The 144,179-nt window shown below is 43.7% G+C and overlaps 5 protein-coding genes and 1 long non-coding RNA gene across 9 annotated transcripts in view; all 6 read right to left on the bottom strand.

Annotated features, from left to right (window-relative positions):
• garnl3 (GTPase activating Rap/RanGAP domain like 3) overlaps positions 1-30,674 on the bottom strand; it is a 55,331-nt gene extending 24,657 nt beyond the window's left edge. The window contains 2 exon segments of the mRNA XM_068705653.1: positions 11,132-11,201; positions 30,202-30,674. Of these exon segments, the coding sequence (XP_068561754.1) occupies positions 11,132-11,201; positions 30,202-30,299 (168 nt within the window). The 5' untranslated portion in view covers positions 30,300-30,674.
• Positions 30,675-51,786: 21,112 nt separating this feature from the next.
• si:dkey-34e4.1 (carboxyl-terminal PDZ ligand of neuronal nitric oxide synthase protein) lies at positions 51,787-93,793 on the bottom strand. 3 transcript variants are annotated; one of them, XM_068706647.1, is made up of 11 exons: positions 93,035-93,793; positions 91,847-91,918; positions 73,750-73,842; positions 73,547-73,605; positions 72,114-72,222; positions 71,030-71,171; positions 69,450-69,622; positions 66,414-66,575; positions 65,257-65,458; positions 63,521-63,851; positions 51,787-53,964 (listed from the first exon to the last, which is right to left on the bottom strand). In XM_068706647.1, the coding sequence occupies exons 1-11, from the start codon at positions 93,137-93,139 to the stop codon at positions 53,424-53,426; spliced, it is 1,989 nt and encodes a 662-aa protein (XP_068562748.1). In that variant the 5' UTR covers positions 93,140-93,793; the 3' UTR covers positions 51,787-53,423. The 3 variants fall into 3 exon arrangements, with proteins under 3 accessions (XP_068562748.1, XP_068562749.1, XP_068562750.1); XM_068706649.1 differs by lacking the exon at positions 51,787-53,964 and adding an exon at positions 57,773-58,042; XM_068706648.1 differs by lacking the exons at positions 91,847-91,918; positions 93,035-93,793 and adding an exon at positions 86,789-86,839.
• Positions 93,794-97,849: 4,056 nt separating this feature from the next.
• Positions 97,850-103,734, bottom strand: cacfd1 (calcium channel flower domain containing 1). 2 transcript variants are annotated; one of them, XM_068706645.1, is made up of 5 exons: positions 103,141-103,734; positions 101,394-101,466; positions 100,469-100,594; positions 100,240-100,347; positions 97,850-99,727 (listed from the first exon to the last, which is right to left on the bottom strand). In XM_068706645.1, the coding sequence occupies exons 1-5, from the start codon at positions 103,250-103,252 to the stop codon at positions 99,637-99,639; spliced, it is 510 nt and encodes a 169-aa protein (XP_068562746.1). In that variant the 5' UTR covers positions 103,253-103,734; the 3' UTR covers positions 97,850-99,636. The 2 variants fall into 2 exon arrangements, with proteins under 2 accessions (XP_068562746.1, XP_068562747.1); XM_068706646.1 differs by lacking the exon at positions 97,850-99,727 and adding an exon at positions 99,736-100,031.
• A 345-nt stretch (positions 103,735-104,079) lies between these two features.
• Positions 104,080-107,458, bottom strand: ptcd2 (pentatricopeptide repeat domain 2). The gene is made up of 10 exons (XM_068705596.1): positions 107,329-107,458; positions 106,403-106,495; positions 106,188-106,317; positions 105,875-105,992; positions 105,703-105,781; positions 105,519-105,610; positions 105,308-105,421; positions 105,100-105,174; positions 104,886-104,999; positions 104,080-104,649 (listed from the first exon to the last, which is right to left on the bottom strand). The coding sequence occupies exons 1-10, from the start codon at positions 107,456-107,458 to the stop codon at positions 104,428-104,430; spliced, it is 1,167 nt and encodes a 388-aa protein (XP_068561697.1). The 3' UTR covers positions 104,080-104,427.
• Positions 107,459-111,177: 3,719 nt separating this feature from the next.
• Positions 111,178-128,105, bottom strand: map1b (microtubule-associated protein 1B). The gene is made up of 7 exons (XM_068706644.1): positions 127,910-128,105; positions 125,960-126,061; positions 120,585-120,667; positions 119,652-119,792; positions 114,155-119,309; positions 113,802-114,040; positions 111,178-113,495 (listed from the first exon to the last, which is right to left on the bottom strand). The coding sequence occupies exons 1-7, from the start codon at positions 128,091-128,093 to the stop codon at positions 113,340-113,342; spliced, it is 6,060 nt and encodes a 2,019-aa protein (XP_068562745.1). The 5' UTR covers positions 128,094-128,105; the 3' UTR covers positions 111,178-113,339.
• Positions 128,106-135,514: 7,409 nt separating this feature from the next.
• On the bottom strand, positions 135,515-138,302 carry LOC137869315 (uncharacterized). The gene is made up of 3 exons (XR_011102274.1): positions 137,513-138,302; positions 137,202-137,293; positions 135,515-135,812 (listed from the first exon to the last, which is right to left on the bottom strand). It is a non-coding gene; the product is annotated as an uncharacterized lncRNA (long non-coding RNA).
• Positions 138,303-144,179: the final 5,877 nt, after the last annotated feature.

The following is a 144,179-nucleotide window of genomic DNA, read 5'->3' as shown; positions in this document are numbered from 1 at the left end:
CTGACTTTGAGGAAGTAGACGCAGTGAAACTAGGGCCGCAACTAAAGAGCTTATCGTCTAGATTAATAGTTTAGTTCATCAAATGTCAGAGTATATATAGATAAATAACTATTTTCCTGCATTGCAATTTGAAAAATGAGTTTAACAATTAGTCGCTTATCGAAACAGTTGGCAGAATATTCTTCTGTGGGTTTATGCAGCTCTAAATGAAACAGACATTCAAGCCTCCACCAGTGAATGGATTTACATGCACATGTGGTCTCTGATGGAAACCCAGGTTTCTGACCATCCTCTGCCACGCTCGCAGGTGTGCCATCCACTGAAGTTATAGTTTCACTTTGTCAGTAAAACAGCAAATATGGTGTTAAATAATGACCCTTATTATATTACATTATGAAGTAAATAGTGATAAACATGCTGAAACACAGGAAAGGTCTGAGTTCAGTAACGCACGTCGTTCAGTAAACTGTGCTGCGGCTCAATTTCCATTTCCAGTGATGAGATGGAGAAGCTGCCGTCATTGTCAACTGTTGAGGTGACAGAGATAAGTGGCCGAGATGATCAGAAGACTGAATGCTCTAATGATCAGGCATGAAGGGATAGGAATAACCAGGTTTCTCATTTTCCATGTAAACGTCCTAATTATGATCCAAACCAGGACACGTAAATGTATTCAGGTAAAACCCTTGACATCATTAAAGTGAAGTTTTGCTGCTCTTACAATCCGTGCACAATGATATCTAAAAACCAAAATGTGAATGGCCGACACGACCGGTACAAAGCTGAAGTGTTGATCGGCGTGGAGAGCGGGTGGTGTGTCCCTCTTCAGCGGCTCGTTAGATCACGTCAGACGGAACAATAACGAGGGAAAGCGATGAGAGAGCACTTATCGTGGAAAGAGAGAGACGGCGAGCGAGGGTTAAAGTCCATTCAGAAGATTCCTGTGGGCCGGTGAGGATGAAAGGCGAGAGCTTTACGTTCCGAATAAAATCATTAATAACTGTCATGCTGACTTTATTGTTCATGCTAAATTAAATCTGATACGCGGCGCTGCAGCCGGGGGGGGGGGATTAGAAAGCTCTCAAATGAGATTCGGCAACTTTAGCTCGACTGGAGTTTGATCTCAAAGCGGCGCATAAATAAAACGCTTTGTTTTCAAGTGACGGCAAACATTTAAACGGACAACTTGTTAAAAGACGCCGCTGCATATCAGTTAACTGTACTTTCACATAACATATATTTATGAGCACTTTTTCAATAATCGTCCATCGAATAGACGAAGACGAGAAAAGAAAAGCCACACGAAATAAATTAATCCTGACAAAGAGCCTTTCTTCTTCCCTCTGATTAACTTAAATCACTAAACTTAAATGTTTCAACCCAGGTCTTACAAAAATGTTTCTGATTGTATCTTACCAAACAAAGAGGCCCTGCAAAAAGAAATAAATATTTTCATTTTCAGTTAATCTGCCAATTATTTACTTGACTAATCTTTTGGTCTAATGTCAGAAAGAAGTAAAGAATAATCACGAGGTGACATCTTCAAACTGCACGGCTCAAAACCCAAAGACGTTCATTTTGTCACAAAAGACAAAGAAATGCAGCAAATCATCACAAGTAAAAAAAACCCAAACGTTTAGCATTTTTATCTGAAAAATGACTTGAACTATTAATTGATGATCAAGTCAGCCAATTAACTGATTAATTTACTAATCGTTTCAATTGAAATCGTCTCTCAGGGGAATCTTATCATGAAGATATGATTATATTGAGTTATTTACTAAATTCTGTCCAAATTAGCGATTCCAAACAAAAACATGTCTATTCATACAGCACTGATTTCAACCACCCACACAAGTGAAGCACCGTCTGCATTTCCTCCCCTTGGTGTACTGTATATAGTAAGATAATACAATCCAGCCAAGCATGTTTACTGCAGGTGTGAAGCTCTGATAAACGAGGTTTCTGTGCAATAATTGGCTGCAGTCTTAGGAGAGGCTGCAGGAAATACTGCCTCCTCTTCTCTCGCATGCATATTAATAGGCCTGAAAACAAATATATTTTCTACTTACTTCCTGGTGTGGCGGGGTGTGCCAGTGTTTATGTGCGAGTTAATGAGCTTCCCTTTAAAACCTGCGCGTGTGCGCCCGAAATTGGAAAGTAAATGTCGACGCTGTGGGCCTCTATCTTCCTCCATTTCTCCTGCCTCCTGCAACATTAACTGTCCAATCGCAGGATAATGGAGGGGAAACCAATGCAGCGTTCACACGGAGCAACGCGCCACCTCCACGGTGCATTTGTGTGTGTGTGTGTGTGGAAAACAGAGGGAAAAGTGACACCTTCTGTATTAAATGTGAGTTTAGGTAAGTGTTTCTGCGGCTGGGTGTGAATAGGCTTTCTTGCTGTTTTTTTGGGGGCGAAAGAATGAAAAATGGCAGGAGAAAGGAGCCATTACTGTAAGCGCTCTGGGGAACTTTGTCTCAATGTGTGTGTCTGTGTGTGTGTGTGTGTGTGTGTGTGTGTGTGTGTGTCTGTGTGCACACTCATGTATGCATCACGCGGCCACTGCTTTTAAATCATACAACAGAAGAGTGGCAAAGAAAGGAAAAGCTGCACTCCCAACGATTCCCCAGTGGGCCGGGGGGGGGGGGGGGGGGGGGGGGGGATGATGCAGGGAAGACGAAACGGGGTAGAAGGGGGCAGCGGGTTGCGCTTCTACGCTTTAACAAACAACCCATAAAACATCTCACCTCTGCCGGGGAGCAATAGCGGAGGGATAGGGCAGAGAAGGGGAATCGAACACATAGAGAGAGGGGGACAGGATGAGGGATGAGGGCGCTGGGGAAGAGAGGGAAAGAGCAATGTGTAACGACAACAAAAAGCCGGATGATAAAAGAATAATAGCCGTCTCCACCATGCGTAACCCCGTGGGAGCATTGCAGACAGAGAATAGATGCACACACACACACACACACACACACACACACACACACACACACACACACACACACACACACACACACACACACACACACACACACACACACACACACACACACACACACTCTCTATTATACACACACTTAAACAGCTCTCATTTTAGGGCATAACTTGAACATTTCAAAAACACAATCGAGCTCACGGCGTACTCAGAGAGCCTCTGATTTCCCCAAGGCACATGGGGCAAAGGAGCGCTGCAGTGCAGACAGAGATGCATGTGTGTGTGTGTGTGTGTGTGTGTGTGTGTGTGTGTGTGTGTGTGTGTGTGTGTGTTGAGGTATTAAATCAATACTTTTGTGACTGCTGATAGATAATTGATCTCATCAGTGGGCCCGTTCATGCACACTCACAATCCTCCAGGAAGGCAGAGAACACCGAGGCGTAGGCGAGAGGAGAGGAAGTCAGCAGAGGGCGAGGATGGAAGTAGTAAGTAGGGGGGGGGGGGGGGGGGGGGGGGTGAAGAGAGGCAGGTGCACAGTCAGAGGGACGATATGAGTGAGGGATGACAGGAAAGAGAGAAAATTAGATGAATAGAGGCAGAAAGGAAGAAGAAGAGAGGAGGCAGAAAATGCAGATCCTTCATCTTCTTCTTCCCTGAACTAGACAGGGTCTGTCTGCTCCGGCTGAAGATCCTGGCTACTCGGGCTACTTGCACTTTGTGGGGTTATTATACATATTATACAGGATATGTAGGAAGCGTACTTGTTCAAGGCTGGAGGACGCAGTGTGTATGGGAGCTTAGCTTGTTACTAAATCAGGGTTTAGGGTCAAAATAGCAGGTTTACACTCCAGTAAACCCCATTCCTCATCATCACATCATCTCCACTCGTACCGTTTGGGAATACAAATATTAAAGCATAAATCTAACCAGTGTCACATCAACAAGTATACGTTCTATAGTTTTTATGGATGTTTGAACAAACATCTTTATTTTTAATACCTAAAAAATCCTTTTTCCTAATTCTTAATTCCTAATAATTTCCTAAATTCTAGATTGTAGTTTCCAACCAAATCACAGTTTTAGCATTAGCATATAATAATAATAATAATAATAATAATAATATTAATAATAAACTTTACTTATACTGTTCTTTTTGAAACAAAGGATCACAAAGTGCTTTACAAGATAGAAATGGCGGACAATTATTGACAAAACTATTTCGAACAGTTTCATTTTTACAAAATTGAGCAAAGTAGCTACTCTAAATAATTAAAATAAAAGTTAAGAGAACACCTTTGTATACAGATACAAGTGGAACAATTCAAGCAGACCGTGTGCCGGCACATTTCTAAAAACCTGTTCTTAAGAGGGATTTAATAGAGGTTCAGGATCTAGTCTAGTCTCCTCAGGGAGGTCTGTTAAAAGTCTGCCAGCAACAGTTGTCATTTTCACAGAGGCCTTCTTTTGTTTGTGTCTGTGTGAAAACGAAGGCCCAATGTTTTCAAAAAAATAATGGTGAATTTAGATAAATCTGTCAGGTAGAGCACCGGTAATAGGAGGGCAGGTCCAGTTAAGGCGCTCCCAGTGGATCTGTGTGTGTGTCTCTGTGCTGCAGGAGAGTTTTCATTAAAAGGTTGCACCGACATATTAACAGAGTCCGAGAGCCGTGTGGACATGAACGTCTCAGTGTGTCACATAGGTCATCCGATGACTCAGGCAGACGGTTTAAAAATACTCCAGCTGCTGCATTTAGAGAAGGAAGTGACACGAGGCAACCGAAAAGAACGGAAACGGAGCGCGGCCTTTCCGTTTACATCGCTCAGCTCAGTCTTTCCCATGACGAGAGACGTGTTCTTGTTCGCTTCAGAGGGCCCCTGTTGCATGGTGTCGATACAAGCAATCCCGTAACAAGACCAAAACCAACAATGAACTAAACCTCCTCACAAATATCGAGTGTGTCGTCAAAGACGGATTCATCTGTGCCACAGAGGCTCCGTTGCGTTTCCTCTCTTTGGCGTAGAGGAACAAGCATCAGGCTTTAGATACACACAGTATTCTTCTTAGTTGGATCATTTTCTTGCTGTTTTAATCTTTTAAATGCTTGAGAATTAATATAGTCTACCTTCATACAGTACAACAAGTTGAATCTCTGTTTCCATGTCGTTTCTAGGAGCTCCTCCTGTCGAGCTTTGATCAAGCAAACTGATCGCTGCACAACGTGGACGCAAAAAGCCCTTTCATGCAGCGGAAGACCCCTGCAACGCTATCAATGATGCATGATGCATGCTGTTGCTGTACAAGCAGACATCAAGTAACAACCGGTGAAGGAGGAAAACGAGAGGTGAAAATTGTAATTGAAAAGGCAAACGATGTCTGTTATGTGGCCGTTTGCCGCGTTGCCATTGACTGCAGCTGATTAGCATTAACGCTGCCCGCGGCTAGGACAAAACCCAGCCGCGCTAACAGCAGCGCCAATAACCTGCCCATAAATATGACAGCAACACTGCTGAAGGCACCGGGCCACCCAGGACTCACACCGGTAGGGTGCAGCAGCTTTTGAAAGGGGCCCTCAAGAGTGGGCAGAGGCAGCAGCAGCAGCAGCAGCAGCAGCAGCAGAGCACCATGCATCAGCTGCTTTAATAGACTATTAGTTATGTTTCAGAGAAGCGAGATGGAGAGACAAGAGCAAGAAGATAGAAGTTTAATCTACCACGTCGGGGGGGGGGGGGGGGGGGTTAGGTTAGATGCGATACTGGTTACAATGACAAACCGCCGTTTCATTCTTGCGTATAGAACGATTGAGTTTTCTTAGACCTTATGAAGAAAAATCAATTACCTTGGAGGATGCAAATTCATTTTTTCCAGTAATTACATGCATCACTTTTGCTTTTAGAAGCTGGGATACAGTTTGCAAGGGTAGAAGACAGTTTAGAGGAGCTGCAACAACCCCTGGTGCGAGATTTAAGTTGCAACTCGCCGCTGTGGCTTCGATTTAAGTGTCAAAACAACAACGACCTCCGAGTATAGATCCCAATAATAGACAGGGGCCCTCTCCTGTGATCCTGTGATCACGAGCTTCACGCACAACAAACAGAGCAAAAACGTTAAAGCAGCACTGGTGAGCTAACGTCACCTGCAGCTTCTGGGAGGGTTTGTCAGTTCGCACTAAAGCTTGCAAGTGTGTGTTCCTGTGTGAATCTAGGCGACGAGCACCACCCACCATACACTACTGTAATCCAACCATCCCACAGCTCAGTTAACCTCAGTGGCTCTAGTTGTGACTTACGTGTATTCCTGTAAAGAAGGAAGCGGTCCACACATCTTGGCATGTTGCTAAATATGAAGGCCTACAAATCTAGGAGTATGACCATCTGTATATCAATAACTCACCATGCGTCACCTCGACTTTCTAAAGAAAACAGTTTCACGCTTGCTCGCTTGTCACCAGATAGTTGCTGTGGTTAAGCGTGGGGCGGGACGGGACTTTTCTCCGTTGTTTTTGGAGCTCAAGGTAACGCGGCGCTGAGGGATCGATGTACAAATGTTTGTCTGGCAGGTGGGCGGTGCTTGGTTTTGGCTCCAACGTTTTCAACGTGGCGGCTGGGTAAAAAAAAAAAAAAAACGGTTCTCGTTTCACACTTAAATATGCTTCTGAAAACATTTTAGTAAAGAAAAAGACAATGCGGTAACAGAATGTTACAAAATATGACAAAAGGGCATCTTTATTTAACTGTAGTTTCAATATCTTTTTCTACAGGTAAATGACATTTAAGCATGTCACAACATATTAATGCTACCCCACGTAATAACATAAGAATTAAACTCAATCTTGTAATTGCCACTTGTGGCCACAGTGGCTGCTGTTGAGCAAAAGCCACGCAGCCTCTCGCTTTTGAAAGAACACACACACACACACACACACACACACACACACACACACACACACACACACACACACAAAACAAACACAGTCGCACACGGTGAGACACGCATACGCCGAGAGTGAGAATAAATTCAGTGTGACAGTGCAGTCAAAAGCCTCTGAGGCAGTGACAGTAACACTGGCAGGCAGGTGGGAGTGGAGCAGTCTGCTCACCAGTCGCTGTGCAAGACTGACAGCTAACCTCTCAACACAATGCCGCACACACACACACACACACACACACACACACACACACACACACACACACGGTTTTATCCTCAGCACCACCAACGTTTGATTTTGTTTTCCTTTGTACCACACAGATTCCCACCTCTCACCTATCCGTCACTGCCTTCATCTCAAATGAAGAAAATTCAATTTACTGGGGAAAAAAAATAAAATAAATAAATAAAATCACTGCCACCCTCTCCGAGCTGTTGTGTCAGGATGAAACGGGTTTAATTGTTGTTGGTTTCAGCTTTAGTGCCAAACACACAATTAAGCTTTTAGAAGTGGATCGTGAAGTTGTCACTGACTAAAGACAGGGTGGGAGTTTCTTTTGTGTTTTTGTGTTGTTGTCTCTTTTCTCTGAATGCAGATGCCACCATGGAGTATTTGCTTGCACGTCTTTGTGGACGAGTGTTTGAAGAGTTTGTGTGTGTGTGTGTGTGCACACACACACACACACACACACACACACACACACACACACACACACACACACACACTGATTCTCCACACGCTCGCCTTTAGTCAGGATAACTTTAGCCAATGAAGTCCTATGATTCAGTAAGTTCCAGTGCAGTGAACTGGTGAGTGGATGAACATTCCACCAGCTCCTGGTGACTTCAGGGTGATCACAGTGAGGTCTTGCCTCCACCTCTCTGGATCAGGACATATCTTAGCCATGCTAGCCTAGCTTTGCTTCTTGACTGAGATATCTCAGAACTTCGTGTCCCTCCGTTCACCAGAGGGAATTCAAATTCACTCAGAGCCTTTCGCTTAAAGGAAACTCAATAAAACATCTTACAGCGGCTCAGGCTATACGATGACGTAGCGCAGACGGACTGCAGATGCTGCTCCACGTCAACAGCATCCTGGTTGTTGGTCTGCCGCCTGCGCAAATCTATTCAAACCTTTTCCTGAAAATGTGTTGCAACTGTGGTGAATTTGCATCGCTGCAGCAATCCTTTACAACAGAACGGGTGCTTTTTGCATTTCAAAAGTGTCCCCGATTCCTCCACGTGTCCTTCATGTCCTCTGAGAACAGAGTATTTATTTCAAACTCTCCATCGGTGTGCGCTGAAATGATCCTTCACACTTCTGCACTGGAGGTCTTACTGGATCCGTCACACTTCTTAGAATGTCAAAAGTGGTTTATGTGTGGACTGGAGTGAGTCGTGCACTCGCACCGGCGTCTGTGGAGGAAGCTGCTCATATTGGCAACCGCCACCCGGTTTCCAATGATGCCAAAAATAAAAACAAACACACAGGATGAGTCACGGCTGTGCTTCTGCTGCTCTCCGTTATTAGGGAGACCCTGCTTTTGTGTCTCCCACTTGTGTTCAGACATTTGAAAGCATGTTGCTTCAAAGCGCTGGGACACACTGGCGTTAGTGTCGTGTCTGGAAAAGAGGCAACGCGAGGGTGAAGGTTTGTACTGCAGTCACTGGAACGTCACTGTAGAGGAAAAGGACTGTGTGAAAACGTTTTTATATAGAATATGTTAAATACTGCTCATAGTGGAATGTTAAAATATATATTAATATATATTTAATTAATAATATCTTTTATTCTCCGTTTAATATTTGGAAAAAAAATTCTAACTAAATGTAATGGTTTTAAGATCTCTAGGACAATAAAATGTGTATATATATATATATATATATATATATATATATATATATATATATATATATATATATATGTGAGACTAATTCTATGAACAAATCATCCATGAATGTGTTGAAGTAGGGCAACTTTTAATATAACATATCAAATTGAATATATAATATTTTAAATATATCTAGTACATATTTTTCCCAATGTATACATGACAATAGATGCATTTTAACCTAAACATTTTTTAATTTGTAAAATTCTAAGCAAAAAAATTACTACATTGAATTGTAAGTATGTTTGATGTAGTATTTCTCTCCACTTGAGTTAGATCCCATATATATATATATATTTTTATTGTGATCAAGATATGCACTGAGCAGTGCATCTTATAGTTGAAAACAAATAAGTTAATTGTAACCTTTTCTATTCTGACATTTCTTGTTGCATTCCTTCTTATCTTCAACGTGAGGCTAACATTAGTACATTATCAGAATTGTGGATATTCAACACTTCTATGTATTTGATGGACATGTCAGGTGCTGAGATGTTGCCCGCTTCACATCGAACAGGCACACAAACTCAACGCTGTCAACACGAGGAGCTGTTTGTTGGCTAGAAGGCATCAGAACCAGAATCGTTCCCAACCTTTGCACAAACCTCCCCTGGAGACACGCAGCCTTAAACAGTGCGAGAGCCAGAGTTGACAAAAACACTTTCCTTTGTATGTTCACACGGGCAATTATAGTTCTCTCTCCAACAGAAGAACGGAGACGTAGTTCCACCGCAGAGTCAAGGAGCAAAGATTCGACTCGTTTGTTTTTCACATTTCTGTTTGGTATGAATTAAAGAAACGAGGCGTCGAGGCGCCGGTCGCTTCCCGTCGAGGTGCTAAGCTAATCACTCGCTAACGCTGGCTTCAATTTTACTGATCAGACATGAGAGCGCTATCGATGCTGTTATCTAACTCGCAGCAGGAAAGCGAATAACCCAAATATTTCTTTCACACAAAATCCACAGATACAGATGCTGTACACATTTCAAATTATTATCCACACGTCCCGATGTCCACCGGTTTCTGTTTCCATCACTAGCAGCAAAATGACTTCTTTTTCCCCATCATGACTCAACGCAGCCACATCGAAACAAAGACTTAGAATTAAAAAAAAAGAAGAATTACTGTAGTTTTAATTGTATTACCCCTTATGCTGAATGAACAGTGTAAGTGAATTATTTAAAACTGTGATCACTATAAGTGGTTTCCACTTAATTATACAACATTTGATAGATGCAACAATTAACAAATCAAGAATGAATGACACTAATTATTAGTTCACAGCCTACAGTGAACATCCAGGGAGGTCATTTCAACAGGACCGGTCCCTCGAATTACCGGCAAACCCTGGAAGTTGACAACTGTGTTCAACGTTTCATCCATTTACAATAATTACCAAAGCATCTAAAAGTGTATCCATCGTGATGGATCACAGAGGACCTCTTCCTATCAAACTCTAGTGCAGCACAACACAAAGATAAAGAAGCCATACAGCGTTTAGTGTGGAGGAAGAGGAAGAGGCGTCTCACACGCTGAGTACTGAGGCTATCAGTTCACCCATGCTGGCTCACACTCACTACGGTGTTTGGAAACTGCTCTCTCTTTCTCTCTCTTTATTTTTCTCACGTACACACCCCCCCACACACACACACACACACACACACACAGCAGCATTGTGTGTCTGCTAGCGCTGATAGGCGGCATGTGGTTTCTCCTCAACACTAATCAGTCGTACACGTGGAGCGCGGCACTCATGGAACAACCCACAATATGTCGCGGGTAGGAAGTACGATTGCAGTGTGAAACCGTAGGACTTCCTGTGCCTCTGGGCTAATCGGGACGCACAGAGACGCAGTGGAGGGACGCACACACACACACACACACACACACACACACACACACACACACACACACACACACACACACACACACACACACACACACACACACACACACACACTCTCCCCTAAAGCAATAATGACTCAACAGCTTAGGAACCAACCACAAAGACGCACACTGTGATGCAGCATTCAAAACAAATGAACTTTGGAGGCTGAGCAGGCAGCAGAGTCCTGCATCACTGTGAGACGATCACCCATTGTGATCCACGCTGGCAAAGCACATCGCTGGACCACACCCAGGACGTCATGACTCATCAGTCCCCCCCTCTGTTGTCCGTCCATGTCAACAAAAAAAAAAGAGGGGAAGGCAATAACACAGAGAAAGAGAGAGAGAGAGAGAGAGAGAGAGAGAGAGAGGCGAAAAGGGAGGGGAGATCATGAGCAGAAGAATCCACAAAGAGGATGAGGGGACGGTCACAGTGAGACATAAAAGACAGCAACAAACAGATTAGTGCATTGTGGGTGGGACTCACCAGCTCCACCGAACCATAGTGTTTCCTGCTGAAGTCTCCACGCCTGCAGCCCAAGTCCTCCGAGGCAGAGCTGCAACACAAACGCATGGTCAGACACATGGCCTGTCTGTCCTCCATCGCACAACACAGGCACATAGACACTGAGGCAGTCGCAGCATCTGCTTTTCTTCCGTCTTTCTTGGATCTCAATTTGTCTTCTTGGTCATGCCTACTTTGTTCGCCCTGCTCTCTCTCTCTCTCTCTCTCTCTCTCTCCTCTTCCCTTTTTTCTTTCTGTCCCTTCCTCCTGTCTGAGTCTTTGTCGATGTGGCTGGCCGGCTGGTGGCATGGTGACTGGCCCGGGAGCGGCGGCCGACCCCAGTTCTGATTGAGACGCTGGTCCTGATTGAATTAAGCCACAGTGATAGATGGAGAGCGGACTGCAGCGACTGGTCAAACGAGCCAAATGCGCTCACAGACTAGACACGTCCGCCAATACATAGAAAGAGACTACCAGCTTTCACTGTTACATGCAGAACAGCTGGATTTTGAAGATTTGGGATATTTGTAAGGCCTTCTACCTGAAAAATGATCAAGTATCAAATGTTAGGGAAACAGTGATCCAATGACTTTTCATCCAACACCATCATTAGCCTCAAATGTATACATTTAGCACAAATATTAGCATGCCTACACGCTAAATTAAGATTAGTCAGAACAGATGTGTCCTAAAAATGCAAAAATATAAACACATGAAATAATTTTGCATGTTCCCCTAAGATAAACAACAACCTGTCAACTTGAGAAGGGCCAATCAGTGTTGATACACACTGTTGAAAAAAAAGACATGGAGACAAGGGAACCGGAAGCACAAAATACGAACTTATTTCCGCCTCTTGGGACTCATTCCTGCAGCACTCTATACAGCAGCGAGCGGTAAACCATGTGTGCACATGTGGGTGGTATTTCATGTTTGCATACGTCTCTACGATTGTCTGAGTGACAACATGACCTGCATGCTTTCTGCTTCCTCCGTCTCTTTGGACCACATCCCCCACTCCTCTTATAGCTCTCCTCAACTCTTTTTTTTTTTTTTTCTCTCTCTCTCTCTCTCTCTCTCTCTCTCTCTCTCTCGCTCTCTCTCTCTCTCTGCAGAGTGGATACTATATAATGCACACTCAAGCTTAAAGGACGCATTTTAAAGAGCGTTTCGTGCTACAGGATGTATCCATCACCCATTCCTGACCCACTCTCTTCCTCTATGTACTGGTGCGATCGGGGTGGGGTCTGCTGGGAGCTCCACCACAACATGTGCTCCATCATTACCATCGTGCGCTCCCACTTTTTCTTCTTCTCAGCAGCCGGGTTGCTATCTTTCCTGCCCCTCGCCTTTCCTCTGAGAGGGGTCATGAGAAGGATTGCACCTTGGTGCTGGGAAGATGGAGTGATACCACCACACCCACCTTCCTAATGAAACCCCCTCCATCTCCTAAGGAAACTCATCTCCGTCTATTAAGCCTTCTTGGGATGGTACATATGGATGGACATAATAAAAGATGAAAAAATATAGAGGTTTTTTGGGGGGTTTTGAAATTGCATGTACCATCAACAACATCTCTCTAGTCGCCGTGGTTCAAGAGGGATTTTTTGAGTTTCAGAACCTTAGTTGGTTTGACTTGAGGAAATGCGTGCATCAAAGCAGTCACTCACACACACACATACACACACAAGGAAAGATGCGTTTTCAAAACCAAAAAACACTTGGCTGTATATTGCCAGATTTAAAGTGCTTCCCTGTGTACTTGGGGGGAAAACTGATCAGTGTCAAATTCTCTCTCTTTCTCTCTCAACATGAGAGATATTTTAACACATGTAGGAGGTGTAGCCCTCGGCGAGTTAAGAGCCATTTGTGCACAAGGCGGCTTCTGTCAGACCTCAAAAAGCTGTGCCGACACCTATTAAAGAGGTGGAACGAGCCGAAGGAGTAAAGTGCCTTAAGTGTAATGAGGAACATGTACCTGTCAACAGAGCTCTGGGAGTGCAACGCAGTGGAGATGACATATTTAGATGGATTTAGAGTATAGCGTGTTAGAGGAATTAAAGCAACAAAGAAAAGGATCCTTTAAGGTGTGAGCTTGTTCATCCTGTCAGGAATTACTTCTGTATACGCCGAAAATTAGGTTTGAAACCGAAAATACTTTATTCTTGGGGGAAATACAAACTCATGTTTTCACTTCAAATCTCCAGCAAGTGCTGAGTTTTATCAAACATGTATTTGAATACATAATACAGCTTAAAGAGCCCATTTTATACTATTTTATATTATTGCTGTCGGTCAGTCAGGTCAACTAAGGTCAATACTTGGGTCCAAATTTAAATATCTCAACTATCGGATGGATTGCAAAGACATCATGGCTTTTATCTGACGGCAACATTCAGGATGGTTAATAACTAAATACCTGCAAAACTAAGTTGCATCCCCATCAGCTTCTGCTGTACTTTGAGTTTAGTGCAAAGTAGTACATGCTAGCATGCCAACGTACACAAATACTTCAGTGAACGTGGTCAAAATGATACCTGCTGAACATCAGCATGTTAGCCTCGTCATTGTGGGCGTGTTAGCATACCGGCATTAGCGTTTAGCTCAACCTACTGCACGTACAGACTACAGAGCTACCAGCATGGCTCCAGACTCTCAGTCTTGTGATTATAAGAGTGATTGATAAAAATCACTAAAAGGCCTCACAGTCCCGACATGCTGCTGAACATTTGAGACCATTATCCAGCATTCAAAGCTGCCCATATGTTTGGACATCATAACTTGAACTCTGCACCACCAAAAAGGTTCAGTCACTTCGTGATGGCTGCTGGCCAAAGAAAAAATGACGTTGAAAGCTTGGACCAAAGAGAAACAGCTCTGAAACAGAACAGAGGTAGAATAGATATTCATTACTCAGCTGCTGCCCTCAGTAATGGAGGACGGGAAAGGTTACAAATTGTGGTTTCTGTCACAAGACAATGGACAGTCGCCACTGAAAGGCTCCATACAGTACAGTGAAATGTGAAGCATAAATCACACTGCCACCCATCATACTAGACCTCATGCTGCCGAAGAAAAGAAGCCAATCCTTTTATCGGTTACGTTGAATACGGTACGACTCTTTAAACCTTTTAAATCGCTCCATGAACAGGCTCTCTTCGAGAGTGTGGCGACCTCGATGCCAACGAGCCGAGGCAAAAACAAGACTCTTGAGAGCAACAATGAAAACGTATTAAAAAAAAAAGGTCCAACATCCAGAATTTATCAACCATTCAACAGCTTTCTGTCTCTTACATACACCTGGCAATTAAATGAGCGTTATTAATAATTTAAACGACTTGTTTCCTCTACTGCAGTTCCTAGAAATGACTGCAATCATGTGACCTTAAAATGTGAAACAATAGCACTCGTCTCGTTTCCTCCAAAATGAGGTAACAGGTTCAATTTGGCAACTTTGGTAAAAAAAAAAATGTTAATCCAATTTGAATTCATTCGCTAAGACTTTAATTTGTCAATTCATGGATGAAAACTAACTAACCCATCAGACACTTTTTCTACCAGAGCCTCTAGATTATACTTAATAAAACTAATAATAGAAAATATGAGGACGAGCTGGACGAAGATGCAGGTGACTATCAAACACAACTGAGAAAAAAGCCAAAATCATGCCATAACAGCAATATGATAAGTCATAACAAAAAGCTTTCATAACAAAAGGAGCATTTCATGGAAATTTCCTGACATCTCCGGCTCTTCTCCTCCCTCTCCGCACCAGTGGTGCAGCATGGAAAGGAGGCGTCTCCGCTACTGGCAGCACTGTGCCATAAGAGCTTTATGATCACCGTATGATCCCTCTCTCTGTTCAGGTGCAGCTGCATTGCAACAGCATGGCTTTTTCAGAACAATCCAAGAGGCTGGAAATGAGCTGCCGTACGAAGTAGCCCCGGACGACATCTGAACTCGGCTGTGCAGTTTAAGCCAGATGTCTGCCTCCTGTGCGGCTGCATACGTTATTATGTCGCTGTCATAATGCCAGAGCCGCATGTACCTCCACTCTACCATGAACAGAAAAGCATGCGATGAATAATTCATAGTTTTCCTTGTGCATACTGAAATATCTGCACAATTAATAAGCAACAGAATATCCGCACAGATGAACCGACTCAGTTTCATTAAAAACTGGCGACAAAGCTGCGCATAAACCAGCGCAGTGGTTCAATTAAATCAAAAAACAACAAAAAGAGTCTGATGTGAAGCGTCAATACTTCCAGACTGGAGACTTGTGGATTCAGTAGGACTCCGTTTTTTGCCAGCCGTGCCAGAGTACGAAAACACTTCATACATAACTAGTATCAAAACTCGACCCAAACAGTCGATTCATCTTAGCATTATTAGACGATCAGATTGCGCAAAAAAAAGGCACTTTACGCATAAATGGTTCGCACACCGGAGCAGGTGTCTTCAGCTTGCTCGGGGCTGCAGGATGAATTTAAAGCCAGTGCTGCAGGTATGTGAAGGAGCGAGCACAGAGAGCGATGCATTCAACAGATGAGAGGCAGCATGCACACACACAGGTAAAAGTAGGATGTTTGTCGGGTTGTTTTTTTTGGTTGTTGTTGTTTTTTTACCGATGATTGAAAGTCAACAGTTTGTTAGAGGCTGGATCCACACTGTTCATGTCCCCATGCGATGTCAGTCCAGCGGACCGGGCGACAACAACAAACCGGCGTCTTCTTCTTCTTCTTCTTCTCTCTTCTCTCCGAGTGTGTGTGTGTGAGTGTGAGTGCTCGTCCTCCAGTTAAGAGCGCAGGGACATCACTGCGGCGCAAACTCCTACAACAGCTGATCAAAACCCGGTTGGCGGTCGGACTCTTTTTGGCTCCGGTCTCTATACGCGCAACTGGTCACAGCGTGATGATGAAGCGGAACGGCTCTGCCATAGGAGCTGTGCGTCTACTGTGTTCTCTCTCTCTCTCTCTCTCTCTCTCTCTCTCTCTCTCTCTCTCTCTCTCTCTCTCTCTCTCTCTCTCTCTCTCTCTCTCTCTCTCCCTCTCTCTCTCTCTCTCCCTCCCTCTCTCCCCCTCTCTCCCTCCCTCTCTCCCCCTCTCTCCCTCCCTCCCTCCCTCCGCAATTTGTTGCTGGAGGCTCTGCAGAGCAAAAGGCACCATTCAGAGCTGAATATCTGTACCCCCCCCCCCCCCCCCCCCCCACCTCCCTCTTATTCTTCTTTGAGCTACTGTTACATCACCGTCAATTACGTGACGCTTTTCTACAGTTACAATATCCTGGAGCGCAGAGTGATGTTCGGATATATTCCTGGCAGGATGCAGCAGGTTCGCTTCACATCAGTCGGGATTTGAACATGCATTTATTCATCCTGGTCAGTTAGGAGCAGCAAAGGGCAGGAAACGCAGCCTGTGGTCTACTTTGCATCCTATTAGGTCGTATCAGCTTCTATTTTGAAGTCAATTGTCGTTACACTTGCTAATAAGTCACCTTTAACTTGTAACTAACGGCTTTATTAATAGTGAGCCAATACGTTCCTATTATTCCATATGATAGAACAGAATAAGCTATTGATGAGAGCAACTTCTGGGTTGCCAGGTTGTGAACAACTTTTTTCTTCATCGGCCTGATGCAGTTAATAAACGAGTTGGTAATTCATCATCATGCTGGATTTCCTGCTTTCTAATGAGTCTAACGTTGTACATGCTAGCATGCCATTAATACAAGCTTGTAATCCGGCAAGTCTGCCGTTGTAAACATCAATATATTGATTTTGGTCCCACAACACTTTTTCAAAACCTCAAAAGTTGTTCCATTGGACTATACTATAATGCATTAATATATTGTCTGCTTAGATCTTTAAAAAAAAGGATATAAAAGGACAATATAATAAAAAATATTCTCTTAAAAGCTGATCTCTGCAGTTCTTTTCGCCACTCAGATCACATCAATCACTCTGCTTCGCTCTCTGGGGTCTACCCATAATGGCACTCAAAGAAAGGTCCAGGCAATGACGAGGTCATTCATTCATTCATTCATTCATTCAGCCTCCCTCTTCTCCTCTCTCTCATCTCTCTCTTTACCTCTTCAAAATGCGCTTCATGCCTTCCATTGACTTATTTCACACTGTGTGGTCACAATGTGCGAGTGGCGTTCATTACACCGCTGATGCATTCATCAGAGGAACTGAGTGATGGCGTGTCACGGCAAACGTCCACTCCTGAGCTTTGTAGTCATTCGTCTCCCTTTCTCAGTGTTTCGGGTCCCACAGACCCCAATAATGCATGTGTCAAAATATCAAAAGCATCCCTTTTAAAGTCATCTTTTCTTCTCTTCTGGCCTTATCAAAACGCAATGCTGTAACAAGTAATTAAGTGGTTTAATTAGCCAAAAACTGAGTTTGCACATTTGCTGAATATATTTGGAGAAAATATGGAAATTATGATAAAAAAAAAGCAATATTATTACTGGAGCTCGACTAGATTTTAGCTTATTACGGATATATCGGTAACATTGGAAGAAATTGCCAAAGTAGGTTTAAGGTCGTTTAGAAACTAGCGTCTTTATGACATCATTTGTCCACATTAGCGTCTCAACGCTCCACTACGTTCACGCCGTTTGGTGCCGAGCTGAAACTCTCTCTATAAAGCTCTGTGGAGTCGAGAGGAGCTTCAGCATCAGGTGATGATTCTCTGCAGGTTTGTTACTACAAGAGACTCTTTACACATCGTCACATTGTTTTCACATTTTAATCTGATACGTTGTGATCATAAAAATACCAGCTATAGGCCGTTTTGAGCATCGTGGTGATAAAACAAGGAGTTTTGTTTAAGCTGTTAAAAAGAGCCCGGGTCCAAACGTCAGGGGTTAGGTTTCAAACACTCAAAGTAATGAGAAATACTAGATACTTATACTTGTCATGTCACATGTCAGTGTGTGTAAATAGATGGAGCACACAAGGAAAGAAGATATTGAACATGTGAGCGGAAGAACAGAGGAATGTGGCAAAAAAAAACAGACTTTAATTGTTTATTCTCTGCACACACACACACACACACACACACACACACACACACACACACACACACACACACAGCAGGTGAAATATGAGCTTAGTTAAATCTGATACCTTCACAACAGCTCTGCCACAGCCTGTGTCTCTAGCTCAGTCTGCGCGCGCACGCACACGCACGCACACACACACACACACACACACACACACACACACACACACACGTCATGAAAGAGTGCAGGAATGCTCGGCTCAGGCTACATGGCACTCAGCTGCTCATCAATTTTTAATCAGCAGAAACCCCCCCTCTGTGGCACGCCACACCACCGAGAAAACACCTAAAGCTTCCGACACACGTGGCGTTTCTGAACTGCCTTTCATAGACAGGCTCACGTCGACATGCAGCTGAGATCCGCGACAGCCGGAAGAAAGAGAACTCCTTTTCACTGAAAACACTGAAGCCCTCGTTTCCTCGCGTCAGGATCGAGTTACAAAGGATCAGCCTGAGATACCTGAACACCCCCGCCTCTAATTAGAGCCCCAGGACACACACACACACACACACACACACACACACACACACACACACACACACACACACACAGAGACATTCATACATGTTGCATAAACACAGCGTCACCACACACCCTCCCATTGTTACACTTTGACACGCACTGTCCACATGACCTTTGCATAAGGGCCTCTGGTTTCCAATGGTCGTCTGTAAAGCCCGTCTGTAACGAGGGAAGTCAGGAGGGGGAGACTTCCTGCTCAAAGATCAGCTCGTTAATGTGGCCTTGGAGCTACAGTATCATCCTGAATGCATAACAAAGCTGCCATGAGAGAAATAGCTAGTACACTGTGGTAGTCAAATGATGAGGAGAACAATACACCGATCCCTCACGATGAAAAGAAGACAGGAAATACAAGGTGTATGCGTCCAATTCGTTCCTGACGTCTCCCTTCATCTCTACTGACGAAGACGAACCGTTAAATGATCTAAGATGTATACGACTGCAGCCAACACATTTCTTTTTATTATTATTGTTGATTACTCTGGAGATTAATTCAACCAGATCCTCGAAACCCAACTCAAATATTATGATATTTGCTAGAATATAAGAGTAATTAAAGAGAAATGAAGGAGGAAAGAGTGGATCCAGTGAATTTTGGGTAGCCTTAATGGACAAATCTATGTATCCACTTATCCTTATCCATCAGTTAGCTGCACCAGATGATTATTTTGCTTATGGATTATGGATAAAACTGTCAGAAAATGGTAAATATTTGCTCATCGCAATCTCCCACATGGCAAGATAACGCGTTGAAAGGGTAAAGGTAAGACACAGCTGTCATGACCAGACTGAGACCTGGACACTGAAGACTGGCAGCAGAAAAAAGAAGGAAGAAAGAAAGTGTGAAGGATGCAGAGCTCGATAATCCCGCTGAGAGGCGGACCACAGAACAAGCCGCTGTAGCTTTTAGAACAGGTACCCTGTGGAGGCTTTGACCACTGTTTTGTTTGTGTTGTGTGCAGACATTCCACCGATGGTTGGTGGCGGTAACGCGCACGGGGAACTTGGTGCTTGAGGGGTTGAAGCATCAGAATTCAGCGTCCCTACTTTCTACACATTTATTAGGCTTTGAGGATACACAATGTGTGTTGGCGAACGTTAACAAAACTGTAAGAAGGGTACCTTGAATAGTGCAACAGGTTCCACTTTGTACCCAGAATGAAGGCTATAAGACGCTGGAAGGTATTTAAATGCATTGTGACGGGGGGGGCAAATAATAACCATTCATCGATTCATTTTCTGCTGATCGACCGTTTTGGGCAGTCCAACCGTTATTCTGCAGTCTAGTCGCCTTCTACTTTAATGCGCATGACATTTGCACATGGATTAACTGAAATCACACGACACTTATGTGTAACCGTATTTTGTATTGGGTCATTAAGAGACCGAGTGCTCTTAAAACAGACCTAAAGGGTTCACTCACACACACACACACACACACACACACACACACACACACACACACACACACACACACACACACACACACACACACACACACAGCTTTCCATTACGCTGAATAACCAGTGAGCCTTGTGCTTTGGAACTACTGAGGGTTTCAGCATATAAACTGTAGAACCCTTTAAATCTTGTACATGCCAGTGTGTGTGTGTGTGTGTGTGTGTGTGTGTGTGTGTGTGTGTGTGTGTGCGTGTGTGGGACCCAGCAGTGGTGGACTATCCCAGGCTTGGCATTCCCCAGACAAATGCAACTTCAAAAGATCAGGTTATAAATGTAGGTGGAAGCATTACAGCGCGTGGGTTCAATCCATGTGTCCGTGCCAGTAATGGCTGCAGTGCACAGGTACACACAAAACAACCGCGAGTGTGTATCCACAAGCACTTTGGCACGTACAGCCTCGGCAGCGGAAGCCCGTGAAGCCGCACGACGCGGCACGACGCGGATCAGGAGCTCTCGACTCGATACTGTGCTAATCCCTCGGAGCTGAACGCCGCCTTCTCTCTGGACAGCTGCCACTCCGGCCCTTTGGTCTCACCAAGTAAGCCGTGTCTGTCCACGGCACCTTTCCCACGCGTCGGATAAACAAAAGCCTCCGTTGCTGGGCTGCGTGTGAGAGCGTGAAAATGTGAAAAATGCAATTAGATGTGCAGCTCTCAACACTGGATCCAAAAGGAGTAATGGCTTTAATTGGATATATAAAAATGAGTAAAAACATGAATGCAAAGTGCATGACGCACCTCTACAAGCATCAAGGCAGCAGGGCTGTTTTTGCATCACACACACATCCTGATACAACATGCAAATCCATAGACCTGCCATGATGTCACCTTTCATTGATGACGCTTTGGTTCCGGTTTAGTAAAAAGGCTTCATTTGAATGTGGCATTATTCACCCGGCACCACACTGGAACAGTAGAAGCAGCAAAATGGTGAGTTCAAGAAGACATTTAGCTTGGACTTCGGAGTTTTTGGCATCGGTTGTACTTCCGAACACTTTCATGGTAAAATGGAGTATTGCAATATTTATCGTATCGCAATATATATATATATATCGCGATATATAGCATCGCGGGTGCTTGCCGATACGCAGCCCTAGAAAATACTGGGGCTTCTTCAGTGAGAAGTCAGCGCAGAGCGGCATCGACGGCTCGAGATATTCTCTAACGGCAGTCATTTACACAAATAAGCGCGCGCGCGCACACACACACACACACACACACACACACACACACACACACACACACACACACACACACACACGGATTTGGATTCAGACCGTGGCCTCTTTGTGTCTAGTGCGTCCCAAATGCCAGCAGGTCACCGCGTGGCCTCCTGTGAAATGTCACCGTGTCGGACTGCAGAGATTGATGATTGGCGCTCTCATTAAATGTGATCAGGTGGATTAACCTTTTGTCTGTAACGGTCAGACCGGCTCTGGACAACCACTCTGCCCCTTCGCCCTATGGCTACATGCGTTGTGTGTGTGTGTGTGTGTGTGTGTGTGTGTGTGTGTGTGTGTGTGTGTGTGTGTGTGTGTGTGTGTGTGTGTGTGTGTGTGTGTGTGTGTGTGTGTGTGTGTGTGTGTGTGTGCAGATTTTTGGGACACTGACAATACACTTTAGTCCTTAATAAAATAAATAATGCATTGGTATTCGTGGGCGATGATTTCTGCTGTTAGAGATCACAAAGAAACCATTGAGCTCGTTGTCCATGTCTGAATTAAACGCTCAGCTGCTCTCGACATAAACACCACTGTTTCTTAATTCTGTATGAAGTATGAATGAGCAATGTACAGTACCAGGCATGTCATTTACTACACCGCCTCAACTGCGTACGAAACAACTCACGCTCTTAATCTGAAACTCTTCAGCTCGAGTCTGACTTCGGACTGGTGCAGGATCAAAAAGCTTGAGTCTGACTTCAGACTGGTGCAGGATCAAAAAGCTTGAGTTAAATGACGGAGATGCAAAGTGTGACACTGACCCTCCACCATATGATAACATCACTGCTTATACAGGGAGATTCTGCCCTCTTGTGGCTATAATGTTTATCACAATTAAATAAGAAACAATATATTATCATTTCATCATGTATAGGTAACGTTAACCCTCTCCGGCATAAATTATGCTATTTAAGGAAGAAAAAAAATATTGGTACCTTATTTCACAGAAGATTCAGAAGGTTCTTCTGATGAACAACCAATTACATTTAATCTTAATTATCACCCCCACCTACCCCACCTGGGTATTCGTACGTCGCCTCGTGGCAATGATGTCCAGTAAGGGTGAGAACAATGCATTTGTGGTGATGATTTATTTAGGCAAAAAAAGTGTATATGCATTAAAAATGGTGTACTGGAAAGAAACATACAGACACTAGTTTCTTTATAAAGTACTTCAATCATTTTTGGAACCTTCCGTCTATATTTTCTTGCTTTTTTTAAAGAGAGAGGCACATTTTCTGCCTCTGTAAAAGAAGTACAATGTGTGGGTATGGCTCCATGTTATTCTCTCCCTACACCAATCTACTATCATAAAAAGGCAAATATGAATCATTCTTGGCTTGAAATACATCCAATTCTTTAAAGTCCCCAGAGGATAAAGTGTAAAAGTGTAAAAACTTTTCATCTCGCACCATCCTCAGGTCAAACTTGTGATCCTTCCGATACACTTGTAAAACTATCCTGCTAAATTCAGCTGTACTTTGTGTTTAGTGACAATAATCATTGTCGTTAAAGTGGGACATAGATCCTGTCTGTATGAATGGGAGGGTGTGAGGGTCCTAAAGAGTTTGTAGTCGCCATGGAAACGCAGTGCAGTAGAGGGTTCAGTGAGGCCTGTCACTCACAAACTGGAAAATGCACGCATACGTTTAAAGCAATAGCAGAAATAGCAACATGCCATACATGTACTATCGCAGTACAACTGAGAGGCCGAGAGTTAAGGGAAACTCCCTGTGAGATGTTTTGTTTTTAGGAATGTCCACACTTCAACAACTTAATTTGATCCACATCTTTACAACCTCTGCTGAAAATATACTCTTCCTCGTTGACTCCACGCATACTTTCAAGCTGCTGCACTTCCTTCTCTCTTTCTCTCTATGGCTCAGTCTCTAACCAGCAAGAGGTTTTGGCCGGCCTCCCTTAAAACCGCAGGGTAAAAATGCACATCAGTAACCCTTCACGGGCTCCGCTTCCTCCTCGGCCTCTCCTGGACCGCTCTGTGAGGGTTATGACGGCGGCAGAGTGCTGGTGTGAAGCGCCTCACAAGCGTTCACGCATACAGCGTCCGTGCTGTGCAGACTTCCTTTGATATCGTTCATAATTCAAACACCACTCACACACACACACACAAAAAAAAGTTTATACAACTTTGAGAAAAAGGGAAACAGAACAGGACTCTTGCATCTCGACCGACGCCTTTGCTTTAAAAGGACAAGTCGCTCTACGTCGGGCTTATGATGGGAAATGTTTTTCCAGCCTCGGAGCGTTCCCGTAGCAGCGCACAGTGCATTTTAATGTGTAGGTATGCGTCTTAAAGCCCTAAATGGAAGCAGATGTTTCAGTCGAAGAGTAGACGTACATAGAGCGGTAATCAAGTCAGGGATTTTTTCTTTCCTTTTCTTTTTTTTTTTTTTTTTTTCCTCCAGTAATTTGAATCTATTTTTCTGACTAAATGAGCCCGGTGCTCTGCATTGTGCGCATGGCTGAACTGCGCCGGGTTGTGCTGAGCTATGCAGCCACATATGGGAGTGATTACAGTCCGGTGTTTATCAGACCTCACTGAGGGACCGACTCCACGACGGAGCAGAGCAGAACCAGCCGCGCTCACCATTTCAATTTCCCAGCTACAACCTTCTATGGAAATCAGTGATCAAGTGATACAATATTGCACCAACACTGAGCATGCAATCCAACTATAATAACTTGACTCTCCAACCCAGCTGTCAGCAGTCAAGCTGCATTGTGGGAAATGTAGGTGGCTAGTCGTCACGTTCGGGCAAAGGACGAATAAAATCAATAGCTTTTTTGCTGCATTAAATCGAGATTGAGTGCTCGTTATGTATTTTTTGGGGGGCAAAAAATGACAGAAAATGTACTGGTTCCAGTTTCTCAAATGTGAAAATGTCCAATTTTCTTACTCCTCTATGACTGTAAAGTAAATATCTTTGTGTTTTAGACGTGTTGATTGGACCAAACACATGCAAGGGTTAGGGATGGTTGGAAGGAAAGTCGTATCAGCAATTCATCTGCCAAAACAATCACGATCCCCTAACCTCAACCAAGTATGTTTCTATGACTGCACCTAACCCAGCCTCATCATCATCATAACAAGGATTTGAGATGGTTTTGGAGGGTGCTGAAAAATGATGTTGACCTGCTGAACGATTAAAATAATCTTTAATCAACAGTCTGCACTGTGTCTTCATTCTCTCTTGTCCAATCCAAACTACAAGAGTACAAAAGTCTGTGTGTGGTATCTGCCTCTAACGTGTGTGTGTGTGTGTGTGTGTGTGTGTGTGTGTGTGTGTGTGTGTGTGTGTGTGTGTGTGTGTGCGTGAGGGCTACACGAGTTCACAGTATGCAAAGCAGAGGAGAGCACCAAGTCAGCAAAAATGTCAGTAAGTCCATCAATTCAACTCCCCGCTGGCTGCTTTATGACAGACTGTAACGCAGAGGGAGACCCAGCCCACCACGACCACTTTCCCTCCGTCTGTTACAGAGATAGTCCCGTCCGTGTTCCTGCATTCCGAGATCTAAAAAACATAGAAAACATGACTGACATTCAAAACATATGTTCTTCATTCACATGCTGCTTTGAAGCCTACTGTAAAAAGCTTCACCAGGAAACCACAAGAGGACAAACCCTAATACAGATTTCCTTTTCTCTTTAAAGAAAAAAAAAAAAAAGGCACATATGCTCAAAACTCTCTTGCCCATTCCTTTGCAAAGCACCTGAATGCATCGCCTCAGCTACATTTGGCTCCAGTCTTTGTGCCAAACTACAGTCACAAAAACCACACTGTGGGTTTAGCAGAGTGAGAGGTCAACGAAGACGCTGATAGCATTTCAAAAAGGACGAGCACTGAACCGACCTCTGAAGTGAGAGGTTCAGGTAAACAGGAGCGAGGGGAAGGAGTCTGTCAAGAGTTTCGGCGGCCGCAGGATCTATTTTTGCTCCGTTAATGCGGCCGCTGTTGCGGGGGGAAGTTTATCGCCGCTCTGCGAGAAGCTTTTTGTTCGTGGAGGCATGCTTGGACGGTAAAAGCAAGGAGGGGCTGGATTGATTAATGAGCAGCTCACATATCAAAGCCAACTAATCCAGACCGTCTTTCTTTTTTTTTCCCCCTTTCCTGCGTCGTGAAACAACCTTCCTCATCCTTACTGTATTCGTTAGGTCTACGTTACTAAAATCAAACCATACGCTCTAATCACACACTGCCCCTGCGTTAGCTCCGATGATAAATGGGCTTTCTGCTCCTGCCAGCGCATGCCTTTCCTTAAATGAACTACAAAATGTTCTGTTATGGATTGACAAGCGAGCCCAAAAGACTCCAACGCGGTTAGTTTCCACTGCATAAGAATTTGCTGATGTTGTCATTGAACTCATTAGAAGGCCCGGCACTGACCTTTTTCTGATTTCTGATACTGGCTTCATCTAATAAAATCTTCCCATGGTGGTCAGTGTGTGTGTGTGTGTGTGCTTTTCGTAGAATGCGTTACTGCCTGTTCACATAATTTCCCTTTGTGTCTCTCAGAGCTAAGTTTGTTCTGCCAGTTGGTGGTCCGAGCTGAGCCAGTGATTTCCTGGCTCCTTCGAGTGTCACCGCGTGGTCTAATCTCATTCACACATAATTAGCCGGGGGTTGACAGGAAGACGTTTGAGACGGACCAGAGTCATGAGTTGATACGTTATGAAAATTAATGGGGGGGAAGAAACACTAAATAGGTTTGGATTCGTGGTTCCTGGAGGAGATCCAGACTCTCCTGTCGAGCTCAAGACTCGAGGGCAAAGAACTTGCCCAAAGTTGTGTGTGCTTGTTTTGAGCTCAAAGACTACTCGACTGATTTTACTCTCCTGTGATACTAAAGACTCACATTGTTTTGTCATGAACAGGTAAAGAAAATCAATGCAGCAGAACCAGAGGTAGAAACTTGGGTTTCAGTGCCTTGCTCAAGAACACTTGCAGACCGTAGGAGCGAACTCTACTCACTGAGCCGACGCCGCGACTACCACGCAACAACATACAGCCACCGGCAACCGTCAGCCACCCGAGACCAGCACAGCAGAGAACGACCAAACGACCGGTTCCAGCGCTCCCGAACAGATTTCCTGCTTTCACCTGCTCCTCTGCAGCGACCTGCTGTCAGGGAGACGAGACGCCAGCTGGCAGTCCGCTGACTCCGTTAGATAAGGCTTAGTCACTACGAAGCCGTGCCCAAAACAGTCAGAAATAATAATATAATGTGAAGTATTTATCCAGAAGCAGATTAACGTGTGGGGATTAGGACAAATCACCAGAATTGTTAAGATTTAGAATAATCTTGTGTTTGGATTCATTACTCAAAGACGCCTCTCCCTCAGTGGTAGAAAGTAACAAAGTACATTTACTCATTATCCATCTGCAGCCTGACACTGCCTCCACTCTAATCAATTTCCATGGAGGAATTGGGGAATTGGATTTCCGCGAACCAATCACGAGAGACACCGACGCATCTGTCTGAATCGACCGTCACTTTAAGGTGACAGGTGACGTGTCGCCATGATGACGCACCGTGTGCCAGTGTTTTAAGAGCGGAGTGAGTTACAAGACACAGGACTAGCCTTTGATTCCCGGGGATATTGAAAAGACATACGCAAAATTAAATTTCTTTAAATCAAGGGAGTTCAAAACTATTATTCAGCAGGCCGATGATTTATTGTAGTCCCTGACTCAGGGATGTCGAGATGACTCTCCCTTATAGAACCGTGACTTCTCTGGGAGGATTCGTGTTTGCTTGTAAGGGTTGAAGATATACAATGTAGAGCGTGTGTGTGTGTGTGTGTGTGTGTGTGTGTGTGTGTGTGTGTGTGTGTGGGGAGGGGGGGGGGGGGGGGGGGGGGGGGGGGGGGGAATACGCCAACAAAGAAGCCAAGGATAAAGAAAGCTACGCCAGAGTCTCAGCCCGACATCTTGTGGCGTATGACAAGAGGTAAATAATAAATGTTTCTCGACATCAAGCAGAGTGCTGTTCGATCCTTTGAATCAATTTAGAAAAGCGTGAGTGTCAGCGGTGTTATTAGCGCTCCTGGGTTCTGGAGCACAGCCGACAACGCCTTGACAACAGCTTGACACTTTAAGGCGATCGTCACTCGTCGATTACTTTTTTTAAATCTGGACGTTTCGCGTCACGCTGTCGGACGAATCGGTCGGCTTGATCTCGTGGAGTGGGCGGACTCAAGGATCTGGACCCAGGCAAGGGGCCGTCCCCTTATGTTGGGAACCATTTTACAAACTACCTGACTGTATATAAAGTGCTCAAAACTAGCTCCATGTCAACCAACGATACTTAACTGCTGCATCACCATTTACAATCTAATAATGTCAAACATAATAACAATACAACACTTATGGGCTGTTTTCTGCAGAATGCATGCTTTTACTTTTGATACTTTAAGTACACTTGCTGATAACACCTCTGTACTTTTAATAGTAATTTTTTACAAAAGGATCCGAGTACCTCTCCTACCACTGTTACACAATATGCCTGTAGGAGAAAAAGAGGGCAGATCATCGTCTAGATAAAACTACCTTATGACATCCTTCCACAGGCAAACATATGGAAACGCTTCAGCCAGTGTGTGTGTGTGTGTGTGTGTGTGTGTGTGTGTGTGTGTGTGTGTGTGTGTGTGTGTGTGTGTGTGTGTGTGTGTGTGTGAGCATGTTTTTAACATACTGTCTGAACGTGTCGGTCATGCATCTCTGCAGTGCGATGAATTTATACACAGGCTTCTCAGCAGCGGCCCTTTTGCTTGAGTGTCCTCTATATTCCCTCAGTATCGCACTTCAGGCTTGGTCCTGATTGATCGTCCGTTAAACTGCCAGTAGTCCGAGAGACGGTCTGCCAGGAAGCCTTACACCGTGACTCCGGGTCCACAGCGTTACGGACGAGGAGGAAAGCGAGGTCCGTCATCACAACACGGGGCAAATCAAGCTAATTAGAAGAGACGTGCGATTTGATTGCCAGCGCTCGGCAACAAAAGCTGGCCAAATGTCGCCCCCGCATGCACCCTGAACACAGTACATGCCTAGTAGGAGAGAAGTGGGACCTGGCAGCCTGGATGGAGAGACAACAAGTCTCACCATCACACCACACACACACACACACACACACACACACACACACACACACACACACACACACACACACACACACACACACACACACACACACATTGAGACAAAGTTATCAGCTATAAGAGCAATGAAGCGAGATTCATGAGTAAATTTGCACTTCATGCACACCTCCACAGATCTGTCTGAAATGGCAGGCAATGGGAGTGGAGGTGGAGTTAAGGGAGGCGATGTGAAGAGAATAATACAATCAAGAGAATGGAAACCACAGCTGCCACAGTTAGGTGATTAATTGATTATGATAATCAACACATTTCATCATGCAACAATGCCAAAAACAGTTATCAAACCGAGTCTTCATTACAGTAAACTGCATATTTGTTTTAGGTTTGGACTGTTAGACATTTATTGTTCATCATCTTTAGCTCTAATATATTGAATTGGACATTTTTCGCTCTCGCTGAAAGTGACTGGGTTCAAATTGAGCCAGTTTGGTTTGGCACAGCGGCACACTGCCGTTACCCAGCACAGATGGCTTATTTTGACAGTGTTTGCTACGGTTTTACCTTAAAAACGGACACAATGCATCCAAAACAATGTGACTTTGAAAAACTGCAAGGCTTACTGAGCTTACCGTCACATGCCGTCATGCTCAGTCACTCTGCTCCAACACACTTGCTGTCACAAGTTCTTGGCAAACAATGCTCAGCTAGGAAGTCTTGTGGACAGCGGGCGCTTGTGCAAAAGAGCGAGGATCTGGTGTGTCACTGTCAGTAAAAGTGAGAGCCTTTACATGATACCAGCTAGTGGTCCAGACCACAGCACACAAACTGACAAATGAGTGGGAGAAGAGACCGCACAGGGAGCAGGTTAGCACGGGCACACACACACACACACACACACACACACACACACACACACACTGGAGCTTCAAACAGAAGGCCTCTTAACAGTTTCACCACGCTGAGAAGGCAAATCAGCAACTCATTATGGGGTCTGTCTGTCACCAAGGCCCCCTGCCTTCATGCGTTTGTGGCCTCGGGATGTGTGTGTGTGTGTGTGTGTGTGTGTGTGTGTGTGTGTGTGTGTGTGTGTGTGTGTGTGTGTGTGTGTGTGTGTGTGTGTGCGCGCGCGCACACACTCACAGGTGTCCAGTTGTGCCTCACACGACTCATACAGCAAATCATCTCCTGCATTAAAAGCCCGCACAATCTCAGCGCTCTGAGGCTCATGATGTGGACGGCACTGAACTGCCCGATCAGACTCATGTTTTGGCTCCGGACGGCGTCCTGACACTAAGACGCTTTTACAACATCGCAGAGAGTCAGGTGCAGACGAAATGTATCCGTGCGTAACGCTTCCCACCACGGTCCGGGGGTTGGAAATGGGTAGCGCGCGAGATGAACAATAGACGTCATGATGTGATTTTGACCGGAGAGGTGAAAAAGCAGACTACACTCAGACTACACTCATTAGAAACACTGCAGATTCTGGATACCCCCCCCCCCCCATCATCCACAAGGTGAAAGATAAATCATTGCGTGGCCATATGTGGAGTGACACTTCTTTGCAGGAGATTGCATGTGTGCAATCTCCTGCCGATTTGATCGCCCTCTTGTCCCGGACGAAATAAATCGTCCCCCCCAAACAAAAGGAGGACCTACCTGGTAATCTCGAAGCTGCAACCTTTCCGAAGGAGCAAGGCTCTCTTCCGCATGATGCCTTTGTCTCTGCCGAGGTACACATTTTTATCAGAATTCATGGGTGCTGGGTAGACTCGGGGAAACAGCAGCGCCTTTTCTTTTTTTTTAGAAGGAAAAAATAAAAGTTTAAAAAAAAAAAGAGAGACTACGAGAGGCGGAAGGGGGACGAATTGAAACGGACTAGTCGAAAAAGAAGAGGAGGGGGAAAAAAAATCCTCTGACGCTTGGTCCACCTCAGCGGCGCAAGGAAAGTGATCTAGCAGACTTTTCCCCTTCAGGCCAGACACGAGACGGTGTTGTCGGAGCTCTTAGAGGTGCATGGTGTCGGTGGTGTCTCCACACGGGCAGGCTGTGGAGGAGCTGCAGCAGCTGTCAACCTGAGCGGAATGCGCTGAATCTTGAACTGTGGAGCTCACAGCGCTCCTTCAGCTTCAGCCCGGCACTGAGCGGCTGCTTATGACTTCACGAGACTGATGGGAGAGAGAGAGAAAGAGAGAGAGAGAGGGGGGGGGGGGGGGGGGAGAGAGAGAGGGAGAGGGGGGGAGAGGGGGGAGGGGGGAGAGAGAAGGAAAGAGAGAGAGAGATAGAGAGAGGGAGAGAGAGAGAGGAAAGGAGAGAGAGGGCGAGAGAGAGAGAGGGAGAGGGGGGGAGGGACAGAGAGAGAGGGAAGGAGAGAGGGCGAGAGAGAGAGGGAGAGAGAGACATAGAGAGGGGGAGAGAGAGAGGGAGAGAGAGAGAGAGAGGTTGCTGCTCAGACTATAAGTGAGAGTGAGTTGAAATTAAGTTATTATGTGCGTGAGAAAGGAATAGAGTCAGAATAAACATGACTGTCTAATTATAACACAGTCCTGTCACACAGGATATGATCTAAAGGGGTCTTTGACTTGCTTGTTGCATGAGCAGTGCTTTTAATTTAGAGGCTTTGTGTGAAAAGCAATGCACCATATATATATATATATATATATATATATATATATATATATATATATATATATATATATATATATATATACGTATATATATATATATATATATATATATATATATATATATATATATATATATATATATACATTCCATATCTTAGATCCTTTGAGCGGTAAAAACACAAATCAACACCGTTTCTCAATTAAGAGCTTCTACCTAATGAGACATACAATATATTTGTCTCATTTAAAAATCAATTAAATCAAGTTACATTTTTGATTTTGGATGAGAGCAATATTTGCATATTATTTTTAAATATGAATTAATTTGTATTTTGTATATGCAGTGCAGACCGGCTCATTTGTGTTCTGATTTGATGCAGTGGGACAAACACTTCTTTGGTCTTTTGAGGTTTTCTTTTGTGGTTTTCTGCAAACCATTGCTGATGTTTAAGTCCACGTTTCCTCCTCACTCAGTCTGGATTAGTGGTCTGTTCACTCATGGATTCACCTTATCATCGTCAGGGGATTTTGTGCTTAAAAGGCTGCATCTCTGGTACCCACTTAATGTGTCAGACTGTTAATACATCACTAGCTTCAGATACAAACAAGACAGGGAAAAGTACAATTTATATTTCAACAAGGTATCCCAACTCACAGTGTGCTCCACCAAACGGTAGAGGAGACCTTGAGGCGATGTTTGCTCTGCTCCCCAGCTGTGGGTGCTATGAATGAGGTGATTAGCTGTAAACATGTAATGGTGTGGGGCTGGGGTTGCATCCTGTGCCCCATTAGGGTGGGATGATGAGGGGTGATTCAGAGGGCACCCAGAGAGAGACTAAGCATCAGCCAGTTCACACGAGGTCAGTCTGTCCGTCCGTCCGTCCGTCAAAAGGCCGAGGACGTCTACCAGTCAAAGAGCCAGTTATTTCCCTCAGAGACCAAAACACACGACTCCACATGAATTATAATGTTGTGCCGTAACTGTTAAATGTGTTAACTGTCTGCTAACATGTCCGCTTACAGTAAAAGGTAATAATATGTCAGTGTTGTTGTTTCTGCTGCCCCCAAGTGGTGAAAAAGAAAAAACAGTTATCGTCTAAAGATTAGGACTTGAAACACACCTCCTTGTTTTGCTTTTGTGGCAAAAACCATCAAATTGTTTGATCTGTGAAAGCAGCACAAGGAGAGAAGAGTTATCCAATCAGTGAATGAATTCAGTAAAGTGACAGTAAATCCCATAGTTACTGCGAAAAGGTTAGAATTAATGGGAGAATAACGTGGCGACGACCTGTTCCACAGAAGGGAAAGACATAACGGCGCATCGTCTCTGTAGTTTCTACTTTGATCACTCAATAATCACGTGGTCGTTGTAGGTTGTTGGTTGTACATTTCACCCTTTCCATCCAATAGAAGAAAAAGTAAGCTGATGACTCCCACATACTGTACGTATCCACACACACACACACACACACACACACACACACACTCTGTCTAGTACGTCGGCCCACTGTTTAGATGAGGAATTCTCTCAACATGACTCACGCAGCTGCATTCAAAGAAAGACCCGGCCGTGTTTGTGCGATTGGAAAGTCTTCAGTTTTGTAGCTCGAGACCTTCCGACTCACAGCTTACCACGTCTCTCATATCAAGCTCGCCGCGTAGCACCTATGATCATAGCTGAAACTATGAAGCTTTTAATTCAGGCATCGTGATCGCAGAGAGGGACACCGGGTTTACTGTCATTGAGACTTTCATGAGGCAGCTTCCTGCCGTTGATAAGTCATTATTTTTTGCTTTTCACAACCATAATAAAATACACGTTTTACAAACGAATATCACGTGTTTTAGGTTGGAACGTCCTCTGGACTTGATCAAATGCCTTCACTGGTGGAGTCACGGGATCTTGCGTAATGTCCGTGCAGCTTGTGTCTCTGTTTGCTGAACGTGGACGACGCGGAGAGGCCTTGTAAGTCTGCGACCTTCGGCAGGACTTCTATACAAACATATTCTGGCCTTTAGAAAATGCTGAATACTGAAAAAAAAAGCTGCAAAAACAACACTGTCCCTTGTAAAGTTGATATATTAGCAAAAAGTGGCGCATTTACACATCCAGCAGACGCAGAGCAACTTCATCATTCATCTGAAGCTGTGTTTCTGGAGACCTGGCAGATGAAAGCTCGATATTCACTCTTTTTTTTTTAGCTTTGGTTTTGGTCTCCACCAACCCCTGAGGGAGATATCTGGCTCTCTAGCTGCCAAATGCTCCACTATACAGTATGTTTACCAGCCAGTTGCTAACTGTGATCTCTGTGGACCTGCGTCTGCTCTGAGCAGGTAGTGTAAAATAGGTTTCTGGAGCAATCCCTCTCACATGATAAATAATTTTGATCCATTTTTAGCATAAAAAAATGCATTACAGCAGCTTTAAATGAGTTAGTTTGCATGGGAAATCTACTACAACAGCAGGTCGTGCATCACCTTTTATTGTGTATCGAGTATGTTTTAAAATATTAACAAATGAAGCTTGAGTGACTTTTGGAAAAGTTCACCGGTGTGGTGTGATTGACGAGAGAAGAGTTTACGAAGGGCGACAGTTTTATGTGTTAATAATCATCGCCACCGTGAGTTCCGTGTCTGTCCAAGTCTCCATCGGCTCAGTAACGACCAGCTGCCATCTTTAACATGCGTGCGTCCTGGGGAGTGTGGCGTATGAGCCGTAGCCAGCCTCCTGCTCCGATCTTGGCTCAGTCTCCGTCACCAGACCGATCCGGTAACCTCTACGCGTGCATTCTGAGGTCACTTCATCCCGACAGAAGCAGACAGTAATTCTTCACGCGGCCTCCATTAGTCAGGAAGTGGCAGTTTGGGGCGACGAGAGGCAGCAGACACACACACACACACACACACACACACACACTCACTATGTGGCCAATAACATTTGGGATGAGGAGGTGAGTGAAGAGCTCAGTTGGTGAACCAACTGACAACTGAGTCATTCGCACTTTCGTCCCCTGACAGAGTTAAACTGCACATGATTGACAGGCAGACAGACACACTTTGGGGGGGGGATTTGGGTGTCACAGCACCTCAATACTTTAAACAAAAACAGCGGCAAAATTTAAGATAACAAACCAAAAACACATATCCCATTTTATACAGAATTTGTAAATTTCAAAGCGACAGAAATATGCCTAATTATTTTCTCCCTTGTGCATAAAGTCCTTAACTCTCTGCAAGATAATAATAATAATAATAATAATAATAAGCACATTTCCCCAAATGTCGTTCTATTTCTGCTGGGTTAGACTCTAGAGGCCACACATTACGAAGCAAAATGTGAAAGTCATTATGCGCTTATTGAATAAGAGTTCTCAACAGCATCCCGGGCCTGCTGTGTGCAGAGTCTGTTGCTGCAGGATGTAATGTAATGTAGTGCGGAATGATGGTCTGTACACCCCCCCCATATTGTCTGAACAATTTGGCTGAACAAAGGGCTTCTGTTGCACTGTCAGCAACGCCACGACGAGTCAAAAAAGAATGAATTGCGTACAACCGATCCCCTCTAACCCGCAGCAGATGGAGATAGCGTTAGTGATAGGGGGAGAGGAAAGTACAACCTGGCAACGTGAATATGGAGCCTCCTCTGTGTCGCCTCACCTCCCGTCTCAGCTGCCTGTAAATGGACCGATTCATCGGGTGTCGTCTTGCTGACCTGAGCAATAAAGAAAGAGCAAGGAAGAGAGCGGGGGCCACAAGATGTTGCCAGACCACAGTTGAGGTGAGTCTATCAGTGACACCGGGTCCCACGCCAGCAGACCGCCGCAACCCAAATGTGAAACACACTGTGGTGACATTTAGCAAAAAGTGATGCCAGCATTGGCACGCATTCTGGGTCGCAGGGTTTTTTTTTGAGGAGGTGGAGGGTGGGGGTGGGGGGTGTTGGTGTCAGCAGCTTGTCATCCCCTGAGGATTCTCAATGGGCAGCAGTGTGCAGAGATGGAGAAGGAAGTGCCAAATGGCACCGCAGAAACCACACTTTACAAAAAGGAATAGACTGGGAGAAGCTGTTATCTCGCTCTGAGCCACGCTAACGCGGCTTCATCGCTTCCTGAGACCTGAAGCGAGGGACGTGATTGCGGATTAAGGCGGTGGTCACAAACCGTGGTGACTTGTGACCGCTTAAATGAAAGCAATGTAGCACATGTGCCCCCTCGCCACAGATTGTACAGCCTTTTGTGTGGCAGCACAACCATATAGGGGACTTTGACAGATTGATTCCTTTGAAGGGATGCTAGAGGTTGAACTGTCTAGTATTACACAAGAAAAAAAGAAAGAAACATCATTTTGTGCAACATAAATATATGTTTTCCTTTCTTATCCCTTTAGTGGTTTTTGGATATTGTGGTGAGGCTGTTGCATCATTAAATTTGTTTTTGTAATGTTGAAAATGAAAAGAAACCTTATCATGCTGGATCTGCATTATGATGATCCATTATTCAAATCCATTCATAGGAGGCTCAAAGCTAAAGATCAACTGTTTTTGAGTGTGTGTGTGTGTGTGTGTGTGTGTGTGTGTGTGTGTGTGTGTGTGTGTGTGTGTGTGTGTGTCCTGCTCTGTGTGTGAACAGGTGCAGGGGTTTTGTTGGGGTTGACGGTGATCATTCAGAGGGAAAAAGACTTCAAGGGCATCGTTGCCGTGACGAAGGACCTCCTCGCTGTTTGCTTGCGTTTCACTGCGCTGCAGATACACTATGCACACACGCACTGAACGCAATCTTACAGTTACACCCGCCTCTCCTTCCTCAAAAAAAAAAAAAAAAATTAAATCACACAGCTGATCAGAGAGGTCACGGACTGAAATCTGGAAAAGGAAGAGCCAGTAAGTGCTGGAGTTACCCTGTTGTTCTAAGAAACCCTCTCTGTCCTCTGGTAATGAAAATCAGCCACATGGAGTCAAATTCATTCGCTCACAAAAAACCTCCAGTATATTTTTTTTCTCTCGCTCTTTTGGCAACAGCTGGTTGCAACATTAAACATATAATAGATGCAAAATCAGAGCAATCCTCGTCAAGGGCGCGATAAAACATGATTGCTGATGTCTTGCTTTCATATGCTCCCAAATCGCAGCTGAAAACAATCAAAAGTCGAAACCCTCTGCTGATGGGCGTGTTTGAGCACTTTAAAGCCATTATCAGTTGAAGGGTGAAGAGAATGCAAAATATCAGAATTCCTTTTAAAACCATCTGTTGAGGAGAGAAAACAGTCTGTGCTGCGTGTTCCTGACCTCTCGTGATGTGTGTGTGTGTGTGTGTGTGTGTGTGTGTGTGTGTGTGTGCAAAACAACAGTCCGGATGTTTGCCCCCCATGTAGATTGTCCAGCTGCCTCCAGGGTGTGTTTAACAGCTGTAACACACAAAAAAAAAACATAACAGACATTAAAGTCAGAAATAATCCCGTCGTGTTTATGGATCACTTCATATTCAACAGGCGAATCTAGGAGCAGTGCCTGCTTGTGCATCGTAATGTCCTTGTTCATCTGTTTAATCTCCGTAATAATAACCACGTCTGAATGAGGAATCATGCAGTCACCTCCGCATCTTATTCTACCTCCCTTTCACCTGAATCACTCTCACAGAAGCTCGCCATCTTTAAGGCACTTGAGATTTTATATTTACCCAGAGGGCTGCTTTGTTCTGATGCTAATCTGCCGCCTTTCCTTCCATTATGCGTCTGTGCTTTTACATATAGAAGTACGTTCTGCGAGAGGTAGATTTAAGTACAATTTGAATGCACTGTTTCTATTTATCTGACAGATGTAGTTTCTGGTTAGTATCTAGTTAGTTTACATAAAATAAAATATACATTGCAGTGTAGATTAAACCAGTGGTTCTGAACCGTTTTGGCTCGTGGCCTCTGCCAAAAACAATGAATCAGTTGTGAACAGTTCCACTAAAGATTCTCCCTCTTTACTTCTCAGATGGTTTCAATAAAATAAAGAAAAAAACAAAAGGAGAGAGGACCCATGCGAGAGTTAAATCAACAGCACACACACACACACACACACACACACACACACACACACCAAAACTAAGAAATCAAAGCTTCACAGCATAAGGACTTTGGTATTGGATTGGGTGGCGCAGATGTTCATGACATTCAGCCCACCCCTTTAATCTCTTTGAGTGTCAGTTAAAGCCTGAACCCTCATGAGCAGCAGGATGGAGAATTGAACACAGCAATTACAGTCTGTGATCACAGATGTCAACTTAATGACAGTGTGAGTGTGTGTGAGTGTGTGTGTGATACAATTGTGTGTTCATTTTGCATCTGCATGGGGTTTGTCCACTAAAAAAAGTGTATTTCTGTGTGTGCTGAACTGAGAAAGCCTAGTATGAGGTCTCAACAGAGCATAATAAGATATTTTAGCTGTGGTTGGTTTTCGTCGTTTAAAGGCGCAGTGTGTAGGATTTAGTGGCGTCCAGCGGTGATGTTGCAGACTCCAATCACCACCATACCTTTCCAAACTTGTCGGAGAAATACTGTGGCCTTCCATTAACAAAGAAACGCAAAAGGCTCTCTTTAGAGCCAAGAACTCCCCCTAAATCTAAGCTGGTCCTTTAAGGCGTATGCATGCACTGGTTACCAGGGTTGGTCTATAATAAAATAGATGCAATAAGGTTCGGCAGCACTTCACAAGTGTGTATTTGTGGAACGAAGAAACGGAAGTCTTTGCAACTATATCGGAGTTCATCCTAAAGAACGAGGAGTTCTGCTGACTCACTTGAGTAAACTCAAGTCTGCAGGTCTCCTTCCTCCTTCTATACCTATTACAGGGTGACTCATAGCTTATCACTATGAAGCCTCTGAAGTAGACAGGCTCAACTGCACACACACACACACACACACACACACACACACACACACACACACACACACACATGCATGCACGCACGCACAGCAGCTACCTACTCCCTGTCAGTAACACTCTTTTCCCACTCTTCCTTACTGCCAAGAGTGGCATTGAGGAACGGGTAGATGGTGCCACTCGATCGCCTCCCCTCCAGGAGCTATCAAGAGGGAGCCTGGATTGAGATTGATTTGTGTTTGCCATTTCCAAGTGGCCACATCTGAAATATACCAATAAAGTATCGTGAAAGTAAATGGAGCTCGTTTAAAAGGAATAACACAGAGGCAAAAACAGAAAAGTGCCAGATTCATGATAGACATTAAAGGATAAGTTTGGCATTATCCTTCATTTTTTTTTGTCATTTTGAACAAATCCTATGTTAACACGTAAATCAGCATTGTGTCAGTCCGCCCTCCCCAGCCAATCTGTGCCTCTCAGCTCCATGCCCACCCAGTCCTGCTGAAAAACAGGTCACCGATATATACTTTTGAGTTCAGCCATGCTGGCACTATGGCTCTTGGGATGGCAATTTCCGTCTACCACTTTGCTTCAGACTGAAATATCTCAACAACTGCAGTGCAGGATGGATTACCACTCTGTTTTCTAACGATATGCGTGGTCCTTAGAGGACAAATCTTAATTAGACTACTGACATTAACAGCAGCCTCAGCTCTATCCTTTGTGATTACTGCTAATCACATGTTCGCTAACACGCTAAACATGGTAAACATCCACATGTTCATTCACGAGCCAATTTCAAATCACATTCATGAGACAATTTGTCTAATTTCGGATTAGATTTTAGAGGAGATGGTGCATAGTTACAAAATCTATCAAAATTTCACTTCAGGTTGATAGCAGACCACCTCAATGTGTCACTCAGAGAGAACCAGGACATTCTGATGTAGCATTTCAAAATAAAAGCCCTTCAAAATCTCATACACGAGCCAATTTCAAATCACATTCATGAGATAATTTGTCTAATTTCGGATTAGATTTTAGAGGAGATGGTGCATAGTTACAAAATCTATCAAAATTTCACTTCAGGTTGATAGCAGACCACCTCAAGGTGTCACTCAGAGAGAACCAGGACATTCTGATGTAGCATTTCAAAATAAAAGCCCTTCAAAATCTCATACACGAGCCAACTTCAAATCACATTCATGAGACAATTTGTCTAATTTCAGGTTTGATTTTAGAGGAGACACTGCATAGTTACAACATCATTTCACCTCAGGTTGATAGCAGACCACCTCAAGGTGTAAACCAGAGAGAACCAGGACATTTTGATGTAGCATTTCAAAATAAAAGCCCTTCAAAATGTCATTCACAAGCTAATTTCAAATCACATTCAAGAGACAATTTTAAATCACATTAAACAAAGTAAAACTAAGGGGCATTGTAATTATTCAACAAATGTTACTAAAATAGGAATAAATAGTGCATTTGTTGGGGTCTAATGTCAACCGTAGGTTAATGCACATTTGGTATAAAATGAGAATAAACTGAGCTACAGAGCTAATACATGTTGATACATCCATTGCTGTTTTTTGTATTTTCATGGGATTTTTTGAGAATAAGAAAAATAAACAATATCATCAAACTCATCTGTTAGGTGAAAAGGCCACATCGGCAAATAAGCAGTGTGACTGAAAAGCAGGGATGAAGTAATTTACTCCTACGATCTCACACACACACACACACACACACACACACACACACACACACACACACACACACACACACACACACACACATGTTAAGAGCGGTGTCATGTTTCTGCAGAGGAAATCCTTCAGATGGAGACAGGGATCACTAACTGAATGAATAAATGCAGCCAGGTATCATGTGTCTTCCAGCTTTCCCTGTTCTTACATTAACTGGTCAATATCTTCTTGGCTCACTATCTACAGTATCTCCCTGGTGATTTCACCTATGACCCCGCGCACAATGCGTACAGTTCTACGGCATGATTCAACATAATTACTCCCATTTGAAGAACATGTAATTTAAGCAGCGGCTATGCAAATCAGACGCTTCCCTTCTTTCCAGCCTCTCTGGCTGTTGATGGCTTACTGGGGCTGTGGGTGGATCAGAGGAACAGATGTCAGTTATTCATCTGGTCTCGGTGTCTCTCAGAGATGGGATTAAGATTGTCTCATGCATCCATGTAATAACCCCATCCTTCCTCTTAAATGTCACTCTGACCGTTAGATGCTCTGAGATGAGAAACATCAGTCTGTTTGGCATTCAAGTGCATCAGATTTGGCAGATGGGGTCACTTTGCACATGCACACACACTCACACGTCTGCTTCTATGTGTAGTGTGCACCCATCACATGCATGTGCACTGGAGGAAGTGAACGGTAAGTACGGATGTCTGTGAGGTGAGCACGGGCGGTCGCCTTAATCAGGGATTCCTAATCACTAGCTGTCAATCACCTGAGTGAGGCTCTAGCTGGAAGGCTTTCCCTGCCTCCCGCTTGCGTATGCAAGGATATAGATGCAATATTAAACGTATTCCTTTCTGCATTTGTGCAACACCTTCTCCTCTCCTCTACAAAAGACAATACTGATTGTTCTTACTGTTCTCTGTCCCTCTGTCATATCTATTCTCAGCCTCTCATCCCTCCCACTCGTCCCCTGTTCAGTGTCAACAGTTTTTAAAACGCTGCTCTTCATTAGTGGAAAAAACAACAACCTTAAATGTATGTTAATTAGCATATTAACTGACTCAACAGGGACACTGAAATGGTGGAATAAATTCAAGTCTGTAGTTCCAGTAATCTATCGCATAACATCTCATTGATGTAACCTTCAAACGATAGTGCAGACTTTAACATATTACTGGTGCGTTGAACAGAAACACAGAGCCTGTTGCAACTTTTGTTCAAAGACAACCGAAAGCCGCATCATCGGGCTGCAACCTCGTTAGCATTCATAGCTAGCATGAATTAGCATTCATGAGAATGCAAAGATGAGTCCTCATCTCATCCAACTTCTTGCGTGTCAGTTCTTCTTTCGACCTCCCGCCACAGGAGAGCGACATATTGTGGTATGATTTCATTATATGCTAACAATGTGTTTCACTCCTTACAAATGTTCCAAAAAATAAGTGCTTTCAAACTGTGGGTTTTCTGTCTGCGTTATCTGAAGATGATTCAGGAACAAGAGGAGACTGGATGGAAACCGCCACTCAGTCAAGGCTGCAGGCTCCAAGTCCTCTCACGATCTGCCAATCAAATCTGTCCCCGTGTGATGGCTGCTCTTTAATATTCTGCAAGTCATTACCATAGCTGAAGACGCAACTCTGCCCTTGAACACAGGGATGCATGTTCACTCTGACACTTCCAGGCACAAAGACAGACACACAAAACAACACCCACGAGCAGAAATACCCCCATTCTTCATGAGCACACCACCAAAACCACAGTAACAGAATAAGAAGTGACAAATAAGGTTAAAATCTGTCTGGCACACTCATGTCCCTTCCTTTTTGAATTCAGATAATACAATAAAGAAGATAAGATCTACTGTGGGACAAGTTTGATCAGACAGTGAAAGATGTGAAGGTATCCAGAGAGATAAGACGTCGAGAGAGAGAGAGAGAGAGAGAGAGAGAGAGAGAGAGAGAGAGAGACCAACAACAGGGTTTTCATCTATTATCCTTTCATCAGACTCGGCCCCTCCTGCTGTTAAATAAATTGCACTCTTGTCGTCTTCTGTGTGTGCATCTGCGAGGGTCAACTGTGTCATTGATTTATCTTCTTTTTTTTTTTTTAAAGATAAGTGTCTTTTAATCATAAAGCCTCTGATTTAATTTGAGTTTGCAGCTTTTATAAAATGCCAGTTTTGTATTTTCAGCAGCACTTTTAGAAACGTGCAATGTGGAGGAGGTGAGCATCTGTTATTTTCACAATGGCCAAGATTTTTGGTGGAATACACGCATTGAAGTAGCTTGAAAACAACAGAACATTCTGAATTATACTCATACTTATTATACCCAAAGATTCTTAATGTTAACTAGTGTGTGATCGGCAATAAAGGGAGATACAAGGATTTCTCTGTTTTACTCACTACAAGCTGTTTTACTGTGAAACGTCGAGGTGATTAAAAGACGATGAAATGCGTTGCAGCGATCCTCATCCTGACAAATGATGTGACATCATAAGCTGTGATGAGATGTAAGCTTGGTGAATGTGTGTGTGTGTGTGTGTGTGTGTGTGTGTGTGTGTGTGTGTGTGTGTGTGTGCACCACTGGCAGCTGCACCGTTGAGTGAACTGGCTCTGAGAGCTGATTAGAGTAAACAGATTAAGTCTTCATGTTCTGCCTTTCAGGTTACATCTGCCCTCTCTCAATTGCGGCGTAATCTCATGTGACTCACATGCGAACAGGTGTGTTGGAGATGCATTCAAGGCACGATTACGGAGGGGAAAAAAAAAAAAATGGACTGAAAATGTGGATGAATAGGAGACAGTGGGTGAAGATTTAAGCGAGAGGAGGTGAAGAGAATAGGACGGACGAGAAGGAGAAAAGACACGAGGACGGGACAAAAATAAAGGGAGCAGGAGGCTAAACTGAGACACAATGAGAATCTTTCTAAATGAGGTGGTAGACCAGACAGACGACTCTCGAGGTCAAAGACGGGCCACAGTCGAAGCACATCGTCTGTATGTATGAAAGCGGTGGGCTGATGAAAGCGCGCTAACAGCTCAGAGGCTCATCGACGCTTTAAGACAACGACGCGAGAATATTATTTTCTGATGTGGAGTTTGATGTGGCGACGCTGAATGAATGGGGCTTTGTGTGGCCGCTGCCTGGCAACACGACAAAGTTGCTTCAATGATACAGTCGCTCCCTCCCTACAGATTGAAAGACGTAAATCAATTTTAGAGAAAAAGATAAATCAATGCTCCTTGGCTCAAGTGTGTGTGTGTGTGTGTGTGTGTGTGTCTTTGCGTATTCACACACTTTCCTTTTTTGACATGTATGAGATTGAGTGCTGCAAATGAGACGGGATGTTTTCCCGCTACGTGTCCCCCCAGAGAGCGGTGCATCAATTTGTCACTACACTGAATAATCTGATTCATCTCCATAAGGGAGAAATTCAATTTGAAAAAAGTGTGACCGGAGGGGGGTTGTGTGGCTTTAAAAAAAAAAGAAGAAAAAAAAGGCATTATATATCCTCCAGAAAGTCTCAAAGAGTGAAGTTTTTTGGTAGGACAGTTTGAGAAATATATTCAAAAAAGGTAAAGGAGATGAGTCGCAATTAAATACAAAAATGGGAAATGGAAATTAGAGACAACAATGGGCCTCATTCACCTATTGTTCTTAAATCTGTTCTTCAGAAAGGTCCTAAAATAAAGTCTACATCAGAATCACGGCGTGTTCTTGAGCTACATAATTCATGTACCCATGTTGTTATTATGATGAATCCTTTTGTCCTCATAAACTGAAGGCGGGTGTGCCAGTTGATCCTAATTAGCATAAGTAAATGACCTGCCAGTCGCCCTCAGAGGGCTCCAGACCGCAGGGCTGAGTGAACGCAGGAACGCCCAAACAAAAGTCTGGAGAGGGTCACGCAAAGGACTCCCAACGTCAACAAAACCCTCAATAGAAAGGGGAGGTACTTCTGCAGGAAGCCATATTCAGTGTCAGAAGACATGCAGGAGTGAACAAACGTTTGAGAACATTTTCAGAGAAAGCAGCAGTTTTGGTTGCATTTTTGTCTCGTTGCTGTAATCCAAGGATGCCAGTCATGCTGCAGTCAAATCCGATCTCCTCCTCGGGATGAGATAAATTGAGTGTGAGAACGCATCGGATCGGCAGAGAGTTGAAAAAGTACCGCTGAGTGAGCTTATACCGACCGACTCGCCGCTCTGCGTGTCACTGCTATTATTACTGTCAGGCACACACACACACACACACACACACACACACACACACACACACACACACACACACACACACACACACACACACACACACACAGGAATTAAAAACAGGCACATGGGGTCTGATGAGAGGTGGCAGGTATCTCATCTAATGAACAGGGAGGCAGGGCAAAGGGCTTAAAATGCTGACTCATGCTTTAGTATAATGTAATAAAGACGGCTGAACTTGCAACTCTCAAACACTCAGCGTTGCTCAGCGTTTGCGGCCTTCGCCGTATAGTTCAGTGTTGGATAGTTGTCGGTACGTGATTGACTTTGACCAGCATTGACCCGTCTAATTCTAATCCGCAACTGGCAATTAAGGTGAAAGAAGTTATTCAGACCCTTCATTTCAGTAAAAGCATCTTAAAGTCCCCATTACAAAGCTCTCCATTCCAAGTCCTACCAAAATAAAAGTACTCATTCTGCAAGAACATGGCTACAAACAAAGATTTCTGTATTGTTTTGCATTCATTATTTTTTGCCCGTTTCTCTTTGCTTTTATCAGAAATATTTGATGCTCTGTTCTATCATTTTATATTCAGTCTATTCGGTCTCAAAGTAATGCTTTTTGACATCTTTGGCAGTGTCTGTTGTGTTGTTTGTGTGAACTTCTGCATTCACTAGTCCACCAGGACTAGGGAATGCATTAGAGGGACCTCATGGGGATCTAGTAAATGTAGCACTCTTCTGCAAATGCACACTAGCAAGCACCTCATGAGCCGGGTCAAGCATATTAACAGTTATGCATCCTTACGACCTCTATGAAGCTACTTTGGCCACCAGCTTGTGCTGTCTGTGTAACTCCGAACCAACTTAAAGCAATACAACATCCATAAAAAGCACAGGGTGGTGGGGGTTACTGCTATTCTGAAGGGGAAGCATGGTGTATTCATGTAGCTCAGCTGTTGCACAAAAGGAGAAGTTGGTGTGTGCAAGTGAAGCATCTTATAAACAGGGAGTAATTCTCTCCCACTGTCCATTTGTATGGATGCTGTGCTCAGCGTTTTTTTGTCCAGATGGCAGATTACAAGCAAGGTCACACACACACACACACACACACACACACACACACACACACACACACACACACACACAGAGAGATAAACAAGGGGGATCCTCATGAAATTATGTTTTTTAGTGCTGGAAGATCAATGAGGGTTTGTTCCTCTGATATTTATTACTGTATTGATAACCATAAGGAGAAGTCCCAGCCACACCTTAACAACACCATGGAAAACACACAAAACAAAACAAAGTAAGAGTGGTCACACTTGTGCCGAGGCTGAGGCAGGCTGAGAGGCGGCGACTAAAAGAAAGCTGATGGAAATGGAGCAAGATAGACGCTGAAATTATACTTGTGGCCCCTCAGGGCTGCAAGAGGACGGATGAGAAATGGGCGACTTGGATGATGAAATGTCAACCACCATAACAATTTTACACACAGCTGGATTTGTGACTGTGCAGTCAAAACAAAAGTCAATATTAAGTTTTAAAATGTCATTTTTTTTTTTTTTGCATTTAGTGTAAACTGAATTGAGAGTCCTGTATCAGTAAACAAAGATGTAGAAACTATGTGGGAAGAAGCAACATAACGGGACGCTCCCATTGCATAGAAATAAAAAAAAAGGAAACAACGTGAGCGTAGCGGTTTTTGGCGGTTGGCTTTGCACTGTATTACACAATTGTGGTTATTGCCACAGCCCTGAATCTGTCTCTTTAGCGGATACAAGCTGGAAAAACATTCATCAGCTGTCGTTTGGTAAATGAGTTGACGCTGATATGTTCAAAGCTTAAAATCTGAAATATTTTGTTTTTCAAAAGTGCTACGACAACATTTAGTGTGAATGTGCTTTCAACACAGGCTGGGTGAATTGACCTGTGTGACCTCTGGGACGACATCAGTGAGGAGAGGAAGTGAACTGTGCTGAAACTGTATTGGGGGCGGTGACTCATTTTGGGTCCATGGGTGTGGATGACAGATATATTTAGGAACAGTGACTGAGCGGAAATGTGCAAGTTACACATGCTATGATTGCCTTTATATTGTTTCATTGTAAAATGTTAACCTCTGAGGTCAGAGATTCCCTTTGGTCATTATGTGACTTTTGGATTTCAGTGCATTCATCAATGTACAACATGCAAAATACTTAGTTCAAGAGTCATATAGTGCTTTACACAGACTACATTCCTTATATGAAAGGCTACTACTGTATGTTATTTGGCATTGGGACAGAGTCTGGGTTTCACTCTGAGCTTGTCCGATTAGGCAGTGAAGGGATGAGGAGCAGCGCAAACACTGAAAGACAAACTCTCAAAAATAATAACAAAACCGTGGCCAAAAACATATCCCACATATCCCACAAAGTGAAAGAAAAACAAGTCTAAGCTCACGCAGAGCAACACATACGACCCACAGCCGCCAAGCAAACATTGACCTTTTCGCTGCAAACCAGTGACGGGAGTTTTATCCTCTCAGCCTCATCTTAACTGTAGCTCAGGTTAAGCACCGGGGTGGGCTAACAGGTGCTAGCATTCAAAGAACACACAGAAAACAACAAAACAGTTATTTAGGATACTTATACAGTTATAGCTGACATCTAAGTTAGCTTTGAGCACACACGAGCACATGCAGGTGCTCAAACTTTGGAAGAATATTATTTAAAGCCAAACATTGTCACCCTTACCTCCACTATGTGACCCTGCCCAGTCGCGCGCTGCTTAAAGGAGATAACGATGCACACCTGTATGCAATCATCCCCCATCACCACAGTGCTCTTTAGACAGATCCAAACCCCGCGGAACAACTTAAGCTCGTGTTCGGCCATTTGTGTCATTTTAACCGCAAAATGAACCAAGTAAAACAAAAGAAAGCGCCGGTTTCACAAATTGATTTTCTACCTCAATGCATCCCTCGTGTGGAGTGATGTAGTTGCCATGAGAGCGCGCTAAGGATGGCAATGTCAACCGTTTTGATCCAGACTGAAACGTCTCAACTGTTGGATGCATTGCCGTGCAATTAAGCACAAGACATTCATGGTCCCGAGACGATGAATCCTAATGACTTTGGTGACCCCGACTGTTGGTCTAGCGCATTGTTTAATTTGGCCACTACTTTGGTTTATGACCTAATAAATGCTGATGAGCTAACGCGCTAAACTAAGACATCATTTTGAGCCAGTGAGATGGGTGGTGGAGCTCGCACAGAGATGCAGAGACGTGCCGTTGACCTCATTCAAAATGTGACAAAAGACTCTTGGTCTTGTTGTGATATCAGTGACTGAATCACTGAATCAGATGCATTTTTAGGAAGTACACTAGCGACGTGCTAAAAAGCTATTTATTCGATATAAAGTCATTAAAAAGGATGAGATGCAGAGAGGGTGATTGGATGCAATCTGCAATCTGCCGTCCCTCCAGGACTTGTCCGCTTCCAGGACCCTGAAGCGAGCAGGACGGATCGTAGCCGACCCGTCTCACCCTGGACAGAAAGCGCTCCAGCTCCTCCCATCTGGCAGGAGGCTGAGGTCCATCAGGACCAAGACCTCGCGCCATGACAACAGTTCCTTCCCGTCTTCAGTTGGACTCATTAACAAAGCCCTCCTTGAACACCACTCCTTCCGCTATTAATACACACTTGACACTTTAATAATATACTTGTTTTAATATACTCTTGATTGTTTATTTACCATATTTTAAATGTAAATTTCAATATGTTTCTGTTTCTAAATCATGTCTTGTATTTTGCACTGTGTTGTTTAATGTTATGCACCATCCACCATGTCAAAATCCTTGTATGTGCAACATACTTTGGCAATTAAACGGTTCTGGTTCTGGTTCTGAGATGGTGACATAAAATAAAATGATTTGAACAAAAGCATGAAGTGAATTGTGTAACATGAAGAGCAACAACTTTCAAAGCCTGTATGTTTTTAACACTGTTGAACAGGCAGAGAGGACTATTTACTTGGCGTAATGCTTATCAAGTTACAAAGTCAAGGATGTGTGTAGGTCATGTGACACCACAGAGAGCGATAAACACTCGAGTTATCACATGATGTCTGTATGAGGAGAGTTATGAATGTTTTTGCTGGCTGTGAATGTCTTTCCCCTTATTAATTAAAGTTTCCATCTCTCATAATCATCTCGTACCCCGGTGCAGGTTAGAAGGTTTGCGAAAAAACACAAGACAAAAAAAATAATCACAGTTGAACAATGTGCTTATTCTCACGACACGGATATTAAAATTGCCCCCAGGCAGCTCAGGGCTCTTAAACACACGTAACAAAATACAAAACGCTCTGTTACTATTCTGCACCGCATCACATCCACGCTCACACGAAAAAAAAAACGCAACGGGTGCCAAACCTCCAACCCCGTGTTAACATGCAGTCATCTTCCTCGCTCCTCCTCCTGCGCTCTGATGTTCTTGCGGGGAGATGCTGCCAATCGCCTACAGCAGTCGGGAGAGAAACCGCAGCGCTTTTCGGCCAGATACAATATTATGCTGTAATTCCATATTCATACTCTCTTGTGCAAAGCCATCAATTATCATACTCCTGAGACTCCCTCCGGATACTTTTTTTTTTTTTGCTTTCAACAAAATTGTGTTTACATTTTTATTCGCTCAATATAGTTACAATAATTCTCAGCAGTTTTCATCTGCGCGTTTGCCAATGACACCACCCTCCTTTGAATTATACACTTTATTGCAACATGCATAATATCTGTGACTTCTGTGACGAATTAAGTGTGAGTCACGGGTATAAGCTAACCATCTATTGGCAGTAGCTTCATATTAAATTAACGGATAATTATGAGAGTCTCATTTAACTCTCCACAAGAAAGCAAATGTTTCCCAAAATGTCGCACTATTACTTTAACAGAGAGATTAATTGGCCTTTGTTACAGGTGCAGTTCACACCAACATGCTGCAGCTAGTCTGTTGGGGAGCCAACAGAAACACACTTCGCCCCGCCTCCTCAGCTTCCTCTCCTGGCCTCCTCAGCTTCCTCTCCTGGCCTCCTCAGCTTCCTCCCCTAACCCTCCTCGTCGAACCCCTCCGTGAGGTGAACTGGCCAAGCAGCAGCTCTGAAACAATATCTCCCGCTCGGCTCTGGTAAACTAGCTGAGCAAGCTGACTCGCTGAAGTACCGTTTCTTTCTTTGGACTACTCCCATTAGACACACACAAAAAAAAAAATCTAAATCAAAAATCACTTTCCAGACTTGTCATCACAAACTATATTTAGCTTTTTAAAAAGAGCCAGGATGTATTAGATCTCAAAGTGCAAAAAAAAGCTTTTTTTTTTTTTTTTTTTTTTGGCTTTCAGACTGTAGCCGACTGTTTTTGGTCAGGTTGTAAAAAGTAGCGTTACGTCTCCTCCGCTTGACTTCAGAGGAAACTATTTCTGCGGAGAGGAAATGCTTTGAACCGAGAGGTTATTGCGTTTCCTCCAGAGTCCTAAAGCCCTCACTCACAGGGGCCTCGCGGGCTCCTGGAGGAACTCTGTGACTCAGAACACTTTGCGCCCGTCCATCGCCCTCGAGAGAGAGAGAGAGAGACAGAACAGATGCAGTGTTAACCAGCCCAAATTCTTGATGACAAGGAGTCAGGATGTCACACCGAAGACGTAGGAGCTCCTCCACTGAGGCTTAAAGAGCAACAGGATTAGCATCTCCATGACATTCGTGTTCTCGCTGGCTGCTGCATGTCTCCACAGTCCCACCACTGCTTCTTCTTATTCCCAGCTCCATCCATCTGCCTGACACCAATGTTTGCATATGTGAGATGACTGTCTTCCTAATAAAGCCATGTCACTGTGAGGAAAGACTCAGAGGAATGCTCCACTCTGTCAAATGAATTCTCCTTCCTGTTTTAAGTGTTGGTCTATTCATGACAGCAACTAACTCAGAGGGTTTGTCAACTAAGTTGTTTTTCTATGCAAAATAGAAACTACTGAAAACCAAACTGCACTCTGCTGTGGTGATTACTGGCTTCCTGTGAGAGCCAACTGGTTGCAACAGTTTAAAAAACATGTTTTTGGCCATAATTCAAGAAATCATTCTAATTATTTCAATCTCACACAAATGTCTAAAAGGATGAAGTGATGACATTTTGAACATACATGTACGTTAACTGTTAAATAAAATGTATTATTATTATTATTATTAACTGCACCGTGACTGGGTGGTGGAGGCACACAGCGGTGAGGCGGTTCTAGTTCTAGTTTCTTAATTCCTCTTTAAAGAAAAGCAGAGAGTGTGTTCATCAACATCAAGGTCCCAGAATGAACTGTGCTTTCAATATTACACATTTTGAATTTAATTGAAAGATGACCAACACTGTGACGACATCACCCCAGTGGTATCTTCTGTACCTGAACTTAATTTATTGATAATAAATGATACATGTTTAATAATGTGGCGCTGTGCCGTTTTCTCTAAACCCTTCCCCAAAATATGTATTTTTCTTACTGTATAATCTTATTAAAAATAAGAAAGTGCATTGTCTTATGATTGATATGTCACATTTCTACCACGTCGATTAGATTTAGACTCGAATGATTTAGAAAACCTCTTAAAGCTCGAATAGCAACAAGAAAGCCAAATCTGCCGTCTTATCTTTACTTCCGCTGGCAGCTGTTAAAATGAGCAACCATAACACACACACACACACACACACACACACACACACACACACACACACACACACACACACAGCTCTTTGATCACTGCCTCGCTCCCATTCCAAAGACTAATGACTGTCCAGCATGCATTAATGGGCACGTGTCCATCTAGCGTCTATGTAAAGACGCGGAGCACAAGGTTAACAGTCTGCGCAGAGCAGCCGGTCCGGCTCTTGCGCAGGGGCTACGGCGGATTGATCGCAGATCAACACGCAGTCTGCTATTGAACGGGCCGAGATGGAGGCCACCTCTCTGGAGAGGAAGAACAAGAGAGCAGGGAGACGCTTCAACAGACACACTGCATTATTGATTAGTCACTCGGGGAATTCCGAGCTGGAGGAGGCGCGTGAGGGCTCCTGTCCTGTGCCACACATTAAACACACACACAGCGCACACTTTGCGGTGTTTAGCCAGCATCAGAAGTGATGTTTGCACTCCTGAGATAAGAGCGCAGCAGGGGAAATAACGGCTCTAACATTTCCTATTTTGCTTCCATTCTCATTACTGCATCCCACCGACGCCCTGAACCCATTAGGCCCATCAGTCACCTGCCCCCCCCCCCCCCCCCCCCCCCCCCCCTCCCCTCCATAGCGACTCTGTACGCCCGAGGACAACAGAGAGGAAGCAGCACGCCTTAGAAAAAAAGGCATCTCAGGTGCAGAACAGTGACAGAAAGTCTCTACGAGCCGTGGAAATGTTACGCGCGTGCGTGGGGGAAAAAAAAAGTTTGAGACATGAATTCTTAATGCCAAATATGAATGTAAGGAGACGTAAAAGGGCAGATGAGGAGCGCTTGTTCCCATTCAGACGAAGCGAACAGCGCTGCTGGTTTTAATGGCCTGTAGTCGCATCGTTACTCTACGGGTTGGATCCAGCTGCGCGCTGCTTGTTAGCGTCTCCTCGGCTGCACCTTGTCTGGTTCGATATGTGAAGAGAATCCAACAGAAGACGTGCGATTACCGGCACTTTAAACGGCGAGGTGCTTTGAATACCTACGCAGAAACATACAGAGGCAAGATCACACGGATACGGGTGTTTTATGCATAGAACACAAACAAACTGGATAAAGACAAAAAAACACAATCAAGTAAGTGCTTAAGTTCTTCAACTATTCCTCTTTATTGGTGTTTTTTCTTCCACGTGTTATTGCTGTTATAGAGTCCTGCCACACGTGATGTTGGGAGAAGCCTCGTTTCCCTTTTGGGCCTTTAGCACCTTTACACCGTCAACCTTTATCACGCCTCAGCTGCTTCTGTCCATTTATTATCACCTAGACCTGCTGCAGTGAATGAAACACTTGTCTACTGTAACGCAGTGAAATGCTGCCACTTGCATGTAAAAACATAAATAAAAGTATTGTTATTATTATTTCCAATATCTGCTGATAACTTTGTCTGATTATTTATCGCTTAATCTATAACGCCTTCAGTGAATATCTGAAAAAACAAGCAAATATTCACCAAATATTCACATTATAGAAGCTGGAACCGGAACATATTTTGTACATTTTTGCTTTAAACTGACTAAAAATTATTAATCAATTACCAAAATTGTAGCAGATGATTTTTTTGTTGTATAATTGACTAATTGCTGGAGCTCTATATTGACCCACACACACATATATATTATATATATATATGTAATTCAAATGAGGAGCTTAATTTCTCCTGACAGCTCGATATGATACAGATTTGCTCGTAATTCAGGATTTTTCAAAATAAAAGCAGAACAGAGAAAATCCATCTGCCAAGCTGTCTTTCTCAGTGATTCCCCAATTACCTTCCCGTTGAGTGTGAGGGCTCCTTTAATACCACACTACCCACTCGGAGAGCTGCAATCCAAAGCTTTCAGGGCTGTTGGCTCCATTGTGTGTCGAGTGTTTGCTTTCTTCCTGCCCTACAATATCTTACATTCAGTGTTTTTGTTTTTTTGAAAGATACAACCATGCTACATACAGAATCAGTGCAATACAGCATTCAAAATCCAGACGGGTATCTTCCACTAATCTCTCCAGTGCTGCTTCAAAGCCGGCAAGTCTGGAAAGCCCCAAATACAAGGAGCACAAAATAATGAAATAAAATGTGCATAAACCAAAAACACAGCTACGTCTGCTCACTTCTATCCTCCCTTTTTCCCCTTTTATCTGACTTTCTTGTTCTTTGCTTCCCTCCCATCTTCCGGTCAGGTGCTCCACAGAAGGCGAGGCTCTTCCCAACATCACCGACATGTGACCGCGATCGGTCACGGTCACTCTGTGAAATCGGCACATTGCGATAGATCCGACGATAGTTTGCACCACAGCGAAGCGTCATACAGAGAAAATGTTTTTTTTTTTTGTTTTTTTTACGGTCGACTACTAGCAAAAATAAAACGTGTTCCCTCGTTGTCTTTAGATTCTACGGTGACTTAACGCGTGACCATAACAGTGCAAGAATTGCTACATGTATTCTGCTTAACATTCTAGTCGCTAAAAAGTAAAATTAGATCATTAATTTAATTACAAAAATACTAAATCTGTCTATTGGCTGATAATTTATACAATAGATCATTTTTGCGGTGACCGGTATATGCTACGTCTGCACCGTGTCACATGTGGATGGAAGAATTAAAGGTCCTGAAATGGAGCCCAGTGCAAACACAGGAGGGTCAGACAGTGAGTATTGCATTAAAAGCTGATTTGAAGGACAGAGCGAAAGGTCTCCAGGGGCCCCATCAGCTCATCCTCCTAACTCCGCTGAGGGACATTAGGGTCCTCCTGATTGCTCTCCAGCAGCTCGTCCTCAGAGAAGCTGATGTGAAGGCAGGTATCATTCAGAGGAGCAGAGAAGGGCAGCGGCCTCTCATAGGTGTCCGGGCGCGAGGCGGGGGAGGGGGGCTCGGCGGAGTACGACTCGGAGGCAGAGAGGACGGCTTCGTGTCTCTCCTCCGGGGGACTGTCGCAGCCGCTGGAGGCCGTCATAAACGTCCCGCGGTCTCCGAACAGGTCGTCGTCGTCCCGCAGCGGAGACAGCAGCAGCGACTTGGTCTCGGAGCGGACGCCCGAATCCTCGCTGGCCGAACAGGAGCTGCTCTCGCCGTTGCTGAGGGAGTGGAAGTCGGCGGACGACGAGGAGCTCGGGGTGACGTCCGGGAACGAGAGGCTGCTGCTGCTGCTGGGGGCGCCGTCGTTAGCGGGCGCCGCTGTGATTTCTGTACCCGGAGACAAGGTCCTGCTGGCCCGCTTGCGGTTCATGGAGGGTGGGGGGTCAAGTTTAGGGATCATAAACCTGCCAGGGAGAGAACAGAGGAAGCGGTTAGTGGAGTCTGACAGAACGCCTTCATTGGTTATCACGTTGTGAGTAGATCCATTTGGACATTTTTTTATTGTCCTAATCGTGCAAATTCAGATTCAGCCTCCCTCTCTACCGAGCAGGTGCACGACAATCAGCCTCGAGCCCGTTTCCCTCTCCATCAGTCATGTTATAGCCCATTAACCTGAAACGTACTGTGACATAAGCTGTTACTAGACAAGATAGAAACTCCCTCTTTCTCACTGGCTCCCTGCCGTTTCGGCTGTCTGGGGAATTATCTACATCCCACAGCTGCCCTGTGGAGAAAGGAGAGGAACGGGGGAAGAAAGGCATCCAAAGAAAAGAAAAAAAATAGTGAGGGGGGGGGGGGGGGGGTCAACGAAGTGAGAAAAGAGCTGCAGGCGTTCCCCTTCTCAAACACACACCAGAAATAGCTACACTGCAGTCTCTCTCTCTCTCTCTCTCTCTCTCTCTCTCTCTCTCTCTCTCTCTCTCTCTCTCTCTCTCTCTCTCTCTCTCTCTCTCTCGCTGCGAAAACACAAATGCCACAACTAGCACCACCAGAGCGCTCAACCGCACACAATCAACGTCGTTCTCTTGATAAAATTAGTGGTGACACACACCCGCTTCCTCCGCCTATCTATCCACATTACACCGGTGGCTGCTAACTTTGTTCCCCCCCACCCCCACACCCCCCCGTGAAATCCGGTCTACGGTTGGATCCTGGTCTCAGTAATGAACTCGCTGATGTATTTGCCGGCTCTGTTTCTCCGCGAGGTCGGTGTCGATCGCTACGGTTAATGACAGACTTGTAATGGTGCGGGGAAACCATCACCGCGGGGAATTACGGTGCCACTGTTTCCCCCTCTACCTACGTGCACGCGGGCACTGCGGGGTTAAAGGTCGAGTTGAACTCCACTGACCCCGAGGTCACCAGCGGTTGTTATTATGGCTCTAGGCGTGGCACCGTGGTAGATCTGCGGGTCCACCACTGTGGTCCGGATAAGATCATCTCAACAGCTGCTGAATAGATTGCCGTGCATTTTATACAGACAATCATGGATGAAGCCTACCGACGAAAACACTTTTGATGATTTCACGGATTCTTTCCTCTTGTGCCACTACCGGGTTTACGTTTTTCTTTACATCCACTGAAAGGGTTTGTACAGAATTTGGCAGAGACACTCGTGGTCCCCAGAGGACGAATCCTTATGCCTTTTTCTTGACTTTTCCTCTGGCGTCACCTTGTGGTTTTCACAAAGTGATTTTGAAGTGAAAAGTTTGAACAATAATTGGATAAAACTGCCATGAAATGTTGCTCATTTGAAGAGATGACAGCAGGGCTGTGACGGTGACTGATGGAGTAGATCACATTATCCTATCGTTGGATATTTGCATTGTTTTCTCGCCGGGGGTAATCGTCCCTTTGGGGCTCATAGAGATAAACAGTCCAGTTTGAAGTTTGATTATTTTTGTCTGCTGCCAAGTTGTGGAGATGAATTTGCAGCCGTTTCCAGGAGCAGGCCGGCCTCATTATCATAACTTTGACTCAGCACTCCTCTCTGCTGTCACAGTGACGCCTCCTCCACCTCACTGCCCCACCTCCCTCTAGGGTGTCTTCTCTCTCTCCCTTTATCACTCCCTCTTTGTCTCTCCAGTGTCTTCTCTCTCTCCCTTTATCACTCCCTCTTTGTCTCTCCAGTGTCTTCTCTCTCTCCCTTTATCACTCCCTCTTTGTCTCTCCGGTGTCTTCTCTTTCTCCCTTTATCACTCCCTCTTTGTCTCTCCGTTCACCTCCCTCTACAGTGTCTTCTCTCTCTCCCTTTATCACTCTCTCTTTGTCTCTCCAGTGTCTTCTCTTTCTCCCTTTATCACTCCCTCTTTGTCTCTCCGTTCACCTCCCTCTACAGTGTCTTCTCTTTCTCCCTGTATCACTCCCTCTTTGTCTCTCCAGTGTCTTCTCTTTCTCCCTTTATCACTCTCTCTTTGTCTCTCCGGTGTCTTCTTTCGCTCCCTTTATCACTCCCTCTTTGTCTCTCCAGTGTCTTCTCTTTCTCCCTTCATCACTCCCTCTTTGTCTCTCCGTTCATCTCCCTCTACAGTGTCTTCTTTCTCTCCCTTTATCACTCCCTCTGTCTCTCCGGTGTCTTCTCCTTCTCCCTTTATCACTCCCTCTTTGTCTCTCCTGTGTCTTCTCTCTCTCCCTTTATCACTCCCTCTTTGTCTCTCCGTTCATCTCGCTCTACGGTGTCTTCTCTTTCTGTCTCATACACGACAAACAAGGAAAGAAGAACCGACATAAAGGTCGATTCAATTCATCTCAATAATTCAAACCATATTTGTGTCATTTTGGACGTCACTATTCGTGATTTCCAGACTCAGATGCAAAGTATCTTTGCGTACGATGAACATTAGAGAAATGAGATTACTTGCGCTGACGGGCGAAGGCTTATTCTTCATACTACATTGATCAGCACAACGCTCCCGTCTCCCTGTAGGTGTTGGTGCACAGACGGAGAGACGGGCTAAGGAGCTGTGATTGGGCCCACGGTGCTCGAATCCTCCAGCGCTCATTAGACGGAGACGTTGCACTCAGTGAAGCGGTCGTCACAGTGAAAGAGATTATTAGGAGCTTGTTCGACTCGGCCCATTTACGACAGCTCATGTACACTTTGTATTACCGCTGAAGAGCAACAGCTCAATGCTCATCATTCATTTCAATCGCTTGGTTTTCTTTTTCACAGTAACAATCTTTTTGCCAAAATGCAGTTGAAGACACATTATTCTAAATTGGTGCATTTATAATTGTGGGATTAAGCTTGTTTTGTACAGTGTTGGACAGTAACACATTACTGTAGAATTATTAATTTCCCCAGTAATGAGCAGTGTAAGGTGTTACAATTTCCAAAACAGCAATCATATTAGTTATCAATCCAATGTGCACAATCATGCATGGAACCCTCAGATAAACTTTAAATAATGCATAGCCAAAGTAATGTAGTTATAGAACAAGTGAAGTAACTAATTACTTATGATATCAAGTATTAAGTGAATTAATATTATTCATTTTTAAAGGAGTAATAAATAAAAAGTTACACTTCCTGAGTACCTTACCCAACACATTATCTTTTTTCCCATGATGCTTATTGTTTGATATCCGTGTTAATTGAAGATAATTCTGTTCTCATCCTACGAAGGCTTTCAATAACTTTTTATTTACTATTTTTGTCAGTTATTGCTAAGTATTTCAGGAATGTATTTCCTTCTACCGGTGCAGCAGCACAGTGTGTGTGAGGCCTCAGATTTGATCAGACTCTATAAAGCAAAACATGCACATGACACAAAACACACGCTTCAACAGAACAAGCTTCCCTTTACCCACAGTGAGTGTGAGGCCTCTTCCTCCGCTCTGACAGCGTTACTGTTCAGGTGGAACCTCCACTGACAAGTTAATACCCAATCCTGACAAGAGCATTTCTTCTATTTTGGAGTAAGTATGCGAGGACAAAACAAAGCCCTCGCAGTCCAACACGGTGTGTAAAGCACAGACCGTGCTACCGTGCACATGAAATGCACGGCTCACTGATTGCCTCAATGCAAATGTGGTTATGAATTTGCAGAACCACATGTAAAATGGAGGTTATTATGCAGGCATTAGCAGAGAAATCACTGGTGAGCCCTAAACACCCACACAGGTTCACCCACCACATGCTCAAATCGCCATGCTTGTGCACACAGACACCGGTTCCACATGCTGGTGGTCATGAGTAATACTCACATAGAGGGAGGAGAAAGGGCAGAGAGGAGAAGAGGAGGAGGAGGAAGAGGAGAGGAAGGGGGCTTAGGCAGTGGCAGGGAGCTCCTGCAGGCTGGTGCAGCAAACGATGAGAGGGGCGGGGACGAGACGATGGAGCGTATGAGCGGTGGGGTTAAGGAAGCGGACCTGCTTGTTGGGTGTTATTCAGGGGTTCAGGGTTGTTGGTTTGGGCAGACTGACGGGGGAATGAGGGATGGTTAGATGAGGAAGAGGAGGAGCAGGAGAGGGTCCTCGCACCTGTACCAGAGAGAGGCAACAGTTAGACTACAGAGGAGCAGGGAGCCACGTAAGGGACTGGTGGATTTAAAAGCCCACACCAGCGATTCAGTACGTTTTAGCACAGTAAAGCCACTATGCGGAGGATATTAACAACTGGATACGTTAATACTACAGTACCCATGAGCCTCTGCTGCATTTGCAATGGAGAAAAAAAGCCAGTTGGAGGCTTAAATCAGAGCTGTGGAGAATTCAAAATGCTTCAACTACTACGTTGTGAATATGCCATTGTGACAGAATTTCATTCAAAATTTACCCAGAATCAATTTTAAGCTGCAAATTGTTTTTTTTTTATCATTTCATTGTCTCAAGCTACCGCCAGCCAAAAAACAGAATGGTCATGTGGACGACTGTTAAATTAAAAGGGATTTTGGGAGTCATAACTTCTCACCACACAGTTTTATGTACTGTACTTTTTCATCAACGAAGATGTATTTCAGCGCAGTAGTCTTTTGTACTGAAGACTCAGCTGAGAGAGTTTCACGTCCCCAAAGCAGCCATGAAAGTGCTCCAACTGTGATCCACCGTCGACTGAGGAAAATACCAGGAGGTGCCCAGAACAGCTCCTCTCTGTACACCAACCCACCCCAGGAACACTGAGCCGGATGAAAGACGTCCCTACTTCCTACAATATCACCACATCATGGTCTATTCTATGGGGAAACATACAGAACCACTGCTGTGGACCTTAAAGGTTTTTTAGGGATAGGGATGCGTCTCAGGCCATTCACTGCCAATATAGAGACCGTATGTGTCTGCAAAACATACGACTCATAAGCACAGCATGCAGATTTAATCCACTATTCAAGCTCTGCAGATCAACAGGTGGAGACAAAAGGAATCAATATCTTCCTGTTTACTTATGTCTTTCCAGTAAAAAGCATTCTTACAAAGCAACTGAAAGAACAAGTAGGAGGTTTAAAGGTGTACGGGCACTGGGCCTTTGCATCTCGCTTTTGTAAGAAAATGAACACACAGCAGCGGTCTGAGTGGGATGTTTAAGCATGTAATGCAACGACAGTCCAGCGCGACTCTGAACAACAACGTGTGTAGATCCACAGCTGGCCGAAACCAGCTCCACCCAAAGCGCCTGAGAAACATCACCCGGTACAATTCCATCGCTGCAATCAGATTACCGTCCGATGGAGGCTGCCGCCGAAGCTCCGACAACGCAGGAGACGATGTTAACGATGAAGAGGGGAAAACAGAAAAAAAAAAAAGGATAGAGGTGGGAGGAAGAAGATCAGCGGATAGGGTCAGGAAATGTGATTATGCAACATGCAATACTGTCAGAGACGGAGAGTGCGGTCTATAGCATGCCAGGGGAAAGCGTGACTCACTTGTGAATAATATATAGTTGGGTGTTCATGTGTGCTGGTCACCATATGCGTTTGTTTTCCCTCCGTGTGGGCATGCTGCTGCTTTTAGCAGCACGGCTCTGGGGACGACAATGTTGCTTGATGGGTTGATCCAACTACTGGACAGATTGTAAAGACTTTTTAATACGGATGCATTTATGTTTCCCGGACAATTATCCCCCAACCGACTTTGGTGATCCTCTGGCACCAGCATGAGGTTGACATTTTGTGGTTTTCCCACGAAGCTTGGCGCAGACATTCATGTCCCCCCTGAGGACGAATTGAGATCTTTTCGGTCGTCCCTTAACTTTCCCTCTAGCGCCATCATCAGGTCAGGATTATAAAATGTGTCCTTAAAATACTTTTGCTCATGAATATCCACAAAAACTAGCATGGCTGCCGACTCTTGTTTTTTGTGCGTGTCATGAATCAAAAAAGGACAAAGAGGTTGGTGACTCAAAAAGTTGCAAATAATATGGTGCAATGTTGTGCCCACAATGTGTATTTTGAGTCTACAATTACATCCTGTTTTGATCCTACTTCGCCTGTTCCGTTTGTTGTGTAAAGCGTGACTCACTACCACGGTTAGCGTTGTGTTGCCAACGCACCATATGCAGCGATCGTATAGCACTCTGGAGTCAGTGGGCCAGCTGGAGAGCACATGGATATGGGTCCGTGTTGGTCGATAACGCCTGTGTGATTTAAAGCGGAGTGGCGCTGATAACGTGAAGGGGAAACAACCCTGCATGACCAGCACCGGACCCAAGGGGGAGGTCATCTTAGTCAGGGGGAGGGGGGGGGGGGGGGGGAGAAAGGGAGGAAGAGGAGGAGGAGAGGCGGTCGGAAGAGTGTCTGTCTGCTGGTTCGTAGTACATAAAATAAGGCCACTCAGGCTGTAAACATTGATTCACTGGGGAAATCCAGAAAACAAGAGCAAATGGAAGCAATAAAATGTGGCGTGTGGTTGGGGGGGGGGGGGGGGGGGTGTCCACCAGTCAGACTGTGCCAAAGGTAATGCAAAGGAGTTTAGTGGGGGAAAGCAAAATAACACAACAGGAGGTAAAGTTTCCATCTCCTCAACCCTCATTTCTGTCTCGTCATTCTCATGATTTAGTGAGATTAAAAGATAGAGTTGAGTCACATTTAAAAAGGTCATATCATAAACTAAGCTGTCCATGTTTCCGTTCTGCAGGAAAATAAAGAGCTTTTTTTTTTTTTTTTTGTGCGGTAACAACCTGGGTTTTCATTATTTTTATGCGCCATTTGTGAATAAACAGAGTATAAAGCTTGACGACTGCTATTTACAGAAAGATGACGTCACTCGGGAGAGGAGGCAAACAATAGCCAATAAAAGAGGGGGGGGGGGGGGGATGGGCGGGAGGGCAGAGCCACTTTAGAAGATAAAAAGCCCCGGTGGTATATCTGTGAGCTACTGAATCTCTCTTTAGGCCTTTTGTGACCGAGCACAGAAAGTGTGGCGCTCAGAGGGAAGAGTGGCAGACAGACATTGAAGTCGGTTGTTACGTAAGTGCAAATAAAAAGAGGGGAAAAAGGGGGTTCAGCCCGGCACACTCCCAGGTGAACTAATGTTCCGATGGAAATGTACGGGAACAAGATGCCTCTCTTTGGAAGAGGTTTGAAGTTCCCTTTTCGTATTTCCTTTTTTACTTTTCCCCCTATGCTCGTGAAAAAGAAAAAGAAAAATCTTGTGACATTTGGACTTTTAGAGTTTCAGGTTGTGAAGAGATTCTGATTGGCTGGGAGTCTGTGCTGCAGGAAAAAAACCACAGGATGTGAGTCTGGCTGTCGGTAGCTAAGCCGCAGCCTCAGACAAACACACCACACACACACACACACACACACACACACACACACACACACACACACACACACACACACACACACACACACACACACACACACACACACACACACACACACCTATACACACACACACACACACACACACACACACACACACATGCAAAACAAAGCAGACGCACAAAATTACAACATCCACAAGCACGCCAAATAAACACTACACCGCCATTTCCAACTACTTCATTTTCCCCTCGTCTGTTTTGAAATCAACTCGAACGTTCTTCTCCTCGGAGACTTCGCCGCGGATTGCTTTCAGGAAGAGAGACGGAGAAAAAGCAAGAGAGGAGAGACAGATGAAGTGTTGAAGATGAGCAAGAGAAGGAGGGGGATGAAAGGAAAAAGGGCCGAGGAGTTCGTCCTGCTCGGGAGCTCTGCTTGATCTAATGCAGGAAATGTTTTTTTTAACCATAGCTGGCCTTTTGTTGTGGCTTTAAGGAGATTAAAAGCTCATCAAAAACTAATTAGATGCTGTGGCTCCACGTATGCATCAAAGGTAACGTGTGCTCGTGTATCAGTGAGCTGCAGTCGAAAAAAAAGTACAGGAGGGGAAACGGTGAGGAACAGAGCCTCAAAAATCCCTGAAAAGCAAAACACACTCACAAAAAAAAAAAAAAAAAATCCATTTACTGTCTTTAATCTCTCGACACGCGTCTGAATGGCTTTTCAAAATGAGTTATTTCACGAAATAAAAACACTAGGACGGAGTTAAAGCTGATGGAGTTTCCTTGTTTCTCTTAATTCTCATTCTCTCACAAGCTTCTCCTGATCCCCTCTTTGTTTGTAGAACCCCAACCCTTCTCTCCCTGTGTTCTGTAATCCCCCCCCCCCCCGATTACAGTCACACTTTCATTAGCTGCAGGCCATTTCTGCTGAGCGGAGCACTTCTCCACTAACAACACTAACAGCTACCTGCTCTGTATGTCCCCGTGTAGCCTTGACTACCTTAAACACAAACTGACCGGCACCACATTAGGAACGTGGACGCACATTTAAAAGGACTAGTTCCGACAATTTCGGAAATAATAGAGTTAGATGAGAAGATCGATACCACTTTTGTGTGCGTCCATTAAATGTGAAGCTATAGCCAGCTGGCACTTAGCTTAGCACAGACATTGGAAACAGAATAAATGTCCATAGATCCACCTAGGAATCATAAAAAAAGAACACTCATAACTCCAGAACTTGCCTGACAATCTTTAAGTTGTCAAGTAAACCAGTGATAGTTGTCTTTACGTCTGCGGGTGCACTGCAAACAGGAACTGCTAACAGCTGATTTGGCATAGTTTGAATGGTGCTAACTGGCTTATATGTAAACAAATATAGGGGCTCAAGTTGTAGCCCGTAGCTTTCAACTGACTCCATGGCAACATCATACTTCCTCTTCACATCCACCAGAGCATCATGTGAACTGTAGTTCCAAACAAAGAATAAGACTAGGAGGAACTATATCCATTTACTATTGAATGTATCATGTTGCATTTTAAATCATTTCTGACAGAAGCCTACGAAGGTTCAGAGTAACCATTGACGTGGTTCTCATTGACGTGGTTCTCATTAACGTGGTTCTCATTGATGTGGTTCTCATTAACATGGTTCTTATCAACGTGGTTCTCATTAACGTGGTTCTTATCGACGTGGTTCTCATCGATGTGGTTCTCATCGACGTGGTTCTCATCGACGTGGTTCTCATCGATGTGGTTCTCATCGATGTGGTTCTCATCGACATGGTTCTTATCGACGTGGTTCTCATCGATGTGGTTCTCATCGACGTGGTTCTCATCGACGTGGTTCTCATCGATGTGGTTCTTATCGACATGGTTCTCATCGATGTGGTTCCCATTGACGTGGTTCTCATCGACGTGGTTCTCATCGATGTGGTTCCCATTAACGTGGTTCTTATAGACGTGGTTCCCATAGATTGGAAACTCATTGCCATAAAGCAGAAAAATGTATTTCCCAAAATGTCGAACTATTCCCTTACTGTATAATGGCTTCATTGCATAATGATCTGCTTGCACTATAAGCTGCCAGTAACTTGACCCTCCAGGTGGTTTGTTACACAGAACCATCTGAGAAGCCTCCATTAGAACCACCCGTCATCAACCATCAAACTACTGAAGCCAGTCAGGAGAAGAGCAAAAGGTAACGCAGCCACTGGAATCACATTCTTTTCTAATAAACACAAGGACGTCCGTCTTACTTTTCATCCATGTTGGCCGAGTTCCTCAACGTGAACGGGACGATCTCATTGCACGAGCTCCCCTTGGCGTCCGCTGTCCCGTTGGCCCTGATAAAGGGGTCCAGATCCCCGTTGACGGGTGCAGCCGGTTCGGTGCCGTTCTCCAGGTTGAGCAGGTTCAGGTAGGACTCGGCGCAGTCCACTTGGGTCGGGGAGAGGGGTGAGGTTTGGAGCGGCCACGCAGGTGTGGAGGTTATGAGCTGGTCCATGGTCTGGCTGTAGTGATTCTTCAGACTCAGAGACAGAGCCTTTGCTGCTGTAGAGACTGAGCCGCACGGCGACTGTGGACCACCTGGAATAGACAGAAGACAAATCGACACAATGTTAACAAAACAAGTCAAGATTCTACTGCAACCAACGTGTCGGCTTCTTCCTGCTTTCTCTAAAGATCTCTCTCGGAGCGCCGACTCTTATTAGAGAATGGAGGCGTTGGCACTGTGCCAGTGGGAGCACTTAGCACAGCCATGTCTGAGATTAGCATTTTCTATCAGAGGGACTAACATGATTAATACGAGCATGAAACATGAGGTGTCATTTTAAAAATGTACACAAAAAAAAAACCACAAGTAAAAAAGGCGTACAAAGATGAATCATACATAAACAAACACACATTCAGCTCTGCCCACCGTGTGTGTGTGTGTGTGTGTGTGTGTGTGTGTGTGTGTGTGTGTGTGTGTGTGTGTGGTTATTCATTATTATTTTGGCAAAACCGACCGTTCTTTTAGCTCCTGTAAAAACATCCCTCCTCCGAAAATCCTCCTTTTGGGACAAAGTGTGTGTGTGTGTGTGTGTGTGTGTGTATGAATGTGTGTACCAAAATAAAAGGTTGTTAACACAACGAAAATAACAAAACTCCTACTGAGAACACAGTCTGTGAGTGTGAGATAATGCGGACGGAACGTGTTTTTAAATCCATTGTGATTATATAATCTGCTTTTTGTCGAGTACAGAGTGTGTGTAAGAATATGCTGTTTACACAGAGCGAGCGTGGCGTTGATGCACGGCCCTCGACTTTCACCATCACGCTCGTGTGAAATCTCAACAATGATTCCAAAGTGAGATCAATAATCCCATTCGGACATATTCTCTGTAATGGACTAAACATAACTTTGTACACTCAAACAGTACTTTCAAAATTCGTAGAAGCTTTCATAAAATGAAGACCAGAAAACATGTTTGAGCACTAGCTCTCTCTCTCTCTCTCTCTCTCTCTCTCTCTCTCTCTCCTCCTCCTCGTTCTTCATCATTACCATTGATTGGGGCTTTTCATTAGTCAGTTAGTTAGTTAGTTAACCATGCCATGAGTGCACCCCTTTCATACCGCAATCAAGACAACGGCAACGTTAAAAAAAACCCTCACTAGAATCTACGACGACGCTTTAAAACGGTTTCGCTCACACCTGGAGGACAAGGTTTTCTCCTCACTACAGATGAAAACGAAAAATGCTCAATTTGAGGACACCCAAAGGGGAGCGGTCCTCGTGTTCACCTGCAGATCGGGGGTTCAATACCTGGCCCTCTTCTGCCCCATCAAACACAACCACGTGTCAGGATGTTAGCAGACAGGAAGCCAGTGGCTACGCCGAGCACCTGGCCAACAGAGAGGTGAGCAGTGACAAGGACTGCAGCGCCAGGGGGAACCTGACCTGACACCGAGTCCATCTGAGGGATTACACCGTCCCCCATCAGTCACTTACTGTGTCCATTAGCTTGAAGCTCCCGTTGTGGCTGCCCCGGTTGTGTTTTGGCGGAGCGGGCCTCCAGCTCTTTGAGCTGCTGCACGATCAGGGCCAGGTGCTGCAGCAGGTCCCGGTTCTGCAGCAGCAGCTGGTGGACGCGGGCCTGAGCCTCCATGCGGGCGGCGGTCTCTGCTGCCATCTGATCCTTCAACAGCTGCACCTGTGGTGGAGGGCGAGGCCAGTTTGTTTGTGTGAGATTCGATTTATAAAAAAATAAATAAAAAAAACTGCATTATCCATTAAAATGTTTGTTTTTCTGTCTCATGCCTCAATTTCGTAGTTTTGCTCTATGATATCATGGGGATGGAATTGGAGCAATAATCCAGCCCATATGTATAATCCCAAAACTGTATCTGAAAGTAAGGACGGGATGGCCATTTTCGGTGGATCATTAACTTGCGGGTCGATATTGCCATGGCGGTGAAATCGGCCGGATCAGACATGAAATACCAAAGTAAATATGCATTTGCGCTGCACTTCCTCAGATGACGCCATGAACAGGAGGCTCGAAGAATCAAATCGAGACGCACGGTTGCAAATGTGGCACCGCTTGTGTTTCATCACGCTGCACTAACTGCTCTTCCATTACTGAGTTGGTGCTGCCCCCTAGTGGGAGAAGATGATGAGGCACGGTGACGAGGCTCACACAGGTTATTTGGGGACTTTCGTGTGATAAACAGACTGATGAACTCAAGATGAAGAGCACCTCCATTTGTTTCTGTTCTGCTTAAATTGTGCTCTGGATGTGTGAGAGTGTGAAACGGAACAGGTATCATCCTGGTCAGTGTAAACCGGCTTTTACTGAAAAACAGTTGAGCCTCAAGTTTAATCTTTTTCCATATGGATTTATTGGGTTTCCCTAAAGAGGAACTATAGATCAGCGGATGATTTCACAAAGAGCAAAGACTATGAGAAATGTTAACTCATGAAAGCACTGAAATCCAAAGTCCATGATTGATCGAGAACACTAAACGTTGAATTAATCAATAATGAAAATAGGTGAAATACAGTAGTGCGGTAGTAAGACATGTTTAATGTTTGGTCATGTGTTTCCAGTCAAGCCTGCCTGCTGTGTTTTGCACAACCAGCACCCAGCATGGAGGTCCGTTTCCTACCTGTGCGACGGCCACCTGCGTGTGCTGCTGCTGCTGCTGCAGCTGCTGCTGAAGGAGCTGCAGGTAGTGCTGCGATGCCAGCGGGGTGAGAGAGCGAGAGCGAGGGCTGCTGGGAGTAACGCCCTGGGTCGTCACGGTGAAGAGGGACCTTCGATCAAAGTCCTGATCACAGACACACACACACACACACACACACACACACACACACACACACACACACACACAGAGAAAAATACATCATGATGGATGTAAACACAATACATATGGTGTTCTGACACACACTGTACCCTCAGCAGCCGTCAAAGACACAACAGACTTCAAAGTTGGCCCTCAGGACCCAGAGCGCTGCCGGTTTTTAATCCTCGCTCGATAATAGGAACTATTTTTAGAGCTTTGATGAATGCAATTAAACCAGTAGAATAGGAATCACCCAGTGCTCTAGAGTCCCTGGGACCAGGACTGCGACCCGCTGATCTGGAGCCCCGACTGTAACCCCTCATCAGGACTGGAATACTCAGAGCTCATTATCATACCCCCCACACACACACACACACACACACACACACACACACACACACACACACACACACACACACACACACATTCAGCTTTCTCAATCTCCCTCCTCCCTGGATCTTAACATCATTTTCCAAGATGATCTCTGGAGGCGCAAGATGTTTCCCGCAGCAGCTTTTCACTTCACCGTCGCTTTGACGAGTGACGCTGTGCTTCTGTCCCCAGAGACGTCAGCACCGACCACCAAGACGGGTTTGATGCGTTAGTGTGTCGCTGCATAAATTGCTACCGCTGTAATGCGAAATAACTTTCTGTGGCACACAGTATATTGTAACTCCTACATAGCACCACTAGAGGGCGAAGTAGCACAGCGTAAAGAGCAGCACTGAAGCTTCTCAGAGAGTTTGTCTTGTATGAGAACATCTACCTCACTTCAGCATTAGCTTCCCTTAATAAGTAAGACATTTGAAATGCATGCCAAAAGAAAAGCACATTTTAAATTTGGGACAGAAAGACGTATGATAAACACAAAGTAGAATCACACCACCATACCGTCATATCATGGGATGTTTGGTCACTGACAAGCTAATCTGAATGAACACACTCAAAGTTGGGATGGAGCAAATGATCTGAGTGTTAAATTATCACAAAATAAAAGACAAAACAATTATTAACTCGTGAGCAGATTCAAGCCCCTGTGAACTCTCTATAACATTAAATATTCATGGCTAAATAAGTAAAGTTTAAAGTAGTTGAGAAATTATATTTTCAGGGCTTTTATTGAATAACCGTTGGTCCACCCTCGTGTTGCCCGTTTGCAATCCTCAACACAACCGGCATCTTGTGTCGTACGTATCTTCTGGCCTTTTCTTCTGTTATCCTGATCGCTCATTGTTCCTCCTTCCATCCCTCTGTCCTTGCTTATCTCCACAGAGCAGATGTTCGTGAACCCCTCAACGGGATTACGGTGGCGTTTCTCAGAAATCAAACGGAACAGACTGGGCTTTTTTTTTTGGGGGGGGGGGGATTAAGTGTCCCCCTTTCACAGCCAGCAGGAATATTCAGGTCCTCTCTCTCTCTCTCTCTCTCTCTCTCTCTCTCTCTCTCTCTCTCTCTCTCTCTCTCTCTCTCTCTCTCTGTCTGTAACACATCCGAAGTAAAGCATCATGACACACCAAAGCCCACATGTTCCCATCTTTTCAACCTGCGATAGTCAAAGAAAGATAATAGGCAGCTCCTAGCTTCAGAAGGATTTAAAGCTTGCCGAAAATCTCAAAACACAGACTAAACTGTAGTCTTTTTTTTTTTTTTAACCTCACGCAAGCGTGACCAGGTTGTTTCACGCCAACCGTGGTTAGTCATGGAGAGAGCTGCAGTCAATGCCCTGGTCAGGTGCTGCAGTAGATGACAAAGCACTGTACTGTACTTCCTAAGTTCAGCGAGCCTTTTGGCAGCACTCCGCCTGGAGAACAGCATCAAAAACAGCACCGAGGCCAAAGCGATGAATCACGGCAGAGGTAATTCTCCTGTAGCTACAAAGACAGGAAAAAAACCCCCAACAACAACCTGTAATCAATAAAAAGTGGATGCTGCTGCAGGTGTCAGTAATAAAAAAGGGGAACCTTCACCACAACTGTGGAGCCGCCCTTGAATTTCACCGCTGTGACGTTTAGCTGTCCAATGACTATGGCAGGAAATACAGCCCGAGTAAGGAAACGCATATTATTAATAAACACAGACTGTGGAACACTTAAAGGGCATCTATTCCAACTGCTAGTGCTGCCAACTTGGCAATTTTGTCACCGGATTCAAACAACTTTCACGACCCACTTAGCAACTTCATTTTCAAAAATGTCCCAAGCGACAAATCAACCAAACTGTACTTCCTGTCCCTTAAAAGACAGACCCTAATATTTCACAGTAGACGCTGCCAATGTGGCAATGTTGTCACAAAATACACAAGAGTTTGCACGAGTCCGTTCATTCCAGCGTCTGTTTCCTCTCTACTGTAACGTTGAGCGTCTAGTCTTGTGGGAATCTGCTAGCATGCTAGGCTAACTAGCTTCTGCAGTCTGAATGGAATGTAGCTCGCTAGCTTTTATTGTTTTTTCGAGGGAGAATACAAACTCAGCGGAACAATGGCTCCACCCTCATACATTGTTAATGCAGTAATGGGAGAGACGGCTTTAATGGTACATAACCGATGATGTGTGGGCTTGTTTGAAGCACAGTACACCAGCCTTCAGATGTCAGCTAACCACTGCTAGAGGAAACTCAAATTCAGAGGCTTAACCAGGCTAATTACAAAAAAGGTTCAGCTTTAAAAACATTGAATCTAAATCCCAGTCTTCACCTTTGAAATGCAAAAAAAAGTCAGGCTTTTTGCCTTTATACTGCTGGGCAGGACTGTAGACAAATATATTATATCAAGCACAATAGAGCGTGCTTATTATAACCTCCTTGCCCTCAGCAATTCATTGTGTGTGTGTGTGTGTGTGTGTGCGCGCTGCAGTGTCTTACTACGATGGTCTGTCCAGGTTTGACCACGTTCAGTTCAGCCAGACTTTGCAGAATTTCACTGACTGCCTTTTCACACAGGGACGTTCCCGCCGAAGGGTCCTCTCCCGCTCGTCTTCCTCCGAGTTTGCCGTCCTCCTCTTCCTCCCCTCGCTCCGCCCCCGTCAGCTTACGACCTGCGAAGGAAAAACACAAAGACAATAAGTAAAAAAAAAAAACGACGACGCCATCGCCTCGAGGGCTTACGTGAAACAATGCACGAGTCTATTAAAAGCATGCGAAGAAGGGACGCCTTCATTACGATGACTAAACCCTGAATTAATGTTACTTTGAGCACATACACAGTGGTTTAACCCCACATGATCAACTCTGCCTGTCACACAACTGTCAGTGCTCAGTGCCAGGCAACCATTCATTCACGGTGCAAATTACAGTAATTACTGGAAATCAACCTCGCGTTAAAGTTGCAGTCACGGGAATCTTGCCCATCGGTGGCCTCCATCTCACATGAAAGGAACTAAGCACGAGGATTCAGATGTCGTTTCTTAAATCTATACGTTCCAGGGTAACAGGACATCTGTGATGAGCTGGTGAGGTTAGATTATAATGAAACTCAGGTCAAGCTTTAGCCTGGAGACCAAAATGACCAATAAAGGCTCATAAACACCACATTTCCAATGTGTGTTTTAACGGTTGGCGTCATTTCTTTGTAAGAAACCATAATGCTGCTCACTCACTTTATGGAATATCTAGAAAGTGAAGAAGGCGTCAGTGAAACACACTCAAGTAACCACAGGGCTGTCTTTTTGTTTCTACAGTTATTTGGCTGCTTCACATTTTTGAAACATTCTTTTCCTCTTTGCTATCAGAGGTGTGTGGACTCAAACACGCGACTTGGACTCGAGGCCGACTTTGAATCGTGGATCTGATTACTTTAAACTCCACTCGACCGAATCAAAGTTTGACTTTAAGGCCAGTGAAGAGCGACGTGAATCAACTCTTCATATTTCTGATAACAGATCTATTTGAAGGGAAAGATGCGTTTGCATGTGCACACTAGCGCAGACTTATAACTTTCTGTTTTTAAACTTTCTCACGAGAAAAACAACAGTTAAAAAGAGTCACTTCCGTCTTTCTTGTGATACAGTAGGATAAGATATTAATATTGCCAGTTAAAGTTATACATTGAGCAGTTTTCATGATTGTTGTGCATTTTTCTTTCATTAGAAAGTGTCAAAAACATGTATTAAAAACACTATACATGTAATGTTGAGATTAATTACCTAATAACATCACTTCACTGAAAAATAATTCAGAAAATATCTTCTAACAGGCAAAGTGTTTTAAAGCTAGCGTCTTAGTTTTGTGCTGTGTTTCTACACACAGGTGTAAAGACAAACAGCAGGAGCATTGCTGACTTTAAATAGCTTATTTTAGTATATTGTCATTTACAGGTCACTGAAATCAGCCACAGTAACAAAGCAACCCAATGTGTTCGTCTATGTTCATTTCAATGCACTCTGCACAGGCGACACCGTGCACAGCAGGTAACAGGACAGTGTTTTCAGACCGGCCTCCCTCACCGTCGCTGCTGGACTCCTCCGTGGACTTGTCGCTCTCTCCGTCCGCCTGTCCGTCTGCGTCCTGCTCAGCATGCTGCAGACTGAGCTTGTGGCAAACATCGAAGGACTGACCCACTGTGCGCACAATACGCATGGCCTGCGACTGTGGGCGAGAGAGAGGGAGGCAGATGGACAAAGAGAGAGAGAGAGAGATTTTTTTTGGAGAATAAGTATTCAACCACAACAAGTGATTTCACTGATCAACCCCCCCCCCCTCCTGTCTGCTGCAGGATAAGTGAGTCGGTGAAAACATGAACACTCTCAGTCATCCTTGGCATGCAGTTGAATACAAACGATCAAATGCTAATGACATCACTTCTGTGGAGCAATTCTCATTACAGCTGACTGATAATAGCCGGCCTGCGAGCCAACACTGCAGCAACTTGCTACAACTGCAGCAACGCACAAAAAAAGGTAAAGAGATGGAAGAAAAAAAAAAAAAAAAACCCGTATTCTAACCGCATCCTGTTCTGTATTCACTGCAGGCTGTGTGGGATCTGAAGAGACAGGAAATGAATTTAGCCGCCGGAAATAAAATAAAACTTAAAATTGATAAACTGAGCCGACATAATCAGGAAATGAATTCTTAAATCGAATATAAAATTCAAAACCGTAGAATACAAATATAACCTTCAGTCACGGGTAGCTAGACACGGAAAATTGAGGCAACTCTGCATGCGGTGTTCTACACACCTACTGTATGCAGCTGTGGGGTTTAAATCAAGGAGCAATGACATCAGCAGATTGAGCGGCGAGAGGAATATGTGCGCAGGGTTTTTACAGTTACTCAAAACGCAACATGTATTATGGCTCCAGGGCCTACTGGCGCTGCTGACGTATGAAAATGTGTCTCTCTCCTCCCTCTACGGTGGAGTTCTCCCTGTGTGATCGTATCGGTTTTGTTCTCAAGTTATTGAAACAGGGAATCTCAGGAGTGGTGAAACACAAGAGCGGCAGGAATGCGCACGAAGCCTGTTCCCCAGAAGAGCGTGTCTGTAATCAGCCGTGCGTGTCTGCAGCCAGGAGGCGGGCGAGTTTCTTGTACCGTCTTCTTTGACTTGAAGACGTTGCATCTGAAGGAATTGTTGGAGCCGTCTCTCGCGATGTAGCTGAAGATCTTTAAGTCCTGGGAGTCGTGAGAGACGTAGAAAATCCTGGAAGACATGACAGCAAATTTAAAAACGCATAGAAGCTACAGAAACCTCAAAGAAAGAAAGACAAACCTAACGCACATGAAATCAAATAAAAAGGGGACTATTTACAGTATAATTCTTTATATAAATGCATGCCACTGTGCTACTGTGATCTCCTTGTGTCTTATATTGTACAAGTATGCCGTGTGGTCGGGCTCCGTCCTTGCCGGCGACCCTGCACACGCTGCAGTAAACCGGCAGAGCAACGGGTCCATCTGCAGCTTTACTGCTCTAAAACAACTCCGCTGGGAACCGCTCAAACAAATTATGACCATCATCTGCGGGGGAAAAAAAAAAGGTCACGTGGGACGGAGTGTATACTGTGTATCCCCAACTGCACAAACACACCTGCAGTAACCCAAGCAGCAAGGACACTTACACCCAGCACACACACACACACACGGGTCCTTCATGAGGCGTGGCTTTGCCGAACGAGATCCTCCCACCGATATATAATTTACAAACACACACACACACACACACACAAGCTGGTTAGATGTGTGACGTTAAGACACCTTTAAGTGGCTGCCTACTTCTTTCTATCTCTTGAAGGTTGCCTTATTAGCTATAATTGCTTGTTTTAAGCCAGCCCAAAAAAAAAAAAAGGTTCCCCTGCCCAGAAACCGTACCTTTAATTTCCGCCTGCTCCCTCCAGTCTAAATTTACTCTATCCTCTCTATTTTGACACTTTACGGTTTAATCGGCGCGAGTTGTTTCGCGGTAATTGACAGCTCCGCGGACCCGTTGATGATCGGTTGACAGGCTCCATCACCGTGTCAACAGGCAGGGCGGGTAATGGGACGCTGTGGCCATAATTAAAGCATTATTCTTTGGGCACACATGCTGAGAAATTCTGTGAAACAAAAAAGTGTACAGAGGCTCTACCAGCCTGCTGTGAATGGAACCTGTGTGGGATGCCTCACCTAAGAAAATTACGTACTGACAAACATATGCTTCACCAAGTACAAGCTATAGATTATTCATTATGCTATCTTAGGAAAGTAAGTGCATTTGGCACATATAGCATCGTACATTCGAGCACATTAGTCCTGCATAGTGAAGCACATGGGAGGGCCTGTAAAGCAAGCCAAAGGTTCATCTCCATAGGTCCAGCTGCAGGATGTGACATGCATATCTGCAGCACACTCGCAGTAATTGATTAACAAGAACATGCAGAGTGGATAGAACGGACTGGACCGGATATCAGGCAACAATAGATTTAGTATTTGCTTCCCACACAGCATGAACATATGAATTAGTGAGAGAGTAAGAGTGGTGGACTGACCTGTATATGGGATCCTGCATGATCAGCATCTTGCTCTCATCCCACGTCCATTCTTTCCTCTGTGTGTGAGACAGACGGTTGCGATTAAGCACCGACAACGCATCTCGTGTCAAAGAAACTTTCTGAATCCAGTAGAAAACGTTTTTTTTTTTTTTTTTTTTTTTAAATCGTATTCCTTTGAGAGTTCGTCACTCGTGACTCACCTTCTGTTTCTTCCTCAGCAACACCTTCACTCCGTCCACAGACACCACGATGCTGACTTTCTTCTTCTTGATGTTCTTGGCCTTGAATTCATACTAAGAAGACGGAAGAAGAAGAAGAAGAAGAAGAAGAAGAAGAAGAAGAAGAAGAAAAGAAACAATTAGGAGTAGTCGTGTAACATTTAAATAAGACTTTATCTCAAAATCAAAATATTTGATATGGTTTTCCGCACGAGGCAGTGAATCAAGCTTTGTTGGTTTCATAGAGGCGGTTAGGTTGCAGTTGATCACACATGACTGAATAAAAACAGAAGATAAATCAGTCAAGAGCTTGGAAACCATTAGCTTCACTAATCTTTATTTCAGCTGGATTATATTTCATATTCTCTCTTCTCCTAAATGACAGTTTTTAATCGTTTATTTACATGACCGTGTTTCTTCTGCACTCAGGCTTTTGATGTTTTATGTAAAGCACTTTGAATTGCCTTGTTGCTGAGATGTGCTGTATAAATAATCTTGCCTTCCAGTCGTCACACTCGCACACTCTCACGCCACTCGACCTCCTTACTGCAGTCGCCGTTTGTGTCCCGCTGCACATTTGGCATGCTTACAAAATTTAAAAAGGCATCATTGTGGGGGAACAATCTTTCAGCACCAAAACACGATCGGCAGTGAACTTCACATGAACGTCTTTATTAGCTTGGAAGCTCACAACGGCAGCACTGATAAAGTCTGTTGAATAAGCAAGCCAGCGCTTCTCTGACGCCAGAGGAAAGAGGAAGGACACTTGGATAACAGAGGTAGATAACTTCACCTTGACTGTAATGAGAACCCACAACCAATAGGTCAACATGCCCACTGCAGGTGTATTCTGACTGACTGTAGTTAATGGCATTAAAAGCTGGTTTTACCTCATTAATTGCTGAGGACCGGCAAACGCGGCCGATAATTTGTTACTTGTTATAAATAGAAAGTGACAAGGAACGATCACGTGGCTACAGGCGTCACGTCTCTGCTTCTTAGGGGCACAGAACTAAAATCTACAGCAGCTAAATTAAACAACATTTAGGCAAAAAGCCCAGGATGTTTGCTGAGTGGTACACAACAGCTGCGTCTGCACCGGCCGACTAACGTGTCTCCGGCTCGTCAGTTGGCCAGGCTTTCTGCTGAGGACCGGAGCGAGTCTGGCCCGTCGAATCAAATTAGCGTCACTCTTTAAACATGAAGCGGGGTTCGACTCCACCAGCTATCGAGGCCGACAGCGGCTCTACAAGGTCAAATATATATATATATATATATATATATATATATATATATACACGAGCAATGGCTGTCTGGCTTCACCGCTTAACACGGAGGAAAATAGTTTGTCCTTCTAGAAAACAACATTTGCTTTGTTGCCGAACAATTGAAGAGAGGATGGATATTACTCCCATGTCTGTTCATTGAATATGAGGCGGGAGCCAGCTGGTGGTTAGCTTAGCATAGCGCCTATAAAGCTCGCTAATTAAAGTCTTGAGAAACTAGCTAGAGTACCTTAAATTGTAAAAATGTTCAATCCGAAAAACCCAGCCCAGCGTTGATAACTTTTTTTCCAATGAATGTAGCTAGAAAGTCACAGAGTCCAAAGCCACTCCTCCTAAGGGGAGTGGCTTTGGACTCTGTGACTTTAGGGCCTAAATGATCACAGTGAACATAAACAACAAACAGGGCTGTTGTTAGTGCTCACAGCTGTCAAGCTTTATGTCAAAGCCAGGCTAGTTCTTCTTTTACACTCAGTCATTGTTAACCTATTGTTGTTCTATTGTTCATATATACATTTAGGTTTTTAATTCTATTGTTCTTCATCTTTGATTACAAAAATATTGCTTTAAAATGTGTTTTAATTTCCAAATGTCTCCGAGTTATACTTTGGACTGTGAATAAATGAAAACCATGGGTCGCTGACCCAAGTAAAAAATGAACGTTTGCCATATTTTCCTCTTTTAATCACATCTTGTGTTCATAAATTGAGGTGAACAGTAAAAGTTTTGACGATTTTTCCATTTTTTCAGCTTCTATCTTCTATTGACGTGAACCTCGGAAACAGTGCTTGTTCACCTCGTGTCCTTTTCCTGTCCGTATGAACGTGTGCTCAGACCGACGGCAAATAAATGCCAAATTGTTTTGGTCGGATCCGTTTCCCCATCCTTTCTTTCATGCTAATTTCCTTGCTTGTGTCTATTTGAAATGCCCCGCTCCCCCCTGCCCTGGATCCATGGTGATTAAAGTTCCAGTCTCTAATTATACAGACCGGAGTCCTGAGAGAGCTGATTAAATGGAGAATAGGTTCAGGGAGGAAGAGAGAGAGGAGGAAACGAATAGCCAGCGTGGAAAGAGGAGGAAGGCTCATGCTGCAAAGTGAAGTGAGATGAAAGGGAAAGGGTGAACCCAGAAACCAGGTGCTGAGTTTCATTTATTGCACAATATGCTTATGAACACTGTGCAAAATCTACCGATAGTGAGATTAACAATGTTCGCTCTGGGGCTTATAATGAGATGAGGAAATTCACAGAAAGGTAAAAGGTTATCAGATAAAAGCAAAGAAACGAATACAAATCTTTATACTTTTCCTCTACCCTTCAATCAACTGGTGAAAAATGAAGAAAAGCCGCTTCCTTACGTCACCTCTAATAAGTTGATCAAATTAATTCAAACTTTATCTTCGTCTGTATCTTTTCAACCCCCGTTTTCATATTTTCTTTGGTTATAGATATTAGTTTAATCACTGATTTATTCCACTCCCACAGCGATGTGTTTTGCCCCAGAGTGGTGGGTTTTCGGTACAGTATTAGGTATGTGTAAAATCTGTAAAAATATTATTTTAAATGTACATAAAGCATTTCATAAACTTTCGTAACTATTGTGAATTATTTGTCTCATTAGTACGGGAAAAAAAGTTTGTAAAAATATGGAAAAGTGAAGAAACACAGAAGATGTGGCTCTCAGGCATTATGTGTGTATGTATGTGTGTGTGTGTGTGTGTGTGTGTGTGTGTGTGTGTGTGTGTGTGTGTGTGTGTGTGTGTGATCTAGCTGAAAAGACTGGTGCTCATTATGTTTAGTTACATACCAGTGTTTTCTCACACTCTCTCTCTCTCTCACACACTCACACACACACACACACACACACACACACACACACACACACACACACACACCTCTTTCATAATTCACAGTTTCTGCCGGCCTTCTGGTGAAGCAAAATGGGATTTTTGCAACTTCATTCAAAAAATATGAAATTTTTATATTTTCTTTGCTTAAGTGACAAGTGTGTTGAAATATTCATGGCTTTAATGCACTTGCATTGTTGTGGCTTCCTTTGTCATCAACAGCGGAACGAACACTTATAAAAAAAAAAAAAAAAACGCTCATGACACGCGTTCCCCGAAGCCTCACATCAAAACTTTCAGCAGAGGCATGAAAATATTCCAGAACAGAGCTTAGGTTACTTTCTGAATTATGCTGGAGACATTCAGGGAGACGTCAGGAAGATGTGTGGATTGAACAGGCATGCGAAGGACACGGGCTTTGAGTTCTAAGATGCCCACTTCAAAGATTTGTCTCAAAACCTTAAACACTAACCCTCCAGTCCTGACTGCGAGCGCTGCACCGCTCCAGCACAGAGGCAGAGCATTCATTCCGAATCTTTCTCCGCCCTGGATGTGTGAATTTAAACCGTCGGACTCATCAGTCTTCCCAGACGGCGGAACAAATTTGAGCCGGCGCTCCTCTGCGATCTGTTATGAGAGCGTCGGGTAGAAAGGCGACGGCTGCGCGGTGCTGCTGTGAGCACAACAAACACGAGGAAGAGGAAAAGCTGCCTCTCAGATCAGAGTGTGGTGCGTTTGGGAATAGAGACAAGCGAGATCAAACCAAGAGGAGCCAAGAGGCCACTCACGTTTGATTAGCAATAGCTGAGCAAGCGAACACAATATCATTTTTGGAAGCGTGCCTTTGAGAGTCAGGCGATCGGATTAATATCTTTCTCATATCTGTACACAGACAGTTACCTTAGTGTAGCATAGAGACACAGCTAGCTCGGATCTGTGTCAAGGGGAAATCTACCTGCAAGCACACTTTAAAACAATATTAATCCTTACAAGAAAAAAAAAAGGAATGTAGAACCGATAGGCTGTGGTTTCACTGGGAGCTACTTAAGCTGCTTCAGGTTTTTTTTTTTTTTATCATTGCACAAAGCCAGGCCGGCCTCCTGCCTCCGGTCTTTAAGCTCAGATAAGCTCAGATTGATATTGGTCTTCTTATCTACCTCTACGACAGACGGTGAATACACGGATTTCAGAACATGTGAAAACTACTCTTTGAAGTGTAAAGAGTCGTGTTTTGTAAGTTTCGGGAGGCAAGGCTTACCCTAGAACTCTTATTCAGTGCATTCAACAGGTATGAATACACACAAACATGCTGGATCTCATGAGCCCGAGATACAGATCAAGATCTAATCTCGTCTTCATGCCGCGAGGGACGAGGAAGCTCAGAGCGAAGTGTAGAGGACACGAGGGACTCTAGTGAACTCAAACGTTCCTCTCCTCTTTTCTAGGAACAGTCCATTAGTGGAAGTACTGCAGGTACTGTAACTAAACCGCCTGTCAGCAACCTCTTAATGAAAAAGCAGCTGATTCCTTCAGTTATTATTTGGGTCATGTTTTCAAATCTGGCTTCAGAGAAATCTAAAGTTGGATGAGGACAAATATGTTTTTCCTCAAACTATTTATGGTATTTTCAGAGTGAATAAATGAGTAGGATTTATTGGAAGCACTGGAATGAGAAGCTACGGGCAAACCCCCCACTCCGCTTCCTCCATCCTGAAAAGCAGTGGAATGCGGGGGTGCATTGTGGGTCATTGATGCTCCCTGTAGTACCACTGAACCCATACAGGAGTCCACAATAGGCCCTATAGATGGCAACCTAGCAACCCCTTCATTACAATTCCCAGGATTTTGGGGAGTTCCAAGGAATTTCACTGCTTTTTTTTTTTTCTCTCCCCCCGGTTGGGTACACAAAGAGAAGACTGTTGGGAGCTGAGAAACACAACAGCTGCCCAACAGCCTGGCTTTTAACTGGAGGGGGGAAAAATGACTGGAAAACAATTTGGAATAAAATGTGAAACTCCAACTGTGTTTGTTTTTTTGACAATCAAGCATCTTACAATGTCCCATTGGTTCAACAAAGAACCAGAGCTCCGATCACTGCTGCTCAACTCGTCTCTGCGTTGTTCCCTACAGTCCTCTCAGCCTCACGGCAACAACAGGGAGGACGGAGCGACTCCGGAGGCCCAAACCTCTGGAGTGAAGAGGCTCGTCTCGTCATTAGTCAGCAGGGGTGTGATGATGATGATGATGATGATGATGAAGGGAGCGATTACCTCCGCAGTCGCCAGGTACAACGACCTTGGCTTAGACCAGGCACGGTCTAATAACGGTGTTATGTGAAAGAATAAAGACACTAGATAGAGCTAGATAGACATTTAAATAAATGTGTGTGTCTGTTCGGACGCTTGCGGGTTGCTGCCTGTCTGTGCCCGTCTGTGCCTACGTGAGTGGTTTCCGCCCGAGTGCCCGTATTATGGATTGGACTCCTGGGCTCAGTCTGTTGGCAGCCTCCAGCGAGCAGCAGCAGCAGCAGCAGCAGCAGTCCGGTCCCGTGGGAGACGACGCGGCGCTAACAGGAAACAACCGGCTTGAAGGGCCGCTTAACGGGAGCTTCTCCATGACAGCGGGGTTACAAGCGAGACTGGAATTCACTGCAACGGCGTAGAGGCTTTTAGTGTGAACAGTTTAAACTGAAGGGCATTTTTTTGTTTTGTTTATTCTGGATTTTAGTGATAGAATTCTGGACCGATAAGCAAGTACAGCTGGCACTGACACTGCACCAGCTCCATCTGGGAGGTGCAGCTGTGACTTCTTCAGATAAATGACTTTCATTACTTACACTGCGAGTGTGTTTATAGTGGCCGACAGACAGGCTTGATCAATCCCGTGGCCCGTGTTAATACGAGTCAAAGCCCCTGAACTCTGGGCGGCCATTACGGCGGACCATGGGGCGCCCTTCATTGATCACCGTCGTCATGTCCGTCCATCTCAAATCAAAAGTCGGGACGAAAAAGCCGCCACAGACGGAAAACGGTAAAAGCGGGACGAGTCGGTTTCGTACCTTTGGAGAGGAATCGACTACACTCGAAGCCCCAGTGCGGGCGCTCCTCGAGCACCGGATGCCCTTGCAGTGAGAGTGGACCCACGCCTGAGCGACTCGCTGACGGGCGCGGTGAAAGGACAGCCAGTCACGGAGCGCTGACGGAGTCTACTCAGGGTTAGTCACATGGGAGGCGGAGGAAATACAAAAGGAACGCCTTGAGCACACCAAACACTTCCTCTCAGTGAGTGTGAAAGGCGCACACACGGATACACGCATGTGTACTCACAAAGACACTACAGTGAATAGATCTATTCATAGTCTTCAGGTTATTATTTACATAATCTAATAACTCACAGAAAAGCAAAAGATGGAAGGAGAGCAGAGCTACACCTGCAGACAGTCTGACACAGAAATCCTCTTCCAAGTGAACCGTCTCCTTTAAATGCAAATCTGAATCACAAGTGACTCCGCTGAAATCTAAGAAGATGAGCCACAATATATCAGATCATTGCTGGTGAGGTTGCGGCGGCGGGGGGGGGGGGGGGGGGGGGGGGCTCACTTATACGTCTCCTGAGAAATGTCCCATGTTAAACTTTCATTTCCCTCACTGGTGCGTCTGTTAGGGAGCAGAGAAGTGACTTGCACAATGACTGACGGCTTTAGCTTTTTCTTACAGCTACGGAGTTGCTTAAAGTTAGGCATAATCGAGGGCGGGGCCTGCTTTGAGTGACAGGCGGGTGCCGTCTAAGGTTAGCCGGCTGCCAGCAATCTGAGCCTCAGTCGTGTTTGTTCAAGTAACATTTTGTGACATCACAAGTAGATTGAAAGCCAATAATGGTGATGGTTAAAAAAAACGTGAAGCCTCCAGTGCAGCTACAGTGAGGACGGACTTTTCTGTGAAGTAGGAGACATCTTGTGTCTGGCAGTTAATCTTCTGAGCAATAGATATTATTATTCTTAAAGTGGGAGAAGGAAGTCATGCATTTTTATGATTTTATAACTTCTTAATTTGTTTTTTTTATGAGGAAAAACAGAATCAGGACACGTATTGCGTATTTTATGTCATCTTAGAAACGTGTCTGGAGGGAATCTTTAATAACACACATTTTGGTTTAATTGCTCAAATAAAAATTGATTGAAGGTCTATTGAATGGATCTTAAAGGGGACATATCATGCTAAATGTCAGGTTTACATGCTTTAATATTCAAAAAACCACTTTATTTTGCTCATGCTGTCTGTCTGAACATGCATTCATCCTCTGTCTGAAACACGGCCCGTCTCTTTAAGCCATGACGGGAAATACTGTGCACCTTTGCAAAGGTAGTTTATAATCCAAGGGTGCACATTCTCAGATAGGAGGAGGGATATTATAGATATATATATATATATATATATATATATATATATATATATATATGTATATATATATATATATATATATATATATATATATATATATATATATGTATATATATATATATATATATATATATATATAGTCTGGTCTGAGGCTAGTTATGGATGTGAATAGCTGCAACGGGACCATGAAAGATACAGAGATGCTGAGCGTGGCTCTGTCCGACGCAGTCGTCTGGCGAAGCAGCAGTCAGAGTAATAGGATTACCAGGAGGAACGCTGTCAGATCACAGGCTCTTAAATCCTATAGCACACAGTGCAGGGGGGGGGGGGGGGGGGGGGTAACTGTAACTGTTACAGTTAACTGTAACTGTGTCTTACAGTATATGGATGTAGATTGGGGATGGTTGCCCCCCCCCAATCTACATCCATATACTGTAAGACACAGTTACAGCGTTATAACTGATGACGGCCATCGTGTTGACTAAAGGAGAGCAGAGATGTGATTGGACAGGACACCGGGGAGACTATACAGCTGGTGTGAAGGAGCTACATCATGAAAGGAAACAAGGGAGGGAGGGGGGGGGGAGACAAGAAAGTAGGTGATGAACCATTTAATAAAACAATGTGAGGTTTGAGGCCAAATGCAACAGCGTGATTAACCACATGTTAACCCCGGTGGAGAGGGGGTAAACGTCGGGGTGTGATTCAGGGGGCGCCATCTGTGCCTGACATGCAGACATGTCCCCAAAAAGCCCTTTTGGAAGAGGCTTTAATAGCGTGTGAGAGCTTTCATAAAGCTCAGTCATGAGTAGCTTAAATCCGCGTCTGAGAGGACAGAGACGGCTCCTCATGAAGCCCACTACAACTCGCCCGACAACAGAAGGTCGGGCAAAAGTGCGCCACTGATTGTTGACGGCCAGCTCCGCTCTACTTGGCGCCGTCTGCACGTTTTGGTGGTGAAATCACGGTACAATTTTTAAAACCCAGCAAAGCGAGCGTTTTGATTTGGTGGCGCTCTGTCGCTGAGGCTCTGTGAACCACCATCAGTAATGCAACGCAGCAGATAAGAGGCAATCAAATGGATCAAAAGCACTGAATGCCTTTTGTGCAGAATCAAAGGACTCGGAGATGAGCAATGTTCAGTGTGCAGTGTTATGACCAAGATGATCACTGTGCCATCTATGTGATATTACAAAAAAAAAAAAAGACAAAGACAAAGGGATGTCTGGCTGGTTCATGTCCACTGTTACTGACCAACGGCTGCCAGAGAAGGTCAGTTCAGTCACACCTTCAGCTGGATAACGGAGCCCGGATATAATGTTGGGAAGTCCCGACACACTTCTCTACTTGCTTGACGCACCGGATGTGGAAAGATAAGAGAAACATTTGAGGAGCGCAGGCGCGCACACACACACACACACACACACACACACACACACACACACACACACACACACACACACACACACACACACACACACACACACACACACACACACACACACACAAAGTGAGAAACTAGACCAGTCAAAGATTATAATGAAATCCAATTGGGATCAAAATATTCAAAAGGAAGCACAACAAAACATGAAGAAAAAAAAAAGTACAGGGTTTGGGAAATTCTGCTCCAAAAATATGCTAATGCCTCCAGTGCATTTGATTATGCGGCTCACGGGGGCGTCTCCTCCCTCATTATCCAGTCAGTTTTCCTGCCCTGGAAGGTTGATGCATGTGGAGATAACAATGAACGCAGCAGAACAGCTTCTCAAACTTTCCCCCGCAGAGCGGTGTGTTACATAAACAATACTGAAGGAAGTCTCGTCTCATCTTCAACCGCTTATCCGGGATCACCAGCTCCAGCAGGTGGACCCCCAAACTTCCCTTTCCCGGGACACATCAGCCAGCTCTGACTGGGGGGGATCCTGAGGCGCTCCCAGGACCAGTTTGGAGATATAGTCCCTCCACCTGGTCCCGGGCCTCCCTCGGGGTCTACTCCCAGCTGGTTCGTACCTGGAACGCCTCCTCTAGGGAGGCGCCCAGGTGGCATCCTCACCAGATGCCCGAAACCACCTCGACATGGCTCCTTTCCACGCAAACGGAGCAGCGGCTCTACTCCCTAAAGGAGTCCCTAAAGTGCGAGTTACTAAAGCGAGTCGCACAGCCGGAAGATCAACAACTGGAAATACAGTCGTGATTTAAAAAGCCGCGCCGCCTCAGTGACAGACATTAATGAATGGACAGAGTTTCACAGGCGGGGGACGCGGTCCTATGCGAGATGTTGTTAATCTGAGCGACGGTCACATTAGCCCCGTCAGTTGGACTGCAGAGAGTACGTTATCGTGTTAGTGGCTGGCTGGATGGCAGCGCCGAAGCAGTTTAGAGTCCGTGGGGTGAGCAGCAGCGGTTCGCACACATCATTTATCCAATTAGAGGATAACAAGTTGGAACCATTGTGTGTCCCTAATAGACTGAAGCCAAAAAAAAAAAAAAAAAAACCCCACACAATCCCATTGACAAGTGTTGGATTCCTGAGAGCGTCCATGAAGCACGTGTGAGTCAAACGCAACAAATGACAACATGAAAACAAAACGGCAAACTGTAGATAAGAGATGATTTCATCTCCACACAGCTTATTAACTAAACGCTGGTATCTGATCGGTACTTGGCATCGGGTCTGAAGAAGCCTGTACATACATGTGACAGACGGCCTTTTTTATTCTGCTTTTGTACGGTTTAAAAGAACAAGAGACAAAGGGTTAATCAGGGAGCTTCGGAGGTGCCGGTGGGAGGGGTTTGTGACCTTTAGTTTGGACGGAGCCAGACTAACCGTTTCCAGTCTTTTTGCTGACCTAAGCTAACTGGCTGCTGGCAGTAGCTCCTTTTTTTTTTTTTTTTTTTCTTTTTTAATTTAGCACACATACACGAGAGTGCCATCATCGCTTTCATCTACCTCCTGGCAAGAGAGCGAATCAGCGTTGCAATATGTCAGACGATTCATTAAGTTATGACAGAAACGAATAACCTTCACGTGTGTAATAGTTTGCTTCGTTTTAAGCTGCCACTTCTACACCTTTCATGCGGGGAACACACGCAAGAAAGGTCAACTGACTGCAAACACACATTTAATTTGGCGTTAATTCAATAATTTTTAAATATCAATATGTTTACATAAACTTCCATCCATAATATTTGTATTACGCAACCGTTACATCACACCTGTGCGCCTCATATTACAACCAAAGATGCTGGATGGCAATCCGCAGCCCCAAATAGGCCAAAGTCGACCCACGTCTGGCCCAGGTCAGCTGATGTGTTTCCATGTGGAGAACGTAATATTGCTTCATGAAGAGTATCTAATCATTCCAAACAGTCAGCAGAAAAAGTGCTACAACTATAGAAGTATGGTTCTTAATGGAGGTAGCGGCTTAACGTCAACTTCAGCCGAGAGCTTTTGAACCCGGCACTGCTTAAACCAACACAGACCTGGGACAAGAGCAGGAGGAAGCAGAGCGAAACGCAGCGACGACGAAAGAGAGACGGAGGCGACGAAAAACAAAAAAGAGGAACGAGGAGGGTTTGAACGATACCGGAGCGGGAGAATGAGACCTTGAGGGTTTCTATGTAGCACGCTGGAACAAGATGAGAGAAGTGAGATGAACAGGACACACACACACACACACACACACACACACACACACACACACACACACACACACACACACACACACACACACACACACACACACACACGACAAATAACATTTAGAAGTAGGGCAGCCTATCTGCCAGCTCAAAAGCCTGCAGCACTTTTCTCAATCATTACCCAACAAACGATAACCATAATGCAATAGGCCACGTTTATCTGCCTACTCATGCTGAGAAAGAACGCTTCCAGGCAGACGAGGACAACCTGCAAACCTGACGCGTCCATTTGAAGTAATATGGAGAAAGGGGGTTTTCGGGTAATTTTAATTAGTGAAAATGGATTAAATTCAAATCGTGTTTTTTTGCAAAACTGGATACCCGCAAAATAGTTCTATATGCAATCTATATGCAAATGGAAGGGGTTAGCTTCTCCATCCGCACCAAACTTTGAGCCCATCCCAGACCTGAGGAGGAGTTGAGAAAAGACATGTTTTGGCGGGCGGAGTTGGTTGCCAGGGAGACCCGAGGAGTGGCCTGACGTATGCGGTCGATTCAGATCTGCAGAATAACAGCGAGAGCTTAACGGTGCCATTCATCAAAAGGACGAACGGTCGCAAAACCGCGCAATTGATATTCTGATCCGACTCGCATCTGATCGTTCTGGTGGGACAATCGCGACGACGGAACCGGATTTGTAAATTTACAAACCGGAGAATTACTTTGACCAAACACAAGACACAGAGAGACCGGGAGAAGGAAAAGACACAAACAGTTATAGATAGTTATAGCAGGGTTAGTATGAAGGTCCATTGTGTTGCACTTGTATTGGATTTGCATCATATTGTAAAATGATCCTTTTATTTTGCACATCCTTTATACACACACATACAGGACGACACGACTCTGTGCAAACCCAAGGACAAATGAGCACCTTAATGCAATCATGCTCACAATTCAACCCAACTGCAGATATACAGATAAACAGGTGCAAGTATATACACACATATACACACACACACACACACACACACACACACACACACACACACACACACACACACACACACACACACACACACACACAATACCCACCCAGTCTATCCACACACACACACACACACACACACACACAGACACACGTGCCCTCAGTTCCTGGTGACTGTTGACTTAAGTTGTGTTTGTACTTGAGATTAGCTGCAGAAGGCGTTGCAGCCGGCAGTAACAGATGACTGTTTCTGAGTTTCCGCCATGAGCTCCTCTGGAACATTGTACACTGTACACAAGTAGAAGCTTGGACTTGCTGACATATTGCAATACTCCCTAATAGAGTAGAAATAAGAGGTCCTCTGTACAGCGGACCTGGTTGGACATTTGAAATGTACGTCTCTATCTGAAGTCACGAGTCTGCTTACTTCTGATTTTGTGTTATTTTTAGATGATGTGATTTTCAAGTCTGGAAATACTACAAACAACAACCCTCTATATTTATGTATCCAAAATATAGAGAGTACCGAAAAACCACAACTGGCCCGACTGTGCGTGTTCAGGCTGCAGAGAGCAATGTTCACAAATTGTCTATGAAGAAAAATGTGCCTTCAGGCTCCGCAGCAGGATTGACTCCATGGCTTCAGACATGTCCTTTCCTCAGCATGGGGCTGGTTTAGGGTGAGCGTGGGGAGATCAGAGTGTATGAGAGCTGACTAATTGTGGCACTGAAAGACACAGCGTCGCCTCGGGGCAGATGATGAAAGCAGAAGCCCGTGTGTGTGTGTGTGTGTGTGTGTGTGTGTGTGTGTGTGTGTGTGCGTGCAACACGATGCTGGTGGTGGAGGCAGGAACCACTCACCACCTGTCTGTCCATCCATGTGAGCGAAGACCTGCTGTCCCGTCAGTGTATTTATCCTCCGCGCGCACACACACACACACACACACACACACACACACACACACACACACACACACACACACACACACACACACACACGCAGTCACAAAAGTACAAAACAGACAAAAAAAAAAGACATACACAATTAAAAATGCATGCACTCATGAAAATGACCACATGCACTTTTGGAGGTAAATTAAAAATGGCCACCTCAGCAAAAAAAAAAAATATTGTTTTTGTGACTTAAAAAGGTCAAAATAAAAAGTGTTTCCCAGAGAGTCTGGATGTTTGGAGCGTCAGGTTTTTACAGAAAAGTTACAACAAAAGGGACTTTTTTGGGGGGAAAATATTTCACAGAATTCAGAGTACGCTCACAGAAATATTCATCGGAATAGCTGCAAGAAGCGCTCAAAATCTGGATTTGCTTCCATGAGACCCTTCTTGAATTGACGTGATGTCCTAGCGTGTCCCCAGCCGGCTAGCCTGTTAGCAGTTAGCTCAGCAGTCAGCCAGCTAGCCGACTGTCTTGAGCCACGCTCGGATGAACCTCGCTGTGCCGCTCTCTGGTGCGAGCGGGTCTTAAGAAAGCAGATCATGCAGAAGGATGCTTTAAAACACCGACCACGGATTGTGACTCACTTTTCAAATGACTGTTAATCAAGAAGAATGGGACCCCCCTTTCTCTATGGGGGGGGGTTGGTTAAACAAAGAGTAGCTGCACCCTTTCAAAGCCGAAATCACGTCTAATCCAGTACACATATAGGTCACCCACAATGCTCTTGTACATCTGCCATTAAGCCAGCGTGAATACAAAGTGAAAACAATGCCCCCCCCCCCCCAATATGTGTCATCATGCCTCCCTAAATAGTGCATATCCCACATTCACACACAGAACAACACCCGTCCTACCACCCCCACTTTGCTATAGACCTGTAACCCCCCCCCCCCCCCCGGAGTTAATCTGTGCTCTCATTCCTCCCCTGCTTTTCTTTTCTGGGGACATGCAGGGTGAGGAGAATTGTTATGCAAAGATGTGATTCACTGATATTTAGGGTCTGTTTATGTCCTGACTCCTGAGCACTTTTCCTAATGTAGTTTGACCATCTGCTTTTAGGGCTGACTTTGGCTCTCGTGAAACGCCTCATCTGTTCTGGCAAGCTGCCCGAATCTGACCGGAGTAAGAAGCAATATATATATATATATATATATATATATATATATATATATATATATATATATATATAGACACACATATAGTTAAAGTGAAATACGGTTATTCCTCCGTTTCTTCGGGGGCGATGCCAACATCTGTTTTAGCTATATTAGCTTTTTGTTCTGCATTTAAAAACACAAAATAAATCTGCACACGCATGTGAGACGTAAGGTTTTGTTTTCAGTGTGTACTTGCAGATCTATTGCTATAATATAAAATAAAAAAAAATATTTGTTTCCTTATTTGCCATTGTGTCACTGCTCGTCAAAATCTTAAAAGTTTCTTTTTTTCGTCCATAGTTTGAGTAAAGTCTAAAAGCGTGGCGTTTTCCCACCTCATCCCTCTTAGCACCAAACGTCTTCTCCTGCCTGAGTCATCACAGTTCAGCGTGTTCTCACAGAACCGAGACGGGCTCAACGGACCCACGCTGAAACGGAGGAACCCAAAAAAAGACATTAGGTTTGCTTCCTTCTAGCGCGAGCCTAGAGAGAGAGAGAGAGAGAGAGAGAGCGAGAGAGAGAGAGAGAGGGAGAGAGAGAGAGCGAGAGAGAGAGCGATGCTCCCGTGAGACGCTCCAGACAGACAGGGGGACGAATGCAGACAGAAAAAATGGGAGCCATGGAACAGAACTCTTGGCAGTCTGAAGGAAGGAGGCTGCATCCTGACGGACATGTGAGGGAGGCTAAAAATCCCATTAGAGCCGATCAACATTCAAAGAGGGAAGCATGCATAGCCTGCCCTCAGCCTACAATCTATTCCCGTCAGCACTGAGTAGATGGCAGAGATGGGCTAAATGGAGGCACTCTATTTTGGTAGGAGGAGAGTGAGGGGATGGAGGGAAAACAGCAGTGGGGACGGACGGGTGGAGGGAGGACAGCTTTAAACTTGTTTTCTTTTGTGGAGAGACAGTTTGCGTCCCAGTGTGTCCTTTCCTCCCGCAGGAACGCCGGCCTTTGTCAGTCATCGTCGTTAATCAACTGCGGAGGTTATTAGAAAGCAGAGGGTCTTGCTATGAGGGAGCACTGGAGCAGCAGCTCACACACATTCATAGACACAAACGCGTGTGTGCGTGTGTGTGTGTGTGTGTGTGTGTGTGTGTGTGTGTGTGTGTGTGTGTGTGTGTGTGAATGCACTTGTGTGCTGCTGGGGTTGGTTTCTATGCCAGCGGTCAAACTGAATGAAACTAATTCTTATAAACCAAACCCAGTGGGACAGGTCAGCCATAAAGGGAGAGGTTTTTTGTTTTTTTACAAAACACGACTCTGAAAAGATCCGCAGGACGCACAATTTTGTCTTTTTATTTGTCGCCGTGGGAATGGCAGGTGCGCACGAGGCCTCGACTCGACGGCTCCTCTGCTCTGTCAAACCCAACATTCACCGTCCGCTCGGTGCTCTCCGTCTCCGTCTCCGTCTCCGTCTCCTCGCGAAGACTAAAGAGCTTTAGCCGAGGGAGATGAGGCGACCACGGCTCTGCCAGCCGCCGCGCAGCCTGTCTCCAATTCCAGGACTTCCTCTCGAGTCTTTCTACTCGCCGCCGTCGGTTCATTCCTCACTCTCCTTAAACTCGCACAGTCCCGCGGCTGAAAAGGGTTGCGCTTTCAAATTAAAAGACAAGGCCTCTTCGCTTTTGTGAAGAAGAGAGGAGTAGAAAGTCAGGAAGGCCAGTCAATATCCAGCTACACAAAGCTAATTACATTTGACTTGGCAGCCGACCCTCCCTAAACGCGCGCTCGCCCACCCTCTACAACGCCCATTGGTTTGCATTCACTCAGTGTGGGCACAGTGTGTGTGTGTGTGTGTGTGGGGGGCTCACCCAAAGAGAAGCGGTTGGCACCGAGATACAAAATCCTTACTTCTCGTGTGTTTGAAACCAAGGGCCACACACACACACACACACACACACACACACACACACACACACACGACATTAAAATGAGACTGTGACTTTTGAAAGAACACAATCCCCCCCCCCCTTACTAATAAAAACCTGACTTTATAAGCAATAAAACACACACAGTATTCAACACACTCGGGTGTTTTGCTGCTGCAGCCTTAAAGTCTGGTACGACCGGTAGCTTATCGTGGCTAATGCTAACTAGCTTTGGAAGCCGTTTCCTGTATAAGTAATCATAGCTACTGTTACAATACATCACAGCGTGTTCCAGATGAAGATTTGAATGTTTTTTTTATGACAAAAATAAAATGGTACATCACCAGCAGACATGTTTGTGTTTTTCTGCTCGAGGTCCCGTTCCAATAAAAGGTTTTTAAATTTGAAGAAACAACTTGTCGTTTTTTTGGGAAATAAGCTTATTTGCTTTTGTTGAATAGAGTTAGATGAAAAGATTTGATGCCACTTTTATATCCCTCCATTAAATATGAAGCTCCAGCCAGGAGACGTTTCACTTAGCTTAGCATAAAGGCTGAGAGCAGAGGGGGGGAAACAGCTGGCCAGGCTTCTGTTCAAAAAGGAGAAAGAAACAACGATTCAGCTCACGTACAGCGCCTCTAAAGGTCACTAACGCACACCATGTTAATGTCATTTACAGCCAACCGACTCAGAAAACTCTTTTCTTTCATGATGTCGCGACTGTCACTAGTGGCCGCTGTTAAGTGAAAGTTATGCAGTCTTGATTTAAAGCTTCAACTGCACAAGACACGGTAAAACTAAATAAGCCAAAGTTCTCCACCTGCCAGTGTTAACACAAGTCTATAAATAGCGTCTAGTCAGCAGAGATTACACTCAACACGCCTGACAATATATAATAAATAAGAGCATGTTTCTTTACAGATTGCGTCCTTCCTATCAGGCAGACTCTCCTGAGTCACACGGGACTCCATAGAGCAGTGCTTCACTTCATTAGCCATTCAAAAACAAAGATATTCCATACAATGGGCTGAGCGGCGCAACCTAAATACACTCACTCATTTATTATTGATCCGAGGCTTTCTTTGGACCTCCGGGGAGCTAAAAATACACAAACTCAAGATGAATGCGTCCACGCACTCGGACATAAATACGCACTAATGGATGTGTGTCTTTAAATAGATGAATAGATAGATCTTCATGTCAGGTCGCGTGTATTTTCCTTATTTTTTATTCTTAGCAATCAAAAGCATCTTCCCTGCCTGCCTCTACCTGCTCTGCTGCCTTTTTTTTGATGTTGTGCCTCAGCCCGCCGTGCATCGCCCCGAGATCATCATGTTTACTTTACAACCTTTATTGATTTGTCAGTTTGGGAATTGCAGAAAATAACACGGCACTATCTGCACAGTCAGCGCATTCACACTCAAAAACAGCCTGGCTTCTCCACAGACCTACTCTTGTAGATGGGCTTAGTTTGCCTGAGACAGCACTGAGAGAGACACACACACACACACACACACACACACACACACACACACACACACACACACACACACACACACACACACACACACACACACACACACAGGGCCCTTGAACCTTCACAAACATATCTGGAAAGGGCAACGCATTAGTCAGCAATGCAATCTTTCTTGTTGCTTTCTCTTTCTGCAAAAGCGTTTCCCAGAAGTCGTGATCCGTTGTTCAGCGAACGCGTCACGACAGTCTCGATACAAATGTCATCTGACGGACGCACACTGTTTCTACCGAGTGTGTGCTCACTGCGTCGTTGTAAAGACGGTTTTAGATAGTTCCGTCATGAAGCAATCACCGCAGGACTGATGATGATGATGAACGTGTGTGTGTGTGTGTGTGTGTGTGTGTGTGTGTGTGTGTGTTTCTGCTCTTAAAACACACACACGGCATGTTTTCATCTTACCCTGATTCTCCTCATGGCTGCCACGATCTCCATCCGACTGTTGGGCCTGGGCACGTCGAGACTCCCCACGTACTGAAGTAAACAATCACACACACACACACACACACACACACACACACACACACACACACACACACACACACACACACACACACACACACACACACACATTAGAAGAGCACTAAAGTCCAAGATGTTATCCCAACACACACATTACAGCTGCACAATTAACCCCAACGGCTCCCGAAGTGGAGTTCAGAGCAGGAAATTAGGGATCTTATAGACACACAAAATACAGACACACAAACACACTGAACTACCTCAACCCTACTTTACCCTTGGAGCCCATGCATCACAAGGTAAACACAATATTTGTACTGATATTTGGCAACTAGTGCTCCTCTATGTACGAGTTTAATGTATTGTTAAAGACTAGCTCTGGCTTCTGTGGCTTTCATATATTCACATTTTGGTAATCAAGTATCTGTTTTTGTCGTTACGTCATGGTGTATTGAAGAATGTAATAATTCTGCTGCATGAGGAAGGATGGCCGCGTGTGTTCTTGGTCCCACCTGCCGTGAGATTCTTGCTTCTTACTATTGTGTTTCTGTTGCAGAATGTTTGATTGCTTGTACTCTGGTTGCGTTTCGCTACACTCAGTGGAATAAATGAATAGGGAGAAACAAAGCTGCTCGATAAAGCGGTCCAAATAACATAACAGATACAAGCAGCAGCCATGGGACTGAACTTTGGACCAGTAACACTTCCAACGTTTTCAACACTTCTCACACAGCCCGAGATAAAGTTACGGATTGGTGTGTGCGCGCGCGTGTGTGCGCGCGTGTGAGTGTGTGTGTGTGTGTGAATAGGGTCACGTAAAATCTGAATTCTGCTAAGCTGCTTCCCTGAGAGGTTAATAATTCAATGACTGAAAATACACTCAGTTCACTTTTGGGCTCTAAAAATAAGGTTTTTTAAGGAATACATATAAACTACAAATCCCCCCCATTGGCCCTGCAGCACTAACCCGCACGTGTAGCCGAGTACACACATGGCATGCGTTCAAACTTCATGGTGGAGCCCCGGAGCACCTGCCGCTCCGCTCCATGAACAATACAGCTGCGGGGAAGCTGCATGTCCAAAAATACAAAAACACAAAATAAAGGAGGAGAGCTTTGTTTATTTCACCTTAGCCTGGAAAGAGATCCCGTGGTGGTACGCCTCGTCATTGTGCAGCGGCAACCTCGAGTCCTTCACGTCGTCCACCAGGTTGTACCTGTTCCTCGCGGGCATCACGGTCTCCAACTGACGACCTCCCCCCCCCTCCTCTCCCTCTCTCTCTCTCCCGACTCAGTGTTTATCAAACAAACAGACAAATGTCGCCTTGGTTTGAAACGCTACGCTCCCGTGTGTGTGTACGGCACCGCTCCAGCAGTGAGTTCCCGGTGGAAACGCAGTCCATTGTTGTTGCTTTGAAAGAAAAAAAAAAAAGGTCCCGTCCTCAAGGGGGACAGATTTTTGGGCGCCCTGTGACAATACACCGAGACACACTGGAGGATGTCCTTCTGGGAAAATACAAAATATATATAAAAAAAGCACAGCACCGTGGAGGGAAACGCGCGTGTTTTCCAAAAGCCACGGAGGGGGAAATCGAGCGTGAGAAAGCGGTGTTTTGTGTCTGCGCAGGTGATGTAGCTCGCTGTGGGTGTATTTCTTCCTTCTTCTTTTTTTCTTTTTTTTTTTTTTGAATCACGTCCTGTTGGTGGCAAAGCAGCGCTGCACCCGTAGTCTCCCTCTCTCCCTCCTCAAAAGGCACAGAGCGAGCCCCTCATTGGAGCAAAGTTCCCAGGCGTGATGCAACCCCGGAGCTGGGGAGGAGAGCGCGTCAGACGGCCCCGTCAGTCTGGAGTCCTCCCCTCGGGAGACGGAGCTCTGATTCACGGCTGTCCTGGGAACCTGTGGAGGACTTACTGTGGAGGAGAAACTCGACAGCAGAAATAACGAGGACGCATCAACAGCGTGGTGATGACATGTTGTAAATATAACCAGTGGCTGAAGTTCTTTTTACTCAACTACAATAATTTGACACTAAAAAGAATGACTGGCTCCACACCGAGAAACTACATCACTACAATCCAGAACAATATAATATTCCATAATAATATATTTGATATACATAAATATCATAATGAACACGGTGAAATGAGCCATTCTGCATAATGAGCACTTTTATTTTTGATACTTTTAAGTACATTTTGTTGATAATACTTCTACTTCTACTTGTAATGCAGTATTTCAGAGCACGGTCTTTCTTCTTTTACCAAAGTTCTGATTACTTCTTCCACCACAGCTCAAGTACTTTACTTAAATGAGGTACTTCTACTTTACTTGTCCATTTCCACTCTCTGATACTTGACACTATTCACACATAGTGGCACTACTTTATTTGAGTAAATGATTGGAGTCACTTCCCCTCCACTTTCTTCAAAATAGAAGAGAGAATATTTGTTCATGTCATGTAACGTTCCCTGAATTGAACAGCGTGTGTTTCCGTCCCAGATCCAGGCTACATTTTCCTCATTGCATCATGCAGTAACTCTTCTGCAGGCCAATGCGCCGTAGGCTATTTTTTCTCAATATAAAAGGCATCTTTCAAGTCATCCTTTGCTCCTCAAAACTGCAATACAGAGTCAGGATGACGACCATCGAACGGCTGAGATTCATTCCACAAAACCTCATTAACAGATAAGAAGAGTTCAGGCACTATAGTTGTTATGACAGCAACATGATGTCTCTGTTCAGGCAATCATTTGCTCTTTGCTTTGCTCATGAAGTCAGAATAATGGGGAGTATTGGTTCTCGTGATGCTGAGCCTTTATCAGGCTTCCACCTCTCTCCGTGTTGTTGTCACATCACTGCTGCAGCTGCTGGTAGTAACATTAATCCTATGCATGTTCAGGCCAATAATAAGCCTGCAAGTGGAGCGTCACTGCCGGTTTAATTCCATTAAAAAGAAGGGACCTTTCTCGACTTGTAGCAGTGAAATATTACATCATTAATACAATAACAGGTTAAACACTTACAGTAATTAAAACTAATGTTGTTTTCATAAAGCAACGGCGCCCTCTGTTGATTGCTCGCTATGTTACTGAAGTTAAAATGCTGTTTTTTACCAGGTCTGCAGATCTGTTTTAAGATTAAAAGTAGGCCTGTACGTTTAAAGATCTTTGTCTATAGTCGGTAGCTTTAAGGTGCAGGTTCAGCAGATGGACCTGTATGGACTAATCCTTGCAAATCAAATGAATTAAGTGGTAATATGAGAAAGCGGCGACTAAAGCCCTGCAATCTGCGCTCAAACGGCAAACTATGACAGTGAGACTGAAAGCTGATTAGCTTTGAGAGAAGATGCCTCACAAGGGGGGGAGGGATGATGCTGACATAATGCAGTATTAATGAATTATACAGGCACCTCCAGCAAAGTCAACCTTTAACCTAACCTTTAACCTCTTAGCCACATGTCAGAGTCACACAAACAGGCAGCGAGTTCATAACAATACAACAGCAAAAACATCCTGAACGTGAGAGGAGCTGAGGGTTCATGTTCATGTGGACAAAGAGAAATCTATTGCAGCACATTACATGAAAATGTAATACAAAACGCTAAATCTTTATTGTCCACCAGTGTGAAAATGTGTCAAATGTTATCACACTGTCACACAGATGCTTACTCATTATGAGGGAGGCCTTCTTGATTTCTATATTGGGCCTTTTAAGCTTGAGAGGGTTCAATGACTTGAAGCCGGTTTTGTAGTCCAGTCGACTGGATTACATTTGTTCTCGAGGGGATCAGTAGGACAAATATCAAGAAATAGCTTGACATATGGGAAATTATGCTTTGCTTTGCATATAAATGAAATGCGCCGGGGTATTCCAACCTGGATTTGTGTGATAAGATTAACATCTTAAGAATTCTTCAGCACTCTGAACCTGAAATCCTCTTTCAGACGTTGTTCTTTGATCATTGAGAAAAAAGAAAGCTGAAATACACTCAGAAATACAAATCTTTAAGAAGATTGTGAAGATACTCAAGACATTGGAAAAGTTACACTTACCCTTAAGAATTCCTGTGAGCTCGGTGGTATATTATGCTTTTACAGTAATGATCTCTTCTATAAGTGATCCTCTGTTAATAGATACAGTGAATATTTATCTGTTCATGAGACAAAAGTATCACCAGCAAAGGCAGGTAATGGAAGCAATTAATCATACATAATTAGTATCCGTCTGATGCCTGATATCAATAAGGAGTGACTTTAATTTAAAGTCTTTTCTTTTGTTGTCAGTTTAAAATACACAGCTGAAAAGGAAAGATTTCAGATTAGTATTAAAGAACCCTCTAACAAAAGTAAACTAAATGATTTGATGAATTCAAACAGTAGCACTGTCGTGTCCTCTGAACCAACACAAATGAATGAAATGCTTTATTTGAATCTTCAGGGCTATTTGCTTCAACAGCAATCCACTTGCAGTAATAACAGGTCTGGTTTCAAGTGCCATTCATGTCACCAACAGTGTGTCATGTAAACGGGGAAGACAAAATAATGAAAGCATCTCATTAAGAAGGACTACCTCTGAAGTGGCTTCATCACAATTACAAACGCTGCGGGTCACATGAGGTTGAATTCCAATTAATGGTATTTATAGGCTGTAAAAGAGATCTGATAATCCACTTTGATATGTGAGTTTTCAAAGCAACACAGACAGATATCCAAAGAGATCAAATCAGCGCTCAGAACACAGACGCATGGTTTAGAACACAATAACCCAAAACTCCCTCCTCCCATTGTGCAGTAGTAGTAGGAGTAGTAGTAGTAGTGGTAGTGGTAGTAGTAGTAGTATTAGTAGTAGTGGTAGTGGTAGTGGTAGTAGTGGTAGTGGTAGTATAGTAGTAGTAGTAGTAGTAGTGGTAGTAGTGGTAGTAGTGGTAGTGGTAGTAGTAGTACTAGTCGTAGTAGTGGTAGTAGTAGTAGTAGTGGTCGTGGTAGTGGTGGTCGTGGTAGTGGTAGTATTGGTAGTAGTCGTAGTAGTAGTAGTAGTGGTAGTAGTAGTAGTAGTGGTAGTAGTAGTGGTAGTAGTGGTAGTAGTATTAGTAGTCGTAGTCGTGGTAGTGGTAGTAGTTGTAGTGGTAGTAGTTGTAGTGGTAGTAGTGGTAGTAGTAGTAGTGGTAGTAGTAGTAGTGGTAGTCGTGGTAGTAGTATTAGTCGTGGTAGTAGTATTAGTGGTAGTAGTAGTGGTAGTAGTTGTAGTGGTAGTAGTATTAGTGGTAGTAGTAGTAGTGGTAGTAGTTGTAGTGGTAGTAGTATTAGTGGTAGTAGTAGTAGTGGTAGTAGTTGTAGTGGTAGTAGTATTAGTGGTAGTAGTAGTAGTGGTAGTAGTGGTAGTAGTATTAGTGGTAGTAGTAGTAGTGGTAGTAGTAGTAGTGGTAGTAGTAGTAGTAGTAGTAGTAGTGGTAGTAGTTTATCTTTAAATGTTTAACTATTCATTTGAAGGAATTGATAATTCTTATATTCAAAGCTCACATTGTACATCAGTACTCATACCTATTTGAATAAAATCACACTAAAGAGTCACAGAGTCACACAACAAAAAAAATCAACCTCACACTAGTGCTAGAGGAATTTATCAACTAAAACATTAGGATATATTCACTGCAAGCCATTAATATCGATACCAAATTGTGTCCCAATCCATCTGGTAGATGAAGGTGAAATCTTTGGTCTGCTGGCGAGCAAAAAAACCCCAGAGCATCACCAAAGTCAACAGAATTCATCCTCATAGAACATTTAATATCCATAGCGAATTACATGGCAATCCATCCAAAGGTTGTCAAGATATTTCACTCTCAACCAGGAACGCTAACGTCATGGTGGTGCTGGGAACAGTGTGTGTGGAACGTCGGGGGGGGGGGGGGGGGGGGGGGGGGGAAGAAGCCTAGACCACGACAGTAGTAGAGAGTTTGTTTAATTCACTAATCAGGATTCACATAACAACACGCATTATACACATATCCCTTACAGCAAAATATACACTCAACACCGTAAGATGAAGAATGAATGAAACCAAACCGCAGGAGTCTTGGATGAACGTCACTGCAATAAAATACACCTGGATGGATGGCTGTGGACGAGGAACGCTGTTTATTGTATTTAACATCGAACTAAAACGGTAGTGTAAGTGTGTGTAGTGTCAGACTGTAGCAAACTGCTGGTGTGTGTGTGTGTGTGTGTGTGTGTGTGTGTGTGTGTGTGTGTGTAGTGTTCCATCACTTGTGAAAGCTGGTTGTGCATGTTTTAAAATGCTACACACATGCTTTTCCATCAGCTCACACAGTATTTCAGTCATGCTTACGCTAGTTAGCATACATCCCGTGATCTACGCATGAACTACTTCGTCTCTGTTGTGCGTTGTCGAGTGTGACACCTGAGGAGCTGGTGGCGACGGTGTGAATGATCCACTGACCAGCCAGTGATAGACTTAGGACAGAAACAGCTGTAAGAGCTACGTGTAAACAATTATTCCCAAAAGCATCCGTGTTAAACGACGACACAACGGAGGAAAGGCAACGGACACAACACAAACACAAAAGCGCACATCGCCGACCCGCTGCACACCTCATTTGAGTGACAAAAAGGCAAACCATGGCGTTGGTGAATGTGTGGAATACAGACCAATCAGTACCTGAATCAAGACACTTCGCCCTCATTGACTTTTTTTTTTGTATGTGTTTCGGTAGAGCGTACCAATTAAGACTCAGATGTTCAGTAACAGATTCTAAAAACAAAACAAAAATTTTAAAAAAGGATAACAAATAAGCGCACATTCCAGTTGTTCCATTAGACGACATAAGTTGCAGCCACGACTTGACTACCGGCTGTTTGATCACGAGGAACGATAAACGAGCTCACACACGCACCGACAGCGTTTAGTGAATTTCCCTCTCTACCGGAGTCTATCCTACCAAAAGGTTTAATGCCGGAAAGCTGAGCTTAAAGCAACGGAGATATGAAAAGCAACAGCTGTGTTTATCTTTGGGTATACCAGATACATTCCCAATGTTTAACATATCCCTAATGCCTGCGTATGTTTTAAAAAAATCATTCAGGCTGCAATTCAGAGTTTTGTCTGCACAGTGGGTTTAAAAATCGTGTTTTTTTCCTTTACTCAAAAGTCATCCAATGAAGGTACATTTTGGAGTTCAAATACAGGGAGAGCGTTATTAAGGAAACACTTCAGGCTATTTACAGATGTGTGGTGACGTCGCACACAGACTACTCTGAATCACAGCCTCAAAGTCGTAGCAAATAACCTGAAGTCACATTTTTACAATCACATTAATATCTATTGGGATTTCCTGAAAAGGCTCTTGGGCTAAAAACACGTAGCTCACGTTTTGTCCTGCAGAAATAGGGTTCACGGCTGACAGCAGCAACAACAGGAAACACATAATAAATACAACCCATGAGAATAGACCATGAACTATAAAACCAAAGCTTACAGTTTAAGGTATGGAGTCACCGTGAGAGATCACAGTTACACGCCAGGTACCAAATAATGGGGCTAAATCCAATCTGCTTGGACACTACCAGGTCAAGAGAACAAGAACGCAGCAGTTTAAGTAAATAAATAAAATCAGTATCATAATTATGTAGTGACAGAAAGAGGAGAGGAGCACTGAAGATGGATGAAGGGCCGTAAAAACGGAAGAGAAAGAGGGCGGAGGGGCGGACGCCTCACTCCGGAGCCCCGTTCGCCGTTTCCGTCATCCTCTCTTCGTCCCCCTGTTTCTGATGCTGCAGTCTGGCATAAGTCACTGCGTCTCCCCTGAGAGAGAGAGAGAGAGAGAGACAGAGAGAGAGAGAGAGAGAGAGAGAGAGAGAGAGAGAGAGAGAGAGGAAAGAAGGATGCGAGAGAAGGGAGGGCAACAAAAAGATGGGTAGAAACGAAGAGAGAGCAGACGCGACAGGAGAGGAGAGGAGGACGATGTTAATTGAGATTATTACTGCTCACCTTGTCAGAAGTTAATTTGCATCAATAAAGGGACTCATTAGAAGCATAAAAAAAGAAATCTTATTAGCTGATTATAATGTGGAATACTGCATTTAATGAGAGCCTGTTTTAATGTAACCTTTTAGAGGGGTGTTATTGTGAGTGAGACATGGAGAGATGTGATTAATTACAAAATGTCTACCGTACAGTTTTCCTTAAAATAGATGGAGAAAGTGATTGTTTTATAGAACAGCTGTCATCTCTCCATCTTCCTGCTCCATAAGAGCTTATCATATATACAGTATATTGCTGTAGTACATGTTATAAGCTACTGACAGACATCTTACTTTTTGCCTAAAGACGCGAGGCCGTACAGAACTCCTGTGGCGAAGGCGATGCCGTTTCCAAACAGGGTCGTAAAGGAGAAACTCAAGAACACAGGAAACAGAGCCATCCTGACAAAGAGCACCGAGAGACAGAAACAACAAGTCAGGTGAATCGTGTTAACAACCTGCTGGAGATAATGCTAATGTTAACCACAATCAGAAGCACTGAACCGTGGACGGTTGTTCTCACCCGCAGTAGAAGAAGGCTTTCTGCCACGGTTTGAACTTGTCTGCGCGAGCCGCTACCGCATTAGCGAACTCTATGAACTGGCAGCAGAACGGGACTTCACACAGGAACAGCACGAAGGCGTTCAACCTGCAGACAGCAGAAGAAGAGGACTTTAAACACGGCAGTGAATCGTCTTGTGCACTTCCGCCTCAGATACCGTACAAGTCGAGTCTGGAGGACTTTAAACACGGCATCGCCGGAGCACTAGTGCTCATGGAAGCAGCGACAAACGTCTACAGCGAGCTGGACAGCGGAGTCTGCACCGCAGCTATTATTTCAGTTATCGATTAAGATGCCAAAATATTTTCTCGATTAACGGGGCTTCTCAATTTCCTGAAGCCCAAGGTGACATCTTCAAGCGTCGTGTTTTGTTTGACTAACTGAATTTGTACATTTGAAACCAGAATTGAGAAGTTGGAACCATTGAAGGCAATTTTCCTGTAATAAGTATATCAATAATGAATCATCAAAATAGCCGTGGATTCATTGTTTACAGGCTGGTAGTCTTAATCTGTACGGATGTGAATAGTTGCTTCCTACTTAGCGGCATTGCTAACTATTAAAAAGAAATCTCATAAATGAATGGGAGACCGTGTTTTTCATCAAAAACAAACTTCCCTGAACATGTTCAGGACACGGGTTTCTCCACACCTCCGTCATTTGAGCAGGGAGGCGTGGCCTCATGGCTACATGAGACTGCCGCTCACCATCCGTGTAAGGCGATACTGTACGTACAGGTAAAGGAATGTGAATGGACAGGTGAGCGCACGACGCACGAGATGTGATATAAAGGGTAAATGTGCAGTAAGGCTCTGATGGAGCGGCGATATCTTCGTACGGGACTTTCAGTAGACGTTTCGTAAAACGTTAATAGAAGCAGACTTACACCATCCACACTCCTGCAGCGATGTTTAAAGGGTTCACGGTGACACAGTTCCACACTCCTGCGATGGCACAGGCTGCAAGACAAACACACACACACACACACACAGTGAAAACACTACAGTGTGTGTGTGGATACGAATGCACACAAGACCAAACACACAGGCACGTCTTCTGCTGATGTCTAAAGCAAAATAGTAAACGACTGAAACACTCACACAGCTCTCATATCGAGATGTGAAAGCTATCGTGACACATATTTGGGCAGAACATGAATAAGTTAACCCAGAATGGGCCTTTTCTAGCTTCTCCCATGGCTCTGATGCGTGTTAACAGACACACGCCTCCTGTTCTACACATGGGAATACTTGGTAGTCCCTGAAATAATGTGCGATATGACAACGTCACACGTTGTAGAAGCGTGTCAGCAAAAGCAATTCACACCAGAGCGGTACACCTACATCAAGCTGTGACGGCATTCCAAGTGAGTTGTGTTCACAAGGACATTTAGTGCTCTTTTACGGCTTATTTGGAATAGAGTAACACAAATGAGGGCGTGGCAGCTGTTGGTGTCAACTGTCTGGTAACAATTAATCTGGCAATTATTTTCTCGATAAACAATTCAGTCAGTAAAACGTTAGAACATGTCGACAGTAATCGAGAGCTCAAAGTGACATGAAACGGTTTGTTTTATTCATCAAAAAGTCCAACATTTTTGATTCAGAATATAAGGTTTGTGGTACAAAAACAAAAAGATTAGTCGCCAATTAATTTTGCAAATGTGAGAAAGAGCCATTAAAGTGTATTCCTTCCACAACCGAGTAAGAAATAAGATGCAAAAATAAAAAAGCACCATCGACTTTTTCCCTTCAATTTCACAATCAGACACAAACATTTCTTAGTCACCAATGTTTCTCACGTCTCATTTATACTGATGTGGTATTTATTAAAAAGGCACACGTTGTTCAATATTCAACCCAAAAATGCTAAAAACACGCGTTTCAAAACTTCTGAGTGTCAGAGTGCTTCGTGTGATCTTTAGTATTTGAGCGTGAGAGAAGCTCCACGGTGAGAATATGTCACGGTTCTATGTGAACTACAGGAACAGTGGAGCAGTGTATCATATCCAGCCTCCTCAATAATACAGAGCCCATTGAGCATGCAGAGCCCCGGGTCGCTTCATGTGATACAGGCACTGAGACTCTGGTGTCACTGTGAAGGAGAGCTGCAAGGCTGCTGGAAAAGTGCAAAGCCAGCAGTAAAAAAAAAACCCACTTCTCACACTGAACTCCTGAGGGAAAGAGTCCCTGCTGTGGACTTGTGTGCGCGTGCACATCATACTGTTTAAAGTCAGGAATAACAGGCTGTTGTGAAGCCGTGCAGACAGGCGGTGTCTGCTGCAGGGAGGGGACAATGGGGCCGTAACAAAGCGTTTGTCTGGCGTAGATGCCCAACTAAAAGTGCAGATTGTAAACAATAATAATAATAAAAAATAAAATGGTAATCTGGTGGACCTTTTCTGTCCTGTTTATACTCTCATATGAATGCGGAAGACTACTCACAATCAGTGTACAAATAACGCTGACACGGCAATAAAATGTAACCTGCTTGTCACGTAAAGTAGCACAAACTTAATGTAAACCGATACACGACGCGCTGTCACATTGGCAGTATATGGAGCCCTGGCAGGATTATCTCGGCGGCCTGTGATTCACGCACTTATAAACGAGATATCGACAGTTTATACTTACATATTCCCCCCAGAACTCCGGCTATTTTGCAGAGCCATCGGTACCACCACGTCATGCCATCGTCCTCCGGAGTGCTTTTAGCGGACGCTGCGGTCTCTGCCTCGGTGCTCATTGTGTTCCTTTTTAGCGTCGTTAGCCCGAAAGCTGCCCTACCGGAGCCAGTGTTTACAGATGTCAATCCTCAGACGACCGAACAATAGCTCCCGTTATCAAGTATGTAACGTTACGCCGGTGTCAACAAACTAACTGCTAAACTTGATTATTACGACACAGCGGTCCCTACCGGTGATACAGATATCATTGAAAGTTTAAAGTATATTTTTTTTAATTATCTTTCCTTTGTTTTGTTTGTGGACCAGCTGCTTTAGCACCAGCTAACCCGGCTAGCTAATGCTAACCAGCACCGCCACCCAGCCGCCGCTAGGCGTGGATATCACCGCTGCATTAGTCCTGAACTCTGTAGCGGTCTCATCATAAAAAAAAGAGCAAAAACTATCCTGAACTCCTCTTTCTATTATTATTATTATATTATAAACTGTACACTGCCCACGCGGTTTGTTTGGGTGGCTGCTCCGTTGTTCTCCTCTCCGGCTGCTCAGCGGTGCATTGTGGGAGGAGTCTGATGCGCGTCATGGTTTGTTTACATGCAGGGAGGGCTCAGCTGTTTTTTTTTTTGGCGTTGTAATAAACATGTCTTTTTGATTATAACTATGTACAGGAGAAAAACCTGGAGCGACAGTTTTGGGTATTTGTTTGGTTTGTGCCGTTCACGCGTAATAACCAACAATCTTTGAAAAAGAAGGTTGTTTAAAGAATAGTTTCAGTTATTTAAGTCACATATTTAACTTTAAAATGTACATATGACCCACTGTTGTTTTAAGACTTCAAACCTTGATTTCACCAGCACCCCTTCACATCAAGACAAGCGGAGAAACTTGCTATTAAATATACGATTCATCTTTAATTACTCATTCACACTTCTATATACAACACATTCTTCCCAAATCACTCAATGTCCACGTGAGTTCCTTGCAAGGAAATCGATAATTATGTAAATTTCACTCGGTAGCTTTCTATTAAAGTGCCTGCTGTAGAAACTGTGACCTTTTTAATTAAAAATTGGACAGGCATGCCAGAGAAATGTCTGCAGAGGGATGACTGAGTCTGTGTTTAAGGAGAGGTAGGTGCAGTAATGGAGACAAAGAACTCTAACCAGGCAGAGTTCTTTGTCTTATTGCATTGAGCCTTTAGTGAACGCAGGCTTTGGAGCGACACACGCGGCTCCTCTCACTCCGAAAGCAGAGTAGACTGTAGTGACTTCAGAGTCCTTCGACTGGTCTTCCTCTCCTCCATCACCAGCGCCGGTTTCCTCTTCCCCGTGGGCGTGTGGCAGAGCATGCCGTCGAGGGTCTGCTGGGTCACCTGATCGGCTCGCTGAAGATGAGTCACTATCTGCTCCACCGTCTCCGTGTGTGGGCCGCCCTCACTCCTCAAGCGAAGCGAATCCACCTGAGACACGCCACGAGAGGTTACTGAGCAAACCGCAGTTTATCAGTGACTTAGATAAACATCTCCAGAGCTCCTGTTAACTATTAACTGATCAACAATCTGACAAAAGGATATCGCAAACCCTCTTATTGTTACCTTAGGTTTGACCTCATTATATATTCAAATTAATTACAACAATAAGTTAGCTTAGCTTCTTGTTAGTGAGTATAAGTTGCATAGACAACAGGCTGACTTACCACCTCCTGAGAAAATTCAAGCTTCTTCACAAAAGAAGGGCTTTTAGGCAACATGGCGGCAGACAGGACGGCCGCGGCATCCGTCACCGCTCCTGACATGGCTAGTATCATGACCTAAATCACCATTTAAAAAAAAAAAAAAAAAAAAAGTATTAATAATTGAACAAAAAAGGGTAATAAATAATGTAAACCGCAGTTACATGAGCACCCTTACCTTCAGATTTTGGCATAACCTGCTGTCGGTGCTCATTATCCGTGAATACAACGACTGTGCCTTTTCTATGTCATTCTGGAACAAATACAAGACAGAGAACACTAATTATTGATATATATATATATATATATATATCATACGATATTCTCCACAACGTTCTGCATGAATGAGATGAACAGAAGAAGAAGAAGAAGAAGATATAACTCACTTGTCGGAGTGCTAATGCTACAGCAAAGCAGTAAGCATGTCTGGGGATGGACTGCCCTTTGGTCTGTCCCTCCTCTATCAGAGAAGTGCAGATCCTGTAGGACTCGGCCGTGTTCTGACCCAACACAACACAGAACATCAGCTGACCGTGAGGAGTTTCTACATCTTAAAACAAAAAGGACTGTAATGTCAAAAATGTATCGCTCAATTACCAGTTTAAAGCAGGTGCCAGCCGCCAGGGTCAAGGTGTCTTTGTTGAATGGTATACCTTGGGCCCTCATGGTTCTTAGCACCTCCAAGGCCTCTGCAATAGCCAGGGTTAGGAATATTAAACACATGTGATGATGATGATGATTTCAGAAGAGAAACACACTGGGAGGTTAATCTGGCACTTACTGTCATAAGAGCCTGTAGTGAACAACATGTCTATGGTGATGTTAAAGGAGGTTGCGTCGTTGAAAAATCCCCTCATATTCTGTTAAGACAAGTGAAAGTCAGCTCTCAGAAGAGTGTCGTCACTCGGTCAGTAATCAGGGTTTTTTTTTTTTCGGTTGATGAAACGCGTTACCGTATCTGTAAGCGTAGCAGCAGCCAAGCTCTCCAGACCCAGCTCATAGCACAGCCGCACAAACAGGGGACCGAACTTGAACTCTCCATACACCAAGTTCCCGTTCTCTGCGTGATACCTTGTGAGCGCAAACAAAAGAATCGTCGCACACGCATAATTCAAGACATATTTGTGGGCAGAATCTCATTTCTGTTCGTCAAAGGCAACTCAGAGAAAGAGGAAGAGGATGAACATGGAACACGCTTCCGGTGCTGAAATGATCTACTTTGCAAGAAAGTGCATTAATTTTGCAAATGAAGGACGCGCCACACACCTATAAATGGCATCTGTCGCTATCACCATGTCATCGGCAGACTGGCACAAGTGGAGGAGAAGCTTCAGCTCATCCCTCAGAATCAGCTCGTTCCTCCGTAGCTTCTGGCCGAACAGCTGGATGTAATTTCCTGTAAAATGGTTGGAGAGAACGTGAGCTCATCATAACGAGAGGACGTAGCGCCCGCAGCCGGCGGAGGAGGAGAACTACGTCACCTTTGGATCCAGTGACGAGATGAGCCACAGCCAGCTTCCTCTGCTGGAAGTCTTGCAGTTTGATGACATCTTCTGACAACAGATGCCTCTTAGCTGCAGGGGAAAGAGATGCAGATAACTACTTATATAAAAAGTAGCAATTACAAGTAAAAGCTCTGCATTCAAAATCTTACTTCAGTAAAAAACAATACAGTATTAGAACCAAAATGTACTTGTAGTATAAAGTGAAAATATACCAGAATCTACTAAGTATGCAGAGTGGCCCATTTCAGAGTAATACACATTATTGGAGTATAACTAGTGATGCATTAAAGAGTACATTCTGATGCTGCAGCTGATAAAAGGTGGAGCTAATTTAAATTACTTCATAAATCGCTAGTTAGCTTAAACTATAATAATATATGAAACATTATTAGTTGATTTCCATTTTGCAACAACAGTCTTAATTAACCTGCAAAGTAACTGACGCAATTAAATAAAATGGAAATACTTAAGTCAAGTACAAGTACCTCAGAATTGGGTGTACATTTAGCCTACTTAGTTACTTTCCAGTACTAGCATCAACTATACAAATGCAGTGGTGAGGTGTGGTACAAATTAATGTCAGTTATCACCACCAACAATAAACTACATTTTAACAAAGGCTGCTCACGTGAGAGGCCATTCGTAACTTGGCCTAGCTGGATAGTTTGCACTGACGATAGCATACAACCTTCAAATATCAAAGACAAAAGGTCATATTGCAACTGCTGCAAACGCTGCGAGTAAAACCAGAGATAACCCACGTCTTGGTGGATTGTTATGAACTGTACCTTCGTAAACATGTGGGTTATCTACCAGCTGCTAACGTAGCTTCTCTAACACAAACAGACCGTTTTAAAGAGCCACAGACAAGGAAACGTATCGACGGGTTCTATTGGTCTTACCTCCTATGCAACCTTCAATCCAACCCGGCTGTAAAACACCACAAAACGACACTTTGAAGGGATCACGTACTAACGACCGACAACATTTACCGACCCTGGCCAGCGCCATAGTGCCCACTGACTGTACCATTCAACTGAAAACCACGGGGGTGCAGTCGGAGAATTAATAGAGTTATAAAATGACGATTTATGCCTAAATAGTGAGACATGTTTTATAATGCACTAGTACCTAATTTGCAGTTTAACTGGATTAAGACAGAGTGTGTAACTATTTGCTGTATTGTTGTGATACGTAGGACGCAATTTGGTATAATCCAATATGGCAGCTCCCTGTGATCCGACGCAGGCGTCTGATACACAACTTTTAAATTCTACATCATTCATGTTATCGTCATTTATCTGTACTCTGTTTGAGTTGAAGCTCTATTATTTATTATTTATCTGTTTGTATGTTTAAGCTGGAAAAGCATCTTATTACCATAACGTTTTCCATCTTTTGTCCAACAGGTGGCGCTGTTGTATTACACGTTAAACACGTCTGACGAGTATGATGAGGTTTGCTGCTATCGGAAAGTTTAGGACAATATCATGACTAATACTATCCTATTTTTGTATTAATTTCACACTGTTCATACTGTAGGCTATATATCTTAGCATATGTATATCAACCCCATGCTGTTTATGATTATTAAATTATATTTAATATATCTTACCACTATATGTACATTACTCTGCACTTTACTGCTTTTTGTACTTCTGGTTAAATGCTAATCTGCACTTTCTTCTCTCAGTACTTGTGCTCTGTGCAATGACAATAATGCTTAATCTGATTGAATCTAATCTGATTTGATCTAATCTAATCTAAACATTATTCTAAAATTAAAGATATTGCCTCAGAATGTGACATTATTACGGTGAAGCAAATGAAGCAACTCGAGGGAAACGTTGTACCGATGCCATTGTTAATGCTAAACCAACTAATCTGATATTACCTTTGTATAATATGTATATAGAGTATGAGCCTATGTAAAATGCTTTCTTTGTTCCAAACAAGTATCACACCAGATTCTCTAGATGCTGCAGAGTCCCCAGAGTCTCTACTGAATTTGCCAAAAATTGCATTTTTGCACATCGCACCCTGGGCTTGAATAATTTACAAAACAATCTTCACATGAGACATTCAAACGCCACAAACACATGTTGTAAGACGAATGTTACCGTTTCAAATACAGTCACATCCTCTCCTTCATGCCTTTATGTGAATTGTTTATGTGACTGCATCCATTTTGGACAGGTCTATCTAGAGATCACGTCTCAAGAGACTTCCTGGTTAAATAAAGGTTAAACATATATATATATATATTTTTTTAAAAACGCTCACAGTTTGTTGTTTTAAATCAATATGATTATAATCACAAACAATACAGCTGTGGTTTGGCAAAAGGTTTTAAACCAAATTATCCTTTGAACTCATTCAATTCTGTGTAAAAAGGCTTTGATTTATGTTGCGATAGTTCAGAATTGCTTGTGCTGTAATAATTTTAGATCCGACCTTGTGGTTATGTTGATAAATGGATAGTTAAGTAGGCCCTTTTATTTGATTTAAAGCAATTTACATTCACTCTACCTACATCCGTAAGCACCAAACCCTGCCACTACTCAGTATACCCATTGACCCAGCATTACATAACCAAGGACTTATGTCCTTGTGAAGGAGTTCTGCTGCATTTCCTCTGTAAAGTTGTGGGAACACATTTGAAATTCAACTCTTTATAAAGATAGTTTCTAGATTCATATGGCCTCTTGAATATTCTTAGTGTCAGAACCTTGACAGAAGTAAAGTCTTATTCAGCGCACACTATGCATCTGTACATTTCATTATAATCTAATGTTCTGTTTCTTCTTTCTTCATTCAAGAATTTAATGGGATTGTGATTTTCCACTGTGGGTAGTTCTGTGCAAACACGACGATTGGTGAACCTGCAGACACCCGGAGAAGACTCATTACAATGATTGAGGTGCTTCTTAAAGTGACTCCAAAGATAGACTCTCTCGCACAGAGAAAATAGGGCCGGGATGGGGAGTTCCCCACTGTTGCCCTGGCAACAAGATCTCAGCCCATCCAGCGGAGATTGCCTGCTCAGCCAATCAGACACGGGGCCTTGGATAATTCATGGTATCCTGCAAGGTGTGTGTGTGTGTGTCTCTGTGGGTTTCTCTCTCTGTGCATGAGTGTGTGTTTGTTTGAATGGATTTAAAAGCAGGTTTTCCCAACATATAGCTCAACTACACTGTAGGTACATTTTAGGGTTTAGTGTGGTGAAAACTCATGTCGAGTTGCTCAACTAATGCAATAATCAACAGGGAAAGATAGTACTGTTTGTGGCGGAGGTCTATTGAAGCACTCAGACTTTGATTTCCCGAACATTGAGGCTCTGCCGACAGATAGTAGCTCTTACGTCTTCTTTGATTTATTCCTGTGTGCACTTCCCTTTGGCTTTGGAAAGTGCCTGGGGTGCCCCATCATCATTAATAAATGTCCCCATTGAAACAGTTTCGGCAGGGGAAACAGCTGGTGCTAATCACTTTGTCAGACTGTGTGCAACTGTTCTAAAATGACTGTCCTTGAAAGATAATTATATCGGTTATCTTCCACCTATAGCAACACTTACGACATACATTTATATGCATGTACTGTATATTCACTCAGTGACTAATTTTGCACTAAATCATAAACGCCTGTGGCTGCCTGTTGGGCTTGGATAAATAGTGGAGAGGCTCCTTCCTTTTGCATAACTCCTGCACATTAATGTCCTCCTATATTGCAGGCTTACCACTTACCGGTGTGCAGTACATGCTTAAACAGCTCTGAGAGACTGGCTCAGACGTCAGACATGTGGACTTGTTGTCCCCCACTGTACAGCAAATGGATGTTGAGTTGTGGAGACATGTCCTGTTATCCTGCTCTGCTTTTTTCACTTAGTGTCCCTGGGGCGTCTGAGGAAGGTCCTTCAGTTCACTACATACTGAGGAGCTAAATACGCTCTAAATTTACCATATCTTTCTCACATCCTTCTGACATGTTTCATGTTCATTCTTCTTTATTTTAGATCTCATAATTTGTTATATGCTACATTTATTGATCAGGAACAACTGCAACAGTTGTTGAGATATTTTAGTCTCGGACAAATACATATCTAGAGTTATAGCAGCTAGCAGCGCTAACATATTCAGACAGTTTCCAGACATGGATGATTAAGTGCAAATTTAACTGGCAGGGTCAGACAAAACCCTTTACAGAACAGTGTCAAAACACTCACAGCTCCTCTATCTTTGCTTTGCTACATGACTTACTGCATCAGCCTCAGCTGTGCTGTTAAGTGTTATTTAGCAAATGTTAGCGATGCTAACGCACTAAACTAAGATGGTAAACTTTGGTCTGCTAAACATCAGAGAGCTAGCATTTGGTATTTTGAGCATGTTAGCATGCTGGCGTTAGCTGTTAGCTCAAAGAACCACTGTCCAGTCTCACACAGCCGACAGCGTGGCCGGCTCTTGTTTATATGAGTAGAATTGTGAAGGCCTAACTTCTTTGGACATGTTAATAACTAAATTATTTTGATAAAGTCATTATTCACTACTAAGCAAGATACTTGGATATGTGATATTTTCAAATGTGGTTCTGTTTATGATGTGCAACAAGCCAGGCTCAGAAGAAGAAGAATCTGTTTTTAAAAAGCAATGGAGCAATTTATAAGAAATAACACACTGCCTTTGTAATACACGATACCTTAACTGGACTCTATAAATGTAGGTCAGAAAAAAACAAACACACAAATCCTTTTTTTTCACACCAGATTTTATTGGGGTTGTTTTAAATGTTTGTTCTTTAGTAGTGGTTCCTCTTACATCAGATTCGCCATATGGGTAGAGGAAGTATTGCACACAAACATCAGAAAGCACTAAGGAATACTTTCACTTGAAACTAATTGCTATAAGTTACATATGAGTTGGGGTAAGGGGGAAGAGAAGATGCAAGATCACAAGACGAATATACCGCACAGCTGCAGACAAACATTATTAAAGTTCTCCCAAGAGAAAGATAAGGAGAAAAAGGCATAGATAAATAGACAGAGAGAGAAAGAGAGGAAGTATAGAGAAAGAAGAAATGCCAGTTCAAGAGAATTGTCAGTTCAGAGATTGTGTGTTGTTGGTTTGAGTTCCCCTGCAGGAAATCTGATTGTTAGCGGTATCATGAACACCGGACATCGTTTCAGAAATATCTGGTGAGTTTGGCGAGTTGATAGAATAGCAAAGTACCAAAGCCTGTCGTCATTGAATTGTGATTTGTTAAATGTTTCTCCAGAAATGTGGCCTGTCAAAGGTGATCTGTGGCATCTGTGCTGTTTGTTGGGTTTGTGTTGTGTACGTGTTTAAAGTGTCTAGTTTTTGTTTTACATACTTTCATCAAAAACACACAAGTCACTCACTCTCACCTCCGCGAGCTTTTACCTTTCCATCCCGACTAAAGAGGAGAAACTCTTCCGTCACAAGAACTTTTTCCAGCCTTCAACCTGAAAAACTTCTGCACCGCACCCAAAGTCAAGTGTTATATTGATACAGTGCACGTTTGTAAGCCATTTGAGTTACTGTAGTACACAATGTCATGGCACAAATTGTGCAAGAATCCTAAAATGCTCCTTACATTAATGTGTTTAGCCTAGCCCTGTTGTTCTTAATGCAAGTCTGAGCAAAATCCCCATAAAAAAAGAGAAAAAAAAATATGAACATATCATGCATGTCTTCCAACGACTCCATCGGCCACAAAGCTATTTATAATTATAGTACAATGCTTTAGAAAAACAAGACATTTTAAGGTTTATGAAAATATCCTGCCTCACCAGCTTTACAATGGGAAAGGCTAGCACTCCCGTAGCTCAATGATTACATAAAAAACAGGTATAAGAAATAAGATCTGATTTTCCCTTTTTTTAAATAACTTTGAAATAATCCTTAAATAAAACAAGACATTTTGAAATAAAAGGCAATCCTCTAAAAAGCATTGTGACAAAAAGGCAAGGGAGTGCATTCTAAAGCAACTTCCTGTCGCGCAGTGCAAAAGGCTATCTGGACAGTCAAGCACAATAAATTAACATTTAACATAATAAATTAGTATTCATACATAAGCAGCAACATAAACGTCCATTTTAAATCAAATGAAACCCAGCCGACTTAAAAACACAAGGTTTCACAACAGGGGCACTTTGTCTCGCCCGTGGTGAATATGAAGTCAGACATCATATTAATGCTAATCAGTGTCGGGTGTCCTTTCAAGTTATTCCATATCCACCATCATTTCAGCTATGTAACCATATAACAGTCCTGTTTGGGATTGACCACTAGTGTGTAGAGTTACCTGCCCACTCTTCTGCTAGTTGCACCAGTTCTTATACATTCACTTTGACTCTCTCCCTAAGGCAATAACAGAAAACGTGTTTCGTCCTTTGGTGTGGATAACAGCCGTTATTCAAGAATATATCATATGCAGGGGTGTTGTGTTCCTCGACAGTAGTTAAAGTGATTAAACCCTGTCATGTATTCTGATCTGGGGAATCAGAAGAAACTCAATACCTCATCAACACCATCATTATTTGAACTGCGTGAGTTAGCTTAATTGACAATCATGACTTGGTCGTGCTTTTTTTTGGATTCTAATTTCCGCCCAGCACGATCCATTTATACCTAAAAATCCCCTTGCGGATGTCATAGACGTCTTACTTTTACAGTATGGAGGAAACATTATCCTTTAGTTGGAGCCCCTCAAAGCTAATTTGTATTAGTGTTGGTCCTCATTGGAGATATTATCTTTTTCATGGTTTGGTACACAAGAAAGAGCATTTTAGAATATAAGTGTTTACGTGTCTGCTTATGTTTTATGCTACATGGGTTTGTTTGCTTCCTTAAATAGTCATTATCAGTCACTAGGCCCGCTGTTTTCTCGCTGAACAGGCCTACATCTCTATCTTACAAGCGGGGAAAGACTCATCCTGCATGACAACAGTGCTGCTGCTGGCCAGGACCATGATGTTGAGCTCCTGCTGCTTGTCGTGGGTCTCCTGGTACCACTCCCTCATCACATCGGTGTCATGGGTTGGAATCAGAGTGACCTGACACCAGAGAGGAGGGAGGTTTCTAAGCTCAAGCATTCAGAGAATTCAATAATCATCCTTTACTGTACAACCAAAAAATGTTCTTTGTCTTTCTGTCTCAAGTTCACCCCTGCTTATATACAACATTCTAATCCAAATGCAAAAGGACCAAAGAGAAAGTCTAATTTTAATAATAAATCATTTCAAAATGTGTTTATAACTAACAAGTCTATTATATATTGTATTCATACCTTCAAACCCTTCTGGCACAATTAAATTGGGGTTTTAGTTTTGCAGTATCATATCAATCATATAAATACTCACCTGCATATTGTTTCCCCACTGGGCCTTTCCTTCAAGCAGAGCGTCGAGGACAGCCCTACTGGGCTCCTGAGCGGTCTGATCATTGCCACTGACCACATAGTAAGAAGAGCGCACCCGCTTAAAGAACTCAGCATCCGCATTCTTGGCATTGCAGTGATTAGGGATGTAAACCAAATCCATGTACATGGGAGGACAGTTGGGCAGAGATGCCCCACCTGATACCTTTCCACTGCCAGTCCCTGAAAGGGCAAAAAAATAAAGCGCTCTCTTTGGTAAGGTCATTAAAAAATATGAGCAAATTATGTGAAGTAGTAAAGAGATTTAAATGATGACAATTAGTAAGTGATACTCACCTGATGAAGCACTTTTTACACCTCTGGATGCAGAGGTATTGGTTGCATTTTTTGCATCTTTCCCTTCTCCGACACTCTTCTTTGGAGACAAAGTCTTTGTGTCCTTCACTTTTGATAGAGCAGTCTTCCTAGCTGGCGAGGAAGACTTTTTCAAGAGCTTTTTCTTCTTGGGCTTTTCTCCTCCTTCGGTATTAGCATTGTGGAGGTTTTCCTCCGCCTTAAGGGCCTCTGGGTCCACCATGCAGACATCATGGTGGCCTGAAGACGGAGCGGAGTCCCTGAGTGTCACGGGAGGCGGATCGGCATGCCTGTAGGTCAGCGTTCTGTCAGTAGGCAGAGTCTCAGAGTCGTCTTCAGAGTCAATGTTGGCATCTGCTGTAATGGAGGGGCACTCCTCTGTCCCCGGTGGGACATCTGAATCCGTCTGGGAGGGGGCAGATTCACTGATGGATGTGGGCGGGGTCTCCTCACACTGCTTGGCGGAAAGCTTACCACCTGGAGGTGGGGGCCCTCCTCCTGACTTGGCCAGAGGCTTCTCCTCATCCGTGGCATTCTCTTCATTGATGAAGTATTCTAGAGGGTTAGGGTTGATGAAAGACGGGGACAGTTCTGTCTTGGGGTGGAGATACTCACATGAAGTGACTAGACAGAGGTCGACATCTGTCTTAGATGGAGCAGAGGGATTCTTCTTAGTGGAAAAGTCTGGGTCCCTGGAGCCACAGGCAGAATTGTAATGACAAGGATCAGAGGAGAGAGGTAGATATGATGGAAAGGGAACTTTGGGGCTCACAGGGGATTTTGCCTCAAGTGTAGAATCCTCACATTTAAAGGGATTAGTCTCCTTTGCCGGGGAAACGGTCTCTTCTTTTGTTAAGGTAAAAGACGATGAAGGAGAAGCAGCTTTGGGAGGTGAGGGTGACTTGTCGTATTTCTGTTGCGTGTCAGATATATTAGTAATGCTCTCCACAGATGGTGAAATTGGGCTAATATTTTCTTTAGCCGGGGAGCCTCCTAGCACTGGGGATGGCTCATTGGAATGGGGAGAATGGGTGAGAGAGGATGCCTTTGGGGTGACCGGAGACTTCTCGTCAGCCACGGCATGTAGCATCTCGGTCATCTGGCATGGGGTTGTAACAGAGGGAGTTGACTGAGATGCATCTGATGGGGTTGCAGAAGTGGCAAGCGCTGAATCGCTCTCATCAAAAAGAAAAGGCTTTTCCACTGTAGAACTATGGTCTTCAGATGCTTTTCCATTTGCTCCATCTGAGGGGCTGTAGTCAACCTCAGTCGGGCCATTCTCTGTCGCACGGGAACTGCCTCCCACTGATAGATGCTCTGGAGATTGCTTGCTAAAGTCCAGGGCTAAGGAGTGGTCAGGGGACTCTTGGCCAAACTCGATTGACATGGTGGAGTGCTCTGGGGATTTTGTGTCCTGTGTTCTGCTTTTCGTCTTTGGTGAGATGTCTGGGGAGATAGACATGGGCCTCGGGCTATCTTCCTTAGATGGCGATCCCTCGGCTTCCTGGAAGGCGGTTGGGGTCTGAACCACAGATACAGAAAAAGAGTCATCTACCTCTGTTGAGTGAGGAGAGCCTACCTCAGCATGAAGGGAGGGAGAGTCAGTGGTGGGCTCTGGCAAGGAGCTGGTGGCCAGAGAGGCGGTGGATGCTGAAGCTAAATGTGAAAATGTATCTTCTGCTACCACCTCCTCCAGAGGGGTTCCTGACTTGTCTGATGTGGTACCCTCTGAAATGGACATTTTACTCTCTTCTTTGAAGGCTGTAAAAGGATTAGTGTCTGATTCCTGTTTGGTCATTGGTGCTGAGGGCAAGACTGAATCTCCATTTTTCTTCTGATCTACATTGAAGAGTGACTTTTCCATCTTCGTTGGGGAATCGGGTGCAGTTGAAGGGGAGCTTTTCGGAGAGGACATTATCCTCTCGACAGGGGATGAAGTTTCTCGTTCTGGCTCATTAGGCTCTGGAGTGCCTCTATTGGAGGACTCCTCTTTATCACTTGTGACCTCCACAATTGTCGGACCCTGCGCGTCGTCTTCTGACACAGGTGGAAGAGATCCTGCTCTTTCATCTATTGGTGACTGATAGTAAGGTGTGTGACCAGAGGACTGAGGCGAGTTACCTCCCTCCAATGTCTTGTCATCTGGGCTGATGGAGGTATTAGCTATCTCTCTGGTGCACCCTGCAAGTGTGGTGGACAGTTCTATTGGAGCAGCAAACAGTGATGGAGAATCAAACTTGTCCTTGCGGTCCACTGAAGGAGAACGCACAAGAGGTGATGTTGTGGAAGTTGAACTGAGTCTAACAGTGTCTTTGTCTGTGTCATGATTCTCACATGACTCTTGAGCTGTGGCAAACCCTTCAGCTTTCCCTGCATAGGGAAACCCCTGACAGAATTTATCCTCTTCTAGTGATGAAGGAGGAGATATCGTGGAAGCGGAGTGGTCGTAGTCCTGGCCTTCTGTGGCATCACTCTGAGAGTGATCTGTCCCTTGCATACCCTGAAGTGGAGACAGCTTCTTCCTATCAAACTCTCCAGATGCTGATGTCACAAACCTGCCCACGTCCTGTGAAGGAGACTCATCATTGGTGTTTTCGTCACTCATAATGTCCCTAGGAGTCAACATCTCATCCATGGGAGTAGGCACACTGGAGATCTCAAGGGTGGACTGAGTGTGGCCAGAAGTGACAGTGTAATCCTCAGGGGCTTCATCTCTGTTCTCATAATCTGAGGATGTTGAGCTCTCAAAGCCAACAGGAAACATTTCGTCATGGATAGATGCAGCTGGAGAAACAGGTGAAGACACTTTTGGTGAGGCTGATACAAACAGATTATGTTTGTCATTTTCTCCCAGACTTACAATCTGACCTTCTATATTTTTATTAGTTACATCATCGTTGTCTTCAACACTAGCTCTTGGTTTGTCGTCCTGGTGTTCATCTTCACTAGGAATAAGCTTTTCTTTATCTGGTTCCACCCTCTGTGGTTCATACACTTCTTCTATCTCTCCCTTATTTTCATAATCTCCTCCCTCAGATGTCTCCTCCATGACAGTACCTTCATCTTCAAACTTCTCACTTACATTGCCGTTGAATTTTCCTTTAAGAACTTGTTCTTCTGGAGTCTCTCCAGTGTCTCCTTCAACCTCCGTTGTGGTTATACCCTCATCCACGGACTCTAACGCCTCAGGTGACTCTTTGGTTTGTATTATTTCTTCACTCTGGGTCATCACAGCCTCTTCTTCCTTAATTTGAGGCACAGTTGCATCATCCTCCACCAAATCTTCTGCTCTAAGCTCCTCAAAGTCCTTAGTGAGGTCCTCTGGTGTGGACATCAGAGATCTTACTACTTCTGGATCCTCTGCAACTGCAGCTGCACTTGCTGCAAGCTTGCCACTGTCCACCTTTGTCTCCTTCTTTGTCACCTTTGGCTTTCCTTTGTCTTTTAACTTTGATGGGATTCCTGCGTCTTTCTTTGAAGCATTTTCTTTTTTCAGGGGCTTTGGTTTTGGTGCTGGACTCTTTTCTTCACCCACAGCGGATGTCTTCTTTATGTCTTTAAAGGGCCTTTTGACGTCTTTCTTTTGCTCTTTCTTTTCTTCCTTCTTCTCCTTCATAGGTGAGTCTCTTCTGATATCCTTTTTTACAACTTTCTTTGCCTCCTCTCTTTTTACTTTTTCATCCTTTTTAACAGTGTGTTTGGGTGTCTCATCTTTCTTTGCGACTTCTTTTTTCACCTCCTTTTTCTTTTCCACAGACACTTTGGCCTCCTTTTTGGGTTTTATGTCTGGCTTCTTTTTTTCTGGAGTTTCATTCTGAGCCGTTTGCTCTGCCTTTGCTTTTGATTCTTTCTCGGGTGCCTTTGCCTTCTCCTTTTTCAGAGGGGCCTTTTCTTTTTTCTCAGCCTTCTGTGTTTTTTCATGAGACGATTCCGCATCTGCCTTTGCCTTTTCTTCCTCCTTTGAATCCTTTCTGATGCTTTTGCTTGGTGATGGCTTTGGGGTACTCTTCAGGCTCTCTTTGCTGTCTGTTCTGTGTTTCATCTTAGCTTGCTTAAGTGTTGGTGTAGCCGGCATGTTAGAAGACATCGCTTTCTGAGTGACAACTGGTTGTTTCAAGAAGTCCAAGTGCTTTAGCTTTTCTAAACCTTCAAAGACGTGATGCTGGGTGGCATTTCCAGGAAAGAGAACACGCACAACCTTATCTGAGGGATTTGCAGGGTGCCACACAATGAGTGAAGAGATAGAAGTCAAGTAAGAGACGGGGAACTCAGATTCTTTTCCGTTTGGCAGCAGAATGGAGGCTGTGTCGTTTTCACTTCCTGTCCACTGCTTCATAAAGTGCTGCATTTCCTTGCTGTTCCTTGATGGATTGAGCACATACATCTCAAGCTTCCCAACGCCCATTTTCTGAAAAAGTATGAGTGGTTCAATAGTGTTTCCAACAGGCCTTTGCAAAGGCTCTAACCTCAAATTTAGCTTTGTGAGGAACTGCTGAGTGAACGCTGCCTCCTCAACATTCCGCCGCACTCTGTAATTAGGTTCTGGGTTATCCAGGTTTTCAGGAAGATTCACAAACACAATGCCAATATCTGGAGAAATCATGTTCTTCACCCAGTCACTGTTAGCTGTGGAACCCTGTGACTGTTCCTCCTCAAGCTCTGCAACCTTCCTCTGCAGCATGCTATTGATGCCCGGCAGGTTGTCGTCACCAATGTGGGTCATGAGGATGGAGTCCACGCGGTCCAGATGTCTCACCAGCTTCCAGAAGCACGACTTCCTGTCCGAGCCACCATTGATGAGCATGTTGAAGCCGTTGACAGCAAAGAGAGCAGAGTCACCGCTACCGGCGGGGAAAATGTAACAGCATGGTTTGGAAAGTTTCAGGAATCCACCTGATGTCGGTGGTTCTAACATGTCAAAAGGAGATGGGATCTCTACTGATTCAGATAAATACTCTGTGAACTCTGAGAGGCCCTCCATTTCAGGGAGAATGGTGGTGGAGTTTAGTTTCATGTAAATGAAGTCCTGCAGGTTGTGTTTGTCCAGGTTGGAGTTTTTCCATTCGCCTTGTTCAGGGCAGGACAGTGTGAGGTTGGCTTTGTTTCCCGGGTTAATGGTGCTGAGCAACTCACCAATCTGTGCATGAGAAAAATTAGGTGGCTTTAATTTTGAATTTGTCAAGAGTCCGTAATAAAATGAGTAGAGCTTTGCAATCGTAGATTCAGTGTATATGTGTTTATGTACTGTATGGTGTGTCAAGTTTTAAGACTAGTATTCAATGCAAGAATGAGAGCTTTTCAGGAAAGCAACCATCATGCATTTATTGAAAGGGTGTTACTGGTAATATATACAAAAAATATATTTTATAAAAAGACGGGGGAAGCCTTTCACTAATGTAAAAAATAAAATTGCCAAAACCTGTAAAACTATCATATTACAATGTAACATGTAACAGTAGAAGTCATCATGCCAGCTCACCTCTTGGTCGGTGAATATGTCTATGAAGTTGAAGAAAGAGAACGATCCAGACTGAAGAATCAGCTCTCCGCTGTTTTCAGAGCACTGCCCTGAGAGAACCAGAAGCTTGTGTCTGGCAGTGTCTGAGATCATCAAACGAGCCTAGAAGTTAAAAGGAGAAACTGTCACGGCAGTGCACCACTGACTGTGGTTGAAAGTAATGGACAAGTGAAAGAAACACTGATTAAAAACAGTACAAATATATTTAATTTATAGCAAATGCTTAAGAAAGACAGAGTGCTATACAAAAATCGAATTACTAGATACTTGAGGATTTAGTGCATTTGAAACATCACCAGTTTCCCGTCACCCAAATCCATTAGCTAATTAGCTGACTCGTTAATTCTGCTGACTTTCTTTTCATCCGTCTATCTCGTGCCTCTTCCCCTCTTTCTGTTGGGTCTTTTTTCTTCTTCTACTTCGACAACATCAGCTGGTCAAATCTGCTGTGCTGTGAGATATTATTAATGCACAATTTGACTGCAGACATGGTTGGGGGGGGGGGGGGGGGGGAGCAAGATTTTATCTTGTGTCATCTGTGCTCCTGACCCTCCCGTGTTTTTCTTGTCATCAAAATGTAGTAAAAGCCTTAATGCACTGACACATTGTAAAGGCTGCACTTGTTATTCTAGCAGTAAATAAGGCATTAGTCCTGTCCTTTGAGGTCCTAATTGCTTTTTCATTTCAACGAACAGCAGTTCCCATTAATAAGAGAGGAGATAATTGGCCAAGGTTGAAGAATAATCCTTTTCTAGCTGTAATTGCTTTGTAAATGTGCATTTATGGAATGTACTTATGAATCATCCCTTCTTGATAGGAGGATGGGAGATAAAATGCAAAGTTACAGAATGAAGGAAGAGGTTATAATAATTTAACAATTAAAGCTAACTTTACCTCGGTACTGACTGCTTCGTCTGAAGGGTTGATGAGCACCACCGTCTCCAGGACATTACTTTTATGGTGAAGAATCCTCTGCCCTGCAAAACAAAAGCACAACAAAAGGTTTTCAATTGACCATCACATGAGAAGAAAACCAGCAAATATTGACATTTATCAAGTCGGAAGGAAATCAATTTTGGTATTTTTGGTTGGAAAATTACTGGAAATGATTAATTGATTTTGAATGAATGCATCAATCAACTAATGGCCAACTAGTAATCGGCTCTACTTGACTTACAGAGAAAACAAACAGTGATTGCTTGTTAATCATTGTTTTCTCTGTATCATGGGGACGAGGTATGGTTCAGTCTACCACACTTTGCCATAAGCAGCAGTTTCCCCTCATTAGACAGAAGATGAACAGTCGGGTGTGACAGGCTCATAATCAATCATCGTAGGTTTTGGATGATTGATTATGATGAGGACTTTGGTCCCACTGTGTGTGTATTTGTAGGTGTATCCTTTGGTCCGGCTGACATCTTCATCATTATTCATCTTAACACAGCAGGCTTCACTCACTCAATTACTTCCCCTACAGCCAACTGACAAAGGATTGGTTTTGTTTGATCAATTTAGACCAACTTCTACTAAAGTACTAAATCAAAAGAAATGCTGCCGCTAACGCGTAACAATATGTTCCCCGTTGCGTTCGGAGGTCAGTGAGGTGTTGCTCGAATATAAGATTAAGATTGAGAGGATAGAGTGCGCCTCGTCTCCAGGGACGTGATCCTGCAGCAGCTATCTGGCTCCTGGGGGCGATGCTTCCATTTATATTTCATATAGCAGATCCTCATTATGGAGCATATAGCCATTAACCCTGCCGCTGCCTCCCAGAGGGCTGTCACTCCATATGGAAAAAACACTTTCATTCAACGAATGAAAGATGCTTCAAATAATGAGTATTTCACCACTCGCCGACCCTTTCAGCAGTTCTGGTATTGCTCTCCATTTGTTTAATGGAGTTAGTTCCCCCGGAGGGAATACTATTCCTAGTGTGCCTTTTGGTTTTGAGTTTTCATAAAAATTCAGTATCATGGAAGATGACAAAGACAACATCACCTTTTTCTGCTTTCTTTGGGAGAGGGTGGTTGGGGTCTTCTGCTGTTCTTTTCTGCGAGTTTTGCATTCAAAATGTATTTGTGTGTCTCTATTCAAATGAATAACAATGTCATTGATTAATCAAATGTAATTAATATCAGTAAACTGAGATAGAAATATCAATATCTAAAAGCAATTTAGCCCGTTAGTCATGTTTTCCGAAAACAAATACTTGACGGTAGAAAGACGGTGATAAATGACGGTTATGATATTATACTTTTGTCTGTTGAATGGATTGCTATAACGTTTAGAACACACGTTCATGGTTCCCAGAGGATGACTCCAAATGAATTTGGCAATCCCCTGACCTTTCCCCTCATGAAAAATGTTGCCTTTTACAGGGAAAATGCTGTAAGATATTATTACGGTGAAAAATGTTTTTTGCAGAGATGGAGGCTCCAATTTGAATAGTTTAATTTCAGATCTGTTAATTTGCTATTTTAGTTTAGTCCATGGGATGTGAAGATACCGTTTGTGATTTATTTGAAAGTCATAACAAACGAAATGTCTGGATCTTTAACGTCAGTCTAACACCACCATCGTCGTCACAATCCCAGTTGTCTCTGGGTGAAACCAGCTTCGCTCAGCGTTGTTCTGAAGAGACAGCGGTCTTAAACTGATGACCGAAGAACAAGGGACTTAGGAGACACTTTTCCGTGGTGTGTGAAATGAGAGAACGATCAATCACGGACGTCTATCGCTCATCCTCGTCATGCTGCTATACACAAGCCATCGCTAATGTAATAGAAAAGCATCTTTCTTTGTCTGTCTCACTGTGGGTTACGCCCAGCTTACTGGCATTTCACGTTGTGAAACAGAAAATACATTAGTCTGTTGAGAGCACAAGGGAGCCACCGGCACCGCCACCATCGAGCTGCCAAATTGCCGGGTGTCTAGGCCAACTTGTCAAAAAAAAAAAAAATGACAGATTGTGCAGTGGGGCTTGCTTGACCCTGACAATTACCTTGATCGATATAAAAATCCTCGACGCCCAGTGCGTCTCTGTCTCGGCGGGGAAGCGAGATAATGTGACACGCATCGCTGAGCATTCTCCTCCTGGCTGAATAGAAAGTGCAAGACCGGTACAGCCCGCCTGCCACAGCCTGAACCAGACAGGGGAACGTCAATGTGGATGGCACCTCACCAAAAATAGATCAGTGGAAAGACTAAATTCAGAGTCTCCTTCTTTTGTTTTTGCATCAAAGAAAGAACGTCACGCATGAGGATCGTAAATGTATCTCGTCAGATGGCCGCCCTGTATGTGTCGGCACGTTTCTCCTCCCTGTCCTTTCCTTTCCCACCGCAACACAATAATTGTCCATGTGACTTTCAGCGGCGAAGACGAGGGCGGCCCCCCCCCTGAGCACAGTTTTCAATGTCACTTGTTCCAGTGCCTCCAACACAACTGGACTATAAAGGGAACTGGTATATGTAATATGTCTGGGCATGGAGAGCTAATGGCATTGCCAGTGCTGTTGAATTGACTCACAGAGCAGTCAATCACTTGCGCCGTGGTATTGATGCCTCTAAAGAACATTCTGTTTTCGAGCTCATTTACAGCCGCTATTAGCTTGTCTTCCAGCTATGAATCTGCGGCTTGATGGATGACGGATCAATCTGTCTGCTGATTGACTTCTAGGGCCAATCAGGCTCAATGGTTTAATAAAAAGAGAGCGAGAACAACAAGATCGTATTTGTGAAAAATCACTAATCTCGAACAAATTCATTCATGAAAGTCAACACAATTCTTAATTGCCGTTACTGATCATAATAGTGGATTTAGAGAGCGTTTTTAGGCGTCTTTGCTGTTTGCATTGAAGGCAGAGAGCAGGGGAATCAATGCGGAACCAGAAGTATCGTATATCCATCAGGGTGACACCGAGGGTCTCCTGTCTGGCCTCTTTTTTCCCCCTGCCTTCTCGTCCTCTTCACTGTGGGGTTCAGGCTTCCTGTGCACTAATGCACTGTGATGGATGGCTTATAATCTGTCAAGCTGACAGATAATTGCATTCGTCCTTCTCCGCCCAATTCCACCTGCTGGTTTGTGTTTTCCTGTAAGCGCCGTGCCCGAAGCAATAAATGCACTACACTATAAACTCAAAAAACATGTATTTTGCTTTTCTACAACGAATATTATTTAATTATACCTCCATAAAGTCAGCTGCTCAGTTTCCTAATCAACCTTCTTCATCCTGGAAAATGCACCTAATGTTTGACTGAGCTCGACATTTTGAAAAGAATGCTTGTTTGCGTTCCTGCCGAGAGTTGGATGAGAAGATTGATACCATACTCTTACATCTTTCCAGTAAATATATATACGGCTGCAGCCAGCAGCCGGTAAGCTTAGCTTAGCATAACGACTGGAAACGGGGAGAAACAGCTAGCCTGGCTCCGTCCAAAGGTAACAAGATCTGCCTTTACCTCTCCACCAGCAGCAGTAACTGCTTCTTAATATAAAAGACTTTGAAATACTGAGGCACATGTTTCATTGTTTTTGTGCAGACTAAACAAACAAGGTTTAACATGTTGATTGGTGCAAATTGGAGATGCTGACAGGCGGATTTTGCTACCTTTGGTCTTTATGCTATGCTAAGCTAAGCAGCTGACAGATATGAGAGCGGTACAGTGACCTTCTCATCGAACTCTCAGAGAAAAAAAAGCAAACAATTGATTACCCAAATGTGGACGTATTGCTTTGAAGCTGTTTGTTTTGTGTTTCACAGTAATTGACAAGTTTAAATTAAAATTATACTTCTATGAATGAAAACAACACAACATAGCTATGTTATGTTTCTAGGATGCCCCTCATAAAGCAGTTCCTGTATTGAAAGTTCAAAAGACAATGGAAATCCTCCCTTTGAGAAATAGGCTTGGCAAAAAAGCCGGAGTCGTAGAAAACAAGAGAACAATATTGTTCCAGTTTTTCTGTTTATGCAGCGTTACATCTAATAGTCTCGGCTTCATTAAGTCACAAATCAGAAGAGCATTTCTGGCTCTGAGGCACATCTATCTTCCTACCTCATCCCCCTCCTCCTTTTCCTCCCATCTTCTTTCTCTTCACAGGCACTCCCTTCTTTATGTTCACGGACAGACACTTACCACTGGGGATTCACCCACTAATTACTCCCGAACCAACTGCACATCTAGAACTGCGTTGCAAGGCAACGGCACACACGACGGAGGAAGGGTGGAGGATGGGAGAATGGTAAAAACAAGGTTGGATGAAAGTGATCGGGAGTCTTTTTGAATACTACACACACACACATCTCCATGTTTCACCGCCCTCTCAAGGTATCGTGTTTCACCTCTGTAAGCCCAATTCTGAGATTTGATATTACCGCATTAAGGTAGATCACCTGATTCGGCCTGCAGCAGCAGTTGCTGGCTGGATCGATCTATTGTGAAGAACGAAGCCCTGCTGGTCATGTCCAATATGGAGCACCGCCAAGCAGAGGCTTGAACTGCTGCTGACCGTCAAGGCCATACTGCCCACCGACGGACCGCGTCCTGCCACCCTGGATCTCTTCCATCTTTCCAGAACCTTTCCATCACCTTGCAAATAATATCCGCACCATGCAACAAAATGCTGAGCGGACATATCCAGGGACAGGTAATAAAACCCCTCGGCTTATAGCGTAGTGCATGGAAGTTAAAGCTGACTGTGTACGCTGCTGAAAAGTGCAGCGGTAGTAGGTCACAAAGTGTATTTACTAAAATACTTGTGTACAGTTCTGAGGTAATTGTACCTCACTTCATTTCATTTTCTGGTACTTCAAATCATATCAACCAATTACAAAAAAAAATGAGGCTCATGTATCATGCACCAGTGATAATAACCCGATAGTGTATATAACATATTCTACACAAAGTGTATGTTTGATTTTAAGTTTATTTGGCTATTACATTAAAAAAAACAACAGCCCAGTGTTGTTGACTCGTTTCAAATGAAAGTAGCTAGCAGCAACAGCTCCAAAAGTAATTAAGTCTAGATAGAAAGTCGCAAAGTCGGCAACATTGACGGCCCTTTTAAATCAAATGATTGGACGGGCTTTTTCCAGCCTTGCTACAGACACAGAAACTGGATAATCTTTCTTTTTTTTTGTTCAGAACATTTGATTTATTGATTTTGTGATTGTTTTTGAAGAAGATTACCAAACCCTGGCTTTAAAGCATAATCACACTGCTAATGTGAAATGATCGGTGAAAAGGTCTTCCAAAAACCCCCAGTGTACCTTTGACATCTGCAGAGAAACGAGCCGAGTGTCTGGAGACGAACAGCTTGAGCTCCTGGTCCAGGTTGCAGTCGATGAGGTTGGTGTCCCACGAGCGGATCCCTGCAAGATACACGGAAAAAGAATCAAAATCAAAATCAAACAAGAAAATAAAGAAGAGCAAGGAGAAGTGTGTTGTCTGCTGTGAGAAACCTGGCAACAAATGTGCAAAGTCTCACCCACACCCACACATCTACTTCACTGATCCTGTGGAAAATCTAAGAGGGAGACATGTATAGACGTGTTGCTGGTTTGGCATGAGAAACGACAATCTATAATAGGAAATATCCATGGCCCTGTCTGTGTTGCGCCATTGGCCAGATGCACTGGTAATCTCCCCTGAGCTGAGTCACGGTGGCATCATCCTCTCCTCATAATCACGTCGAGTAGAGGCCTAATGGAGGCCTCTGTGTGTGTGATGACTTGCACTGGGAATGGAGACAAAAGGACTTTTTTTTGGGGGCGTGTTTATCTCTGAGCTTAACTACACACAAATATTTAATTCAACAACAGAGTTTATTTAACTCACAATATTGTTTTGTCGAAAAGGGTTTTTCAAGGAAGTGGAGATAAAGGGTGTGGCAACAATATGAGAACATGAATCGATTAACATGAGCAACAGTGACGAAGATGACGAAGTGTAGTTTTAACAAGAATAATGTCGCATGTTAATACAATAGAAGAAGAGTGTAGCCTGTAAATAAAATAAAAGAGCCCTAAAAGTGCTGAGAAAAAAAACTACAACTCCCCAAACTCAATCAGAAGAGCTAGTGAAGGACTTATGGTTTGATTTTTTTACAAGGACAATAGTCAACTTTTGGTCTCAAGATCTGACACAGCGAGGGACAACATAACAATATTATGAATTAACATAACAGGACATTAAACGGTGAATCTGACAGGTTCAACTCTCGTTACCCTAACATCAGGTGAGACCCAGAAGGAAACAACTCCTCTTTCTTCTCTCCTCCTACACTAACTGCGCCATATTCTCCTCTTCCTCTTTCCTCTCTCGCACAAACAACCGAGTCCAGAAAAGACAGACAACCACAGCAGCTGCGGCTTTTCTAAAAAACGCCCTGCTACACTTTGAAAATCGTTCCTTGTGGCTTTCCGTAGGGACTGCAGTGCGGACCGAGCCACGCCCACCATCCGGTGAGGGATGAGAGAGAGAGAGAACTGGATGATGATGATGATGGAGGGATGGAGGGACGTCCCCACGGGATGTAAGCGTGGGGGTGGAGGGGGGAATAAATCTAATTCTACCCCGCTGTTTCAGAGCGACAACAGAGCGTGTTTATTCAGAGAGAAAGCGAAGCTCTAAAGCCTGTTGTCTGCAAACTGATGCGTGGGACCCTGCGCTCCTTGAAACAAAAGCCTGGCGCACCTGAATAAAGCTCTGGCAAGGTGCTGCGGGAGGAGAAGAAGAAGAAGAAGAAGAAGAAGAAGAAGAAGAAGACGCACATGGAGCCAAAGAAATGCGATACGCTGCATTATTGACGCATAGTCCAGATTTAATGCTGAATCACTTGCTGGCAGCTTTATTAGAGGAGCGGGCCCACGTGTGTGGATGACAACAATTGGGCCTACTGACATTAATGTGATAATCATACTGAACGAACACAGCGGGTGGGCGGGCGAGGAAGGTATATATCTGTGATTTATCTTCAGTTTATGGTGATGTTCCTGGGAGGGGCTGTTCAAATCACCTCCGGCTCAAATAACGACCCAATAAATAAGGTTTTAAATACAGTTAATGACCCATCAACAATGCGTAATTCGCTCAGGCGTAATGTAAGGTCCTGTTGCACGACTTCTGCCATGAGAAGAACTTCTGCGCAAACACGTCTGCTCAAGTTGTTGTGAAGACGTAAAGCGGTGGCCTGCGCCCCATCAATAGCTCCATCTTACCTTTCTCGATGTCCGCAATGGCACACTTTAGGTGATCCTCCGTTATGATCTCCCCGATAACCACCAGCAGATAGAATTTGCTGTCGTTGAAGTGCTGCGACGGGCTGGAGGATGTCGGAGACGTCCCCGAATTGCTTTGAACGCCTAAAGTCTCCATTTCTGCGGATTGCACCAGGGTGGCCATCCTTTCGTCTGTCTCTCCCCAGTACACACGCGCGCAGGATCCCAACAAGCAGCCTCCTCCCTTTATTCGCTGCAGAGCGCCGGAGTGGTCTCCAGACATGCAAGTGGAGCCTTGATAGGAGTGGCCCTAGCTTTTTATACCAGCAGACATTAGTGTCATATTCGGTAACCGGGGAGAGGAGAGGGCACCGGTTTTTTCCTTTTTTTTTTTTTTTCGCACACTCACTCCACAGCTGATGTCATCCGCAACGAATCAAACGCCTCCGGAAGTCCCCGGGATTCGATGCTTTGTGTTGAAGTCTTCATCGGTGCTAGAATCCTACTTGTTACTCTTTACAGATGCACGTTTGATGTGGAATGGAGCATTTTCTTAACCACTGTCCGTTCAAAATAAAATAAAAAGTGTTTTAAAAAAACTCTTTAAACGAGATCAAGGGGAGCAAAAGGGTTGTGAGACCGCTGACCCTAGAATACCATTTAATAATAATATTTCTCTACATACACAAATTGTAATATGTCTCTGACAGGTCCCCTCATTTCATATAAATTGCTTAGTTCCCCTTTCAGTGCTCTAATTTCATTGATGTTTGTTTGGTAATAAAAGATGATTCAAGCTCAGTTTTCTGTGGACATATTTGACAAAAGGCGTTGCTCCTGTAAATATGACCCCAGAGGTTTGTTATCTGTGTGCAGCTGAATGCAGATCATTGTCCAGTGTGATGGCTGCTTTGTTATGTTGGAGGTTGTGTAGAGGTTTAGTCTAATTATGGGTGATGCTCCACTTTAATGCCACCGTTTTGAACATGCAGTGAATTTGTGCAACTGAAGTAATACATAAAGTAATAAAGGAATCATTACAAAGTTGCAGCAATCGCATGAAATAAAGAAAAGAAAAAGAAAAGAAACGCATGAAGTGTTTCTAACCCGACAGCATCCTTTATATGTAGAGATAAATGGCTTGATGTCTGATCACAGCATCCATCTGTGATCTCACTCAGGTCGGTCCCTCGCAGTCCAACGGGGAGTTTCAAGAGATTCACAAGAGAACAAAAAAACAACAAGTCTTTGATTGTGGAAAGCTTCCATCGAAACAAAAACAACTTTTCATATGAAAGAAATATCAAATCAGAGGAGGGGGTGAAAGAGGAACAACTACAAATGAACAGCAACTGAAAAGAACAGAGATCAAAGAATTCCGGTGCGTCATATTTTATCAGAAAGGAAAAAGCAGATGTGTGTGTGTGTGTGTGTGTGTGTGTGTGTGTGTGTGTGTGTGTGTGTGTGTGTGTGTGTGTGTGTGTGTGTGTGTAGACGTTAAACGCAGTTGGCAGTGAATAATAAAGCAATTTTTATCTTTATGATGTAAACATAAAAGATGCTTCCCAGGAGAATCATCGAAAGTAGCAGCTAAAATTAGACCCGATGTGAAAGCAGACAGACTTCAGAACTGTAGCCGACTGTTGCAAGAACAAAGGTCACACGTTTGAAAGAGACAGCTCAGGATGCAGATACAAAAGGATGCACTACACACACACACACACACACACACACACTTACGCAGACCTTGACTTTTCCCCCTGGCAAGCCACGTTGATGTGATTCGGTCTCGTGGATGGGGGTCACTGCAGGTGTGTTATTGACTTTAATAAGGCTATCAGCAACAGTGGTCCACGGAGCAGTGTGTGAATATTTCAGGGCCTTTGTGGCCCGGTGGGCTGGGCTCGGTCATGTTCTCCTCAGGCCACGGGAGGGCAAATCAAACATTCATCACACACACAGCTGGGACAGAAGGAAGGCATTAAAAATACAACAGGCTGCCACCAAAAAGTCTCCCAAGGATGGGATGTTGTTTTCAGGAGGTGGGCTGATGGATCAGACCGCTATAGGATTTTGTTTGTGCTCGTGTATTTGTGTCTATATGTACATGTGTGTCGAGGCTGTTCAAAAAAATCAAAATGAAAGAATTTTAATAATTCAATAACCTTAAACCCTTGTGGGTCTTACAACACATCAAATCCTGTGATGCCTCAGGTCACATGTAGAAACAACAGACACTGCATAATGTACTGGGTGAGTCTGGAAAACAAAGAGATTTATTCAGTAAGGAGAGAAAACATGCAATAAACAGAAATAAATGTTAAGACAACAGCATGTGTCAGGACACCATGATGTGAATGATTAGTGATTCGAAATGAGCTAAATTACAATTGGTTGAATTAAACTTGATCATCATTTAAACCCTTTTAACATTAATTATGTGTGTGTTGCCGTCCTTTTCATATCAAATCATTTTGCAGCTTCTTTTTTTTTGTAACAATGCACCTGGACTGTCTGAGCTCTCTTTGTTTTCTTCACGTTGCTTTGAAAATTCACATATCAAAGTGTTGCCCGCCACACCGCTTTCAGCCGGCGGAAAAAGGTCCCCAAATTCAACCCAATGTGACCCACTGTGGCGGCCATGTTTTTAAGTCTGATTCAGTTACTTCACTGCTAGTAAGGTATTCATCATCAGAGGTATTCCTTACCGCTCAGTGTCGCTGTTGTTCCTTTCAAAAGCCCACTCACCAAAGTGACCAAAGTGACCAAAGTGACCAAAGTGACCAAAGTGACTACTTTCTGTCAACTCTTCTTGGTGTTGATACTTTTGACCACTCAACTTTGATTGGAAATTTGGAAAAGTCCCACCTTTGTGTTCGAAATGTCACTGTTGACATTGGGAGGACCTCTTCCACACCTGTCTCCTTCATCTATGGTGTCCCCCAAGGGTCAATTTAAGGCCCTATTATATGTTAAATAAGTCGTTCAGTACATTTACCAGCAAAATCTTGACCAATAGAGTCTGCTCACAGGTTTATAGTTGACCCCAACGTCACGTTTGACGACAAATTATTCAGCATAGTACATGTTAAGCTAGCCTTTTGTTTTTAAACCTGGTTTTTAAGCACATGTTTTCTTGCTTATTGTTTGTTTTACTTGACTTGCTGTAAGTATTGCCCAATATATCCCTAAATCATGTAATAATGATAAATATCTGATATGACAGGGTTTATTTTCATCATTTGTTGGCACGGAAACAGCCATCTGCCCCGACTTGGCATGGGCCCACAATTAAAACCTTATTGCCATGGTGAGAGAGAATGGGTTTGTGGGTAAAACATCTTTTCACTGGCTGCCTCTCGCTGGCTCCTGCGGTGCAGAGTTGGCACATAATGTTCATAACAGTTATCAACGTTTACATTAATTACAATATTGACGTAAGTCATATACTTTAATGGCTGTAGATCGTGACGGACCTTTAACATAGCAGGGAAAGCACAGTTGTAAGTACAAACACGTCATTGAAGTCATACGAGCGCCAACATCCATAATACCAAGGCCCAGCAGTGACACAGCCAACAAGCACCATGTGTTAAGCTGCTCACCTTGAGCAAGGTTGATGTGCAATGCCTGTTTATATGACAGAAAGCACATGAGCGTGTGAACTACGGTGGTTTAACCTTCGAAACAGTCATTATTTGTTATTCAATGAAGAATATTACGGTGGAGCAATTGACCAGTGGTATGAAAGTAACTTATTACTCAAGTACCAGTAACAAAGAGACAAAAAGAGAGTGTTATACTTCAAATACTACTTCCTTCTTTATTACATGTATTGTAGATTAAGAATTAAAAAAGCTTTGATTAAATAAAAACACATAATACTTAGATAAAGGTTAAACTACCCCAAATGTTGGACTGATGTTAATTGATTCAAATTATCTTGAAATAATCTTGACCAGCTACAACATTAAAGTGAAGCTTACATGTTTATACACTTTTACTTTCGATTTTAGTACATTTTTCTGAAAACTCTTCAGTTACTTAAAGGTTCTCTATGACATTCAGAGCACTAACCTTTTAAACCCGAGCGTCCCCATCTTAACATAGCAGCAAACAGCTATTTGCTAGTACTATTTGCCTTCTTACAAAACTTGCTAAATAGAGCAGTGAAACCGAGGTCTTGGATGGTGGGCGGTGTGGAGGACTGTGCACTATAATCAGAAAAACACACACTGGCACCAGCGCTGCTAAATTCTGTGGGAAAGCACAAGTGCACAGACCACACTCCATCACAGAGTCCCTCCCTCTGCCCTGCCTGGTGTCTCTGTGGTAGTTCTCTGGGCCAGCCTACACCCTGCTGAGCTGACAACACCGATGTGTCATCCTGTTGTGTGTGTGTGTGTGTGTGTGTGTGTGTGTGTGTGTGTGTGTGTGTGTGTGTTTGTGTGTGTGGGTGTCTGAACATACAGTACAATTGACTGAGGGAGACAGAAACGGAGAGGCACAGTAGAGTTCAATCAATGGGTTTACAGTGTTACACGCTCAGTCGTGACATGCAGTACAGTAGGATGCAGTCGTCTGTGTAGGAGAACTGGGATTTACTTTTCTATTAATGTCACACTTTATCCTGTCTATTGAATTTGTTGTAAATCCCAGGCAGCGAATAACAGTTTCTGACCTGTTTTTCGAGACACAAAGGTCAAAAAGATAAGCTAACGCTGTGCACAGCAGTGGTGTGTGTGTGTGTGTGTGTGTGTGTGTGTGTGTGTGTGTGTCTGAACCATCTGAACCCTGGTGTGTCTGTTTCAGGCGACTGCTGTCCACAGAACATGGCTGCCTAGAGTTCAGACTAGGCTAACCAGCCGGCTAACTGAAGATTATTAGCCACGCTAGCATCCTGTGGGGATGACAAAGTCGGTCATGAAGCCATGAAATACGGAGCAGAGATATCCGTGTTTCCCAGTGAATGAATCTTAATTTAACTTTGATGATCCTCAGACTTTTACCTCTAACTCCACCAGCAGGTCAAAAGGTATCCAGTCCACACATTCATGTTCCCCTCAGTCAGTAATAACGTTGGTGATCTGTAAGCTTTTCATCTGGTGCTAACGTTAAAATTTGTCAAATCATCAAATACTTGCAAAACTAATGACATTCCTCATACCTCATTTTAACCTGAGGTGAAATGATTTTGTAACTATGCACCATCTCCTCTAAAATCCCATCTGAAATTAGACAAATTGTCTCATGAATGTGATTTGAAGTTAGCTCATGCATGCAATTATGAAGGGCTTTAATTTTGAAATGCTATATATATATATATATATATATATATATATATATATATATATATATATATATGGCACTAAATAGCGCAAGTTAGATAAATGTTCCGGATCTTTGCCCGAGGAGATTTTCTCAATTCGGACCTTTTGGAATGTTAATTGAATACCCCTGGTGTACATGGTAAACCGCATACCTGCTATACATGCATGTTAGCATGCCGATGTTAGCATTTGGCTCAAAGTACAGCCTCACAGAGCTGCTAGCATGGCTGTAGACTTTTGGTCTTAGTAGTGTCACTAGCAGAACAGGAAAGCTGATTTAAAGCTTTTGAGTCAATACTTCAGGAAAGGTCAGATCTCTGTTAGCACTTTTAACATTCAGTACGCTGTTGTTTTGACACTAGAAGCTGTTCTGGTTTCTTTGTTGGTTCTGAATAAGGTGCGTCATATTTGTTCCCTCCATGAGTAAAACTGAACTTCACTACATTGATCGTTGAGAAAGGAAAGGTGTTATTGATGCATCTTCAGAGGAAATGCACTGTAGTGGTGCAAAAAAACTGCTGTGAGAGGATGACAGAGCAAAAACATAGTGCGTTATGTTTCATGATGTCATCTGTTTTCAATGTGTAGGAGATTCTTTAGTTTAGAGTTTAGACCACATGGGCAGCTCTTCAGTATCCTGCAGATGACGGTGCAGGAGAGGCGTCGCCATAACTAGACTGACAGCTCCCTCTTGTGGTGACACAGTGACAAGCATTAAAAAAAATGTTTGGCAATTTCTTTACTGTAATGTTGCCACTATATTATACTAATCATATTAAATTATGGAAATCATTATGTTGCTGGAACTGAGTTAATAATAGTATGTTCTTAAGCACAACAGAATGACAGTGAATGTCATCGCTTGCATTTTGAATATTTGTGTGAACATTATTGTAGATCTTGCAGCGATGGAGGGAGCATTCAGATCCTATACTTCAGTAAAAGTAGTAATACCACACTGCAAAACTACTCCATTACAAATAAAAGTCCTGCACTGAAAAATAGTATTAGTGTTATCAGCTAAATGTACTTATCCAAAGTAAAAATATGCAGAAAAATGTCCCATGTTAATAATGGAATATTCTATATTCTATTATAAAATTATCATTGAGAGTTAATTCATGTGTTCATTGAATTATTATTATACTTATTATAAGCAAGGAAATGGCATGCAATTAAAATACTATGTTTGTGTATAAGATGCGTACTTAAGTAAATGTACTTAGCTACATTCCACCACTGGAAGGTACTTTTCAAGATATAGTTTCCTGATGGTTAGTAAAGGTTTGTGTCATTTTTCCATATTTTATTTTACGATATTTAAAAAAAAATAGATTTCTAGCTATTAAAATGTCAAAATACACGCCTGAAACCTGACACTTTAATGAATCACACACATGCTATTACCTCTACAACCTCTCCCAAATTGCCGGTTCGTCTCGCTCTTCTGTGACTCTGATGACTCAACTTAATATTCCTCGCCCAGCGGTGTCTCCCTCTTCGTGGGTTCTGTCCGGCAGGAGAAACACTTGGCGGCCGCCCATGACAGCTCACAGCTCTCGTCCTCTATCCGTGATCCGTGCCAAAGTTACACCCTGATAACACCTTCATCATTACATGGTGCACTTCCTCCCCGATTCTCCCTCAAACCGCTCAAACATGTCGTTACCTGAAATCCACACACAGAGGTTCAGGCAGTGACCTTTACACGCCTCACAGAAAGCTCAGATGACAACCAGCTGTGAGGTCTTGTTTTCTGCTCTTATTGTCAGCCAACTGCTTTTTTTTCTTCTTTTTTTTTTTTTTACACAAAATCTATTTGAGAGAGGCCAACTGCAACATCAGCCTGCTTATTATCTGAATCTGTGTAGTGGACCATTACCTGTGATTAAAACACAACCAGTGAGTGGAGCTGTGGTGCCATAACATGAAAAGAAACATCAGCTACATCCAGCTTAGTGGAAATCAGTTTTCACACTGATGTGGAGCACAGTTTGGGACATTTTTGGATTTGATTTTACAGTTAAGGGTCTGAGAGTTAAAGGAAAAGGTTTGGATGCATTTTAGGAAACTGTTCCAGGTCTTACCTAGAGTTAGATGAGAGGAGCCATATCACCTTTATATATATATATATATATATATATATATATCTCCTTTAAAAATAAGGCTGCAACCTGCAGCTTGGCTTAACATAAAGACTGGTAACAGGGCTAAAGGCTGCTTCTGTGCAAAGTGAGAAAATCCGCCATTTCAGTGCAGTAATTAGCACGTAGCATGTAGTTTGTTTAATCTTTATTTAGTGCTGAGGTTTAAGATTTGGCTCAGGAGGAAGGGGAGTTACTGTACTTGTGTGCGTCGACATACACATGTGTGCACTCTGCTTTGTGTGCCAATCTGTTTCCATTTCAACAAGGACATTAAGGCAACAACAGGGTCCATTTAATCCACTGACTCCATTTCAGAGGAAATACTTGGCACCTGCAGCACAACGTCCCACACGGCAGCACCCTTCCCGACATCCCACAGTGTCCTGGAGCGCACGGCGGAGCCAACTCTGCTTAGCGATGGGTAAACTGTGGGGAAACACAGAGGCTGCATGTCACAGAGTTTACTCAACCAGCGTGGGACCGAAGTACAGAAAACATTAGACATGTTGCAGCTCTTTTAAAATCATGAAAACTATCATTCAACGTAAATAGGCCAAACAAAAATACTTGCAAATACCACAGATTCAATTTCCCATTTATGGAAAAATGCAGAAATAGAGAACTCCCTTTCCCAGTGAAAAGCAGAAGCGTCCCATTTTATCAGCCCGGTCATTCCTGTGGTCAGCTCTGTAGATTCTCAACCTCAGTATTAAACGTTAAAACATGTTGTCCTGTGCTGATCAGCACAGAGGGAACTCCCACCGGTCCATACCGTGCTGTTCTATGCCCTGGGGTTCTTTGATCTGGTTACTGTCACAGGTTAAAGGCTCACTCACTTCTTATCTGACTCCTTAACTGCATGCTGTCCACCGACGGGTTGACTGATGTTCATCCAAAGCTCTAACACACACACACACACACACACACACGTTCCTTTGGCTGACTTCATTTTGACCTGACATCTGTAACAGTTCAGATATGTATCAATAGCACCGGTCACTTTGCTGCTCACTCACTCTTCTATCGCTGCTCTTCTCGTTAAATTCAGAAGCGCTTTGTGGTGGTGAGTGTAGTTAAGTAGGCCACGATCATTTTTTGTGAAACTTGTTTTCCTGAATTCTCTTCCAGCCTTTAGCGGTGAATAAAGATTTGGTCTTTTTCAGCGTATTCATGCCAATATCGAGCGACAGATGTGTGAGAGCGTAGAATAAAATGTTCCGAGACGTCGCACGCCGCCGACGTCTCGCTCGTTTGATGCGTAGCGCTGTCCATGGTGCTGATCATGCAACCGTCACAATGAACTTTAATTATAGCGACATATTTTGAAAGAGCAAGAACTGTAGAATAGCGTACAGTCATGCTTCTATGGTAGATTCAGCTGGTTGGTCAAGATTTCAAGAGATTTATTTGCCATTTGCAACGTAAAAAGTACATTAGAATTATTCGAGCAATGCTCACAGAGTCGGTTTGAAAGGAAAAACAAGAGAAAAGGCACAGAGGTGATAAAAGGCACATATAAGATACATTGAATTAAAATGAAAAGAGCAGCATTTATAGTATAAGTAAACAACACATATATACAGTATACAACCTAAATAAGGTTGTCTCCTCAAATGTGTTTTAAAACTGCTTCCCTTCATCGGGAATGCTTCGACAAAATGCTTATTTAAAAGAAAAGATATTTACACGTCAAAGAGTTTTCTCAAGGCGCATTTGGGAATTTAACGAAATTAGTGAGTGTAGCAAAGTGAGAAATTATAATTTGATTACATAAAAGAAACTATTTAGATATTGAGTTGTGAAATATAGACACACATTTGTCACTTTGATGATCAAACCTCTGATGGGGCTTTCCTGACAGGTCAGGGCTTCTGAGTCATGATGTTTGTGGAGAGTTGTGCGGCAGTCTGGAGACATGGAAGGACATAGAGTATTTACAAAAAGCTTACTCAACCTTGTGAATGCACATTGCAATGTTGCTAATGTGAAGCTAGCATCGTTAACGTATTGACACACAGAACGTACAGACTTAAGCCTGGCAAACATTAAGAGACTCTTCACCACACTGACAACGTACACAGAGGGAATTGCTGATTGTTCTTCTACGATGCCGATTTGTTTCTTACCGATGGATGACATTAGTTGTGTATGCGGTGACCTCACAGAGACTCGCGTCTAACTTCTGGCTCAAACATAGTTCCATCGCAGCAATGAGGCGACGCTGTGTGTCTTCTGTGTGAATGGCCTTAACTGGAAATGTTGACATAGTTCATCGAGAGACCTGGGAAAAGATACATGACTGTACGCTCCAACATACATCAGCAGCGGGACAGACAAACAAGTGGTTACAGTAACCCGATCACCAAATGCACAACATGGTCATACATGAGTAACGAGAAACACATCTCCATATTTCCCTCTCAGCCCACTGGGTTTACGTCTCTATTCTGTCACGTCCACAACTTTTTATGTGACTGACTTATGCATTTTAGACAAGTTGCTTTCATCACTGCCTTTCTGTGTGTTTAGTTCCTTATTCCCAGATGACCAGTAAAGGGAAGGAGCACGCTGATCAGCTCATCTATGCTACGCACTTTAACAATTTGTGAAAGGAATTATTTTGTGTTCCTTGATTTGACTGTCAAACTAGATAATAAAAGAAAGTTCTGTGTGTATTTATTTTATATCATATCACATTCATACAGGGTTAGGAGCACACAGCTGGTTAATAATAACATTAGTAATATATTTTTCTGCTCGGAACTCGTATCGACCGATAAGCAAGTTTAGGTATCGGGAAAGGAAAAAAGTCATATCAGAACACCTCCAGTGGAAAGACAGTAAAGCCCCGTAGAGCTGAGGGGAACATGTGATAAAGCTATCTGTGGATTTTTCACAAGAAGCGAAACATTTCACTTTCACACATCACATTCACATCAGTTCTCTATTGATGATGTAAAAGATTGATGAGAGGAGCTTTAAAGATGCATCTCAGGTCCCCATGTTCCCATACTCGTTGGCGTTATTAATACTCCTCAATTTAAATCCTCTTTGGCCTTCACTCAACCTGAGCCAGACCCTGTGTGTCTGCTGAGTGTACGCTGGTCTGTGTGGCAGCAGTTGGTCAGGCCTGGCCAGTGTTACCGTCTTCTGCCAAACGGGAATGCCAGCTTTGTCACTGGACTGATCTTCTTTCAAAGCCTACAATGTTTGTTTTTTTGGGGGCAGAGTGTTTACAAAACCAAGTAAAGCAAGCTTTTTAAAAAAAAAAAAAAAAAAGGGTTGAGGATCCTTGGGAATGGGTTTTCAAATAGCCAGGGCAGAATCAAACACGGACATGACGTCACATGGGAGCGAGCGGCTGCTGTGTACGGGAGTTGACCCTCCAAAAAAACCAAAACCGCCTCATCTCACTTCTCCTCTAGTCACCCATGTGTCTCTGAGAGGAGCAAACAGAATTACCCCAGAATTCTACGTTGTCTCAGCTGAAAAGAGGAACAAAAAAAAAAACAACTCCCCATGACTTACTTCCCCACGTTTGTTTTTTGTAAGTTTACCCGACGTGGTGCTGTTTAGCATCTAGAGACGAACACATTGATGATGGTGCATTAATGCCCTGCAGATCTCTCATTGATACACCACTGCCCGGAACAATCTGCGTGTGTTTGTGCAAAATAAGTTGAGGCTTTAAGAGAATAAAACACATTCAGATATTATAAATTCGAGATAAACAAAGGGAAAAACACTTCTGGCATTTGATTTAGTGCTTTCAATATGCAGACTTAGCATGTGGTGCACAGTATTAGAGAATTATTTGCCGGCTTGATAACACAGCTGTCTCCTGATTCGTCATTCCAGGGGAATTACACACGGCAAAGAGCCTTTCACAGCTCTTAACACCTGCAGAGACGGAACAATAAGCTCACTCGACAGTCTTCCAAAGAAACGATCCAACGCAAAGTCCCGTCGTGGCGCAAATGAAGCAATAATAACACGAATGTTGACGCGGAGAAGTCACACATGCCCGTAAACGTGCGCAAAGCAGTGAAATCAGAGAAGAATTAAATTGCCCTCACTTTCTCTGGGAAAGCATTTATCTCCGACAGATCACACAGATCTTATTTGGCCTGGATTCCCCAGGTCAGGAGGGGACTTCAGAGCTTACATCACGATCTCAGTCCAGCCAGGGTCACTGAAAGTGCTGCTTAGCTCTGACTCCTTTCCCACGCAAACGAGGAACAGTAGCTCAGGAGATGGCAAACGCAATCTGCTGCAAGATTTTGCAATGATGACACTTTTTTTTTTTTTATCATATGAAAGTACCTTTTGTATGTGCTGCTTAACACTGTATTTAGATATTATCAAGAATTGTATAAAATTTCACCAAAAACAGCTACGTCCTGGGGACATAACAGTGTGATAAAAATGTGCAGACATGTGTGGGAATGTGCTCTCTTGCTGTGACGATCGGACTGTACAGTAAGTACATAAATTGTGAGTTTTGACTTGACGTCGCAGACGATTTACTTCTACAGTCGGAGTTCAAATGAAACCATACTTCTGAAATCGTACAGCTTAAACCTCACTATGTTGCATGTTGCATGTTGCATGTTGCATGTTGCATGTTTACCAAAGGGTAAAAACAACAGTTTGTGGGGGGAGTTATGTGCAAGAAGACTGCTTCCAATCAAGATATACTACCTCACATCAACCCCCACGCACTTTTTAGTTGAGTGATAGATGAGAAGATTGAAACCACTCTCATGTCTCTGCCAAACAGGAAGCTACGACTAGCAGCCAGTTAGCGTGGTTTGGTGTAAAGACTGGAAACAATGGGAAACAGATCGCTGCTCTCTGTCCAAAGGGAAGGACGAACTGTTCTCACAAGGTCATGTTCTTTCGTGGATATTTGGTGTATTTACAGTATATGCTTTTAAAATGGGCCTTTTTTACTTTTTAATGCCACTATGAATTCTGGGAACTTAAAAGGACGAAAAAACTTGTATTGGATTTTATCTGACTTGGTGTTTAAAAGCACAAAAATAATAATTACGTGAGAATGTGATCCTAAATAAATGGCTTGATTTTCTGCGTACGTCTTGTAGTTTGGCCACTTCCTTTTTTAACCACATTATTGCAAATAGGATGTAGATATATATATATATATATATATATATATATATATATATATATATATATATATATATATATATGCGTAATTTCACACACAATCTGCCTCTTCAATCACACCTAATGAGCACAAAGCAACAGATGAAATTGTTTGATTTCACATGGATGTGGTTCATGTAAACACAAACTACAAAAAAAAGGGGAAAAAGTGTTTTAACACGGAAAAGTTTGTCTTTTTTCATTTTTGTTTGTTTGTTTCTCTGCCGTACATTCCACTATCTCATCTCCAGAACATATCGTTCAGCTTACACATCATAGCTATGTCACATAAATCACAGAACACGTTCATGTCTCGACTGGTTGGCAAAAGGCATTGAAGCACTCGTGGCATGTCCTGATTTATACAAAGGTGATCAGCGTTGGTATAAGAGGAGAGCATAAACCAAATACTGTCTGAAAACAACTTTTGACTTTTTGCCCCTCTGAGAACCTGCCAGACGATCAAAGTGTGTTATTACCCCTCCACCAATCGGCAAGCTTGCATTAATGAGTGCTACAGAAAATCACTTATCGGGGAAGGTATGCTGCTGACAAATCAGAATGTTTCCAGATGACAGTGATTGTTGATAAAGTAAAAAAAAAAAAAGGGTACTTTCCAAAGGTTCCTGCTTCATTTGAAAGTGCTGTTTCCTGCTAAATAGACCTCGTATGGTGTCAGTGGACCTCAAACAAATGATCCATGCGTTCATTTCTTCCCGGTACTTGTGCATAGCATCATATCTTCTTCATCTCTGTCTGTCTTTTTGCTCCAGTAGTTTCACTCGACTTGTTACTAGAAGTTGCAGATGTTGAAATGGTTTTTGTTTGTTCTTTTTTTTTTTTTTTTTCTTCAAATCAGCAGTCTGAGACATTTCAACACTTAGACGATTCCAACTGATTTGGCTCAAGTATGAAAAGGCTCTTGGTAATTTACCACTTGTGTCTAAACTGGTATTCAGCAGACGTGGCCACCATGACATTAGGTTTGTGATCTAAAGACTAACAAGATACTGAATCTTATGTCTGAACTATTAACCTGGTTATGACTTCCCAATATCGGTTCTACATTTGTGGTTTTGACTTAAACGTCTCAACAACTAGATGAACGGCCATGAAATGTTCCATCTAACTTGCACCGTCATCACGTCCGTCAGTGTCGGCTGTGGTTTGTGTTTAGCGGTAGTAAGCAGATAAAAGTGCTTTTTTTCCCCCCATTCTTTCCATTCCACTCTCGCTAATAAACATCTACATTCCTTGAAGCGGTTTACTCCAGGTGACAGCAGTGGGTGGTCGTACGTCTGTGTTTGTTTTAGCGGCAGGAACACCGACCCCCGCGCCCGCTTGGTGTGACATTCAACGTGATTGATCTCATCTTGTGTTGCCATGTGGCGCCGACCTGAGTATTTGTGTCTCTGTGTTTTTAGCACTGTCTACTTTATGCATGCGGTATGTATGGAATACCATTTTATTCATAGTTGTTCTTAATATTCACTGCCATTGACTGCTGGCCATGCAGCGTGCAGAACGCGTTGGCAGCGCAGGTGAGAGAGAACAGGTGGAGCTGAGAGAGAGAGAGTGCATCAAAAAACTTCTTCACGAATTTCTAGATGGGGACATTTGGCATAGTTGCCTTTTTGCCCTGTGTCTAAACGATCAATCTTAATAATAAATCTAGTGAGTATTAAATATGTCTTGAGCTCTGGAATGTGCCTCATCTCCACACTGCCAGGAAATGAAAATCGTGGCAGAGTTAAAGTCTCTCTCTAGGACTTGGGGCATGGGAAAAGTATGCAAGGTAGCAATAATTCATAATAAGTAAATGAGTTGAGAAATATTACAGTCTAGTGCGTCTTTGGTTATAAGAAGAGCCAAATACAAAGTTTGAGGGCAAAACATATTTCTATTATACTCAAATATATTTTTCTGTGTACATATTTGATTCCATATCAAGTTATTTCAACATGTATTTATTGAGCAGAACAACTTTCTGTCGCATGGCTTTTTGATTTAACTGATTCATCTTTTTTTTTTTAGATCTCATGTTTTGGATTCTACTTTCATTCTTTATTTTAGTTTTTACATTTTCTCATTTTGTGATGAAACCAGTCGAGAGCTGGACGGACAGACAGCAGCTGCTGTGAAGTGAGAACAAACCGGACCTGAACACGCCCTTCAAACCTTCAACGCTCCTAAACCTTCTTTCATTCGTTTTATTCATTTAGTGACACGAGCAGGAAAGAGCAGCAGCGCAGCAGAGAACAGAGGACGGGTTCTAAGGGTCCGAATCAACCACAAGATCAGAGTCGCCTGCGCTGATTCAGGACTTTTTGGAAGCTGAGTGAGAAAAGAAACACACATATTTATTCTTAATTGAATTAAGCACATACTTAATACATTTCATTGCACTTAATTGGGCTTGTGAGTGTTTTAAAGGAATCTTTTGTGGCTACACATTTGAATAAGAGACTGACAAGTCAAATCTTTACTCAATGTCTCTCTACTGAATTCACCCACATTGGACCTTTTTCAACCACTCACTCCAGATATGAGAAATCATTTTTCTACTCGGCATTTGTTCCATGTTTTTGAGCAGCATGAGCTGAACAAAGGACGAACTTTAAAAGCTGCCTTTAATCAGCCAACTGATTAGATTCACCTGTGCTAATTAAGCAGACGCAAGAGATGAAGGCATCTGAAAAAAAAGATAAAACTATGTAAAAAAATAAATGATGAACTAGCTGTTTTATGTATTCATTAATTATATGGAATTACGCACATTGCTTTGAGTGATCTTTAAGTGTGTGTGTGTGTGTGTGTGTGTGTGTGTGTGTGTGTGTGTGTGTGTGTGTGTGTGTGTGTGTGTGTGTGTGTGTGTGTTGTGAAAGCAACGTTTTGGGTTTGAATATAAAAACTACAGTGAAAAGTTCATGATCCTCATTTATCTGCACGATATTATCATATTTCATCCGCAAAAGCTTAATGGAACGTTTGAATGGTAAATGACTTGCATTCATGTTGTGCCTTTCTCGTTTTTTTGACCGCTGAAGACGCCGTGCACCACATGTCACCGCATGTCACTACATTCATGCGCTGGTTGCAGAGGCCGTCATGCGAGGTGCCACCTATACCCATCCGGATAACGCACATTCACGCACACCAGCGCAGCCTTCGGGAGCAGTTTTGGGGTTTAATTTATTGCCTGAGGTCACGCCGCCTGGAGGAGCCGGGGATCGAACCGCAAGCTAGTGAATCATTAAATGAGTTCGTCAAAGTTTTAAAGCAGGGGTTGGCTCTGTCACCGAGGCGAAGCCAGACTCTCCTTTTGTTTGCAACGAAATCCAGCGCTTGTTTTTGTAACTCCATCATGAAGACGGACGGCGCTGTGCTCGGGCCCTTTTTCTCCGCCAGTCTCGTGTTCTCGTCAGCTTTGCAGGCTGAACCTGGCCGAGCTCGTGTGACACTCAGGAAGCCGCCCGTGCGAGCTGCCCGCCTCCAACGGGAAGGGCTTTTGTTTTCCTCTGCAAATATTTCATCACTCTGCCTGCAGGCCCCGACAGCCCCCGTCATTTTGAAAAGGACTCGTGAAAAATAAACACACACACACACACACACACACACACACAC

The sequence above is a fragment of the Cebidichthys violaceus genome, unplaced genomic scaffold (genome assembly GCF_023349555.1).
Source record: "Cebidichthys violaceus isolate CVI_PGR_0920_01 unplaced genomic scaffold, fCebVio1.0.p SCAF_12, whole genome shotgun sequence".
NCBI lineage: Eukaryota > Metazoa > Chordata > Actinopteri > Perciformes > Stichaeidae > Cebidichthys > Cebidichthys violaceus.
The sequence above is the reverse complement of the archived record's forward strand: the minus strand, read 5'-3'. Positions and strand labels throughout refer to the sequence as shown.

Bases quoted from the DNA above. Each gene is read 5' to 3' on its own strand.
- map1b (XM_068706644.1), bottom strand. From the start codon at position 128,093: ATGGCCACCCTGGTGCAATCCGCAGAAATGGAGACTTTAGGCGTTCAA. The intron at 126,062-127,909 runs GTAAGATGGAGC...TGTATCTTGCAG, and splicing joins CATTGCGGACATCGAGAAAG to GGATCCGCTCGTGGGACACC. The intron at 119,310-119,651 runs GTGAGCTGGCAT...TCTCATGCACAG, and splicing joins ACATATTCACCGACCAAGAG to ATTGGTGAGTTGCTCAGCAC.
- cacfd1 (XM_068706645.1), bottom strand. From the start codon at position 103,252: ATGAGCACCGAGGCAGAGACCGCAGCGTCCGCTAAAAGCACTCCGGAG. The intron at 100,595-101,393 runs GTAAGTCTGCTT...TGCTGTCTGCAG, and splicing joins GCTGCAGGAGTGTGGATGGT to GTTGAACGCCTTCGTGCTGT. The intron at 100,348-100,468 runs GTGAGAACAACC...GCTCTTTGTCAG, and splicing joins AAAGCCTTCTTCTACTGCGG to GATGGCTCTGTTTCCTGTGT.
- ptcd2 (XM_068705596.1), bottom strand. From the start codon at position 107,458: ATGGTACAGTCAGTGGGCACTATGGCGCTGGCCAGGGTCGGTAAATGT. The intron at 106,496-107,328 runs GTAAGACCAATA...TTTCCCCTGCAG, and splicing joins GATTGAAGGTTGCATAGGAG to CTAAGAGGCATCTGTTGTCA. The intron at 105,000-105,099 runs GTAAGGGTGCTC...ATGGTGATTTAG, and splicing joins GGTTATGCCAAAATCTGAAG to GTCATGATACTAGCCATGTC.
- si:dkey-34e4.1 (XM_068706647.1), bottom strand. From the start codon at position 93,139: ATGCCCGCGAGGAACAGGTACAACCTGGTGGACGACGTGAAGGACTCG. The intron at 91,919-93,034 runs GTGAAATAAACA...TGTTTACTTCAG, and splicing joins GGATCTCTTTCCAGGCTAAG to TACGTGGGGAGTCTCGACGT. The intron at 71,172-72,113 runs GTACAAGAAACT...TCTCGCCCACAG, and splicing joins TCTTCAAGTCAAAGAAGACG to TCGCAGGCCATGCGTATTGT.